The sequence below is a fragment of the Bos mutus genome, chromosome 9 (genome assembly GCF_027580195.1).
Source record: "Bos mutus isolate GX-2022 chromosome 9, NWIPB_WYAK_1.1, whole genome shotgun sequence".
NCBI lineage: Eukaryota > Metazoa > Chordata > Mammalia > Artiodactyla > Bovidae > Bos > Bos mutus.
In genome coordinates, this window is record NC_091625.1 from 86372746 (window position 1) to 86516924 (window position 144179).

General features: G+C 38.6%; 1 protein-coding gene and 1 pseudogene across 4 annotated transcripts; one reads left to right on the top strand and one right to left on the bottom strand.

Moving 5' to 3' along the window:
- The first annotated feature begins 28963 nt into the window (after positions 1–28963).
- TAB2 (TGF-beta activated kinase 1 (MAP3K7) binding protein 2) lies at positions 28964–114525 on the top strand. 4 transcript variants are annotated; one of them, XM_070376840.1, is made up of 8 exons: positions 28968–29331; positions 53673–53821; positions 73549–73739; positions 85568–87068; positions 107274–107434; positions 107647–107740; positions 109051–109131; positions 112493–114525. In XM_070376840.1, exons 3-8 carry the CDS (start codon positions 73638–73640, stop codon positions 112633–112635), a joined length of 2082 nt encoding a protein of 693 aa, XP_070232941.1. In that variant the 5' UTR covers positions 28968–29331; positions 53673–53821; positions 73549–73637; the 3' UTR covers positions 112636–114525. The 4 variants fall into 4 exon arrangements, with proteins under 4 accessions (XP_070232944.1, XP_070232941.1, XP_070232942.1 ...); XM_070376843.1 differs by lacking the exon at positions 107647–107740 and having other exon boundaries at positions 28964–29331; positions 112493–112543; XM_070376841.1 differs by lacking the exon at positions 53673–53821.
- On the bottom strand, positions 68109–68543 carry LOC102281248 (large ribosomal subunit protein eL30 pseudogene; annotated as a pseudogene).
- Positions 114526–144179: the final 29654 nt, after the last annotated feature.

Consider the following 144179-nt stretch of genomic DNA (forward strand, 5'->3'; position numbering starts at 1 on the left):
ATTTTGAAATTAATATAAAAAATTTTTTAATGAAACCCATAGTGTCTGGTTTGGGGCCTGAATCCCAGCTCCACAGGTGATTCGCATATGCAGGCAGTGTGGAGAACCAGTTCTGCAGGATCCAACCTCATTTTTCACCACCCTCCCACTCTAGGCCACTGGGTTGCTCGCTGGTGCCTGTGCCTGGTTTTTGCAGGTTCACCCATGGCTCAGCCATCACTCTTTGTTCAAATAAAAGGTACTTACCTAACCACCCTGTGTCCTCTCCCCTCAGCCTCTCTCTTCTCTATCTTCCCTCCTTGCTTTTTTTGCCTCTATAGCAATTGTCAATATCCCATATATTTACTAGTTTTTCATTGCATTTCCTGCCCTAATGCTCTCCATTAGAATGTAAACTCCATCAAGGCAGGACTACTTGCCTGTTTTGCTTTCTTATATGTCCCATGAATCTATAAGCGCATATGACACTTAGTAGGTGCTAAATAAATAGCTGTTGAACGAAGGAATGATTTACAATTGCCTCATCTTCTTGATAATTTACTAGATAAACCCAGTTCTTGTAGCTAAAAACAAATATGCTTCAGCCTGAACCTTGTTTGACAATTTATCACAAAATCTAAAATAATAGGATTTGAATTAAAGGAGACCATTTCTACTTGTGCGGGGGGCAGGGGGGTGGGACAGAGCTGTTCCATTTTGTTAAAATCAAACCTAGTCCCTGAACTCCTGCTGTATGCAGGACACCACAGAGTAAACTTCCTGTTTCTTCAGAATGAGTGGGGAATGGGTGTTTTGTGAACTGAAAGTGATGGTGTACGTTGACCATTCAGGGATTGTCAAATTTCAAAAAATTTAGAGTCCAGAATGAAGCTCGGTTTAAATTTCCTTTGATTATTCAGAAAACACTGCAGAATTTTACTGTGACTGGATGTCATCATTAAGAATATTATTAGAGTTTTCTAGGAATACATGAATACATGCTATCTCAGGGATGCTGCGGATCATACGAGCAATAGAATACAGTGCCTGCCTTAAGAGTTTACAGTCTAACTATAAAGACGCATCGTAAAAACTAAATCATTAGAAAACAAGTTATGAGGCAATATATCAATGAATGGTCATTTAAGTGACACAAATTAGGAACATAAATGAGGAACATAAACATAACCTTAGCAGCCTTCCAGGAGGAAATGATTGACAACTGGATTTTGCAGAATTTAAGAGCGAGAACAGCAAGCAGGTTAACTTACTCAACAGAAGTACGGTGCTTTGATTTTAGCACTTCACTCTGTAAAGAGTGAATGAGTAAATTTTTAACCACATGGACTGATGAAGCTCGTTTCCCTGTGCCTTGATTCACAGATTGAACTCCATCCACATTGGCATTAGAAAATGTGTTTCTTAATCAGGAGTCCATAAGTCCTGAACAAGTCCAGATAAAAAGCACAGTTTTAGACTGAGTGAGTGATGCAATTAAAGTTATTAGTAAGTATGGGCTTAGCTATAAATACAGAGCTGCAAGTTCAAACAATGAGACTATGCCTGGTAGCATTTCTAGAAGTTTTTGCTTACTTTAAAAAAGAGCATTAAAATGAACTAAATAGACTTCTTGAAGTAGAGGAAGAACTAATCGTTAACTTTATATCTGAAAGAACTAAAGTCTGTTATTAGCAATGTTCCCATAGGTAAATTAAGAAGCATAAAACGTATATATTAAGAAATCCAACATATTTCAAACTTGGAACAAAAGCACCCCTGCAGTTTCTATAAATCCATATACCTTAATTAAGCAACAATGAGCTTATTCAAAAGTTAAGGTTATTTCATAGTTAATCATATGACCTATTTCCTTGACAATCTTAATTAAATTCCTTTGTTTTTCTTTAATAAAAATATATAACTCAACCTAATTATGAAAGTTTTCATTGTTACTCAATATATGAGGATTGAATTAAAATTTTTTGACTAGATGAATAAATTAATTTTTCCAGGCACGTATCTTTACTAGTTTCCCTTATTGAAAGCTGACAAGTTGGAAGTTTTCAGCTGAGTTTTCCTTCCCAGTGAAAACAGCTCTGGGAACTCCAGAAACTGCTTTCTTGGGCCAGGCTTCGTGCCCACAAGCCTCCAGTTAGGGAACTTACTAATTACAATAAGACAGTAGAAAACTTTTGAACTGTCTCTCTTCTTCATTAGAATTAGGGACAGGGAATGCAGGCATGGAGAGAGGAAAAATTTTTAATGAAGTATAAATGGAATTATTTTATTTCAAAAATCATTGAATGTAAAATGTTCTGAAATATTTTCTAATATTAATGTAGAATCAATTTGTTTTATATAACCCACTATCTTGTTCACCTAACTCACCTTGTTTAATTCTAGAGAGAAATCTGAGAATGACTATTGAGACTTCTTTTGTTGTTATGTTCTCCAGTAAGCTGTCATTAATTCACTTCTTATGTGTGTTGCTATTGTTTATTTGCATGGGTTTTCTGGTTTCAAAACAAGACTGGTCTCAGATGCAGCTGTCCTGGCTTGTTGTTTGAATCTTTGCACATTCCAATAGCATCTTCCACTGGAATGTTGAATTTAATGAATGAAAGACCAGATGCTCCAGGTACATCAGCCTGGGTGAGAACGGCATATGTGACAGGGCCCCCATGCGTTTTAAAAAGCGTTAATAAATTACAATTCATTTCAACTCTTCAAAATTACCATACTCTAAATATAAGCATAACATGATCTGTTAAGGAGCAATTTATGATATCTTCCAAAACGCTAGTAAGACAACTTCACAGACAATACGACTTCATTTACATCACCTGATAATATTAGATGACTCATCATAGAAGTGCTTATTCTGCTGTGACAATTTAATTGATGAAAAACCTCAACAATTCAATACAATGTTTTAAAAGCAATCATTTCAGTGGTAAAAAGGCAGAGACTAGAGAAAATCAGACACTCAATAACAAAGTTTTTTTCCCTGAAAAAAAGCTTAACTAAGAGAAAGTTTTTAAAGCTATAGATAAATGAACAGATAAAATATCACTGTACAAATCCAGCATCACTTTCGCTCAAGAGTAATGGCATGTATGTCCCTAGCAGTGCTAGTTTGCTAGGGCTGTAACAGTTGACTACAACAGACTGGGGTAGCTAAAGCAGTAGAAATTATTTTTCCACAATTCTGGAGGCTGTCTGTAGGACTGATTCTTAAGGCCATGAGAGAAGGATGTATGCCACCTCTCTCACTGTGGCTTATAGACGATCATCTTCTCCTTATGTCTTCACTTAGTCTTCCCTCTGTACCCATATGTGCCCAAATTTCCTCTTCTCATAAGTCGTAGTTGATTAGGGCCCACCCTAATGGCCTCGTTTTAATTTGATCTCTTTAAAGGTCCTATCTCCAAATCCAGGTTTCCCAGGTAGCTCAGTGGTAAAGAATCTGCCTGCCAATGGAGCAGACACGGGTTCAATCCCTGGGTCAGGAAGATCCCTTGGAGAGGGAAATGGCAACCCACTCCAGTATTCTTGCCTGGGAAATCCCATGGAGAGAGAAGCCTGGCGGGGTTGCAAAAGACTAGAACACGACTAGCGACTAAACAACAACCTCCAAGTACAAACATATAAGTTAGTAGGCGGAGGGCTGGAGTGCACAACCAAACTATAACATTAGTTTTACCAATGGTTTCTAACATAATTTTTCCACCTGCAGGTTTGATAAGCCAAGACACTCAGCTAAAGCAGCTGCATTGATCGTATTATAGCCTCTTTCTCCTACCTAATGCCAAGGACACATATCCATTGGCATTGCTTTATAACAAATAGTACCACATATGATATAAATTATGTGATTTATATAGATTAATAGATAGATTGCTTTATGGAAAACTGTTATTGCAATGTATGCCATAGTAAAAATACTTGTTAACTAGAAAGACTCTTGAAGAGTCAGTAGACCTGGGTTCTAGTGCCTCTTCTAACTGACCAGCTCTGTGACCTGACCTCTCTGAACCTGAGCTTCCTCACAGAAGTGTGATGATCAAATACAACCATTAGGTAAAAGCACACTGAAAGCCATTAAGTGCTATGCAAATATAAGTAATTTTTTAAATGTTTTTAAAATGAAAAGTAATTCAGGTATAGAAAAGCATATAATCATACCATTTAAATTACTGCTTTGTTTCCTTTCCAGACATTATACTTTTGTTTTTCCTTCTCGTCTTACTATACCTCCAAAGCCCCCAGTACAGTGTTGACTAATTTTCATCATGAGTGGATGTTACAGTGGACTTTTAAGATAGACTCAAAATCCTCTGGAAGAATTTGTGGAAGATCTGATTTATTTCTTTTATAAATGGGTAGTAGAGCTGCCAGTGAAGCCATCGAAGCCTTTATTCAACCCAACCATCTCTCCTTTGAAGACAATATGTCTTTCTCTTCCCTGATTGCTTTTAAGACTTTGTGTTTGTCACTAGTTTCGTTCGGTTTCATTAAAATGAGTTTAAGTGAGGGTTTTGGTTTGTTTATTTTTTGTGTGACTTACCTCGCTTGAGAATTTATAATGTGTGGATTAGTATCTTTCATCAGTTCTGGAAAAGTCTCAAGCACATGTCTTCAAACATTACTCTGTCCCATTGTCTCTCTCCTCTCCTTCTGGAACTTCAATTAAACATGCTAGATTTTCTCTCAATAGCTCTGTGTTTTCTAACTCTCTTCTTATTTCTCTGCTCTCAGGATAATTTCTTCTGACCTATTACATAGTTCACAGATTCTATTTTTAGCTGCCTCTGATCTTGGGCTAAAACCATCTACTAAACTAAATTATTTCACATATATGTTCACCTACGTCTGGTTTTTATATCTGACGTTTTTATATCTGCTGGCTTCAAATCCAGCACAATCTCCCTTCTCGGTTATCTTTGTGCCTGGTTATCTTTAACCATGCACTGCATATTTGTAAAAGGAATAATTTCTAGGAATAATTTGAGGCTTACAGTATAGGCACTTTCCTCCAGAGATGATTGGTGTTTACTTCTGCCAAATCTGGCATTACCAACCCCAGACCACCTTATACCAAATTCAAGGTTTGACATTCCCAAAGATCTGAAGGAAATCAAACTGACTAGGAGATTTGAGTGGAGCTCAATATCTCTGAAAATATGTGTGATATTCCTTGAGAATGCAGTTTTGTTGGAGAAAGTTACATAGTTTTAAAGTCAAAAAACATCATTTTAAATCAAGACTGTGTCACTTTCTACATGAATAAACTTGAACCAGCCATTTAACCTCTTTGAAATTCAGTTTTGTCATCTATGAATTGGAGAGTGTAGTATTTACTCTTCAAGATATTCTAAGGAAGAATTCAAATATGGAAGACATTTTATAAAGCCTAGGACACACACAGAGAAACATTATTTGTCTTTATTTCAAGGCAAATCCCATAAAACAATGTTACATTCTCTCACTTGATAGAACCTGTTTGAGAATTTTGCAGATTATCTCAGCTAAAAGGATTAACTCCATAACTAGCCAAGTACATTCTTTCTACTCAAAATTGTTTTTGAATTAAAATGTACGCCTAGCCCCATTATTATTATTAATCATAGCTTTTCATTGGGGATTTACTTAAAGAATCTTTTCATGCTGAATAAATAGAGAGATTTAATTTTTTTCCTTGACTGGACAGCTAATTCTGAAATTTTTGTATATTTTGAATACAACAGAAAATGAAAAGTGTTACTGTGGAAGAGAAAAACTATGTTAAGAATCTGTCTAATTTTAGTGGAAATGTTCATCTGTGAATATAGCATCAGTTTGAAATATTTAATTCTGGTCAAGAGACTATAGGGAACTTCCCTCGTGGTTCAGAGGTTAAGACTTCATTTTCCAATGTAGGGGGTGTGGGTTCAATTCCTGATCAGGGAGCTAAGAAAAGCAAAACCGGAACAGACACAATATTGAAACAAATTCAATAATGATTTTAAAGCGGTCCACATCCAAAAAAAAAAAATCTTTTAAGGAAAAAGAGACTATGATAATTGCCTTAGTGTCTATTGTCAGCTGCTGTTGTAAATTGCAACAGAAAGTTAACAGTGCAATACAAGTAGGGGTAAACTTTGCTTTTCTTACATCCAGGATTTTGCTAGATATAAATGAAGCTAGATAAACTAGATGATATTTTTACTAGAAAAAGAGAGAGCTTCTGGATGAAGACAGAGGAATTTTTTCTTTTTATTGTTATCGAAGAATGTTGGTCTCAAAGTATTAACAATACAGGAACATTCACTTATATAGGACTAGAAAGATGGTAAACTGAGGATAGACCCAGCGATCCTGATCGTTTGTGAGTGAGGCCATGTAAAGGGATTCATAGGTATAAATATGGCTGATTCACTTTGCTATACAGCAGAAAATAATGCAATATTGTAAAGCAACTGTACTTTAATAAATAAAAAAAGCTTTTCTTTAAAGTCTATGCATTGTTAAGTTACTCTGATTAAATTTTAAGCCCCCATTGGTATATTTGGCTCTAGATCTCAACTATCTTATGTCCTTCATATAAAAGGAAAATCAGACAGAATGATTTTGACCAACAAGACATGTTTGCTGAATACTGGGTTTAAAATCAACTGGAGTCAAATGATCTTGATTCTAGAACTAATTCTACCAATAACTCTGATCTTGGGCAAACATTTCCTTCCTACACAGGTCAAGTGAAACTGCATGAAATGGTCTTTAAAATCCCTTCCAGTTGTAAAATTATGTAGTTCTGTGGGTTATTTTAAAATTCAGTGTAAGACTGAAAGTGACTCTTTAGAATCATTCTCTTTCCTTCAAACTTTTCCTGGTTGAACATTAGTCCTAGAGAATAGTGTAGTGTTATGCAACAGAACTTTATGTCATCATGTGTCTAAAACAATCTCTCCCACCCCTTACCTCACCCTATTCTACCTCCCCACCCTACCCCCCCCACCCCACACACACACATATACTCCACTGTGGTTAAAAGACAGACCCAATGTCAAACTGAGGAAAGGACCAGGGGTTTCAGCAAGAAATTAAAGAGTCAAAGATAGGGAGAGTTGGGCTGAAGGTTGAGAGAAGGTGCGGGAGTCTATCCCAGTGAGCCTTAGCTTTAAGGCCTAAGTCACTGGCATGGAATGTTCTGGACTCCGCATCTGGCTGCAACGAAAGGAAGGAGCCTGACTCAGTTACCCAAGTTCATAGGATACACCTCAGCTAAAATGAACCCATGTGTAGACTGAAACACTGTATCATGTACTCTACCACTCAGGACTTAGGGATTTTTGCTAAGAGATAACTGGGGTAGAGACTGAGTGATGACGGGAAGCTACCTTCCCTCTCAGCCTTGGAATCATCATGAACTGGGATAATTGGCAGAGGTCCATAGTGGGGTTGGTCAGATGTCCCCAGATACATCTCTGTGGGACAGCAGGGGCTCTTGACATGGTGGTCAGCAATCATAAAACATCAAGAGCAGATCTCTGGCATGTGAGGCAACCAGCACCAGATGGCATGGCAAGGAGCCAATAGCTACAGAATTTAGCCCCAACAGACACTTGAGTTCTCTCTCCTCTCCTGCTGCTGCTGCTGCCGCTAAGTCGCTTCAATCGTGTCCGACTCTGTGCAACCCCATAAACGGCAGCCCACCAGGCTCCCCCGTCCCTGGGATTCTCCAGGCAAGAACACTGGAGTGGGTTGCCATTTCCTTCTCCAATGCATGAAAGTGAAAAGTGAAAGTGAAGTCGCTCAGTCGTGTCGGACCCTCAGCGACCCCATGGACTGCAGCCTTCCAGGCTCCTCCGCCCATGGGATTTTCCAGGCAAGAGTACTGGAGTGGGGTGCCATTGTCTCTCCTCTAATGAATATTAAAAGAGGAATTACAATAACCCTGAAAAAAAAAATGGAAATCATGCTAATCAAATTATATAATCTCTGGGGCCGTTGTAATGTAGAGCAGTAAGGTAACAGTTGAGGTTGTTGAAGCCAGCAATACACAGATTATCTTTTCAACCATTAAAATTTCTTAAAATGAAGTCCAGTGGAGAGTTAATATGAGGATGGAATGGTGATTTCTGCATATTATATTTAGACATTCATCAAGAAAATATAATTAGGAGTAACAAGAAGCCATGTTTATAAATCTGGATTCTATGAATGTCAGTTCACTTTAAAATTTCTTTTTGTTTATTTATTTGATCCAAGTGACAGTCATTTTGTGTCACAGAGCTATAGTGCCTTCATCTATTGTTTCCATGTAATATTTTGTCTTCAGGCTTGTGCATTGTGACTGAGAAGAGTGCTATATATTCAAAAAATGCTTGTCAGAAAACACTATACTGAACATGTCAACATCCTTTAAAATCTTATTTTTATGATTCCAAAATAAATCACTTTTATAAAGCTATGAACTCAGTAGTCACTGAGCCACCATTTTGCAGGACAGAATGAAACTTACAGGATTAAGGTATATTTACTCATTACATTCTTATTTTATTTGATACAAACCTGTATATGCCATTTGTAAAACAGTTTTGACTAAAGTATAAAATTAAATCTACTTTCAAATCCAAGAAAGAAATCATTTTGGCATATATAAAGTCTTAAAGTCCTGCACGTTGAAATCAATCCACTTCTATGGACTTCCAGCCTGTTCTGTTTCATGTCGTCATTCAAAAATATGCCCAAGAAAGGCTCAGGAACAGATCCCACCACGCTCATAAATGCTAGAAAACGATGACAGTATATGCGTGTGCATATTTTTTGTGTGTATATTTGTACTTTATACACATAAATATGCATGTGTTTTATACATAAATAAATTAGAACTATTACTAAGTTTTGTGTTCTGTTTATTTTCCAGTTTTTCTAAAGTGGCCAACGTATTACTTGTGAAAAAGAAGCATTTATCAGAACACTATAGGTGAATATGATTTCGAAAGATGTTCAAAGTAAAATGTAGCTGAGTTCCAACTTCAAAGAATCTAACTGGCTTCTGAGACTGTGCCCTGAAATCCGTCCACAGCATTGATTACAAGGCCACACCTCCCACGGCAGCTCCCAACCAATGGTAGCCTGACAAGGTTAGTAAGGCGGGCCTCTTCCAGTGGGACTTGTGACCCCTCTGATGGTGGAGTCTTACTCCAGGACTCCCCCAGAGGCTTGCTGAACTTTCCCTAGAGGACGTGACAGTGCAGCCTGCCACCACTCAACCTGCTGTCTCTCTCTCCTTCATTTGGGGTCAGACCTAGGTCATAGGCCGATGCCCCTCCAGCTTCTCTGAGCTCCCTCCCCGTTTTCTCTCACAGGTGCTTTCCTAATGAAATTCATGTACATTTGGTCCTATCTTGGAATCTGCTTCTTAGAGAACCTGAAATAACACAGGCTACAAAGCATTATAGCATATTATTATACTTTGATTTTTAGCCATAAAGTCGTGTCCGATGCTTTATGACCCCATGGACTGTAGCCCTTCAGGCCCTTCTGTCCATGGGATTCCCCAGGCCAGAATACTGGAGTGGGTTGCCATTTCCTTCTCCAGGGGATCTTCCCAACCCAAGGATCAAACCCACATCGCCTGCACTAACAGGCAGATTCTTTACCACTGAGACACCATGTAAGCCCTAAGTATGTGTTACTGTGTAATAAATTAAAAGCAAATTTCTACGTTATTGATTTAATTTGATCTGTGACAGATATATTTATGCCTAATTTTACATTTTACCAGATTGGTGGAAGATACATCCATTCATTCATTTCTGCACAGAAACATGTATTATGCCTGTTATGGGCAAGCCCTGTGCTAAGAACCATGACAGAGGCAAAGGTAAAGGTGAATCAGGACATCAAGGAAGCTGGAATCTGAGTGGAGGTGAGTGGCCGTGGTAGGTGCTTTGAGAGGCACAAAGCAAGTGCTGTGAAAGCCCAGAAGTTGGAAAGAGACCAGGGTCTCACTTTTCAGCTAGACTCAGGAGGAATAGGTAATTTTTAAATTATTTTTGAATTTTATTGAAACCACCTCAGCAGTTTGTATCACAGTTTAAAAGGGCTTCAGGTTTGAGGAGGTGTGTTTATACTTTCTCATGCATCCCAGTGCAAGTAACGTTATTGATGGCACTTTGCACTTCCCGTGGCCGTTTTCCTATCCACCAGCTTTCTCCTTCTGGGGGTCTCCCAGCCAGCCCAGTCCTGAAGCTGAATCAAGGAGTCATTATCATTACTGTTAGTTTTCTAGCCGACTAATATGGTTTCCTCGAATTCTTCTCTCAAGCAGAAACAGAGACACAGACATAAAGTACAGATGTATGGACACCAAGCGGGAAGTAGGGGTGGGATGAACTGGGAGACTGGGATTGACGTATATACACTACTATGTATAAAATAGGTTACTAGTGAGAACCTACAAAAAAATTCTTCTCTCAGCTTAAAGGAGTTCTCATTAATTCAAAAGATGCTCTTGGTTTTCATACTGATCTCACCTTCATATGTACTGATGGGCACAGTGGGTTTTGCCAGACAGCTCAGTACCCTGCTGACTCCTCCTACTCCTTCAGTAACAGAAGTCTGGGAGTTCAGTCTTCAAGTGTCTGTTTTAGTCAGATAAACTCTCTTTTGGGAGCTTCAGAAAGCTGGGTTATGTCCCTCACCAGAGACAGACACGTTATAAAACAGTCACCCTTTGATGAGTAGAGATGGAAAAAATGACAGGTGCAACAGCAAGAGGTTAGGTCCCAATGCTGTACTTTCAGTTCACAAAGCAGTTGATTTTACAAATAACACGTACCTGGATTATCTATGGAATAATAATGGCACAGGTAAGCCCCGACTAGCATCTCCCGGGATCTCCCGTCATTTCACCTTTAGGACTAAACTCACTTGTTTAAAAGGGGCTTAATGCTGCAGTTTTTTCAAATGTGGGAGCCATTGCTTGAAAATTATCTTGTCATGATTAGAACATCTTTCTTCTTGTTCAAATATCTTACTGAAATGTCAAGTATTAATATAGGTGGGGTAGAGTTGGAGTGGGAGCGTGCATTATTAAGATAACCTAAAGTCAAATTTTGCCACATGAGCCTGTCTTGTTATTAATACTCGACTCACCACAAGCTTGAAATTCAAATGTTGCAATAGCTTGTCTCTCTGAACACGTTTCCTTTTTCCAAGAGCCCTATCCAAATCTCACAGGACTGTTCAGATTCAGGAACCATTAAACATATAAAAGCACCTCCAAGTCATTTTCTTATCTCCAAAGTCCTGCCTGTTCTTTGCCATTCATAGATGAGCTGTTAGAAATGAAAAATCCTGACATTATCTTGTGGAAAGAAAAGTGGTTTGAAGAAAAAAACAACAGAACACAAAGTTCTTCAGTGAAATGCTGACTTTGAGTGTAACATAGACAAAGCAGTTATTCATAAATCTGAGGTAACATTTTTTTGAATTTTATTTAACCAAATGCTATAGTAGCTGAAACTAGAGTCTAAGGTGTTTCCTTAACATGTCATTTTTTCCTCCAATTCAGATACATAGACTTATTATTATAAATTTCTTCAGAATTCATAAGGTTTTCCATTTTGCAATAGTAAGCATTTCAGCATTTATTTTGGAAAAAAATTGTTTAGAAAAATCTGTGAATTTTTCTAGTAAGTAGACCAATAATTAGATCTAGGATCATGAAGATTACTCAGTGTTCCTCCTCACCCCTGCCTCTGAACAATCGAAGTTAGTTTTCATTTTTTACTTTTTGTTCTTGTATTTGTATAGGAATTTTGCTCTAAGAGAAGTAAGAGGAAGAGTAAGAGAGGGTGCTGTTTGAAATGTCTACAGAATTTGGACTAAATCATCTTACTGAAGACTAACTTCATACTCCATGCTCCTGCTGGGTTCACCAGGGCAGGAAAGCAGAGTGGGGTGGGGGTGACCGCATATACGGAGATATGAGAGACCATACAAAGTTTATTATATCAATTTTGTAGTTTGTAAACTTCTTTGAGAATAAGAACTCTTTTTTAATCTAAGTATCCTAGTAAGGTGGCTCTCTCCATACAACAGCAGTTGTGCTTTGGTCAGTTCAGTGTTCAGACTGTGCTTGGGAATTATATGAAATTACTGACTCCTTACAATAGCCCCTCGATCTATGGAGTTGGGCTCCCTTCGCCATCTCCAAGGCCTGAGGTTGAGACACAGTTCTTTTCTGTTCAGAGATGGGCAGCAAGTGTTGTGAGTCACAGGATGATTCTGTTAAGCATGAGGCCCCTGAGTCCCACAACAATGTAGGTTGAACTAAGGATTTTCAACCTTTTTTTGTGCAATAATGGCCGAAGAGCCAAGAGGACTTAACATCCAGATAACAGTGCAAATAAGATCAGGTTCAGCAAGGATAAGAGAAGAGGGACAGGAACCAGGAAAAGAGTTCTCCTGTACCCTAAAGCCTTACATACATGGAAATTTACACAGATTGGGGAAGAGTAAGGCAGGATGAAAACCAAAATAGGATCAAACTACCTGTCTCTCCTCCAGTCCACCTTCCCCACACCCCCACTCCTGGTTCCGGCCAGAGAACGTGCTGCAAACTTCAGGCAGCCAGTGCTGCTGAGATTTCCTGTCCACTGCCCTGTCAAGGTTTCTTTCTCTTCGATTCTTTTAACCACCGTGGAAACGAGGTCAGTACTCTGTGATTGTCATTCAATCCAAATTCTTGAAATATTTTATTATTTACAAAAGATTTCCCTACTGACTTAGGACAAGAAGACTATGAATGTACAAAACCTGAGAGTCCTAATCATAAAAATTTCAATCTTCATGGCTTTAGTTAAGCAAAGATTATTCCTAAAGGAATTTTGAAAGAAAATATTTAAGAAACGGCTTTATTTTGTTTATTTTTATTAAAGAGTTTTATTTTGTCTGTGGATGTATAAGTAACACATTCATTGGTAAGAATTCAGAAAATACCACTCTCCCCCAAAAGTATAAAACATACAATAAAGATGATCTCTCTCTTTTTTAAATTAATTAATTTTTCTATTGAAGGATAATTGCTTTACAGAAGGATGATCTCTCTTGTCATCACTCGATGTCATGTTTTGGAGCATATCTTTCGAGAATTTTTTCTATACATATACATGCACTGTTTTCAATGTGACCAGCTTTTTATTTTTTTTTATTATCTGTCAGGCAATCTGCCTTCTTCACTTAATATAATATTGTGCCATCTTTTCCTGTCAATGTTTGTAGTATGCCACCCCTTTAAATCACTGCATCATGTTCTTTATCAATGCACCATAATTTAACCCTTTACTTATTAAGATATATTGCAGTTGTTTTCTATTTGTTTTACTGTCGAAAAGATGACTGAAGTAGAAATCCTTGAACACACGCCTTCAAATATATGCTTCTTCTTAGGAGTGTAATGGCTAGGTCAAACAGTTTGCACATTTAAAATACCAATACGTGTTATTAAACAGCCTTTGTGGGAAGCTTACACTATTCTACTCACACTCCCAGGATATAAGAATGCCTCTGTCTCCACCACACCAATATTGGGCTTTCGTTTGTTTTAAATTTTCACCATTAATAAACAAAAAAGTCATGCTTTTGAGTGAAATTGACTAATGAGGATGACTTTACTTTTCTATGTTTATTGACCAGTAACAATTTTTAAAATAACCTCTTGATGGCCTTTGTCTTCTGTTGGCCTGTAGGTTTCCAACCTTATGATCTTTAGTAAGTTTTTGTGTAATATTACTCTATATAGACTATATAGTAATATTACTATAGGGATAGTAATATTACTCTATATAGACTATAAGCTCCATGAGGGTGAAGACCATTTTCATCACCACATAGCCTGCCTTTAGTATAATGCCACACTCAAGGGCAGAAACTCAAAAAATATCTGTGCAGTGACTGACCTTGTCCCTCTATACAGTATACAGTATAAGTATAAGTATACAGCTATAAGTATACAGTTTTTTCAGTTTATGTTCTTAACCTCTTTTCCCCCATCCAAAAATTTTTAAACTTCAGGCAGTAAAAATTTATCAACACATTCCTTTACATATTTGAGTCTTATAGTTCCCATCTAAAGGTTATACAAAACAATATCAGCAAGCATTTGTGTGTACATCAAATGTGCCAAAACTGTTGCAACCACTTTACCTATGTTTCTTCATTTAATTCTTGTAACGAGCCTTTGTCTGATTATCACAATCCCATCCTACTCCCACCTCAATTATTTTTCTTTAAAAAAAATCATCCTAGCTCTTCCTCTCAATCAATTTCATTAATTTTAATATACAATACTTCCATATTTTCTAAATCAGGAGGAAAAGGAGTAAAGTGAGATGCCCATATATATCATATGATATCACTTACACGTGGAATCTTAAAAAGAATTGGTACAAATGAACTTGTCTACAGACAGGAACAGAGTCACAGACGTAGAAAACAAACTTCAGGTTAACAAGGGGGAAGCAGGAGGAGGGATAAATTGGGAGATTGGGATTGACATATATGCATTACTATAAATAAAACAGGTAACTAATAAAAACCTACTGCCTAGCACAGGGAACTCTACTCAATACTCTGTAATGGCCTATGTGGGAAAAAAGTACGTGCAACTAATTCCCTTTGCTGTACAGTTGAAATTAACATAACACTGTAAATTAACTATACTCTAATAAAAATTAATCTTTTAAAAGTGAGATGTCTCCCTCTCTCCCCCTCATCTCAGCTGCCCCTGTTTTCCTCCCCAGTGTGTGTATATGTATGTGTGTGTATTTCCCCCTTTTTTTTACACAAACTGCAGCATGCTATACACACTGTTCTGCAATTTTTATTTAATAAAATATCCAGATGTTCTCCAAAATCACTTTGTCAACATTTGATTGTGGTTGAGTTAAATTTATAATCTTGGAAAAAATTTTGCTCCTAAAATATTATCTTGCAACTCAAGAATATGTTATTTCTTTTTTTTTTTAGTTTTCTTTTGTTTTCTTCAGTAAAGCTTTTCATTTTCTTATAAATCCTAAGTATTTGTTAAGTTTTTTCCTGAGTAGTTAGTCTTTTCAATTTTTCTGTATCTGATAGACTGGAAGAAAAAAAATACCTCCTTTTTTAAGCAATGTCATTTGCCTTATTACCAATGAGGTAACACATTTTCATACATTTATTGGCCAATCATATTCTTTGTAAATTCAATCTCTCATTTTTAAACATCTGAATGACAGAGGCTTGAAAAGGTGCAGAGGTCAATTAAAACCATTGTTCAACACACTAAAAATCTAATTTACTATTCCCACCAAAAGCACTTCTGTTTCTGTTAATTAGGATAACAGTTCTCCATTCTTCAGTCTTTTCTGATATGTTTTTTTCTTCCTCACACATTACTTTCTTTCATTTGCCTAAAATGACTTTTCATAAAATCTGCTGTTGAAATCTTGCTCCTGACTCTTCCTTTTTACTGCCACAAGTTTGTTCAGGTTGTCCTTACCTTTGCCTAGAAATGATTGGCTTTGTGGTCTTCCCACTCACTCTTTCTTCTCCACCCAAAGAAAGAATAGATGAACTGCAGATTCTGGGCTTCCCTGGTGGTTCAGAGGGGAAAGAATCTGCCTGCAAAGCAGGAGAGATAGCTTCAATTCCTGAGTCAAGAAGATCCCCTGGAAAAGGCCATGGCAACCCACTCCAGTATTCTTGCCTAGAGAATCTCATGGACAGAGGAGGCTGGTGGGCTAGGATGGAATGAGAAACTAAACACACATGAAGCATGGATTCCAAGGTATACTGCATTGCTTATAAGACCTGAATGGTATGCCACTGCCCACTAAACTTAGTTTATAGTCCTACTTTTTCTGTCTTGTCTCCTACCATCATTTTGCATTTTTCCTACACTTCAACAAAACCAAACTACTTAATATTCCCCAAATGCACTGTATGCTTTTCTGACTCTATGGCTCTGCTCCTGCTATTACAGGGACCTGGAATGCCTTCCCTTTTTTGTTGTTTGCTTTTTTGTTTGGTTTTGGGTTTGTTTGGGTTTGTTTGTTTGTTTTTCCCTGATCTTTTGCAATTCTATCACTTCTTCAAGGCCCATCTGGAATATCACCCCCAGGAAACGTTTCCTGTGATCTCCTCCTCTTTTGAATTCCCAGAGTAACTTTGTTTCTCTTAAACTGCCCACCCTATTATTACCCTCATTATAAATTGTTTCAGCAAAGAGAAGATGTCTTGCAAGATGGTAGGGTGAAAAGGACCTGGGCTATGTGATCAGAGAATCTGTTCAAAGCCCCACTGTTCATTTAATAATTGTTTTAGACTACTCAATCTAAAGTAAGTCCTTTAACCTCTTGAACCTTCAAAATCTTTAGTTGTGAATTGGTGGTTGTAGTAAGGTATAAAACAAAAGAAATTGTGATGAACAGAGAAAATATATATTAAAAAAACCTTGTAAATTGTAAAGTACTGTATAGTAGTGGTTTATAACTAGTAAAGTTTGTATGGTTCCTGTCACATTTGTGTTTCACACTAGTGTATCAGCCTGTTATATTCTACATCAGACAGTAGCAACATTTTTCTGATAGGGTCTTGCATCATGATCTAGTCTCAGAAATGGAAAACAGTATGACTGGTTGGTTGGGAAGATAACAGACTTTTTAAATAATGGTTTAGTAGTTCTCCAAAGGTGAAGACAAGCCTTAAAAGTACTGAGCACCCAGGTCTAGTCTAAAGATAGATTATGGATTGTAAACACTTGCTAATTATGCTGACATAAGCTATAATGAATGAAACAGATTTTTATTAAAGAGTTTATGATCTAGGGTGAAAGGAAAGGGAGACACAAGGTGAGGAGACTAGCCATTCTAGTTCCCTTAGTTTTCAAGTCTAGTCCGGAGGCAAAGGGTAGTTGAGTCAGTGAAAAGGACTGTTGATTTCTCATGGATCCATCTATTATTGTTATTCTTGTGGAATAAGTTTTCAAATTATTCATTACAACTTCTGGTGCTTCCACCCACCGTGGCATCACACAACACACACATACCATATTTTGTATACGTGAGAGCCCATGACATAATCACATTACTGCATTTACCCTAAAGAGAAAGGCAGCAATGAGTGACCTCCATCCTTCGTATCTCTGTCTCCTTCCCGTAAGTTTTTAATCCCATTCCCCACACTCTAAGTAAAATTCTTGCTTTCTATGTGTATGAAAACTTAAAGGCCCCACCACCTCTTTCTTGTCTCTCTTTCTAAGATTAAATTTCTCTACAATGTTACCCATTGTCCTCCTCCTTCAATAAATGTTTTTATTGAAGTACAAAATATACTCAGTAAAGTACCTAAAGCATGTTTAACTTTAGTGTATATATAGCTCGATGGGTTTATGCATGTGTTTAAATCCAAACAACCACCACCCAGATCAAGATGTAGAATATTCTAGTACCTCGGTAGGCTCCTTCATGAATCCTAATCAAAACTCCTCATCCTATAGCCCCCATGGGCAACCTGCATGCTCAGTCGTGTCTGATTCTTTGCGACCCCAACATGGATGTTCCCAGACAAGAATACTGGAGGGGGTTGCCATTTCCTTCTCCAGGGGATCTTCCCAACCCAGGGATCAAACCTGCGTCTCCAGCATCTCCCGTATCTGCTGCAGTGGCAGGCAGATTCTTTACTGCTGTGCCACCTGGGAAGCCCATCAGCAATTGATTCTTTTTAAATATGCAACATTTTATTAAGATAAAATTCACATACCATGTAATAGTGCAAACTTCAGTGAATTTTAGTATACTCAGCATTATTAAACCATCACCAATATATAATTTTAGAACATTCTCATCACCCCCAAAAGAAAGTCTGTACCAATTAAAAATCACTCCACATTCCACCCTTTCCTCCAGCCCCTGGCAGCCATTAATCTACTCTCTCTCTCTCTCTAGAAAGATGAATTTACCTATTCTGGACAGTTCTATAAATGAAAATATACAATATGTGGTCCTTTGTGACTAGCTTCTTTCTGTCAGCATAAGGTATTCAAGGTTCATTGCTGTTGCAGCATATTTCAGTATTTCATTCCTTTTTATTGGTGAATAATATTCCACTGGTGGATATATCACACTTTGTTTATCCCTCTATCAGTTAATGAACATTTGGGTTGTTTTTACTTTTTGGCTATTATGAATAATGATGCTATAAATGTTCATCTACAAGTTTTTGTGTGAACACATGCTCTTACTTCTCTTGGTTATGTAAGTTTTTAATTCTGATGAAATCCAATTAATTTATTTTTTCTTGTCATTTATGCTTTTGATGTCATATCAAAGAAACCACTGCCCAACTCAAGGTCATGAAGGGTTATTCCTATATTTTCTTCTAAGACTTTTAAAGTTTTAGCTCTCATATTTAGGCTTATGATCTATTTTGAGTTCATTTTTAGGTAATGGTGTAAGGTATAATTTGAACTTCATACTTTTGCATATGGATATCCAGTTGTCCCAGTACCGTTTGTTGAAATAATTCTTTCCCCTCTTAAATTGTCTTGCAGAAAATCAATTGACTATAAATAAAAGGACTAGTTTATTCTTTTTACTGCTAAGTAATATTCCATTGTATGAAAATACTACAATCTATTCATCCTTCTCTTGACAGTCATTTGGGCTGTGGCCAGTTTGGAATTATTAAGAGTAAAGCTGCTATGAACATTCATTATTGGGCTATTATGAGTAAATATGCTATGTATACTCATGTATGTGTTTTCTGATGGACACATATATTTATTTCTTCTGAGTATATATACAGGAGTGAAATTGTTGGTGTATGAGAGTTCTCTGGAGTAAGAGAAACAATAGAATACTTAGAGAGAATGAGGGAGAAATTATAAGGAATTGGCTCATATGATTATGGATGCCAGCAAGTCCCAAATCTACAGGATGAACAGGCAGCCTGGGTACCCAGGGGTAGTCAGTGCTGTAGTTTCAGTTCAAAAGCCAGCAGGCTGGAGAACCAGAGCCTATGTTGCACTTCAAGTCAGAAAGCCATCCACTGGACAATTTCTCCTATTTGGGGAAAAGTTGTTCTTTTGTCCTATACAAGCCTTCAATGGTTGGATGAAGCTCATCCATATTGTACTCAGAGTCCACCAATTTAAATGTTTATCTCATACAAGAACACCTCATGGAAACACCCAGAAAAATGTTCCGTCAGCTGTTTGGCCACCAGACCCAGCCAAGTTGACTTATAAAATAAATCAACATACTGTATTTAGGTCAGAAAGTAGACAAATGTTTAGCTTCAGTAGACACTGTCTAAGAGTTTTCCAATGTGGCTGAATCATTTTACACTCCTGTCTGCAGTCTGGGTTTCCCTGATGGCTCAGACTGTAAAGAATCTGCCTGCAACACAGGAGATCCAGGTTGATCTCCTGGGTTGAGAAGATCCCCTGGAGAAGGTAATAGTTACTCACTCTAGTATTCTTACCTGGAGGATTCTATGGACAGAGGAGCCTGGCAGGCCATAGTCCATGGGGTTGCAAAGCATCAGATGTGACCGAGTGACTAACACTTTGTTTCTGCAGTGTATGAAAGTTCAGGTTGCTCTACGCTTTTCTTTGCTAATACTTGGTATTGTCAGACTTATTAATGTTAGCCATTCTGGTGAATATTACTAATATGTCATTGTGTTTTTAATTTGCATTTCCCTTATAGGAAATTACGTTGAACACTTTTCAGTGGACTTACTGGCCATTTAGAAATCGCCTTGCAGGGATACTTTTTCAAGAGTTTTCCCTTATTTTAAAATTGGGCTGATTAATTTTTCTTACTGATTTATGGAAATTTCTTTCATATATTTTGAATGTGAGTCCATTATCAGATATATGTATTGAAATATATTCTCTTCCATACTCACTTTTCTTATAGTGTTTTTTGATTAGCAGAAGCTTTTTTAAACTTCCCATTTATGTCTGTGATCCATCTTGAGTTTTTAATAATTGTTGTATATGGTGTGAGGTAGGAGTGAATTATCCTTTTTTTCCATATGAATATCCAGTTGTTCCAGCACCATTTGTTGAAAATATATCCATTCCTTGCTAAATTGCAACAGTGACTTTGTCGTAAATCAAGTTCTATTTCTGGATTCTCTATTATGTTCCTTTGGTATATGCATCTATCCCTGTGCCAATAGCACATTGTCTCAATTAATGAGCCTTTTAACAAGTCTTTAAACTTGGTAGTGTAAAATCTTAAGTTTGTTCTTCAAAACTCTCTTGGTTACTATAGACCCTGATATTGCCACATAAATTTTAGAATTGCCATTCAGTTTGCACACACACAAACACATAGAAATGTTTGAGGATATTTTGCCTTTCTTAATTATTTTTGTCTCATAATATGTCCCTTGTCTTAAAAAGCTAAACTCTTTTTGTGAATTCCTCCCTCCAGCCTATAAACACAGCTAAATGTCTTTTCTTTCCTGTCAAAGCAAAGCAAACAAACAAAAAAAAAGCAAACATTTGTCAACCTTATAGCTATCTCAAGTTACCATTCTCTGTCTTTGCCATTTAATATTTTAAAATACATGTACATGTGTTTTAATTACAAAATTTCTGTAACATATAAAGTTCAGAAAATACATATACCATTTTTAAAACTCCAAAATAATTATAATTATTTTATATATTTTAGTGGAGGACAGAGGAGCCTGGCATGCTACAATCCATAGGGTTGCAAAGAGTCAGACATGACTTAGCTGAACATGACTGAACAACAACAATATCTTACATATGCACAAGTATGTATACTTTTTGCTGTTATTATCCATGTCGCTAGTGCTTGTTTAGTTTTCTGTCTTCTTTTACTTATTAAGTATTTTTCCATATTGTTCCATAATCTTCAGTTCAGTTCAGTTCAGTTCAGTCGCTCAGTCATGTCCGACTCTTTGCAACCCCATGAATCGCAGCTCGCCAGCCTCCCTGTCCATCACCAACTCCTGGAGTTCACTCAGACTCACATCCATCAAGTCAGTGATGCCATCCAGCCACCTCATCCTCTGTCGTCCCCTTCTCCTCCTGCCCCAATCCCTCCCAGCATCAGAGTCTTTTCCTATGAGTCAACTCTTCGCATGAGATGGCCAAAGTACTGGAGTTTCAGCTTCAGCATCATTCCTTCCAAAGAAATCCCAGGGCTGATCTCCTTCAGAATGGACTGGTTGGATCTCCTTGCAGTCCAAGGGACTCTCAAGAGTCTTCTCCAACACCACAGTTCAAAAGCATCAATTCTTCAGCGCTCAGCCTTCTTCACAGTCCAACTCTCACATCCATACATGACCACTGGAAAAACCATAGCCTTGACTAGACGGACCTTTGTTGACAAAGTAATGTCTCTGCTTTTCAATATGCTATCTAGGTTGGTCATAACTTTCCTTCCAAGGAGTAAGCATCTTTTAATTTCATGGCTGCAGTTACCATCTGCAGTGATTTTGGAGCCCAAAAAAATAAAGTCTGACACTGTTTCCACTGTTTCCCCATCTATTTCCCATGAAGTGATGGGATCAGATGCCATGATCTTCATTTTCTGAATGTTGAGCTTTAAGCCAACTTTTTCACTCTCCACTTTCACTTTCATCAAGAGGCTTTTTAATTCCTCTTCACTTTCTGCCATAAGGGTAGTGTCATCTGCATATCTGAGGTGATTGATATTTCTCCCGGCAATCTTGATTCCAGCTTGTGCTTCTTCCAGCCCAGCGTTTCTCATGATGTACTCTGCATAGAAGTTAAATAAGCAGGGTGACAATATACAGCCTTGACGTACTCCTTTTCCTATTTGGAACCAGTCTGTTGTTTCACATCCAGTTCTAACTGTTGCTTCCTGGCCTGCATACAAGTTTCTCAAGAGGCAGGTCAGGTGGTCTGGTATTCCCATCTCTTTCAGAATTTTCCACAGTTTATTGTGATCCACACAGTCAAAGGCCTTGGCATAGTCAATAAAGCAGAAATAGATGTTTTTCTGGAACTCTCTTGCTTTTTCCATGATCCAGCGGATGTTGGCAATTTGATCTCTGGTTCCTCTGCCTTTTCTAAAACCAGCTTGAACATCAGGAAGTTCACGGTTCACATATTGCTGAAGCCTGGCTTGGAGAATTTTGAGCATTACTTTACTAGCATGTGAGATGAATGCAATTGTGTGGTAGTTTGAGCATTCTTTGGCATTGCCTTTCTTTGGGATTGGAATGAAAACTGACCTTTTCCAGTCCTGTGGCCACTGCTGAGTCTTCCAAATTTGCTGGCATATTGAGTGCAGCACTTTCACAGCATCATCTTTCAGGATTTGGAATAGCTCAACTGGAATTCCATCACCTCCACTAGCTTTGTTTGTAGTGATGCTTTCTAAGGCCCACTTGACTTCACATTCCAGGATGTCTGGCTCTAGGTCAGTGATCACACCATCGTGATTATCTGGGTCGTGAAAATCTTTTTTGTACAGTTCTTCTGTGTATTCTTGCCACCTCTTCTTAATATCTTCTGCTTGTGTTAGGTCCATACCATAATCTTAGTTATTTTAAATGACTGCATCACATACAATGGAGTACACAAATTCCAATTTTTAAAACAATAATGTATTCAGAAAGTTCAGTTGCTTCCAGCTTTTAGTCTTATAAATAAATATTGCTATAAACACATTCATTCATATAGCTTTCCCTTTTGTAACTACTAAACTTTCTGAAAGAATAGTCAGTATTTCATGCTTCTACTTATCTGCTTACCCCTAGTTCTTGAAATATATCTGCTTCTACCTTACTATGAAACGACTCTAAAAGATCACAATTGTCTAGTTAGCAACCCGATGTTTCTAAACCTGTATCATCCTGAATCTCTCCATAGCACTTAACACTGTCGGCTTTCTTGAAACTCCACCCATTACCCCTTGATTTATGTGTAATGTTGTTGTTATTCAGTTGTTGAGTCATGTCCAACTCTTTGCGACCCCATGGACTGCAACACATCAAGCTTCCCTGTCCTTCACTATCTCCTGGAGTTTGCTCAAACTCATGTCCATTGAGTCAAGGATGCCATCCAACCATCTCATCCTCTGTTACCTCCTTCTCTTCCTGCCCTCAATCTTTCCCAGTATCAGGGTCTTTTCTAATGAGTCAGCTCTTCGCATCAGGTAGCCAAAGTATTGGAGCTTCAGCTTCAGCATCAGTCCTTTCAATAAATATTCAGGACTGATTTCCTTTAGGGTTGTATTTTTAATCCTTTAGGGTGTGTAATGTACGGCCAAGGTGTGCCTACTTCTCTGACCACACTTTCCTTGCATCCACCTTATTTTCTGAAATTGTGCTGTAGACCCTCTCTACCCCTCTTCTCCTTGAGCAATCTCATGGCTTCATTGATTCTATCTCTGCAGAGGACATCCAATGCATATTCCCAGCTTTGATCTTCATTCTGAACTTCAATCCCATGTTTTCACTTGATGATCATTTCTACCTAGATACCTCACATTAGAAGGACTTTCACAAAAATCATCATCTTTCCTTCCATAATTTCTCTTCTTCTTATGGACCCTGGTCATTTAGGCTTTAATTTTGACTTTCACCTCTCCATCTCACCCCTCCATCTTTGACTGCTTGACACTTGTTCCATCATGTGAACCCGAAGCTGTTTCATGAATAAGCATGTGATTCAACTATGGCCTAGGAGATGGGAGGGAAGTGAGAGGGGAAGTGAAGGGTGGTCCTGGGGAACATTTTCCCTCTCCTTGTGCTGTGCTTAGTTCCTCAGTTGTGTCCAACTCTTTGCAATCCCATGGACTGTAGCCCTCCAGGCTCCTCTGTCCATGGGGGTTCTCTATGGGTTGCCATGGAGTTACCATGCCCTCCTCCAGGGGATCTTCCCAACCCAGGGATTGAACCCAGGTCTCCTGCATTGCAGTCAGATTCTTTATATTGTCTGAACCACCTGGGAAGCCCTTCCCTCTCTTCAGAAGAACTCCTTTTCTTCCTCTGGACATCATAACCTCAAGAAATGATGCCTGGGACTGCCATTACCATCTTGCTATTATCAGCTATAGAATGATGCCAACACCCAAGACATCAGAGCAGAGATGGCAAGAACCTGGTCTTTGATAATATTATCAAGTTTCTGAATCTTTCAAGTCTGAAGTTTACACTACTTTATAATTACCAAACTTGTGAAATATACATTTTCTTATTGCTTAAGATTGAGCAAGCTCCAGGGGTTGGTGATGGACAGGGAAACCTGGCATGCTGCAGTCTATGGGGTCACAAAGAGTCAGACACAACTGAGTAACTGAACTGAACTGAAGCCATTTTAAATTGGAATTTATTATATCCTTACTTATAGACCACTTTATATCAACTCACTATCTCTCATTTGGGCTATTGCAAAGGTATGTGGTCTTTATGCCCTCAAACCTAATCCATTTCATAATCTGCTGCTAGATTATCCTTCCTAGAGAACTATTTGATCATATCTTTTGTCTTGTCCAAAGACCTTTAGTAACTTCCCATTGCCTAGAGATTAATCCAAACTTAGCAACTTACCATTTGTGGTTTTGTACACCCCTATGTTATTGTAGCTCAGTTGGTAAATAATCTGCCTGTAATGCAGGAGACCCAGGTTTGATTCCTGGGTCAGGAAGATCTCCTGGAGAAGGAAATGGCAACCCACTCCAGTATTCTTGTCTGGAGAATCCCATGGACAGAGGAGCCTGGCAGGCTACAGTCCATGGGTTCACAAGAGTCAGACACGACTTAGTGACTAAACCACCACCACCACACCCCTATAGATTCCACCTGCCAATGCAGGTTAGACCCAAGAGACATGGGCTCGATTCCTGGGTTGGGAAGATCCCCTGAAGGAGGACATGGCAACCCACTTCAGAATTCTTTCCTGGAGAATCACATGGACAGAGGAGCCTGGCAGGCTGTCGTCCATAGTGTCACACAGAGTTGGACAGGACTGAAACGACTTAGCACACACAGGCACAAGCACAGTCCCTTGAATATACCTCTCTTTTTCCCAATTTGTTCACATTTTCTCTGTCTGAAATATTCTTGCTCCATTTCCACTTGCTTATACACAATCTTCTGGAAACTGTCCCTGATGTTTCCCTTACTGCCAGTCTATGCAAGGTAGTCTCTCCTTCCTCTAAACTTCTGTGGTGTTTATTACTGTCTACTTTGTACTGACGTTATTGGTATTTATACAGTGTACTATTCTTGTCTACTACCAGTGCTGTACGATAGAGCTTTCTGTGATGATGGTTAATGAGCACTTGAGATGTGGCTAATGCAACTAAGGGCCTGAATTTTTCCTTTTAATTAATTTAAATGTAAATAGCTACCGGTAGCTAGTGGCTACACAGTACTAGACTAAAAGGCTCTTGAGTGTACTACAGGGATTGTATCTTGTTTTATCTCTGTAATCATTAGAGAGAGCATCTGAAAGGCACAGTATGTTTTGTTCCCTCTTGTTTTCTCCACAGAGCCTTGTGGATAATAGACACTGCATATTTATTGGATCACTAATTATGGATATCACATTTACTAAATAAATAAGGGTTCCTAACTATTTTTGTTCCAAATTTAAGTAATTTAAATAAGAGAGAAGAAGGAAAAGTTGAATGACCAAAACTCCCATCTGTTACTGAGAAAGATGGCTGGTACCATTGTGAAAGGATATCTCTCTTTCTCTTTCATTGTGCAAGAGTATCTCTATTTCTCTATCTCACAATATTCCTTCTTTTGGTTAAGTAAGGAACTCTGCAGTTTAAAGCTCAAATGTTTTATTTTGCAGTAATTCCATATAGTGAAAAATTTCAAGGATAGTACAGAAATTCCCATATTCACCAAGTTTTTAAAAAATATTTAAACATATTTTAAAATTTAAAAATAACCATGTAGTGGCCAAGGGCTGTGGGAAGGGAGTGAGGGAATTAGTGTTTAGTGGGTGGAGTTTCAATATTGCAAGATGAAAAAGTTCTAGATATTCACAATAACTGAATATATTTAACACTACTAAACTGTACACTTAAAAGTGGTTAAGATGGTAAATTTAAGGTTATGATTTTTACTACCAAAAAAAAAAAAAACCAGACTCCCACTTTCCAGCATGACAACAGTTAAACCATCCTTGAAAAATAAGCTATAATGTTGTCATGAACTCCAAAAAAGAAAGTATCTTCTCTTTTATCCTGTGAATGATCCTTCTTGGAATCCATCTGTTCCTGTATTTTGGAAATCTCACTTTTTATTAGTCCTTTGTTATGGCTTATTTTCTTTGTTTTAGAAGATAACCACTTTTCCATCATATTTGAACTGCAACAGAAATAAAACTGATTCTTCGGTGGAAAAAAAAAGTACCTAGATTCATCGGTTTTTATCAATCTTTCTGTATATGTGAATGGGATATGTGAGAAATGTGTATATGAGAAATATGTATAAGGGTTACAATTTCTTTTTTCTGATCCATTAGAGGAAAAATTGCATACGTAAGTTTCCTTTATCCCTTACTATTTCAGTGTGTTTTCTTATGAACAAGGATAATCTCATACATAATATATTCAGGAAACTTAAATGGATACCATACTTTAATCTATAGTTCATATTCCACCCACACTGATATCCCAATAATGTCCTTTATAGCACTTTCCTCCCCCAATAAAAGATCCAGTTCAAGGTCACAAATTGCACTTAGTTGTCAGGTCTTTAGTTTCCTTTAATCTGCAGTTTTGCTTTGCTTTCAGAACACTGACAGTGTTTTAAGAATACAGGACAGTTATTTTGTAGAATTTTCCTCTATCTGGGTTTGATACTTCTCATCATTAGATCCAGGTTAAAGCTTTTCGGCATTTGCTTCAAGGATGTATTGTTATACATACCTTCTCTGCCACCCACTGGTTCTTAGACTTGAGCTATTCATACTTATTTGTATTCCTAAGATTATAAAACATTATAGTTCTATTAAAATGTGTATATTTATTTCATTAAATTTCTAACAATAGTTTGGATAAAATACGTAATTCTACCATATCAAAAGCAATCGTTGGCTCTATATTTTATAGTGGTTTTGCTTAAACTTATTAAATAATGGATTCAATTGCTCTAAACTCATTTCATCAATTAATTTAACATTTAGTATGGAAATAGTTCCTCGGAGAGAACTAATGTAAAGTATTAAGGTTCAGTGATCTTTTTCATTATCCAACATTGAACACATTAAAACTATAGTCTTCCCATTTTTTTAATCCTAATTTACTCCTCTTAATGATATCGACAATAGAAAAATATTCTGATATAGTACGTAACAATGAGTACTTTCGGCTTTTGATGTGAGGAAAGTTTTGAACTGGTGTCCTATCCCAATATTTCAAGGATTTTTAAATGATACTGGCGAAAGTACCTTAACCACAGAGAATGTGTGTGTGTGTGTATGTGTTTCTACACATGCTTAAAGACTCTGGCTGTAACCGTAGAGAAGCCTGTACTTCTTAAAGGGTGTGTGTGTGTGTGTGTGTGTATGTGTATGTGTAGAGAAGCCTGTACTTCTTAAAGGGGTGTGTGTGTGTGTGTGTGTGTGTGTACACGCGCTTAAAGGCTCTGGCTGTAACCACAGCGCTCATTCTGGAGGATTTTTCTGGGGAGTAAGAATCGTTTCAAGAAACTGGCAGGGAGATGGACATTTTGGACAGGGACCAAAAAAAAAAAATGCTGTAGTGTTTTGGACACCATTAAAACGCCGAATGTTTAAATAAATATCTTACATTGTGAGAAATGTGTGAGTGTTGAACACGTTTTATTTCAGGGGGAAATTAAACAAATATTTCTTTAAGAAGATAGAAACAAGTTTTTCCTTCTCCTCCCGCCCTCACCCCCCAAGTAAAAGTGTCTTTGGCTCAACTTCTAGGACTTCTAGGAACGTGCAATTAAAATAAAATCGAAACAACAAAACCCTCGCAGCATTTACACTGGGTTTTCTTTCCAGCGCTCAAGAAAACTCAAGAGCCCAACATTCTTTTCCAGACTCGAAGCTGCGAGCTCCGAGCCTTTTAGGACGTTTCCCGCACGTCCTCGGGACTACGCCGATCTCCCGCTCGGGTCACCCGCCTCAGCCTGAGGCCTCCTAGCCGCCGGCCTCCGAGGGGGTGTGTCTCCGCCCCGCAGTCGCCGCACACCCTCCTCCGCCGCAGGCCCACCTGCCGCCCTCGGCGGCCCGGCCGGGAGCAAGCGCGGGGCGGCCGCGGCGTCCGGCCCGCCCCCGGCCGGGACCTCGGGGCCCCCTTCCCGCGCAGCGAGGCCGGCTGCCCTGCAGGTCTCGCCGCCCGCTTCCGGACGGGCCGAGCCGCGGGGAGCGGAGGTCTTTTCTCCTTTCAACCCAAACTGCGACCGGCCCCCGTTGGGGGCGGGAGGGGAGTGGAAACCTGCTCCTTCCCTCCAGACACACACACACACCCCTCCAAGTAACGGCGGCCGGGATAAAACTTCAAAAGTAGGATCCCGGGCCCTCCCGGAGCCGTTTGCCTAGGCGCCCGTTCCCGCACAGCCCCGGCGGCCGCCCGCGCCTATCCGGGCGGCCAAGCAACCTCCTCGCTCCAGCCTTCGCAGGGCGGGCGTGGAGGCTGCGAGTGTCGGGGGAGGGGTACAGGGCGGAGAAAGAGCATCCCCTCGCCGCTGCTGCTGCTGCCGCCGCCGCCGGCCGCTCCCCCGCCACCCGACTGGGGGAAGGCCTCGTCACAGCCGCCGCCTCAGCGGCGGCTGCAGATCTCGCGGTGTTTGCCGGCGGCCGCGCCGCCATATTGTGTGACAGTATTTTGATTTGCACTGGGCTGGCGGAGCCGCGGCGAGAGCAAGCGAGAGCTGGGGGGGTGGGGGGAGGGCAGGCGAGCGCGCGGGGGGTGGGGGCCGAGGGAGGTAGGGAGGCCGAGCGAGCTGGAGCGGAGAAACGGGGAGCGGCGACGCCACCCAGCCATCGTTTTTGATCTGCAGCGGCCGCCGGCGGGGCGACCCAGCCCGACCCCCCTCCCCTCCCCCTCAGCCACGAGCGGCGGCGGCGCGGCGGCGGCGGCGGCCGGAGGGAGTTGGCGGCGGCGGCGGCCGATCGGAGGGGCTGAGCGGGGAGGGAGGGAGGGCTGAGGTGTCCCCCCTGCCGGGTGGAATCGGAGGCGGCGGCGGCGCTGGCGGCGGCTGTGGTGGAGGCGGCGGCGGCGGCGACGGTGGAGACGGCTGCCCTAGTGGGAGAGGCGGCGGCGGCGGCGGCCGAGGAGGAGGAGGGGGAAGCGGCGGCGGCGGCGGCGAAGGGTAAGCGGACAGCGCTGCCGGGCCTCGGCGGGACCCCCCAGTCCCGGCTCTCCCCTCATTTCCCCGCACCAGCCCCCCCCTTCATCTGGAAGGGACTCTGCCGACTCGCGAGGCCCTTGCGGGGCGTCCGCTTCTTCCCCTCACTCTTCCTCTCCTCCGCCTCCTTCCTTCCCCAGTGGCGAGGTAGAGAGGGAGGCCCCCCCAAGTCCTCCTGAGCGGCCGAGGGTGGGGAGCATCGGGTCGGGCCTGGGCTCGGGGGAGTAAATGTGTAGGGGGAGGGGGAGATTCATTGGAGTCGGGCGCCGGGAGAGCCCCGGGTGGGGGAGGGTGCCAGGGGGGTGGGGAGGGCCCCTGCCTGCACGGGTGCCCCCCGGTCCGCCCCTTTGGCATGTGTGAGATGGGGGTTGGGGGAAGGAGAACGCTTTTGGGGGAGAGTCGTGGCCCGAATCAAGATGACTTCGGGGCGAAGGGAAAGACCGAGGGAATCTGGTGGTGCTAGTGGAGGGGAGATCGTCGTTTCCCTTTCCAATATTGGTTTTCTGCAGCCTTTTTTCAAGTGGGGAGCCAGCCCTTCTGGGAACTTGTGGCCCCTAGATTTCAGTGGATAGATAATTCTAGCTTTCTGTCCGATCAGTCTCAAACCCTAAGACTGTGGTTGTGGCAGGAAGGCTGGAAGGGTCTGGGTATCGCCGAACAGGTGACAGGTGTATCTTTCTGTGGCTGATGCTGTGGGATGGCCCGAGCAGGGTAGTGTACCACAGTGTCAGAGACCGTGTGCGTTCGTATTTATGTGTTTGGCCATGTTTCATTCCATATATAGTATATTTGAGATGTTAGGTTTCCATTCTTCAAGTCAGCTTAATTGTTGTGGAGAAATTCTTCAAATGTTTCTGATAAGAGGGGTTTCCAGGAGGGTGGAGGGAATTTGCAGCTTCCCGGGGGTTTCTCAGGAGTCCGTGAATTTCGAGTCGCCAGTACGAGGCTGTTTTGAGTGCTCTATTTCATTGGAAAGTTCTTGAACACTAAGGTCGTATTTGAGGCAACAGTGAGGCAGTATAATTTTGCATCCATTTTGTCTGTTTTAGGTAGGTTTGTAAAAGTGTCAGACTATTAAGGTCAGGTTGATTCACATTTTTATGAAAGGAATCACTTTGTGCTTTAGCTCACTCTAAAGAGTATGTTGCTCATTATGCAATTTCGGATTTGGCCGGGAATTTTGGTGGGCATGGAACAGAATTTTGCTTTCAGTTTTTACACTACTACTGCTTACCACACTCCTCGTACAGTGGCAGAGTATTGACACCTTTTTAAAAATAACTGAATTCCTTGTAACAGTGAAATCGTGCTTGATTTTAATCCCAGTTTGAAACTTTAGATTTTGAAACCATTACATTTTCTAATAAAGACAGACATGCTTTTCATCTTGTTGTGCTCTTTGGCTGAGCACTTAAATTAGAAACAATGGGAGGAATTGTTAGATAAATGAGTTACAAATTTTAAAAGGGTCAAGTTTAAAAAGGATCTATAGCTTTTTAAAAAAAGTGTATGGAACAAATATATTGAATGATGGCACTATCAGCGTGTTAACAGGAAATAGAATAAAAATTCCAGTGATTCAGAACTTCTGTTGGTTTTTTTTTCCCCCTTAAATCTTACTAGTTTCTAATAGAGGGTGCTTAATATTTAAGTCTTTAAAGGATCAACTGAAAGTTGAATGTGTTAATTGGATGAGTAAGTCATCTACTGCATATACTATGTTACTTCATTTTTCTTTTGGGCAAGTGGAATATCTTTTTTTGAGTTCAACACTATTCTCAGGGAACACTGATGAAATACATGCCTTTCACTTCTCTTTAGTGAACTGTCACACAGTGCGACCTGTGCTTTTGTAACTTGTTAAGTGTGTAAACAGCCTCTCTCATCTGATAGAAATTTTCTGAAAAATGTTTTAACTTAATCTGGTCTGATTGAATTAACACCTATATTTGGTCCTCTCTTTACTGAAAAGAAGCACTTGCCTTCAACTAATGATATTATTTAAAACTTGCATATAATTATTGCATCTAATGAAATCAGGAGGTTTTTAAACTGCAAAGTAAAAATTACTCAGATCCCCAATTACATTATTACTGAGTATTGCTCATTTAGTATTAGTAACACATTACACTTGGGTAACTGTCTTAAAATGATTAGTCTTATGTCTTGACAGAAATAAAAATTTATTATACTTCTGTACATTTCTCTGTAAGGAAAATTCTTTTCTCAAAATACTATTTAGGATAAAATCGACATATGTATCTATGAACATATGGCACTGTGCAAAATAGGTGTAATGTACACCATTTACATGAAACTTTGTGGGTTTCCGTGCCAAAAAAGTCCCATGAGGAATGTGTGAATTTTCTGAAACAGTGTTTTTTTTTAATTGTATACACTCAAGACTAAAATTTTATTTTTTTAACAATTATCAACATACGTTAAAAGGCAATGTTTTACATTGTTGTAGATGTTTTGGGGAAAAAGTTCCTGATGATCTTTATAACATATAAAATTTGTGAATTAAACTATAATTCAGGAAAGCTTCAGTTCCTTTGTATCTCTACCTGGCCAGGCTCCCATGACCCAAAGGAGAACAATAGTAGCACTTTTCCATTATGTCACTTATGTCATCTTGATTTGATCCATCTAAGACGGGGACTCTGTAAAATAGAAGGATTATGAGATAATAACAGAGGCAAATGTGAAAATGGGGCAAAATAGTAATGAGGAAGAGGATAGGGGCGAAGATGCTAGTAGAGGATTAGATGAACAATTTTAGGCAACTAGGAAAATGGAGATGTGAATGGTGCTGGGTGCCAAGCACAGGAAAGTGATCATGCTGAACTGCTCTAAGGAGATTTGGTCTGAATCTTTTGACAGACTCTCACAATCTATGTGTCATATTTTTTTAAATGAGCCAATAAAAATCAAAGTGAAAGTCTAAATGAAATGCATAACTTTAATGCTGGAATGCTAGTAGTAAGTAATTTTTAATCCTCTGTATTAAGATGATAAGGATTTGGTGACTGAAATCATATGAAATCTAAACATATGTATTCATATGTTCTTACTTCTTTGCCTCTGGCTTGTATTTCCAGAATACTTATATAGTATTTTAAGATTTCATTTTTTATGGTGAATGACAGAGTGTTGTTTACTCCCTAAGTCGTGTCCAATTCTTTTGTGACCCCATGGACTGTAGTCTGCCAGACCCCACTGTCCATGGAATTCTCCAGGCAAGAATACTGGCGTGGGTTCCCATTTCCTTCTCCAGGGGGTCTTCCTGACCCAGGGATTGAACCTGCATCTCCTGTGTTGGCAGGCAGATTCTTTACCACTGAACCAAGGACGCTGACTTAATCAGAAAGCTAAAATCCCTGAGTAAGTACTCAGGGGTATCCAGTACTGTGCTTTATGTTCCCTTTGTGATATGCTTAGTCACTCAGTCATGTCGGACTGTTTGCGACCCCATGGACTGTATAGCCCACCAGGCTCCTCTGTCCATGGGATTCTCCAAGCAAGAATAATGGAATAGGTTGCCATGCCCTCCTGCAGGTGATTTTCCCAACCCAGGGATCAAACTCAGGTCTCCTGCATTGTAGGCGGATTCTTTACCATCTGAGCCACCAGGGAAGCCCATGTTCCCTCTAGTTAACTAACTACTAAACTTGCCTGTGATCTTGATAGAGTCAGAGATTAAGAATGGCTCTCTTTTTCTTAGTTTTTCTAAGTATTCCATTCCTTAAAACACATTGTTTGGTATTAAGTAGTACTTAATACTAGCCTTCAGCATTAAAGTTGCTCATTTCATTTAGACTGATTTTTATTGACTCATTTTACAAAATATGCTTAGTTTCTAATTTCTGAATCTTTTAAAGGAATGGGCTCCTGTTAAAAAGCCCAGTAAAATGTGTCAGCTGAGAAGTTGATGTTTTGGAAGGAGATAGACGTCAGAATTGCCACAAATCAAAATTGTGAATATTAATTTCAACAAAGGATTTCTATGAAAATTGATTTAAGTTTTGGCACTTTAAAAAGTGCTTTGTTTGAAGTATAATTTATGTAGACCCCAATAGAGGGTGCTTCTAAATCAAACTTTGCTGAATGTGTCTTTTGTCAATTTGCCTTAACATTTTACTTTAACAAGAAATTCTCTTGGATTTCTAATCTGTTTCAGCTCAAAATTTGATATCAAGGAAGTGGTAAATTTCTTTTGGCCTTTAATATCTTAACATTAGCCTTTTTAGTATTTCCTACATAGTAAAAGAAAAGAGAAACTAATATTTGTTGAATACCTACTGGGTGTCAAGTTTTCTGTTGGTTCACAAATATTTATTGAGCACTTACTATGTGCCAGGGCTTTTGGAGATGTTGGAGATGACAGCAGTGAATAACACAGACAGGATTTCTGTCCTCATGTAGTTTACATTTTAGTAGTGGAAGACATAATAAATGAGGAAAATCAAGTGTGTCTGGGAAAGAAAAGTACTGTGGAGAAACCTAAGACAGAAAAGGGGGTTGGGGAACAGACATTGCCTATCTGCTCTTTTAAAAACTGCATAATGGATATTATATTTGATTTCAGAAACAAAAACTCCCATACATAAATTTTTTCTTTTAAGAATATATTTCATAACTTGGGAACGACATTATGTTTATACTTCAGAGTTTTAATTAATAGCAGTTTGGTGTTGGTAGTGCTTCAGAAAGCTGCTTTTTGGCTCAATAGAAAACTTGGAGTCTGCTATACTGGTTTGAATCCTGATTTTGCTGCTTAATAGCTTTGTGATTTGAGATCAACTACAGTTTCTCAGCCTCTTTGAGCTTATTTTCATCTCTGTAGAATGAGTGTATCTATAAGGTTATGATAAATTATACATTTTATGTAAATTATCTAATTTATAGAAGGGGCTTGATAAATTGGAACTTTTTTGTCTGTTGCTTATCTGGAGTTCTGTTATAAAACAGACATAGTTGAAGTTGGTAACCCTTCCAAGAAGCTTTCACAGCACTGTGGGGGACATCGTTTAATACACGTTGTATCTGAACAGTTACCACTCTTCTCTGGTAGAAAGGTTAATTAAAACTCAGCTGTAATTTGTAGTCAAACTTTCTGGAGAGTTTGTACATGTTGTTGAATCAGTATGCTGTCAGGAGTAAACCTAGTCTTTATGATGAAGAAACATGGTGACAGATCTTATTAATGAGCTGGATATCAGCATTTTGAGAAGTAGATAAAAATATTTTATAGGCTCCGTGGAAACACCGTGAAACGTTTAGCGCAGTCTAAGTATTCAATAAATGTTCACTTTTTCTTTAATGATTATGCCTTTATTGTGTGATAGGGGTAATCCAAAGTATTCACAAAATATTAAGGAAAACTTTACAAAGAGAAAATAATGCTAATTGTGGATAAGTTTTTTGAAGAAAGAGTGGAATGGTCGATCACATTGCAGTTATTTGTTTCTCATTTTTAGCCTGGGAAATCACTCAACTGAGTTTGTCAAGGACAGACCATGTCTCATTTTCCTTTCAGGCTTGAATTCACCATATCTTCAGTGCCTGGCCTGTGCTTTGGAGCTCAAGAAATGCTTTGTGTTCAGTGCTGAACGACTCTTAGTGATAGTGTTCCTTTGTTATCACAGCTCTTTTTGGTAGTAATCACCTTCTGATTTCGAAAAGTGCTTGCGCTGGACTTAAGCCTTTAAATCTCTTGTTTTAAGCACAGACTGAGGTATCACACAGAGTCTTCCGAATGCCTTTTTTTTTTTTTCTTTCAGTTTAGCCAAAAGTTTGAAAAAAGATCCTAGAGATTAGAAGGAAGAAAAGAAATCAGTTATTTACAACTAGATTAGTATTTGTGAACCTATTCATATAAAGTTATTGACATTAAAGTAAAAAAGTGAATAGCAATTTTTAAAGCAGAGTAGAAAAAATAATTCAGGCATAATTTTACACTCTTAACCAACCTTTAAAAGACAAGTTTATCTCTTGTTTGTCTCTCTAAGGCAATTTCAATGAAACTGTAGATTTATACTGACATTATAAATTAAATGGCTCAGTCAATTTCTTACATTCTTATGATGTGGAGAATATTGGTGTTTTCACAGAAAAGGGAAAAAAATCCCACCCCACCCCACCCTTACCAGTAACCGTATTTCAAATGTTTAAATCTTAGCATCAGTCAACTTTTTCCTGTTCTGTGACAAGTTATTCTCTGCCTAATGAATACAGTAATAATTTTAGCTTTCCTAAAACTGAAAACTTCCCTAAGGTCTAAGATCTTTAGTCATTTATATAAATTATTTATATAAATTATTTCTTGGCTTAAAAAAAAGCCAAAATTTTTTTGAAGATTTATAGAAACAAATTGCTTGATATTCAAATTTGTTTTAGAAATGATCTAGAAATACCTGCAATTGAATATTTTTATACTCTTGTGGGATTTTGCTTGTTTTGAACTGTAACAAAGCCTACCACTGGAAAGGGATACTACTACAAGGTGTCAGCTTGAGTGGCTTCAGAAAGAAAGTCTTGATTATCCACAAACAGGTACAACATAGATAAGGGCATTTTAAGAATTTGTAATATTTTAATTGCCTTATTAAAGACAATGGCATTCTTGTTTCACTTAAGAAAAAAAATAAAACATAGTCCTTGTACAAGCCTCAGAAGCCAAATAATAAAGTAGAGGTTGGAACGTCCCACAGAGAGAAACAAGAGTAACAAAGTGTAGGATTTAAAAGGTTTTGGTGGAAGTACATGAATGCTGATTGTTTTTAATAAAATGATTCGAAAGAATCCATCTGTTAAAGAAAATTTGTGTCCCCTGCAACCAGCCGGTGCCCATACTTGCCACAATGTTAATAGTAAGTCAAAAGCAATATATCACATACTCTGAGGTATATTCTAGAGATTAGTGCTGTTATCAGAAACTTCAGAGTTTCTGGGGGGTTGATCTGATCATTTAACTTGTCTATTTGGCTAGTGCAGAAGACAGATTCTGGGAGAATAACAGTGGATTATTGAGGTGAAAAAGTGCAAAAAAGTAAATTTTCACTTAGTTAACTATACTTAAATAATGGGAAGCAATTTTACTCTTGGAATTTAGTTTTGTTAGGTTTTTCTTTCAGGATACTTGTTCAGTTCATTTTTCTCAACAAGTAAAATAAAAGGGAAGTAACTTCTTTATTATTTAATTTACAGTAACTCTTCAGACCAAGGATGAAATAAAACATCACCAATATTTTTTTAAATTCAATATTATTTTCTATGTCCATATTTCACATTCAGAAAACATTGTGCTAAATTTCCTGATGTTTATTACTAAATTGACTGATTTTTTTGCTTTGATTTTTTCTAAAAGTTTTTTATGTTAATTCATCAAACTGGTGGTTGTTGTAGAATATTTTGCTCTACTAATGAGTATTAATTGCTATTTGTATAAATAACATTTAACAGATTAGTAGTATACTTGTATTACACAGTTATGCTTATACTAACATTTTCCTTTCATTAGCTTTTATTGGTGGTGAGTTATCACTAGAAAATAGTTATAGAGAAGATAGTAATATAGGCAAGAAAATCTACTTTTTAGAAAGAATTCAGAACAGGGTATGTGTTGCATTTTAATTCATTGAGCACACTGTGGTAAAATTGCTTGGGTTACTTTTTAAAAGACTATTGATGACCAGATAAAATAAGCATCTGCTTTTTGGGACGCAAGCTGATGTATGAAGGGGTCACAGTTAAGTAGTCACTAGAATTGAAGAGAAAAGGTTCTCAAGGTATCTTAAGGGATCACTGTCATCAAAAGTTGGACATCAGGCACTGTGTATTTGCATTGAGAGTGATTTGGTGTTTGCCTTGTGACAAGTGGGAACCTGGACTGTACTTCCTAGGTGCTGTTTGCTGCTTTATGATGATTTTCAAAGGAAATGGAAAAAGAAACATGTGGAAATGAGGTTTCAAAACAACTTTCCATTTGCACAAAGCCAATTCTTCTTTTTTACAGATGAAAATTATTGACACCTGTTGGTTGAGCTTGATTTTTCTTTTTCTTGAGATTTTTCTAGCTGAGGTAAGGGTTGCCCTGAGTGAGACATCCTCCTTCTCTTCGTGAACACAGGTGTGAATTTATAGGATGACGGTTCAGAGCCCTTGCAGTAGCTTTGTGAATGAAATAAATCCATTGTATTCTTTTGAGGAAGGAAACTGGTTCACGGGAAAATGGAACTGGTGATCTTAGCCTAACCAAGCTGCGGAATCAGTACTTCAACTTCTGTAGGGTAGTACATGACCAAAAGAATAGAAACTCCATAGAGTTTGTTTCATATGCCTTCCATGATACACCTGTGCACAACAGCTGACTAACCCAAGAAGTCTTGCCTGATTCATCCTTTCACCCTGAGTCAACCTAATTCACCTATCCAGTAGTTTTGAATTAGTTTTGAGTCCTGCTTGTGTGCCAGGTACTTTGCTAGGTGGTGAGATTGGAAAGATGGGTAAGATATGTCCTTGCCCTCAAGGGACAGGTATACAGACTAGTATAGTACTTTAGCAAATGCAGTGACCAGGTTAGATGTAAAACACGTCAGGGATCTATAGGAGGGAGTGTCCGACCCTGTGAGGGAAGGAAAGATATGAGAGGGAGTTCTTCCTAGGAAAAGTGACACAATCTGTGTGCCAGATAGGCAAGGAAGAGGAGAATTTGGGAGAAGCAAGGCCATTTCAGTCAGAACAACATGTGTAAAGGATGGAGGTAGGAGAGGACACGCCTACTCAGTACAGTGTATTAGGTACCAGTGGTGGGTTAATCGGAAGTGAGGTGGAAAGTGAGAGGAGCATGAAAATACTTGTATAAATCTCTATAAAGTAGATTTGACTTCATCCCATAAATGATGGAATGCTTAAATTAACATTCTAGAAAGATTTCTCTGGCCCTAGAGTAGAGAATATTTAGGAGCTGGGGGTGGGGTGGAAGAGGTAGCTTTATAACCATTATTTGAGAATTGATGAAGAGATGAGTTAAGGCTGTAATTAAGGAGAAGAGTGGGTGATGAATTTGAGCATACTGAGTGTGAAGTAAGGTAAGAATCTTACACGCCCTGGCTTGAGTACCTGGGTGCAAAGTGTAATGCCTGCCAATCATCAATACAAGAACATGCCAGGGGCACAGGTGAGGAGGATATTTGAGTTCTGTTTATGGTTTTATGGTCCTATAGAGAGAGAAGAAGAAGACATCACTTTATGTGTGGGGGGAGTGGTCACAGCTGGGAAGTCTTCTCTGACTAGATGACATTTGAGCAGGTATCTGAGTGAAGTAATAAAGAGAAAACTTTCTAAATAGAGAGGTGGGAGCATGCCTGCCATGTTCTAAGAGCAAGAAGACCAGTGTGGTTGGAGTTGACAGTGGGAGAAGTGTAGATGAGATCCTAGTGAGGATGTGCTTTTCATGTAGTGCCTTTAGATTGTCGTAGGGATTTTAGTATTTAGGATGAGCTTAGAAGCCACTGAAGGATTTTAAAACATGAGCTATTTGCCTTTTCCCCTCCTCTCACTTGTTAGAATATGATTTGAGTGTGGCTATGTGTGTGTAATTCTATATTATTTTCATCTATGTAAATTCATATAATCCTCACAGTCAGGATACAGAACTAGATCTGTTCCATCAGCACAAAGAAACTCCTCTGTACTACCCAGCCTTAACCACTGATCTCTTCTCCATCACTGTAATTTTGTCACTTGGAGAGTGTTATAAAAATGGAATCATACATTGTGTGACCTTTTGAGATTGGCTTTTCTCCCTCAGCATTATACCCTTGAGATCCATTCTAGTTGTTTCTTGTATCAGTGGTTCCTTCCATTTTAATTCTAAGAAGTGTACTTTTGTGAGTGTGTGTTTTAGTTGCTCAGTCATGTCCGACTCTTTGAGACCCCATGGACTGTAGCCCACCAGGCTCCTCTGTCCATGGTGTTCTTCAGGCAAGAATAATGGAGTGGGTTGTCATTCCCTTCTCCAGGGAGGAAGTTGGAAGGGTACCATTGTATGATATACCACAATTAGTTCAGTCATTGGCTGAAGGACTTTTGTGTTTCTAGTTTGCGGCTATAAACACAAAGCTGCTATGAACAGTTTTGCAGGTAAAATACGTTTTCGTCTCTCTAGGATAAGTCCCCTGGAGTACAGTTGCTGGGTTGTATGATAAATATATATTTAACTCTATGAGAAACTGCCACTTTTCCAGAATGGCTGAACCATTTTACACTCCCACCATCAGTGTGTAAGAGATACAATTTCTCTGCATCCTTGTCAGCATTTGATACTGTCAGGATATTTTTTATTTCAGCCATTCTAATAGATATGTAGTGATAACTCATTGTAACATTAGTTTCTAGTTCCCTAATGGTGTTGAATGTATTTGCACGTGCTTGTTTGATGTCTGTATATCCTCTGTGAAGTGTCTGTTCAGGTCTTTTGCTTATGTTCTAATGTGATTGTTTTCTTGTTGAGTTTAATGAGTTCTTTATATATTCTGGATAGAAACAGTTTGTCAAATATGTGATTTGCAAATATTTTCTCTTGGTCTGTAGCTTATCTTTTCATCTTCTTAATGGAGGCTTTTGCGAAGAAAAAGCAATTATGAAGTCTAATTTATCTTTTTTCTTTTATGAATTGTTCTTTTGTTATCAAGTCTAATATCTCCTTAACTTTAGGTTCCAAAGATATTCTCCTGTTTTCTTCTAAAAATTTTCTGAAAAGCTTTACATCTTGCATATGTAGATCTGTGATCCATTTTTACATAATTTTCACTTAAAGCTATAAAGTTTAGATTGAATTTCATTTTTTGTCTGTGAAATGATCAGCTGTTGCAAGACCACTTGTTGAAAAAAAATTACCCTTCCTCCATTGAATTAATTTTGCAACTTTGTCAAAAATCAGATGGCTGTGCTATGATGGTCTACTTCTGGATTCTCTATTCTGATCCATTGATGTTTGTGTTTATCCCTGTACTAGTATCTCATTTTCTTGATAACCATAGCTGTATGGTAAGTCCTAAAACAATTTCCCTAATTCTTCTTTTTCAGAATTGTTTTTAACTATTCCATTTCCTTTCCATGTAAAATCTAGGATCTATTTAAAAAAATGCTGGAATTTTGGTAGGAATTTCATTAAATCCTTAGATCTATTTAGGGGATATTGATATTTTAATTTTGTTAAGTCTTTCAATCCATAAACAGAGTTTATCTCTCCTTATATTTAGATTGTCTAATTTCTTTGATCAGCATTTTATAGCTTCTAACGGACACACATTTTATATATGTTTTGCTAGATTAGTACCTAGGCACTTTTTTTTTTTGAGCAGTCATAAATGATACTGTGTTTTAAATTTTGGTTTCTAGTTGTTTATCATAGTTTATAACAATGTGGTTGATTTCTGTGAGTAGATTCAGTATCCTGAGACTTAGCTAAACTAATAAATTCTAGTAATTTTTTGTGTGAGTTTTCTAATATATCTGTGAATACAGTTACATTTCTTCTTTTCCAATGAATTTTATTCCCTTTTCTGACCTTACTGCTCTGATAAATACTTACAGTACTATGTTTAGTAGGCATGGGGAGATTAGACAAGCTAGTCTTATTCCTGATCTTAGGGGAAGGCATTAAGTCTGTCACCATTAAGTACATGTTAGCTGTAGGTTTTTTGTAGGTGCCTGTCTTTTCCTCATTTGAGTTTTTATCATGACTGGGTATTGAAATTTTTCAAGTGGTTTTTCTGTGTCAATTGATACGGTCATATGGTTTTTCTTATTTAAACTGTTAACTGATGGTAACTTCCCTTTTTAAAGATTTACTGTGGCAGCTCTTTGTGGAATAAACTCTAAGGGCAGGGCAAAGATGTCAGCAGGGAAGCCATATTGGAAATTACTGCAGTTATCTAAATGAGAGCTGATAGTGGCTTGGACCACAGTAACAAGAGGAAATGGCATGAAGAGGGCAGGTTTTGGATATGTTACAAACCCTGAGTGGCAGGCAGGATATGTTGATGAATTGGATCTGAGGCATAAAAGAGCAGTCAAGGAGTACTCAGAGATTTTTGGCCTAAGCGTTTGAAAGTACAGAGTCACTGTTGACTGAGTTGGGGAAGACAGTGAAGTAACAAGTTGGGCTGGACAATCAAGAGGGTTTTTGTTTGGACATGTTAACTTTGAAAGGCCTACTAGACATTTAACTGGACCTGTCAAGTAGGTAATTTGAAATACAAAATGGAATGCAAGCAAGAAATTCAGGCTGGAAATAGAAATTAGAATCATCAGTTGAGTTGATGTATGAGAAATTACAGTGATATTTATTAAAAATTTTACCTATAACCTTTTTCTTTTTACTATATTGTTATTTAAGGTTTATTAGCAAAAAACATGATTATCCCAGCACATGAAAAACTTTGTGAAAATTCGGATTGTTTTGTTTATTAACACTGTTGCCTTATCTCACATTGAATGCACCAGAAATTATGTGATTGGGAGACAATTTGGGAGATATATGTTTATTGTAATGTGTATTTAATCATGTTTATTTGATAAGTAGATGGCTATAATAGTAGTATAGACACATGTGCCTTATTAATTTTGAGAGCTTTGTCCTAAATCTTTGTAAACAAAGTAAAAAGTTTATGCATATTGTAGACAAGTTTTGATACTATTATTAAGTGGCTGAGAGCCTCTCTGAGGCAACATTTCTTTTGTAGAGAAAACAGATAGCCAGAGAGACAGATCAAAAACAAAAATTAAAAACGAGAATGCAAAATAGATAGCAGAGACTTTTTTTTTAAGACCTTTGACTTAGAGCCAGAATTAAATTGGTAAAGGGAAAGGGTGAGCCTCAGTTTACAAACTTGATAAAAAGATATCCTCTGAGTTCCATTCAGATATGTTTTCTTCCTATTAAGGTATTCAGGAAAATGCTTTTTAAGTAGCATGACATTTTCTGTTGTAGCTAATTAATGATCTTTTCTTATTTATAATATAAATATCTCTAGCACATTATTTCCCCTATTGGAGGGTTTGCCATATTACATTATGATATTCTGTTTATTTTTCAGTTTCTCCCACTGAATAAGGTTTTACAGCATTAGTACAATGCCTTAGTACAGTAAGCTGTCTGTAAATATTTATGAATGAATGAGTGAACACACACATTACTAAAGTTTAAAGCTATTAGATTTACTTGCTTTTGAAAGTGTGTTTTTGAGATTCCACAGTGTCAATTATGGTCAAGTCTTTTCTGAGTAGTGCCCCGACTCTCTCAAGCAAACACTATACCCCCGGAAAGTACACCAAACATAGCGACACTACTAGCCCAAGGGCAGTGACAACGTGCGTTTTGCCCCTTGTTATTCGTTCTTTTTTCATAGTAATAGCGGTTTTAAAGAATCCCCCTGCCAGTGCAGGAAACACAAGAGATGCAATTTCTATCCCTGGATCGTGAAGATCCCCTGGAGGAGGAAATGAAATGGCGAAGTGAAGTGAAGTCACTCAGTCATGTCCAACTCTTTGTGACCCTGTGGACTGTAGCCCACCAGGCTGCTCTGTCCATGGGATTCTCCAGGCAAGAATACTGGAGTGGGTTGCCATTTCCTTCTGCAGGGGATCTTCCCAACCCAGGGATAGAAGCAGGCAGGTCTCCCACATTGCAGGCAGATGCTTTACCCTCTGAGCCACCAGGGAACCAACTCCAATATTCTTGCCTGGAGAATTCCATGGACATATGGAGCCTGGTGTGCTGCAGTCCATGGGGTTGCAAAGAGTTGGTCACAACTGAGTGCACAGACACACACATTGCAAAATCTAAACCTGGCCTAGACTTCTTGTATGCAGAGCATACATTGTAAATAGTAGGTTGGGCTTAGAGTTTAATTAGTCTATAGTAGTATCTCATTGGAAATTTCCTATACACATTTTAAAAGAAAGTAACTTTGATCTTCCTTTTACCTAGTCCCCCCTCACTTCCAGGTTGATGGTAGAGGTATAAGCCATGTTTCTTTTCAGTGATGATTATATATATTTTAAAAAACATTTTCCTATACCTTTTCTCCTTTGAGCTTTATAAGACAAAAATACCCTGAGCTTTTTCTGTTCCAATTCATATTTAAGCCCCAGGAGAACAGTTATTTTTGAAAGCCATAGTATTTTATTTCCAAATCTCTAGTGTGTGTTTTTTGTGTGTGTATGTTTATGTACATGTATGTATATATCTGTACATGCATGCTCAGTTGCTAAGTCATGTCTGACTCTTTGCAACCCATGGACTGCAACATGCAGGCTCCCCTGTCCATGAGATTGCCCAGGCAAGAGTACTGGAGTGGGTAGCCATTTCCTCCTCCAAGGGATCTTCCCAACTCAGTGATCAAACTCACATCTCCTGCATTGGCAGGCTGAGTCTTTACCTTTGACCCACCTGAGAAAAGAAGAAAGAAAGTGAAGTCGTTCAGTTATGTCCGATTCTGCAACCCTACGGACTGCAGACCACCAGGCTTCTCTGTCCATGGGATTCTCCAGGCAAGAATACTGGAGTGGGTTGCCATTTCCTTCTCTAGGGAATCTTCCCGAACCAGGGATCAAACCCAGGTCTCCCACATTGCAGCCAGACTCTACCGTCTGAGCCACGAGGGCCTGTCCAGCTACCTGAAAAACCATGTATATATCTGTATATACATGTATATATTGTGCTAGTCCAGGAAACATTAATGAAGTTTATAGGAAAAACGGCTTTCTTCTGATATTGTTGACACCAACATAGTCAGAATATAAATTGTTTAGTGCTCTGTTTTAGGCATTGTTGTGGAAAGACAGGGGGGCTATATAAAATAATCCTTATTTTCTCTGGGAGAGACCAGTGTGTCATCAGCTGAGGATTCTTGAGAACATTAAATGAGCAAATGTGTTATAAATCATTTGACCTAGTGCTTAGCGCATAAATAAATGATCTTACTCATTGTTACAAAATTGTAAACTATTTGTTATAAAAATAATAAACTAAAACTTTATTGTTATACCTCTTATTCATTTGACTTTCTTGGACCCGTTCCTTCTTGCATTTTATCTAACTTTTCTAACTCCTTTGTTGTAAGTTCTTGGTCTTTACGTCTCCTTTCTTCCTGTCCAGTCTCTTTTCTGTTATTCCCTAGGTCAATGTCATCGCCTTCTACTGAAATTCATTGCAGTTGAATTCTGCAAAATCTCTTACCTCTCTTAGGAAGGAAAATGACATGATCCAGCAGTGATTCAGGAACTAGAAATCTCGTTGCCACTCTGAAATATAGCTTAGAAGACCTAAGAGTGGAGTAAGCTATCAGATAAGAGATTACTGCTACTTCAGTTGTCCAGATAGCAGGGACCTGAACAAGGATGTTGTGGGAATAGAAGGGGGATTAATGCGAGATACACTTGTGGGAGTAATCAGTAGAGCTTTGCCACTGATTGTATATGGTGAGGAAAAGAATTGAAAGCCTTGAGATTTCTAGCTTCAGAATCAGTCCTGTACTATTAGTAATTAACATATAGATATATTAGTGTGTGGGAGGCAGAGGGTTGAGTTTTGGGCAAGATACTTTAGTAGCATGGCACTGTCAGACTATTCCTTTATTTGTGCCAGTCCCACCCACTCATCCTCCCCCCTCACTCACTCACTGAATTCCATTGCTATTAGTCTGAGAACTTCCCTTTAAGAAAGGTAATTTCTATCTGGTCATAATCAGCACTAGAGACTGAAATGCGTGGAGAGCAGTCTCTTGTTTCCCACCTGCATTCCCGTTGCCCTCTTTTGGAACCTTCCAAGAAGATTACTTAGAGTAATATTAACCACCATTACTACTATCACCCATCCACTTCTGGGATATTCACAGATACATTTTTTATTTTTATATAAAGTAAATGGGGCAACTTGGCTGGGCTCTCTGAAGAAAAATAAAACTTTATGAAGTGTTTGTGATTAAAACATTAATCAATGAGTAGAGTAATACCTCATTCATCTAGTATTACTGGGCAACAAATATTCTAAATAAGACAATTGAAACTTATCCCCAAATCTGTTTCCATGTAGACTTTATGTATATAGAGCTTTTAATGCTATTTTTATATATACTATGTAGATTATATATATATAAATAGCTCCAAATCTATTTCTTTATAATGTTTTATATGACTTACTGCCTTCTGAGAACATTTCTCCACCCTAACTTTACCTCCTGTTCTGTTTTTGTTCCAGAGTTTCAGAATGAGAATCAGGGGTCCCTGATTCTAGTCTATGGTCTAAAAGTAAATTCTTGTTTGAGGATCTTTTTTTTTTTTTTTTTACCATTGAATTTGTGAAATCTGAATTTGTGCCTAGCATAGAGTAGATGCTTAGTATTTTTTGAATGAATCATTGTTTAATGTCTGCTTTAGCACTCTTTCCCTGATTTATTACTTGGAATTCATCACTGCCTAGTAAATAAGTTTCTGAGTTTTTAATATAATGACTATCTAAGTTCTAATTGAGTTGAATTATTAATATTAAACTTCCTTTATGAGTCTGTTTTTGCTGCTTAGTAGAATTTTCAGTCCTCTTGATGCATTTTCTGGTCCTTAAACTTTTGAAAGAAATGATCTTCTACTACTTGGTTTATTGAGAATGAGTAAGTTAGTCACTCAGTCCTGTCAGACTCTTTGGGACCCCATGGACTGTAGTCCACCAGGCTCCTTTATCCATGGGATTCTCCAGGCAAGAGTATGGGAGTGGGTTGCCATTCCCTTCTCCAGGGGATCTTCCCAACCCAGGGATTGATCCTGGGTTTCCCACATTACAGGCAGATTCTTTAACATCTGATCCACCAGGGAAGCCCTTATGGAGAATAGTTTCTTTACTGAATACATTCTGTGGGCCTGTATTACATATAGGCAGTGCTGCTATATACAAGTATGTCACCCATGTCCCCGGGGATCTTACACTTTAGATGAAGAGACACAGAAGTGGAGCTCTAAGAGAATAATTACATTTTGGGTCATGAAGCATTGATCCACAGGTGCATTAGGAGTTCTAGGAAAAGGAGGGATCCATGTGGGCTGAAGCAGTAGAAAAAGAATGCAGAAAGGAGATGCAAACGTGAATTGCTTTTGAAAAGGTAGTTAAGATTTTGACAAGCATCCAGTGGAGAAATGACATCCTAAGATAGAGCAGTAGCGTAGTCAGGAATGAAAACAGGGTTGAACATGTTTAGACAAAGGCTAGATTTCTCTGAGTGTGGGGATTAGTGGGAAGTTAAAGTAACTAGATTTAATAGGGTTTTACTCTAGACTCTAAAACCCTGAAGAGGATCTGAGGACAGAATTTAGAGGAGTCCCTGCATTTAGATGGGAAAAAAAAGCTCTTTATATTTTTACTAACAATAACCTGTAACTGAAATTTAACCTTTCCTTCTATTATGATTTTAATCAGTAAAGCACAGTAGTATTACCAGTGCTGTGATTTTATTAGTCATAGAAAAAGCACAAATATTATGTTTACTGTTTTGACTATCTCTGAATATAGTTTAGGAGAAGGAAATGGCAACCCACTCCAGTGTTCCCTCCCTGGAGAATCCCAGGGAGCGGGAAGCCTGGTGGGCTGCTGTCTATGGGGTCGCACAGAGTCTGACACGACTGAAGCGACACAGGAGCAGCAGCAGCAGAATATAGTGTATGCAAATTACTACTTTAAAACTAGTTGTTATTAGACCCCACTGGAGTTTACATGTTGGGTGTTAGTAAAGAAGCTGATACATAAATATATCAAAAATATGGGTTCTGAAAAACACTTGGTGATTTTCAGTATAATTGATTTTCTTTGTGATCACTGATTTTATTTTACTCATTTAAAATAAAGCTGGCCTTCTTTGTAATCCTGTGTACTGTGTTTTATGTATTTCAGGTCATTCTGAGAGGCAATATGTAGCTTTTTCCCTGCCAAGTGGGAGTCCAAGGTACCAGTTCTAGTGGAACCAAACTGGAGAAGGCCTTGAAAACCACACTGAGAAGTTTTAGTTGAAGTGATAAACGGGGAGGAACCTAGTATATTTTTCATTTGTTTTTGTTGTTTTAACAAAATTGTGTATTTACTCTGTACTGTGTATTTACTCTGTGTACAGAGTAAATAGACAATTTTTAAAATTTCATCAAGTTGGAGAAAAGAGAGCCTCTTCTTAGCTTACAGTTATAGATAAACTAAACTTTAAAAGTGCACAGAAGTTCGAATATAATACCACAGACACTGTCTTTACCCTCTTATTATGTATCTGTTCCAGTATCTTAAGTTCTTGTGCAAAGCAGTGAAATACTTAGGGTGGTTATATAGGAACCTCTCTTAATCTGCTCTACTATATGTGATTGGTCAAATGTGAAGGACTTAATGGCTGGGATATAAGCTGTGGGTCTGGTCATTTTGAAGTCGGACGATTGGAATAATGTGGTAGCAGTTGGGGTGGAGCAGAATTGGCAGTTGTGGTATTTGGAAAGAACCTATAGGACTTGGTGGCAGATATGAAGGCTGAAATGCATGGAGTGGTGTTAGAGAAAGTATCAAAAGGAAAGTTAAGAACAGGACCCCTGAATTGGGCTGAATATATTGTATATTATGTAACACCCCCAGCAAAGTTTGAGGCATCACCCAGTATTTAAACACTAGTATTTCTGCAGTGGAAAATGGAAATGTTTGCAGTAAGTAAGCTAAATAAAGCCTGTAAGTAGCTTCACATCAGTTCAAAGCAGATTTTTGCCACTATCAGATGAGCTTTGACATGAAACTTAATAAAAAATCTTTTCAGAACTTTTTAGATTTTGGAACTACAGAAGTAATTGTGAGCTGTGTTGACTGTAATATCCAATAAAGAGAGTCTTAGGAGTGGTGTTTTGAGGAATGTTAGTTATTGGATGGATGAAATTTGAAGCAGTTGAGAAAAGTAAAAGAAAGCAAGAGAAAAGGTAATTTCAGTTTTCAGGTTAAAAAGAAAATTGCTATTTCTAATGAAAACGGGAAGTTGAAGAGGGGAAGCCAGTTTGGGGAAGAGTTTAAGTTTAAACTTCAGCACAATTCAGATGGAAAAAAAAATCTTGCTTTACATGAGATACCCTTTTATTTTTCATGTATTCTGTATCATGGGTAAACAAGCTTAGTAGTTTAGAAGTGTTGCAGTGGAAAATTCCCTTTTAAAATAAGCTCTTAATTTTCAGAGCCTGTAGACTCTGATGTTGAGATATGAAACTGCTTCTAGCTTGGGAGTGGTTGGAAGGGTATTCCTATATAACTAGGATTGTGGCTCTGCTTGCTAAAAAAAGAACCTGGCCAATAGACTGGAAGGAGTGGAGTAAGGTAGGGGGTCCTCTAACAGGATGCTTGTGTATGTGGCTGAATCATTAGTATGGCTGTTTTTATAATCATACGAATATATTCAGAAGTAGTAATTGCTGGAGAAGCGGTGGTAACTGACATGTTTTCAGTGCTCACCACATACCAGGCCGTATTTTAGGCCGTGTTCAGCAGACAGTCTAGTGGCATCTGTTCCTGCCTTGTAGACAAGGTTGTGGTTATCAACCTAGGTGGGAAGCATTAGGGTAGAGAGTGGTATGATTTTGATTCCCAAGTCCCCTTTAAAAATCTGGAAGATAGATAACTAATGCATGAGTTTGTGAAATTGAATGGGTTTTATCTTTATTGCCATTCTGTGACTTAAAAAAAAAAACCTTTGGTGAATGGACTCATACATTAGTATTGTCATACTAGAATATGGACAAGTATCTTTAACAAAAATGAAACAGGATCCAATAATTACTCTTGAAATTTGTTTAGTTGCTTTCTGTTTACTATATATAAATATGCTGTATAAGTGTATATTTTATGATTCATAAGTTTAAAAAGGCAAATATTGTCTTAAACTTTTATTCAAATCCTGCTAGTGACTTGTGTAAGTTGAACTTTATGTTTTTTTTCTATTAAATAAGGATGTTGGACTAAATCTCTAAGGCCCTTTCAACATTGAATTCTATGATTCTGATTGTTTAATTTTCATCAGAACAGAAAGCAGCTACTTAAAGAAGCCTCCCCTAGATTAGTACTACAAGTGTAGATAAGATACCAGAGGAAGAAGTGAAAGGAGAAATGTCATAGTTTGTACTTAAATCCTTTTGACAAACAAGAAGCACTGAAACAAGGAACCTTGGAAACTAGAAGAATGTACAGTGTTGACCAGAAAAGTTTTCAAGAAGAGCATGATCAGAAAGCATTCAAGTTAGTACTTAATTAATGAGTCAAGTTAATAAACTATAGAGGAAGGAGCCCTAGACCTGAAGTTAGAAAGCCACAACTACATTTCTGGCTCTAACTCTGCTGCTATTTGGAGTTTTGATGATCAGAAAATTACTTAATTTTTCTGAACCTTGCAAAGGAGAGTAATAAGTACCTGACCTTACTTAATGGTTTTTCATAAAAATGAAATGATATGGTAAATTAGGTGGCACTAGTGGTAAAGAACCCGCCTGACAATGCAGAAGACGCAAGAGATGCAGGTTTGATCCCTGGGTCAGGAAGATCACTTGGAAGAGGGCATGGCAACCCACTCCAGTATTGCCTGGAGAATCCCTTGGACAGAGAAAGCTGGCGGGCTACAGATCACAGAGTCAGACACAACTGAAGCGACTTAGCACACACATATGCAATAAAACTTAAAATATTTTGTGAACTTTCTTTTAAAAAGCAAAATTTAACTGAATATGTTTGAAGATGTGATTGTATTTATTTTTAAAAATATATGAATCAAGCAGCAAAGTTATTACAAAATGATAGGTAAGGATCCTGAAGAGGTTATTGAATTTGGTGATTTGAATGAAACCATTACCAAGGGAGGAAACTTGAGGGCAGATTAAAGTAAAGTTGAGGCCAGAGCATTACTGCTCAGAGAAGTTTGGAAAGGCACAGATGTTAGAGAGAGATGGCCTGGCATGGCTTGTTTATTCCTTGCATTGTTGTTGCAGACTTTTGTTTGCCTGTTTGTGTTCCTTACTGGATTAGTGATAGGCAGAAAGCAGGAACTGCAGTTCATTCTCATGCCTTGAATAGAGTAGCAATTTTAATAAATAGCTTTGTAAATAAATACTTGCTGAACAAGACTTAACTAGTAAAGAAAATTTTTGTGTATGAGTTTGTGCATAATGTATGTTTAAGATGGTTAAGACTTAAACATATTCTTAGATTGAAGTGAGAGACTGAAAAGAAAAGGTGTTGGTTTTCTCAAAGAAACAGGAAAAAAAGGGATAGGATCTGGAGCCACAAATGAAAATTCTGATCTTAACTGGTAGAAAGACTCTTCCTTACGAAAAGCACCAGATAATTATGTATTTCAGAACATGGAGGGGAAAAAGTAAGCTTCCATATGCTTTTTACAAAACCAAGATAACATAAAATATGAGCATAAAAGAAGATTGCACACCAGTCTCACATAATTTGATGCAAAAAATGCATAATAAAATCAAATGGAATCTAGCATTACATTAACAATACTACAAATGAGTGGTATTCCTGTTAGGAATAAATCAGATTAAGTCATATTACGTGATGGGACATGTGAATATCCTGAGGGATATCAAAAGAAGGGAAATCAACATTTGTTTCTAATAAGAATCCTTAGTGAAACAAAGAAATGAACATAGATATATAAGATTTTATATATCTCAGACCAGAAGCCAGCATTTTGTTACTAGAAATGGTGAAATACTGGAATTTCTATTTTAGTATTTAGTGAAATACTAAATTCCTTTTAAAAACTCATGAATCAAAAAAGGTCTGGCTGGCATTACTGTTACATAACATTGTCTTGAGAATGCTGGCCAGTATAATTAGACCAAAAACAAAATAAGAGGTGTAATTATTGAAAGGGAGGAGGCACATTTATTTGTAAATGACAGTTTATATCTGGAAAATCCAAAAGAATCAACTGAAACATTATGTGAGTAATGAGATTTCAATGTGATAATCTGGTTATAAAATAAAAACACCAAAAATTAATGGTTTATCTAGAAAAGTGTTTCTTTCGATGGTCTGTAAACTGAAAGCCTATCCATATGGGTTAATGAATGGGAATCCTCATTCTTAAATACTCTTTATTATGCCTTCTGGCAAAACTTAACTTATTTTATCATCTCTAAGTAAATCATCTATTTTGAGTAAGATTCTTTCCATGTTAACTTTTACAACCTCTGAAATAAAGTTGTAGTAGTGAACACATTTAAAGTAAACTTTAAGAAAAGAAGGTTTTTTTCTTTTCTTTTTAGAATTCTTTGTGGCTTGTGATACTTGCTCTATTACTTGGTAATGCCAGGGAAGGTGTAATCTGAGCTCTGAACCATATTTGGTAAATAATAATTTTATGTGGAACCCACTGTTCTATCAGTAAGAGGAAAATTATTGCTCAAATGTAAGGCTTTTCTACGCCCTTAAAGCATTTCCTGACTTAAAGACCAAGTTAGATCATATATTGATTCCTTTTGTTTTTTAAAAGACACTGTATCCCAGTTCTATAATGTTTTGACTAGAGATGTGTTGACAAAAGTATTTTCTGCTTTATTTGAAAGAGGAAGAATTACCTGTCTCCTTACTTGTTTACCATTAATTCTCTTTATCCTAAATGTAAATTGTTTTGTTTTTGTTTATCATCAGTTCTCAGAATTGAGCTCTCTCACATTTGCCTTGTTCTGGGATCAATGTTGATAAATCAGGTTATCTCTCTTAGGATGTGATGCAGTTGAGTTATTTAAAGCTAAAGCTTGCCACACAGCTGTCGTTTCAGCATTTTATGAAAATGAAAGCTTAAGTATACTCATGTTTAGAGCAAAGCTTTCCAGGTGGCATAGTGGTAAAGAACCCGCCTGGCATTGCAGGAGATGATAGAGTGTGGGTTCGATCCCTGGGTCAGGGCAATCCCCTGGAGTAGAAGATGACAACTCACTCCAGTGTTCTTGCCTGGAGAATCCCATGGACCGAGGGCCCTATCAGGCCCTAGCCCGTGGGGTCACAAAGAGACTGACACAACTGAGCATATAGAAAGCTATATTGAATACCTACTGTCTGCCAGGTTGTTAGGTGCTAATTCTCATGACAATCCAGTGAGGTAGGGAATGCTATCCCGTTTAATAGAACAGAAACTCCTGCAGAGTTTTAGTTTGTACAGGAACCAGATTTGGAACCTAGATCTTGCTCTACCAGAATATTTTCATCTACAGCATGCCATTACAAAAGGTGGAAAATTGACCCTGTCCTTAAAAACTACTTTCATTCTGTTTTGCTTTGCTGTGTCCTAGTTACTAGAAATGCAGGGAGTTAAGTTCTTTGCATCCTTGTCTTCACTACTTTTTTGTCCTGTTACAATCCTCACCATCTGCCATCATTGGACAACAGCAGAAGATTCAGTTTATTTTGACTACTGTGGGATTGTGTCTCTTCTTTCTTAGACACTCCTAAAATTATCAGCTTGCCAAGCATAAGAACATCATTTCTAGGCCCTAGTAATCGAATTAGTACAACAGTCTAACATTTTTAATAGCCTACCATTTCTGTAACCTTTGTACTTGCAAGTTTTCTTGTGTGTGTTTTAATAATGTGGACCTAACCAAAAAAAAAAAAAAACATTGACTCTATTTTGGTAATGGAAAAAAGAATTTCTAGTGTGGTTAAGAACCACATCTTATGAGCTGTTCTTTGCGTCCCTCTTTAAGAATTACCAAGTGTTTTTAAAAATTGGAACTTTATTTCACTGCTTAGATGTATCTAAAGCATTTCTTAAGAAAAGTCTGAGAACTGATTGTAGGAATTTAGGGAAACAGAAGGTAATTGGAAATAAAATAGCAAAAGAGAAGAGTAAAGTGACCTAAAAATGAGAACTTTACAATTCCAGTCTTACTAATGAAAATGAACTTACTGTTGGTTTTCTCGTTCTATATACTCTGGTCCCATACTGGACAGTCTGTTGCTGAAAGCCAGTAGAGATTTCACAAAGGCTACTGGTATAGTTTCTAGAATTGGGAGTTTAGAGCAGAGTTGGGTAGATGAAGACAATGAATTAAGTAATGCAAATATCATCTTTTGGTAACTTGTATTTAAGAGAGTCTTTTCCATTTAAGAATATTTCCTATGTGAGACACTGGGGACTACCTCACTGCTATTAGCTCACAATGTTATCTGGTCACGTTTCTTGTTCTGCCTACCTCTAGTTTACTCTAGTTTCTCTTCTGCTTTCAAGGCTCCAGACCCAGTTCCTGGACCTGCCCTGGAAAAGAAGTATCCAGTAGAGATGAGCTCACTGCAGTTACTTAATTAAAAATTTGTAAGCTGCAAAAATGGCAATGGGCCAATCAAGAACAGCTACCATTTGAATTTTTCTATTTCCAGGTATGCTAAAGTCCATGGCACCAGTCAAGCTTAGCCATGTAACTGCCTTACTATGAAATCTATAATAAGCAAAACTTTACTTTCAAAACTTTGGTCATCTTGCTTACAGTGTAGTAACATCCCTAACTACTGGGTGACATGCAACTAGTATTGACTTTAACATACCATTTGCCTGACTATTTCTAATTTAACTTGTTTGTAACAGCAAACTAATGGAAAAACAATTAAAGAAAAATTAATTGGAAATGCTATTGAGTTAAGCCCTGTAAAAATGTACAAAAAGTACTCTGGTCTTCATTGAGAAGTACAGAAACAACCAAACTGTCTTCCTTTAAGAGGTTCACATATGGTACAAGTAATTTAGAGAATTAAATAAATGAAACAGTTCTCTGTCTTGAGGTCCTCAACTAATCTACACTGTGAGTACCTTCATATAAAGAGTTAATATGGTCTTCAAAAATGTGGGTGGGGTGGGAGTGGGGAAATTGAAAGAAAATTCCTGGATAGAATCAGGTAATGTATTATGTAATAGTTTTACCTGAAGAATTTAATTCTGTTTTAAATGTAAGTATATAACTAGTATTTGCTATATTTTTACTTGATTGCCCAAAAGAAACCAGGCGAGAAAGTCATCAGTAGCTGGAGTTGTTGTGGAAGGTAGCCGCAAAACTAAAAATTAAGGTAGATTTTAACTGAGAAAGAACTACTTGTGAATGTTTAGAGGGCTAAGTTAGCTTTTAAGGATATTTATCACTTTTACTAATTCGTATAGATTTAGAAACAGTTAATCCATAAAAGATGACTTTATTTGCTAAAGGATAGATGACCATACATATCTTTTGATTTTAAAGTTCAGTTCAGATAGGTTAGAGATTACCCAAAGTTGAACAAAGGAATTTTATATCCCACTTGTGATTTTAAAAGATGATTCTGATATCCTAGCTTATGCTTTGTATGCCTTCCTCCAGTGTTCATGCATATAATGAATTTAATGTCAGCCAGTCTTGTCAACGTTAGGTCACTGATTCTGTGCCACTTTATTTGTTTAGCTTTGAAATAATTATATCTCACTGAGTGCTGAATTAGGGCATGAAAGAGAGCTACTACCAGAGTTACTAGGGTCGTTACCACTGGTAGATGAATTGAAGGGGAGATAAGAGAGAATTGCTTCTGAATTTGAAGTCTTACTAGTTATCACTGGGGCTATGAGTAATGGTGAAAGTTTTCTACATCATTGAATGTAAATTGTATATAAAACACTTTATTAGGTGCACTAGGGATGTAAAAATAAATTAACCTTATTTTCAGTGGGCTTATGGACAAGTAATACCATAAAAAAGTATTATAATAGAGGTGGAAAAAACTGTAGAGAAAGTAATATTTCTACTGAGCCTTGAAGAGTAGATAGAAATCCTTAGCAAGAAAGACAAGAGTATTCCTAAGTTGTAGAAGTCAAAGTATATAATGTGTTCTAAAAATTGTAAATAGCCCAGTATGCCTGCAGAATAGTAGGGTATAGAAGGATATGGTGGATGATGGAGCTATGCCACACGTGCTTTCAAATGTGTGATGAAGGAGTTTGGATTTAGTTCAGTAGGTCATGAGAATCCATTGCAGATTCATTTCTTAGCATTCTCGCACTTAAGTCAGTGAGTCTTTTGAAAAGCTGACTGCAAGAGTGAGGGTTGAAACTTAAAAAAGTTAGAGATTAGGCAGTAGCAATACCTATGAAGGCCAGCACTTACTCTTATTTGATCAAGCATCATGTGTGAAGAATTTTACCTGTAATTTCTCACTTTTCCTTACAGGAATATTGTGAGAACTGAAATAATATAGGTTAACATTGTTCAGCACAGAACCCGATCCTTACATGATCACTTACACAATCACTTTGACTCACCAAAGTGATCATGCTGTAAGCTCAGAGGAAAGTGCCCTTGTCCACCTTTATGTGTGAATTTTTAAATCCCATCTGTCAAGACTCCTAATGATTGAGCATTGTTGCAGTTATTAAGTATATTAGTAACAATTTCAGCATTGATAGCATAGGCATAGGGTTATTTGAAAATACATTGAATTGGCTCAGTTCTGGTACTTTGAAATAATTCTATGCTGCACCTACTCTCTGACCCCCCATATCAGAATACAAGTAGTGTTATGGGGAAATACATAGAAAATATACAGGAAATACTTTTATAGGGAAAATATTCTGCTCTAATCTCCATTGTTTATGCATAATTATACAAAAATACATGAATATATATTCTTATAAAAAATTATAACAGAGATGACTATATCTCCTTGGACCACTTTCTGTCTATGTGTTCCTTTCCCAGCCAGGTCTCCAAAATAATTAGTGTGTATCCTTTCAGAGCATTACCTGTGCATTCATATAAAAATACCTGTTTCAAACTTTTTTTGGTGTCTTTTTTTTTTTTTTAACACAAGGGCATCATTATACATGAGTTTTGCATCTTTTTTAATCCAGTAATGTCTTAATAGGCCTTTGCATATAATTATTTGGCTATATCTTACTCGACTTAAAAACAAAATTGCTGTACATTGATTTACTCATTCATTCCTAAACGGTTATTCAGATTGTTCTTTTAGTGATATACACTGAAGTGACATTCTACGTCCATGGAGTCGCAAAGAGTCGGACACGATGGACTGACTGAACTAAACTGACATTCTTATACGCTCCTCTTTAAACACATATGCTTGTCCGTAGGATGGATACTTTATATTGTTATAGATGGAGCTCTGGTACTTCATGATCAGCAACAAATTTTCATTCGCAGCTGATGGTGCTAGCACTGGATAGTGACACCACAGTTGGGAACTGGCCTGGAAAACAGCTCTGCTACTGACTTAGTTGGAATTGTAAATACGCTTCTTAATACATCTTTCCATTATTCTCTTCAGTTAAAAAGAAAAAAAAGTGGAGTAACATTTGTCTTCTCTGCTTCACGTGTGGGGATGATGAAGTGAGATAAATGCTATAAGAAGTCTCATATAAATCTGAATTCTACTAGTTTATGATTTTCTCAAAAGCAGGAACTATATTTTATTCATCTTTGCATATTTAGAGCATGTTACCTGGCTTACAGTGGGCAGTGTTTGTGGAATGAATCACAGACATTAAGGTGAACCAAAAAGTAGATTGTATTTATGAAAATTCCAGGCCAGTAGAATTTTCTTGATCTTGTACATAATCTGGAATCTGTGCATTTTTCATTGAAAACTTTCCACCTTTTTAGCCTTAAACTCACTTCCCTTCTGCAGTACAGCTATAATTCTTCAAATTTATCCTGTTCTTTCATGGTCTTTTCCCTAACACAAACAGTTGTCAGTGATATCCTGCAAGACTCTTTATGATTTATCTGTAATGGTGAAGTCCAAGTACTGCGTTTTTTGTGAAATTTCTCCTGCCTCTCCTCAGTTCCTGAGTTCTAGGCACTACTGCGTCCTGATCTCCACTGCTGCTTATATACCTCTCAGTGCCGCACAGTGAGTGTTACTGAATGACTGCGTGCCCGCCTCTGGGACTGTGTGGAATGTCACAGAACCAGGCAGGGCTTGGAACTTCAGAGATAAATTAGGTGGATCTGGAAAGTGAGAGGCGTGTTGTTCTTGCTGACTTGTGGGATTCAGCACATATGGGGCAGAGGAAAGCAATTAAGATCATCTATGATATGCCCATGCCTACCCTACTTCTTCAGCTTCATCCTGTATCACACTTTCTCCCTGTTCCTCTCACTCCCTGCCCTTCAACATGAACCAGCTACTTGTGGTTACCCAAACTTGCCATGCTGTCTGATTCAAGTCTTTTCCCAGGCAGCTACTTATGTTTGAAATTTTCTTCCCCTCTTGCCTGCCCACCTGGTAAACATATTTTTATCTTTTAAGACCGAGCTTAGGTGTTGCCCTCTCTAATTAATCCTACCCTTAAACTCTCCACTTCCCTCAGAATTGATTGGCCCCTCCTATGTTTCCGCTGTGCACTGCAACACAGCTCAGTTACAGTTCAGTTATTATGTTTACTTATTGATGTATTTGTCTTCCTCTACTAAAAGGTAAATTTCTTGAGTGTTGAAAAGTGTGCTTTTATTAATTTTAATATTTTCAGCACCCACTATAGTAGAGAGTGAGTAGTAGACTTGCAACAAATGTTTGCATAAGCAATGTGTATAGTATATATGAAAATATATAACAATAATGCATTAGAAAATGTGTCATAAATCAAAATGTTGAGTAGATGATCACTTTCATATATGTTCATAGTTTATATTGTTATGAAAGTCATTCTAGATTTATGGATAAGTATTACATAATGAGATTTTTGGTTCTTTATTCAATTATATGATATTAAATTTTCTCTAAGTGTATCTATAATTGGAGAATTGTGAAATAGCTTTATATATAATAAATATGTTGAGATAGAAGTTTCTGTACAGTTTTGAAATTATTCTTGACCATCTAATATAAAATTCATCCCCCATAACTATAACAAGATTAACAACTGACTTTTTAACAGTTCCATAGTGTTAGATTTGAAACACTGGCACATACTTAACAAGATTATGTTAAATTCGATGAGATAAACAGAAGAAACAGGTCAAGTAAGGGGCTGAAACTGCATGGGAATCAGTTGGTGAAATTTCTTCTAACTTTCTCTAAATCTTCATCTTAAAATGTCAATTTAGATTAATATTATAGCCAAGTTATTGTAATTTTCACATGTCATTGAGTCTTACTTAGTCCATTCCAAATGTTTATGGTGGATGTAAGATGAAAACTGGTTCTTTCAAGTGCTTTCATTTTCTTTTCTGCTCTTTTTTCCTCTTTACCTATAAATAGGAGTTCATTATCATATCATTTATTTATATTGTGCTTTCTTTTAAAGATATTTATACAGGAGATGGATTATCCAAAAATTACATTAAAAGGGGCACACTCAGAAGTAACTTTGTTTCCATCTTAAAGCCCTAATGTATTGGAAAATAATAATGAAGTATGAATTGGAAAATACACACAAGGTAGTTATATAATATGTTTTGATGAATTATAACCATTCTGCCTTAGATTTATTGCACTTTTCTTGATCCTTAGAAAATGGTAGCACTCACCACAAAACCACAGTACATAAATTGCCAAGTGTGGCTGACTTGCACATTCCTTTTAGAGGAACTTATAACTGCTAAACCTTTTAACCATAAGAAATGGTCAGTATTCATGCACTTGAGGCAGTGTATTAATGAGTAAATTGGGAATTTTTTTTTTAAGAGGAGATAGAATGGGCCATTATGTTACATCTTAGCCATTTGACATGTATAAAATTACACTATTAATATTGTTTTTCTATAGAAAATAAATTACTATAGGCTTATAAAGTTGAGAAATACATTTTCTGGTAACATAATCCTTTGTTCCCTTTAAGCTTTTAAGTAACACTAAATCTGAACATGATAAGTAATTCAAGTCAGTAGCATTTAGGTGACTTAATTTGATGTGTTTCTATTATTTTATTTTTGCAAATATGTAAAGTGATTCAAGACTACAGCTGTTCTATGCTAAAGTTTATGCTAAAGATGGATTATATTTATTCTTTTTTATCATAAATGATGATAGTATTTGAATTTTAGATTTTTAAATGCCATAGCTGTAATTCTTACATTTTAACTCTTAGGAAAATAATTTGATATTACAGACTTTGGAGAGCAGCAGGTTTGCTTTAATAAAGATGTAACATCATGTTCCAAGAAATACAATTCTAATAATTTGCTGTTAAAAGTAATTTTGAAATTTTCATTCAATTACATTTGTAGATTATTTTAAAATTAATTAAATGTGAAGTATCAACTATTATATCCCTGGTGGCTCAGAGGTTAAAGCGTCTTCCTGGAATGCAGGAGACCCGGGTTCGATCCCTGGGTCAGGAAGATCCCCTGGAGAAGGAAATGGCAACCCACTCCAGTACTCTTGCCTGGAGAATCCCAAGGACGGGAGAGCCTGGTGGGCTACAGTCCATGGGGTCGCGAAGAGTCGGACACGACTGAGCGACTTCTCTTTCACTGACATTTGATGAAATACTTACGTCATCAGTAATGAAAGAGGTACTTAAAATAGTGTATATAATTAGAAAGATAATACTTTTTTTTTTCAGTTTACTTCTAAAATCCTTATTAAGGCCAAAAAGTTTCAAAACTTGCTTTAACTTCAAAAAAAATTAACAGCTAACTCACTGCACAGTCATCAGCCAGTCCACAGAAGAGACACAAGTTAAACTTAGTAATAAAAAACTGTTAACATCATACTGACAACCAAGTACATAAGTTGAAACACTCCCCCTTCCCATTAGACATCCTGGGAAATTTAGTAATGGTTGTTGAGGTTATGTGTCCCTAAAAAGCACCACTATAGTCAAAAACTAAAATATAGAACCCCACAGGACTTAACAAGAAAAATGGAATTGGGGTACAACACTCAGAATGTCATCAGTGAACATTTTAAAAAGTAGAAACCTTAAAAAGCATGATACTGTAATTTTACACATGTCACATGGCTAAGAAATATGTGTAAGTACTTATATAATATTTATACAAATAAATACTGTACTTTGCTTTTAAACAGTCCTAAAGTTTGCCTTATAGAAGGAACTTTCACATAGTTGTGGAAGCTTGTTATTGCGAAGTGAAGAATGATTTTTTGAAATCGGAAAGAAAGTTGAACACAAGTTGTGGATGGGTGTGACTGATTCCTCGAAGCTGCAGTAAGCTGAGGTTGCTGGCAGATGTTTGAGGTGTGTTCATGTTTACATTTTGAGTGTTCATAGGCAGCTTGTTTCAGCTGAGTGTGGTTTTTTGCATTCACCTAGTGTTTCTGACAGATGAATTCACAGCAGAATTCATTTAGTGCTCAAATTGTTGCCTAATATATCAATTGCATTGATGCACTTTCAAAACACCTATTATAGCAGCACTCACATATAGCCAAGGGTAAGACAAACACTGTAGTTTGGAGGGATAGCTACCACTTTTTATAGTAGTCTTTAATCTAGATGTATTCTGATCTTTATTTAGAGATTTATTACAACAGATACTTACTGAGCATCCACTACTTGCCTTCCACTTTCTAAATATTTAAGATACAGCAGTGAACAAGATAGTCTCTCCACTTTGAAACTAATATTACTTGTGTAAAAGTTTCTGTTTGTTGTCACAGTTTGGTTTTAAGAGGTAAAATTGGATAGATGAATGGACCTCTGGTTTAAAAAAAAAAGAGTCTACTGGGCATCAAGACTTTTCTCTAACTCCCTAAATTATATACGTTTATAACATAATTTTCTAGGGGTCTGTCCAAGCTGAGATTCCATTGTTTATAGAAAAAAATTAGTATCTCTGGAGGTCACTATGGAAATCGGAGTTAAATTTTAGGATAGTATATATGTTAAAACGGAACAACCTCTTACCTTATTGTCTATTAAGCTAAAGGAGAATCCCAGTGCAGTTGAGAAGTGAATTTTAGTTTTATGTATTTTGTCCTGTTCTTCCATGATATTCAACATAAGCTATATTTTTCTTTGTTATAGTAGTAAATTTGTCCCGGTAAAACTCAACCATGTACAAACAGGGCAAAGATTGAAATACATATATTGATTTACATAATGATAGGCTAAACCATTCGTGTGTCTCAAGACTGTCTATAATAAAAGCCACTGTACACTTACAGCCTTCATCAACCTTTCTCATCTTCTCTTGTAGATACTCCCCACCCGAAACTCTTTCTTCTTAATCCTCTTTCCTCCTGTCCCTCCTCCTTCTAGCCAAACAGGTGACTGACTCATTGTCTCCGGAACCTGCCTAGTATTTATTGGATTGCCTTGCTTCATACTTCAACCTTGTGATGATTTAAGGCCCTTCCACCTCCTCCCTCAGGCCTGAGAGCACTGTGAACACCTATAGCACAGTTTATACCACTTACCTGGCACTTATTTTGAACCTAATATTTGGTTTTCAAGTAGCTTTGTCTGAGTTATCCAATTAAGACAAATGATTGTCCCATATACGTGGGAAAGGAAGGCCTCAAAGGCTTTGTTAGCAAAGTAATGTCTTTACTTTTTAATATGCTGTCTAGGTTGGTCATAAATTTTCTTCCAAGGAGCAAGCGTCTTTTAATTTCATGGCTACAGTCACCATCTACAGTTATTTTGGAACCAAAAAAAAATAAAGTCTGTCACTGTTTCCATGTTTCCCCATATATTTGCCATGAAGTTATGGAACCAGAGTTTATACTTAACCAACCATTTAATTGTCTCATCTTACTAAATGAGACAACCCCTACTGATACAGAATTGTGGGCGAAATATTTAGCAGTGTTATTTATGTTTTTAGCTATTAATGTGTTCTTTCACCAGAAAATTTTAGAAACAAATAGTTAAAACAATATTATTTCTTGAAATTCTACTGCTTAGGAAAGTTTTAAGCTTACCTGAGAGTAACCCTCTTCCAACAATACAAGAGAAGACTCTACACAGGGACATCACCAGATGGTTGACACCAAAATCAGATTGATTATTTTCTTTGCAGCCAAAAATGGAGAAGCTCTATACAGTCAGCAAAAACTAGACCGGGAGCTGACTGTGGCTCAGATCATGAACTCCTTATTGCCAAATACAGACTGAAATTGAAGAAAGTAGAGAAAACCACTAGACCATTCAGGTATGACCTAAATCAAATCCCTTACGACTATACAGTGGAAGTGAGAAATAGATTTAAGGGACTAGATCTGATAGAGTGCCTGATGAACTATGTTCATCAGGTTCTTGACATTGTACAGGAGACAGGAATCAAGACCATTCCCAAGAAAAAGAAATGCAAAAAAGCAAAATGGCTGTCTGGGGAGGCCTTACAAATAGCTGTGAAAAGAAGGGAAGTGAAAAGCAAAGGAGAAAAGGAAAGATATACCCATTTGAATGCTGAGTTCCAAAAAATAGCAAGGAGAGATAAGAAAGCCTTCCTCAGCGATCAGTGCAAAGAAATAGAGGAAAATAATAGAATGGGAAAGACTAGAGATCACTTCAAGAAAATTAGAGATACCAAGGGAACACTTCATGCAAAGATGGGCTCAATAAATGACAGAAATTATATAGACCTAACAGAAGCAGAAGATATTAAGAAGAGGTGGCAAGAATACACAGAAGAACTACACAAAAAATATCTTCACGACCCAGATAATCACTATCGTGTGATCTCCAACTTAGAGCCAGACATCCTGGAATGTGAAGTCAAGTGGGCCTTAGGAAGCATCACTATGAACAAAGCTAGTGGAGGAGATGGAATTCCAGTTGAACTATTTCAAACCCTGAAAGATGATGCTGTGAAAGTGCTACACTCAATATGCCAACAAATTTGGGAAACTCAGCAGTGGCCACAGGACTGGAAAAGGTCAGTTTTCATTCCAATCCCAAAGAAAGGCAATGCCAAAGAATGCTCAAACTACCACACAATTGCACTCATCTCACACGCTAGTAAATTCTCCAAGCCAGGCTTCAACAGTATGTGAACCGTGAAATTCCAGATGTTCAAGCTGGTTTTAGAAAAGGCAGAGGAACCAGAGATCAAATTGCCAACATCCACTGGATCATCAAAAAAGCAAGAGAGTTCCAGAAAAATATCTATTTCTGCTTTATTGACTATGCCAAAGCCTTTGACTGTGTGGATCACAGTAAACTGTGGAAAATTCTGAAAGAGATGGGAACACCAGACCACCTGACCTGCTTTTTGAGAAACCTATATGCAGGTCAGGAAGCAACAGTTAGAACTAAACATGGAACAACAGACTGGTTCCATACCGGGAAAGGAGTACGTCAAGGCTGTATATTGTCATCCTGCTTATTTAACTTATATGCAGAGTACATCATGAGAAACACTGGGCTGGAGGAAGCACAAGCTGGAATCAAGATTGCCGGGAGATGTATCAATAACCTCAGATACGCAGATGACACCACCCTTATGGCAAGGAGTGAAGAAGAACTAAAGAGCCTCTTGATGAAAGAGGAGAGTGAAAAAGTTGGCTTAGAGCTCAACATTCAGAAAACTAAGATGGCATCTGGTCCCATCACTTCATGGCAAATAGATGGGGAAACAGTGTCAGACTTTATTTTGGGGAGCTCCAAAACAATTGCAGATGGTGATTGCGGCCATGAAATTAAAAGACGCTTACTCCTTGGAAGGAAAGGTATGACCAACCTAGACAGCATATTAAAAAGCAGAGACATTACTTTGCCAACAAAGGTCCGTCTGGTCAAGGCTATGGTTTTTCCAGTAGTCATGTATGGATATGAGAGTTGGACTATGAAGGATGCTGAGCGCAGAAGAATTGATGCTTTTGAACTATGGTGTTGGAGAAGACTCTTGAGAGTCCCTTGGACTCTCAGGAGATCCAACCAGTCCCTCCTAAAGGAAATCAGTCCTGGGTATTCATTGGAAGGACTGATGTTGAAGCTGAAACTCCCTTACTTGGGCCACCTGATGTGAAGAGCTGACTCATTAGAAGACCCTGATGCTGGGAAAGATTGAGGGCAGGAGAAGGAGATGACAGAGGATGAGATGGTTGGATGGCATCACTGACTCAATGGACATGGGTTTGAGTAGACTCCAGGAGTTGGTGATGGACAGGGAGGCCTGGCCTGCTGCGGTTCATGGTGTCACAAAGAGTCGGACACGACTGAGCGACTGAACTGAACTGAGAGTAACATTTAATTTATTCATTAATAAGACTTTGACACTAAAGGGCAACACTTTGTCAGTTTTAAATTATGTAAATCTAAGTAGTTTATATAAGGTATATTACCAGTTACTCCTTTTTTAAAAGTTGGATCTCTGGGATTTTAGCTTTGCTCTGTCATTTACTTTGTATGGTACCTCCTGGTCAGGAGCAGGTGACTAGAATCTTTTACATATCTGTATAGTCATCATTTGGGAGTTTTGTTTATTTTTTAATCTTTTATAGTCATCATTTAGGAGTTTTGTTTATTTTTAATCTTTTATCAAGGTTTGCTAAAAAGTAACATATCTCATCTAAATCTGTAACTTAAATGGTAGAATAGTAATGTTTACCCCAGCCCCTCCACTCTCACATCTCCCCATTTCCCCTAGGGTTAGAATTGCAAGAGCTTTACTGCTTTATTGGACTTGATGTAAAGCCAGCTTTTAGTCATACGTGATTAATATTCTATAGCTCTTTCATTAGCAACACACACACTTTTCTTCCCAAAAGACCAGTTTGGAAAGGACCTTGGTATATAGTCCACCCCTCATAATCTATTAACTGGCTAGGCTGATAGTATTTATAGGGAAAAGTAATATAAATATTGAATACGGATTTAAGCAAAAACTGTGAAATAAGTAATTGGGCAGATGGACATAGGAGTAGAGAAGGATGGTTATATTATGGTATGAGAACTAAGTTACAAAGCTAACTCTTCATTTTCCATGGTAGGAAATCCATAGAAAATGCGTAAAATTGAAAAAAATCAAGAAATAGTCCTATAAATCATCTTGTATAGGAATGTGAAGAAAAAGCTTAGTGTTGACACTGGAATATGGAATAGGATAAAAGTGGAGAGGCATGAGGCAAGGAAACTGCTGGTTTCCCCAATAAACTTTGTAATACTGTTTGGCTTTTAAAAACCATGTATGTATGTTCTTCTTTAAATTTTTATTTAAATTTTTCATTATAGGGTAGGTCAAAAAATTAAGATATCTTAAAATCAATTTTTGTGTTTAGTATTTGGGCTGGAAGGAACGTTGGCCTTTTAGGGAAAAATTAATAATGACTATGTAATTTTCATATAAAGTATAACCAAGAATATTTTTCTTTGTGTATTCTTAAATTATATGGTAGGATTGTCTCCTCTACACTGGTTAATTAATGCCAGCACCAAGGATGCCTCTCAGATGTTTATCTGCAGCCCAGAACTCTGAGCTCCAGGTCCATATATCCCAGCTCCCTCTGTGATATCACTGTTTTGAGGTTGTAAAGGTACCCTAGACTCAGTATGTTCAAAACTAAACTTTGTTTTGTTTTCTTGGACCTTTTCTAGCTTGTTCCTTAGTTTATAGATGGGACCAACCATCTGAACAAATACGAAAGCAACCTTTACAACCTCCTTCTTTACCCCAATATCTAACCCAAGTTCTATTAAATTTTACTTTCTAATTATCCCTTCAGTTTTTCCTTCTACTCAGTGTCCATTGTTGTCTCTACAATTACAAAGTATTAACTATTTCTTAGCTAGTTCAGTTCAGTTCAGTCACTCAGTCATGTCCAACTTTGTGACCTATGGACTGCAGCATGCCAGGACTCCCTCCCTGTCCATCACCAGCTCCCGGAGCTTACTCAAACTCATGTCCATTGAGTTAGTGATGCCATCCAACCATTTCATCCTCTGTTGTCCCCTTCTCCTCCTGCCTTCTTAGCTAGACTAAAGCATTTTTCTAACTGGTCTTCTCATCTTTTGCCATTTTCTCCATACTGTAGCCATTCTTCACACATACATGATTTCTTGATCATGTCACCTTTCCTGCCTCTGAGCTTAAATCTTTCAGTTTCTTCTCATTACCCTGAGAATAAAACCTCCAGATTTTAATGGCCTATACAGGCACTGCATGATTTGGCTCCTGCCTTTTTCTTGCTGCTGCTGTCTATAGTTTTTCCTAATATACTCCCTTGTAGTCTGTTTTTGAATGATGTGAAAGGGATGAAAAACGTTACTGTGTCAGCAATGAGATGGACTGAGATAGCAGTCAGCAGATCTGGTAGCAGAAGGCAGACAAAAGAGGAAATAGTGGGCAAGTTAAAATAGTTATCTAAATTATTAGCTTCTTTTGATGTGTCTTTAATCCAGGAATTTCTGTGACTTGGAGAGCAAGGGTATGGACTCTAATACTTGTATCTCCAGCATGGTTCTGCTGCGTACTAAACACTCCTTAAATTCATGGATTGTGAATGGATGATGATAGTCCAATTTTAAATATCCAGGTACCTTATAAATGCTCAAATTTTGTTCAGACCTGTAAGTCCTGTTGCTTTTCTTGTTGTTGTTTTTTGATCTGGAGGCTATGGTCCCTTCTTGGGAGTACAGTTAACAGTTACATGTGTTATACTACTCTTACAGTCCTGGAAAAATTCACCATAGTAAATGGTAGTGAAAGTGAAGACTTGATAATTATCATAACATGCAGTCTGAGCCATTAACTGATACTTAGTACTCTGCACTGTCATAATATTGAGAGGTTAGAAATAAGTTGCTTACATACTCTTAAGAAAGGAGATAACATGGCGCATTTTTTAAATCTTTCCAGTATACTTACGGTTGGGTTTGTAGTGCTGTATATACTCTGCTGGGCTTCCCAGGTGCCTCAGTGGTAAAGAATCCTCCTGCCAATGCAGGAGACACGGGTTCAATCCCTGGGTCAGGAAGATAGGAGGAAATGGTAATCCTCTCCAGTATTCTTGCCTGGGTTCAATCCCTGGGTCAGGAAGATAGGAGGAAATGGTAATCCTCTCCAGCATTCTTGCCTGGAAAATTCCATGGACAAGGGAGCCTGGTAGGCTACAGTCCATGCGGTTGCAGAGTCAGACACAATTTAGCAACTGAGCACAGCACACAGCAGCACATATACTCTGCTACTATTTAAAATCATTAAGAACTTATTCCTCCCAGATTATTTGAGCTGGCAGCAGGTTAGGTGCTAAAAGTTTGCCCCATTGTTAGAAGCATTCCTATAAAGCATGATTTCTTTATTCTTTTCTCAGAAGAGCAGTCATTTTGCATCTTAACCATAGAAAATGCATTTCTGTTTATTATTAAAAATAATTTTCCAGATTAAATTGTAAGGTATTTCTTGGTTTTCCTTTCAAAATTAAATAAATACCTGTTTGTTTCAATAGTGTGTTTAGTTGTAAAGCTTATTCACTCACCCACAAGGCTACATTTAAAAACAGTTATCTTGCTTTGTTCTTAAAGTTTACTTTTGGTGGATGCAGAATATGGGTTAATTGTTTCTTTTGCCTTTCAGCACTTGAATTTTGTCTTTTCAGTATCTTCTGGCCTTCACTGTTTTGATGAGAAGTCAGCCTTCATTTAAATTGTTGTTGCCCTTTATTTTATTTCTTGGACTGCTTTCAGGATTTTCTTTTTCTTTGGTCTCATATCACTGACTCTTATGCTTATGTGTGATTTCTCTGGCTTTGTCTGTTTAAGACTTGCTGATCTTCTTGATCAAGATCTTTTTGCTTGTTTGTTGTGTTTAAAGCAGACTCTGACCAGTTTTATTATAGAAAATTTTTCCATGATTGGCTTTTCACTAATCTGTTTTGGCATGCTTCTAAAGATACCAAATCAGCTGGATCAGTGATAGCCATGGTTCTTATTCTGGTATTTCCCATACCCTGTGCCCAAGTCAACATTATTGCCACTGCAAATGGATACCAGTTTTGGCTGACATGGCGTAATTCTCTGTTTCAGGTTTCTTCAACCTGGGCAGTTGTTGATGAGGATGACCAGTTTCACATTGCCTCATCTTACCATTTTCAGGGCCTGCATGTACCCCAACATGTGCTTGCCACTTTTCATAAGGAGTTGGAATCTTGGGTTGATACGGAGTCTAGAGTTGAGTGATTTAGGCAACTTTATTGTCTTCCTTGTGACCACCATCTTCCTGCTTTAGGTGTGAGATGGCTCCCAACCAAGAACAACCTCCAAGATGGGCAGGGAGCCAGTCAAGTTCTTGATGTGTAAATTTAGATCTTTTATTAACTTGGGAAAATTTTTAGACACTGTTTCATTAAATACTTTTTTCTATCCCATTCTCTGTCCCCTTTCCTTCTGGAATTCCAGTTACAGGTATGTTAAGAGTTACTGATTCTTTCTCACAGGTCCCTGAGGTAGGTTCATTTCCCTATCTCGGTCATTTTTTTTTCTCTATCCTTCAGGTTCTAATGATTTCTATTGCTGTGTCTTCAAGTTCATTGACTCTTGTCATTTCCAATTTGTGATTAAACCTAGCCAGTGAATTTTATTTCAGACGTTTTATTTTTCACTTCTTGAATTTGCATTTCTTTTATAGTTTTGTTTTGTTTTTTTCCTTGACTGAGAAATCCAAGCATATTGGCCCTTGCATTCTTGAACATAGTTAAAATAGCTGCTTTAAAATCCTTATGTGCTAATTCTAGCATCTGGGTCATCTTGGGCTTGGTCTCCCTCAGTTGCCTTTCTCTTGACAATGGGTCAGTTTTTCCTGTTTCTTATGTGTAATAATTTTAGATTATAACTTGGATGTTATGAATGACACATTTTAGAGACTGAAGTCTATTGTGTTCCTTTAGAATATGTTGATGTTTGGTTAGTGGTTTGCATGCTTGCTTGTTAGTTTTAGTAGGCAGTTAACTTGACTGAACTTAAACTACAAACTGAAACCTCACTTTTGTTACTTTAACTTTAGCCTGATTGCTTGGAATCTCAAGTCTGTATAGTTTGGGAACCAGAGATATATGTAGATATTATACACAAAATTTGGTGTTTCTCTCCTTTTGGTGATTTACTTGCTAAGTTTTCAGCTGTTGTGGTCATGCCAAAATCTGTCCTTTGGTTCATTAAGTGAATTAGACTGAAGATTTACTTGTTTGGGCTTTTGCTGTGCAAAAACAACTGGGATGTGCTCTCTGGCTAAAAACCATTTAAAAAATGGAAAGTCACCCCATGTTGTCTACTTCTTCCAACTACTGACTCTCCTCTCCTCCTCCCAACCCCCAGCACCACCACTCCCACGTTGCTTTTTCTGTTTTCAAGCTCTTTATGTTTTGTCTAGTTACAGAAGTTACTCATGAGAGCATCAGTCGAGTAGGAGCTACTTTGCCATTTCAGGAAGTGGAATCCCTAAAATACAATTGTGCGTTTGAACAATTTTCTTGTTAGTATACTTGATAGTCATATAAGAGTTTTTTCAAAGAACTTCAGAGATTTCTGTGTATGTGTTAATAATAGAATGAGTTGAAATTTATTTTCATCCTCTTTTAAATACGAAAGGTTGTCCTGAATTTAGACTGAGGATTTATTTATTTGCCTTTCCTTCAAATGATAATTTCCAAATCTAGATTACTTGAAATGCATTTTAGAAGCAAAATACATGAAGAAACCATACAGTAAAACCTTTATTTCATCTAACAAATGTTACATCTTGGACCTAGGCCCTGGGAATACAGCTGTAAACTCTGAAGTTCTTGATCCTGTGGAGCTAATGCTTTAAGGATAGGCAGGTAGGTAGATAGGTAGATATGTCAGTGTTGATAAAATGCTATGAAGTAAAAGCAAGGTATGAAGATGTGATAGGGAGAGAGAGGAGAGAAGTGTGGCAATATTTTAGGTAGAGAGATTGGTCAAGGAAGCAGTCTGATCAGAGATCTTAGTTAAGTGTGAGAGAGCCATGCAAATATCTGAGTGGAAAGGGTTCCAAGCAAAAGGGGCCACAAGTCTAAAAGCCCCAAGGGAGAAATGAGGTTAGCTTCTCTTTGAGAGAGAACCAGTGTGAGGGAACTCAGTGTGCAACTGAGGGAACAAAGACAGTGGTAGGAGATGAAGTCCCAGGTGGTAGTTAGCCAGGGGTCTTGTGTTACAGGATTTTGCGCTGGGGAAATGATTGATTGATCTGATTTACTTTTCACAAGGATCACTCTGTTCCGTAGAGTAAGAGGTAGGGCTGGAGCAAAGAGTTAAGCAGGGAGGAGACCTTGGCAGTGGCAGTCTAGGTGAGCTGTGATCATGGCTTGAATAAGAGCAGTAATAGAGGTGGGAAAATGTGATCAGATTCAGAATAATTCTTTTGCAGATAACAGCCAGCAAAACTTGATGATAGATTAGATATGGCATGTGAGAAGGACCAGCTGAGTGATTGATGGTACCATATATGGAGGTGAAAGAGATTGGGAAAGATTTGGTCTGGGTAGGGGAAATTAAGAGTTCAATTTTGGACATACTAAGTTTGAAGTGAATTTTAGATATCCAGACATAGATGTGAAGAAAGCAGCTGGTCATGTAGCCTGGAACTCAAGGGAGAAAGAGCTCCCTTGGAGTTGGACATATAGATTTGCAAAGCCTTTGTTTAAAGTAGTGTGTTTGGTTGAGATTACCTTGACAAGGAACATAGGTGTAATCGAAAAGAAACCCTAGGTCTGAACTGCATAACTCACCGGTGTCCAGAGGAGGATCTGACAAAGAAAACTGACAAGGAACTGCCAGTGGGTGGGTAGAAATCCAGAAGAGTATAAATCTCAGAAGCCAAGTGAAGAAATTGTTTGAAGAATGGGGAGTGGTTGACTGGTTTATGAACTGAAGAGAGATCTAGTGAGATGAGGCCTGAGGAGTGACATTAAGTTTAACAATCTAAAGATCCTGGGCAACTTTGATAAGTAGTTTCAGTGGAGAAAAACTATGAAGACCTGACTTGGTAGATTTTAAAGTGATAAGAGGGAGGAAATGAAGACAAAGTATAAACCATCCTTTCAAGGAGTTTAGCCTGAAAAAGGGAATGGGCAGATAAATGAGTTGATAGCTGGAGTGAAGTCCAGAGAGACTTTCTCAAGATCAGCAATGCTATAGCATGTTTATTGTCCCTTATATTATGTTTAAATATCATTTACTAATTTCCAGTAATCTTCTTTTCTCTTGCAACCCATTTGTAGAAATATTACATTGGGTGCTAAAATATTATGTGTGTGTGTTTTGGAAATAGATTTGGGAAATCTGTAATGCAAATAATTTGGTTTGGCAGTGCTTTTACCTAGGAGATGTAACTAAGCTGAAGTCACACAGACAAAAGAAGTAGGGAAAAATTAACCAAATGATGGTAAAAAGTTTGAAAGTCTTTACCAAACATGATATCTAAATGAGCTTTTATTCTATTGAGGATTCAGGAGTTCTGTCATAACTAACTTTACTCAAAAGTGTTTTAATATCTACTGTTACGCTGAACACTGTCTACAGAGTGCTAGGTGTGCAATAAGGGACATGAAAGACCAATTTCTGTATTCATGGAGTTTATAGACTTGTATTTAAGCTTATGGAAAAGAGAAATATTACAGATAAGAAATTTGTTTTAAAGAGATCGTCTTATTGTTAAATTTATTCTAAAATTAATTGTATTTTAATTATTGTACAAATAGTATGATTTTAAATATTTTAATATGTTATATAGGTTTAATATATTTATATGCTATTTATATCCCAAAGAGGCTTTAAGATTAAACATAGTTTATGTTAAGTGTTAGGGATATAAATAAATTTGGTATTTCTCAACTTGGACCATACATTAGACTCTCTTGGGGGGCTTTTAAAAATCCATATGCTCGAGGTAGGCAGGCAGGTTAGGCAGGCAGGTCAGGAGTTCGAATCCCAGGTAGGGTGTAGGACTTAGGTGGGTATGTAGGTAGGTAGGCAGGGCCCTAGAGCTAGGAGTAAGATAGGAACACCCTCTTTTTTTGCGGGGCGGGGCGGGCGCCGGAAGGGGCGGGACAGAGACCGGAAGCGCCCGCGACTTTTTTCGGGCAGGGGTTTTGATTTTTGAATTATTTATTTATTTATCGCTGATTAAATCACGGGTTTAGGGTTAGTGTTAGGGTTAGGGTTCGCGTACCCGTCCCCCGACACCCCGCACCCCCAGCCCCGAGGCCGGGTTAGGGTTAGGGTTAGGGTTAGGGTTAGGGTTAGGTCCCCTTCCCCCCGACACCCCGCACCCCCCCCCGAGGCCGGGTTAGGGTTAGGGTTAGGGTTTCCCCCGACACCCCGCACCCCCCCCCCCGAGGCCGGGTTAGGGTTAGGGGTTAGGGTTCGCGTACCCCTTCCCCCGACACCCCGCACCCCCACCCCGAGGCCGGGTTAGGGTTAGGGTTAGGGTTCGCGTACCCCTTCCCCCGACACCCCGCACCCCCACCCCCGAGGCCGGGTTAGGGTTAGGGTTAGGGTTAGGGTTCGCGTACCCGTCCCCCGAAAAAAAAAAAAAAATCCATATGCTCATGTTGCTCCCAACCAATCAAACCAGAAGCTCTGGGGTTGGGGCTCAAGCATTAGTGTTTTAAAATACTGATTTAATAAAGACAGAGGGAATAAAATGCTACCAAGCCCCTGAAGATGAATTGATTACACATTTAAGGATTAAGTACATCTGAAAATTAAGATAAAATATCAGTGATATCAATGTAAATCAATGATTTTGATTTACAGATCATTTTTAGATAGAGCATGCAAAGCTATTTGTAGAACCAAAGTTTTTTAGGATCCAAAGTTTAAAAAATTTTAGTAGAATAAATAAGATTACTCCCTTAGGCTGTCCTCTGATAATTAAGAAAAAAATCAGTGACATTACTCATATTTTCCCTTTTAAAACAACCTTGACAGTAATTTCTTATTTGAATGCCTTTAGGCACATCCATTATAAAACATACACAAATACATAGGAATTAGAAAATTTTAAAGTTTGCCATCAGTAGTTATAAACTGAAAAGATAGTGTAACTATCCTGGAAGCATTATAAGACTAAATATTTTTATAATTTATACTAAATGTTAGATACTAAAGCACATACCCTATTGCATTGAAATTTTAAATCCATGATAATATTAATTCTATAACAGTTCTCATTAAAATTTTTTTTTTCTTTCTTTCACAGAAAATGCTTGGACAGAAGAGATGAGTACTATTTCCACTAAGGCCTAGAATTGCCTATTGTACAAATAGTCCTGATCAGGCAATATACGAATGGCCCAAGGAAGCCACCAAATTGATTTTCAGGTTTTGCATGACCTGCGACAAAAATTCCCTGAAGTACCTGAAGTTGTTGTATCCAGGTGCATGTTACAGGTCAGTGTTTAATGATTTCTGAATTTATTAATACAACTTGGAATTTTTTTAAACATTGGAGGAAAACACTTTTATCTTCTTTGGCATTAGTGCAGTATGATGGAGAGATGAGCTTTGATGTCTGATAGTCATTTAGCCTTTAGCAAGTTCTAGGCTCTCTGTTTCCCATCTGTCATATGGATAAAACCTGCCTTGTAAAGTAGATGTGAGGATTAAGTGAGATCTTATATAAAGCATTAATATATGGTCCACATATATGATGAGCTTGCTTGACTCCTTTACCCAGTTTTGCCAGGAGAACTTTTAAAAATTCCAGGTCTTCCACTTCATATGAAAATGAGAAAATCATTAAATAAGGAATCAGGAAACTTGGGATCTAATCCTAAATGGCACCCTAAGCATATTTGACAAGTAATATGCCTTCTTTTGTCCTTTAGTTTTCTTACCTGTAAAATGGAGGGATTTGACTAGACAGTGCCTGAAGTCCCAATTCTAAAGAAAAAACTTTATTTTTATATTTTTTTAATTTACTCTGTAAGTTTTCCATTTAATATCACTCTCTAATACATTTTTAGATTTTTCTTAGTACATACAATTTTAGAAATACATAATTCTAAATATTTCGTGATAGTGTACTTTCTCATTTGATTAAACTGGAAATCTTTCTGTCAAGAAAAGTTTCAGCTTGTTCAAATGGAGATAAAGGTGATTGGGGCTCAGACATATTTACTCTTGTTGAATAATTTTTAAAGTTTTAAATTCTATGAAACTTGAAAAGGCTCAATATCTGTATTGATATCAAGCATCTCCATTTTGTTCACACTCTGTCACCTACTCCTGTACACTCAATTAGTCTCCCACCTTTAGTCTAACCCATTTTGGTCTTTCCAGTCTGTCTGTCTCACTTCGGATAGAAATGTCCTTTTAAATAATTCAGATTTTATCGTATATGTATTTACCTGCTTAAAAGTCCCATGGTTGTTACCCATACCCTTCAGAGTAAAGCTGATAAATCTTGATGAGAGCATACTAGATCTGTGATCTAAAATCTTGCCGCCTTCTGCAGCATGACCTCTTGCCTAGTCCTTCCTTCCTCATATCCTTTGCCATAATCATCCTCAGCTAGTTGGAATTCTACAAATATGTCTGGCTCTTTCTGTGGTACATTATTTAAAAGCATATGTTTTGAGTTAATAGTACTGTATTGTATATTTGAAATTTGCTAAAAGAGTAGATCTTGAGTATTCTTACTGCAAAAAAAAAAAAAAGGAAGAAAGAAAAAATTGACTGTGTGGAGTAGTGAATGTGTTATTTGTGGTAATCATTTCACAACATATAAGTATATTAAATCCTCCCACTGTAACCTTTAAAAAGAATCATGTTGTCCAACCTAATTATATACAGTTTTTTATTTATCCATCATACCTCAGGTAAAGCTAAAGGAAATAAATTAATTTAAAATTTTTAATAATAACAAGTAGCATATGTTTTGTGAGTAAAAGAGACTTGAATTCAATATTTGACAGTTAATCGCAGCAATTGAATTAACTTCTCTGACCTTCATTTTCCTCAAGTGTACAATGGAAACTTTAAAAAAAACTTCACAGAGAATTAAATGTGATAATGCAGGAAAGCAGCTAATAGGATAACTGATTCATAATGAGTGCTCAAGTAATGTTAGCAACCAATATGAATAACAGTAATAATAGTGGAAGGCCCATAATGAATATTTGGTGAGTGAATCAGTAGTCCATATTTGTTGATATCAGATGTGTAATGAAAATGAAAGAGGAAGGAAGGGTAATAAAAATGGAGTCAAAAACTAAAGAAAATCTGAAAAGGAGCAGCAACAGTGAGGGGACAGTATCTTCTCCTACAACTCAGGTTCAGTTCAGTTCAATTCAGTCACTCAGTCATGTTCAACTCTTTGCAGCCCCATGGACTGCAGCACACCAGGCCTCCCTGTCCATCACCAACTCCCAGAGTTTACTCAAACTCTTGTCCATTGAGTCGGTGATGCCATCCAGCCATCTCATCCTCTATCATCCCCTTCTCCTCCTGCCTTCAATCTTTCCCAGCATCAGGGTCTTTTCCAAGGAGTCAGCTCTTTGCATCAGATGGCCAAAGTATTGGAATTTCAGCTTCAGCATCAGTCCTTCCAATGAATATTCAGGACTGATCTCCTTTAGGATGGACTGGTTGGATCTCCTTTTAGTCTACGGGACTCTCGAGTCTTCTCCAAAACCACGGTTCAAAAGCATCAATTCTTCAGCGCTCAGCTTTCTTTATGGTCCAACTCTCACATCCATACATCACTACTGGAAAAACCACAGCCTTGACTAGGTGGATCTTTGTTGGCAAAGTAGTGTCTCTGCTTTTTAATATGCTGTCTAGGTTGGTCATAGCTTTTCTTCCAAGGAGCAAGCATCTTTTAATTTCATGGCTACAGCCACTACCTGCAGTGATTTTGGAACCCCTCAAAATAAAGTCTGCCACTGTTTCCACTGTTTCCCCACCTATTTGCCATGAAGTGATGGAACCTGATGCCATGAGCTTAATTTTCTGAATGTTGAGCTTTAAGCCAACTTTTTCACTTTCCTCTTTCATTTTCATCAAGAGGCTCTTTAGTTCTTCTTTGCTTTCTGCCATAAGGGTGGTGTCATCTGCATATCTGAGGTTATTGATATTTCTCCCAGCAATCTTGATTCCAGCTTGTGCTTCATCCAGCCCAGCGTTTCTTATGATGTACTCTGCATATATAAGTTAAATAACCAGGGTGACAATTTACAGCCCTGACGTACTCCTTTTCCTATTTGGAACCAGTCTGCTGTTCCATGTCCAGTTCTAACTGTTGCTTCCTGACCTACGTACAAGTTTGTCAATATTTGTGCCTTGAGAACCCCATGAACAGTATGAAAAAGCAAAAATATAGGACACTCAAAGATGAACTCCCCAGATCAGTAGTGCCCAACATGCTACTGGAGATCATTGGAGAAATAACTCCAGAAAGAATGAAGAGACGGAGCCAAAGCAAAAACAACACCCAGTTGTAGATGTGACTGGCAATGGAAGTGAAGTCCGATGCTTTAAAGAGTAGTAGGAACCTGGAATGTTAGGTCCATGAATCAAGGCAAATTGGAAGTGGTCAGACAGGAGATGGCAAGAGTGAACATCAACATTTTAGGAATCAGCAAACTAAAATGGACGGGAATGGATGGATTTAACTCAGATGACCATTCCATCTACTTCTGTGGGCAAGAATCCGGGGTCTTAGAAGAAATGTAGTAGCCATCATAGTCAACAAGAGTCTGAAATGCAGTACTTGGATGCAGTCTCGAAAAGGACAGAATGATCTCTGTTCGTTTCCAAAGCAAACCATTCAATATCACAGTAATCCAAGTCTATGCCCCAACCAATAACGCTGACGAAGCTGAAGTTAAACGGTTCTATGAAGACCTACAAGACCTTCTAGAACTAACACCCCAAAAAGATGTCCTTTTCATTAAGGGGACTGGAATGCAAAAGTAGTAAGTCAAGAAATACCTGGAATAACAGGCAAATTTGGCCTCGGAGTGCAGATTGAAGCAGGGCAAAGGCTAATAGAGTTTTGCCAAGAGAATGTGCTGGTCATAGCAAACACCCTCTTCCAACAACACAAAAGAAGACTCTATACATATGGACATCACCAGACGGTCAGCACCGAAATGAGATTGATTATATTCTTTGCAGCCAAAGATGGAGAAGCTCTATACAGTCAGCGAAAACAAGACCGGGAGCTGGAAGTGAGAAATAGATTCAAGGGATTAGATCTGATGGACAGAGTACCTGAAGAACTATGGATGGAAGTTCATGACATTGTACAGGAGGCAGTGATCAAGACTGTCCCCAAGAAAAAGAAGTGCAAAAAGGCAAATGGTTGTCTGAGGAGGCCTTATAAATAGCTGTGAAAGGAAGAGAAGTGAAAGGCAACAGAGAAAACGAAAGATATAAGCATCTGAATGCAGAGTTCCAAAGTATAGCAAGGAGAAATAAGATAGCCTTCCTCAATGATCAATGCAAAGAAATAGAGGAAAACAATGGAATGGGAAAGACTAGAGATCTCTTCAAAAAAGTCAAGATACCAAGGGAACATTTCATGCAAAGCTGGGCACAATAAAGGACAGAAATGGTATGGACCTAACAAGATATTAAGAAGAGGTGGCAAGAATACACAGAGCTATACAACTCAGGTACCTCTTCCTAATTTTTTAAATCACATTCTCTGATAAGAATATACTGAGAATGTTCACTGAATCATTGAAAAATAGAAAAATACTATATTCTTCAATAAGATTGTGTAAGATTTGCTACTGAGAGAACTGTCCAGAATGTGGAGGGAGGGAGGAGAGAGAAGCTCTTAAAGTATAATCTTCAGGGTGTATTAAGTTAAATAAAATGTAGAGTATATATAGATGTATATAAATACATCTATAAATAAATATACATATGTATATATATTTGCCCCTGTTTGTATGAGGATATACTGGAAGGATTAAAAATGAAATAAAAGATGGGTTATCCATGGTGGGCGAGAAGGAACAGGCCAGATGAGAGGAGACTTCTCAATGTGTATCTTTTAGTGTTGTTTTGATCTTTGTAAATAAATTACCTATTTTTTAAAAAGATGAAATAAGTTAACAGGTTTAACTACAAAAAAAAAACAACAAATAATTTAGAATTTCTTTTGGGCATTCAGTAGTGTCAACTTTAATACATTAATCTGGTTTTATGAAAACAAAACTCTGTATGACATGCTTCCCAATACCCAGCTCTTTTAAATTGAGTTGATAATCTTTCTGGGCATTCAAGCAATATGTCTTCTAGCTGATATAACAAAAATGTGACAAGTGAGGGATGGGGAGGACTCCTCTAGGGAAACAACTAGGGTGTGAATCTTCCCAAATTTAGAAAGTTACTTTTAAACTGTCACAGCAAATAAACTACCTCTAAACGTAGTGTAAATAGCTCTTATTTAGTGACAGCCTTCCTTTGGGTTGGGAAGATCCCCTGGAGAAGGAAATGGCAACCCACTCCAGTATCCTTGCCTGGAAAATCTCATGGACAGAGGAGCCTGGTGGGCTGCAGTCCACGGGGTCGCAAAGAGTCAGACACGACTGAGCGACTAACACTTACTTTCTTTGGGGAGCTGCTCTCCCTTACTTGGGCTTCCCAGGTGGCGCTAGTGGTATAAAGAACCTGCCTGCCAGTGAAGGAGACCTAAGAGACCTGGGTTCGATCCCTGTGTTGGGAAGATCCCCTGGAGGAGGAAATGGCAATCCACTCCAGTATTTTTGCCTGGAGAATCTCATGGACAGAGAAGCTTGGCGGTCTGCAGTCTATGGTGTAACAAAGAGTTGGACATCACTGAAGACGCTTGCTCCTTGGAAGAAAAGCTATGACAAACCTAGACAGTGTATTAAAAAGCAGAGATACTACTTTACCAACAAAGATCCTTATAATCACAGCTATGATTTTTCCAGTAGTCATGTATGGATGTGAGAGTTGAACCATAGTGAAGGCTGAGCACTAAAGAATTGATGCTTTTGAACTGTGGTGTTGGAGAAGACTCTTGAGAGTCCCTTGGACTGTAAGGAGATCCAACCAGTCCATCCTAAAGGAAATCAGCCCTGAATATTCATTGGAAGGACTGATGCTAAAGCTGAAGCTCCAATACGTTGGCCACCTGATGCAAAGAACTGACTCATTGGAAAAGACCCTGGTACTGGGAATGATTGAAGTCAGGAGGAGACAAGGACGAGATGGTTGGATGGCATGACTGGACTCTATGGACATGAGTTTGAACAAGCTCCGGGAGATGGGGAAGGACAGGGAAACCTGGTGTGCTGCAGTCCATGGGGTCACAAAAAGTCAGACGTGACTGATTGAACAGCAACTCCCTGTCTCAGTTGGGTAGGCTTCTTTGTCTTTTCTCTGAAGACAAGTATATTATCCTCCCTATAATATACTGGTTCAGAACTTTTCTAGATAAAATAGTGTACAGAATATTAAAAATCAGTAGTTAAAGGATCATATCACACTGCCACTTTGTATACATGTTCTTAAACATCTTACTTCTTAGGAGAACAGAAGTATCAGTATTATTTCTGTTCTTTTCTGACTTTGTTTACTGGTCAGCTCCCTCTTTTTGGAACTGCTCACATCATTTCCTTGTGCTGTGGATTCTCTAAGATAGCTGTGTTTTCAGCAGGTGTAATTCATATCTTTAACATTTATATTTGGTAACTAAATCATAACTTAGAATAGTATACAGATGTTGTGTAGCTGGCACTTTCAGTTTTTCAACTGAAATTTTCATTATTTTTTAATTCTCTTAATATGACAGTTAAATCTGTTAAGTTTAAAATTGCTTTTCTTTTCAAAATAATGCATTAAGTATTACTTGTAAGCCTTAGTAGTTAACTACTATAGCCTTAATTGAAGTCTTTTCAGATGACCTCCACCCATAAACCTTATCCATATTTCTATTAAAACACCTACCATTGTGCATTATATTTATTTATGTACATATTAAATTCCTCCACTGGACCATGAGGTCCTTAACACAGCAATTATATTCCTTTCTACTTGGCTAATGGGATGCTCAGTAAATATTGGTTGAAAGAGTGAATGAATCAAAGTATGAGAAGGATGATTATAGTGTATACTTTGATTTTGTCTATGCAAGAAGCTTGGGGGAAAACGAAAGATGAACTGGAAATAACAATTCAGATTCTCCTGTAATTTTGAAGAGAATGCAGATTTGTATATATACAAAAAAGCAGTGACTTTCAACGTTTTAAAAACTCACCCCGCCTCTTTTGATACACTTAATGGGAGTCCTGTATCATTTCCCACTAATGTAACCAGGGCTTCTTTGAGAAACAGCTGATCATAGTTCTGGGATAAGAGCTATACAAGGTGATCTTGAACATCTTGTCATATTAGAAAGCAAGGAAGCTATGAAAGACTACTGGGCTCATGTCCTATGTACACTGGAGCCAATGTGGAATCATTCCCACTAGCCTAAAGATAGGATATATTGACCATAAATGACAAGCATTTGACACGTATCAAAATGTTAAAGATACAGGAGTTTATCATGATACTGAAAATGTGTCACCTTTGGAAGTTGCTAGGGCACCAATTCATTATTCTAAAAACCAGTAAAGAGAATTTATTTATCCTGCCTGTTCTATGCAAAAAGTAAGAGTTGAAAAGGTCAAATTCTTTGAGGAAGAATTGCAGCTCAATACATGAAGAGGGAATCTTTTAATTGGAATACTACCCTTTTGCATCCCCTAATAAAGTTTCTCAACAGTGACCATCCCTGACTGCTAAAAGTCACTAGCTGGATCAAGCTGTGACAACATCAGAACCTACCAATCAGCCTTAAGGTCACAAAAAGACAGGCAGATATATTATTGTGCCTCCTGTGTGATACAATAAGAAATGAAGCCTACAAAGGGACTTGCCAAAAACTTGTGTGCATGAACCTGCGCACACCTGTAGTGAAGTAGTTTGCAGTGAAATACAGAAAATAGTCCTACCGCAAGGGTGCAATCAGCCAATCCAGATGGGAAATTCTACTGGACAAATGACCCATTTTTCAAAAACAAATGGCTTAGAAAATTATAGAAAGAGGAGAGGGTTAATTATTATTATAAGACATCTAAGAGGCATATCAACCAAATTAAATATGTGAACCTTGCTCAGATCCTGATTTAAACTAACTAAAAAAACACCTGCAAGACAAGGGACTTTAACACTTATTTGGATATTATGTGATATTACGAGACGGGACTTTAATACTACTTGCGTATTATGTGATATTAAGTACTGATTATTTTAGGATATGATAATGCCATTTGCGGTTATGTTTTAAGATACATATTGATGTATTTACAGATGGAAACAAAATAATGTCAGGCTTGATCTAGCTTAATGGGAGCAGCTGGGACAGATAAATTGGTGAAGAAAGATTTGCCATATAAAGATTGATAATGAATATAGGAGAGTTTGTGATATTTGGACTTCCCTGATAACTCAGTTGGTAAAGAATACACCTGCAATGCAGGAGACCCCAGTTTGATTCCTGGGTCAGGAAGATCCACTGGAGAAGGCATAGGCTACCCACTCCAGTATTCTTGGGCTTCTCTTGTGGTTCAGCTGGTAAAGAATCTGCCTGCAATGCAGGAAACCTGGGTCTGACCCCTGAGTTGGGAAGATCCCCTGGAGAAGGGAAAGACTAGCCATTCCATTATTCTGGCCTGGAGAATTCCATGGACTGTATAGTCCATGGGGTCACACAGAGTCAGACACGACTGAGCAACTTTAACTTCACTTTACTTCACTTGTGATATTTACTGTGCTTTTATATGTGTTTAAACTTTTCTGAAATAAAATGTTTAAAAAGTATATTTCCTTTTATCCTATTGTAGCCTTATAAAAGTCCCTGTGAATTCTTTTATGGTTTTGCTAATAAGAAAGTAATGTCTGTAGAGAGTAAAAAAAAACCTAAGGACATGTGAGTTATGGTGTAGCTGGGACTAGTATTAATACTAATGAGAGATTATAAAGAATTAGGGATTTTTGGGAGCTTGAGAGAATTAAAACATTTTGTAAATATGGATGTCAGCTTTTGAAAAGTGTGGGATTGGATTTAGTAGGGAATATGCATTTTAATTTGGGAATGTTAGCAAAAAGGAGATAAGAAGATGAGGTCTTTTATGACTTAGAATAGGGAGAAGAATTTACTAGGAATAGCAATAAACTTGGCTTGAAGCAAAAGCACCAGTTAGGTCTGGCAAAAGATAAGGTCTTACTATAATAAGGAGTAATCAGTTGATAAAGATTGTGATGAATTTTTAAATTTTCTTTGAAAAACTAGTATATATTAATTCAGAGCTCTGTGTAGGATAAAAGGATTTTTATGGCATAAAGATTTGAACTGTTGGTTTAAGAGGGAAAAAAGTCCAGCCTTACTCACTAATCTTTTCTTTTGTGTTACCTGTTCAAATTGTGAACTACCATTTCTTAACAAGACTTGGAGATGCCTTTTAGTACCATTTTCTCTACTAAGATTTTATCTCATATCAAATCACCTATAGACATTTTAACCTGACTGTTCATCCTTTTTATCTCTAAAACTGCCCTTTCTGTCAGGCTCTTAGTCTTCCAGTTCTCCTTGAATTCTCTTTCTCCCTTATAGCCAAATTGTGTTGACTGTGAAGTGAAAGTGAAAGTCACTCAGTCGTGTCCAACTCTTTGTGACTCCATGGACTCTACGGTTCATGGAATTCTCCAGGCCAGAATACTGGAGTGGGTAGCCTTTCCCTTCTCCAGGGAAATCTTCCCTACCCAGGGTCCGATTGCAGGCGGATTCTTTACCAGCTGAGCCACAAGGGAAGCCCAAGAATACTGGAGTAGGTAGCCTATCCCTTCTCCAGCAGATCTTCCCGACCCAGGAATCAAACCAGGGTCTCCTGCATTGCAGGCAGATTCTTTTCCAAGTAAGCTATCAGGGAAGCTTATCAGGGAAAGACTGTTCGTAGTCTTTCATAATTTGTTTTCACAATCAGTCATTATTTCATGTCTTCTAACTGATCTTCTTGTCAAAAAGTTTCCCCTCTCTTCTTTATCTTAAGTATCAGTGGAGTTCTTTATCTTCACCAGAGACCCTTTGTGTCTTCACTTCTACTGGCTCTTCCCATTTCCTATATTAAAGCCCAGACTCCGTAGTGTGACTCATTTTTCAAAATTGTAAATTATTTAATCCCAATTTGATTTTCTAACAGTTTGTTCCACAGAATTTCCAGTAGAAACCTTTAACTCCAGCCAGATCTATTCCAATCACTTTGTTTAGAACATACTTTTACTTACTGTCACATTTATGTCTGTATTTACTCATGGCCATTCCCTTCACCAGGAATGCTTTTTTTCCTATTTAGGTCCTCCATATACTAAGGAAATCAATGAGATTGTACCTCCTTCATTAACACAGTCCTTTTTACAGTAGCCTACAATATTAACTCTCTGTTGAACTTCAGTACCACTTATTATTTGGCACATGTTCATATTTTTAAAATGTTACTTTTTCACAAATCCATATTTTGTTTCCCTAATTGAGTTCCAAGCTCTTCTAAGGAAAAGTCTGGGTTTATACATCATTTGAGTCCTCCACAGTCCCAAACAGAATATTGTACACATTGTGGGTGTTCAGCAAATATTTTTATGGATAATTTGTGAGTAGTGGTTAGTCAGTCTCTTCTTAAGAAACAATCCAGTCATTTTTTGGTTTGTTTTTATTTTTTTCATTTCTCTGGAGTAGAATTATTGATGCTCTCTAAAGGCAAAGATGTGAACTCAGTTACTCTGGGGGCTGCTGCCGCTGCTGCTAAGTCACTTCAGTCATGTCCGACTCTTTGTGACCCCATAGACGGCAGCCCACCAGGCTCCCCCGTCCCTGGAATTCTCCAGGCAAGAACACTGGAGTGGGTTGCCATTTCCTTCTCCAGTGCATGCAAGTGAAAAGTGAAAGTGAAGTTGCTCAGTCGTATCCGACTCGTAGCGACCCCATGGACTGCAGACTACCAGGCTCCTCTGTCCATGGGATTTTCCAGGCAGGAGTACTGGAGTGGGGTGCCATTGCCTTCTGCGGGGCTACCTTGAGCTTATATTACATACATATACGTATGTGGTTTGTTTGTTTTTAACACTAAAGAGGAAGCACCTAAGGAATTGTGACACCTTTGTTATGAATTTTAGAAGCTTTTAACTTAAATACCACAAAAAATAGTTATTAAAAGGTCATTGGTTTGAAAGAATTATACATAACACATGAACATGCAAAGTATTCATTATACAGCAAGCTCCAATGCTTTGGCCAGCTGATTCATTAGGAAAGACCCTGTTGCTGGGAAAGATTGAAGGCAGGAGGAGAAGGGGACGACAGAGGATGAAATGGTTGGATGGCATCACCGACTTGATGGACATGTGTTTGAGCAAGCTCCAGGAGTTGGTGATGGACAGGAAAGCCTGGCGTGCTGTAGCCCATGGGATCACAAAGTGTCGGACATGACTGAGCTACTGAACTAACTAATATGCTTAAGTTGAGTCTTTATATTTTGTTCAACATTCAAACTGCATTTTTAATTAAGTTGCAGTGTTACTATATTTGTGTGAATCTGTTCTATAAATCGATCAGTTCAGTTCAGTTCAGTTGCTCAATCATGTCAACTCTTTGCAACCCCATGGACTGCAGCACGCTAGGCTTCCCTGTCATTCACTATCTCCTGGAGCTTTCTCAGACTCGTGTCCATTGCATCAACAATGCCATCCAACCATCTTGTCCTCTGTTGTCTCCTTTCTTTATTTCTACTATAATAATAACTCCTATTATAGCTGTTGTTTGTTAGAGAACTTACCATTACTTTAGTAATGAGGATTTTTTTTTATCTTTATTGAATTGTTAAAATATTGTTTCTGTTTTGTGTTTTGGTTTTTTGGCCGAGTCACATGTGGGGTCTTAGCTCCCTGACCAGGGACTGAACGCACAGCCAATGCATTGAAAGATGAAGTCTTAACCCCCTGGACCACCAGGGACATCCCAGTAATGAGGATTTTTAATTCAACTGTTTGCATTACTATTAGTTTCTCAAGAAAAAAGGCTCAAATGTATCTCTTATAATTGTACTAACTAATCTCTGATTAATCTTGTAATATTTTAATAGCAATGAGAGTATATGCATTGGCTTCTGGTTAACACAAGCTGTTTTTATTTTGTCTTACAGAATAATAATAACCTGGATGCCTGCTGTGCAGTTCTCTCTCAGGAGAGTACAAGGTATCTTTATGGTGAAGGAGACTTGAATTTTTCGGATGATTCTGGAATTTCTGGTCTACGCAATCACATGACTTCTCTCAACTTGGACTTGCAGTCACAGAATGTTTACCACCATGGAAGAGAGGGAAATAGAATGAATGGAAGCAGGACTCTAACGCACAGCATTAGTGACGGACAGCTTCAAGGTGGTCAGTCCAATAATGAACTGTTTCAGCAGGAGCCACAGACAGCACCAGCTCAAGTTCCTCAAGGCTTTAATGTTTTTGGAATGTCCAGTGCATCCGGTGCTTCTAATTCAGCACCACACCTTGGATTTCACTTAGGCAGCAAAGGAACATCTAACCTTTCTCCACAAACTCCAAGATTTAATCCCATTATGGTAACGTTAGCCCCAAATATCCAGACTGGTCGTAATACTCCTACTTCTTTGCACATACATGGTGTACCTCCACCTGTACTTAACAGTCCACAGGGAAATTCTATCTATATTAGGCCCTACATTACAACTCCTAGTGGTACAACTCGACAGACACAACAGCATTCTGGCTGGGTATCTCAGTTTAATCCCATGAACCCTCAACAAGTTTATCAACCTTCACAACCTGGTCCCTGGACTACATATCCTGCATCCAGTCCCCTGCCACATACCTCAGCCCAGCAGCCGAATCAGCAAGGCCACCAGACCTCTCATGTCTATATGCCCATCAGTTCACCTACGACTCCACAACCACCCACAATTCATTCGTCTGGTAGCTCACAGTCTTCTGCCCATAGCCAATATAACATTCAGAATATTTCAACAGGACCTCGAAAAAACCAGATTGAAATCAAACTTGAACCCCCACAAAGAAACAATTCTTCGAAATTGCGTTCTTCTGGACCTCGAACCTCCAGCAGTTCCTCTTCGGTCAACAGCCAGACCTTAAACAGAAACCAGCCCACTGTTTACATAGCTGCCAGTCCCCCAAATACTGATGAGGTGATGTCCCGTAGTCAACCTAAGGTCTATATATCAGCAAATGCTGCCGCAGGAGATGAGCAGGTCATACGAAATCAGCCCACTCTCTTCATATCCACCAACTCTGGAGCATCCGCTGCCTCCAGGAATATGTCCGGGCAAGTGAGCATGGGTCCTGCCTTTATTCATCACCACCCTCCCAAAAGTCGAGCAATAGGCAATAACTCTGCAACTTCTCCTCGAGTAGTGGTCACTCAACCCAATACAAAATATACTTTTAAAATTACAGTTTCTCCCAATAAACCCCCTGCAGTTTCACCAGGGGTGGTGTCCCCCACCTTTGAACTTACAAACCTTTTAAACCATCCTGATCATTATGTAGAAACAGAGAATATTCAGCACCTCACGGACCCTGCTTTAGCACATGTGGATAGAATAAGTGACGCACGGAAGTTGAGTATGGGATCTGATGATGCTGCCTACACACAAGGTAATGAAAATATTGCAATGGGATCATTTTCCGTTCTGGGTTTAATTGGTGTACATTTGACTTCACTGCAGAAATGGGTATCGGTATTATTATTTTATGTTGTAAATGTTGTCCAAAATAATACTATCTTAAGAACTTTTGAGAGTATTCATATAAATTTTAAATATATCAGTTTTATTATGTTATAACTTGAAGCTTGAATGATAGCCTTATCAGATGTTCCAAATAATCACCTCTTGATTTGTTTGTTTTCTTAATATTCATAAAAGTTTGTTTTCACCTGTAGTGATGCTGACTTTCCCTTTAAATTTTCTGCAAATAAAAATTCATAAAAACATGCATTTTAATAAGAGATTAGTGAACTAGTATAGCAAACTGCTGTCTTTGACCAGAAGAATCCTCTGTTCTTCATTGTTCTAATACGGTTTTGCCTTATTTTGTATCAAAGTCTAAATTGCTATGCATTCTTGAATAACTCAAAAGTATCAGTAACAGGATTCAAATTTCTCTTTTTCTTCTTTTCAGTCTCCCTTAAACATCAGTTAATGCAATCTTTTTGTTTGGAATTGTGAATAAGAATTTCAAATCTATCTCACTTGATTATGCTTTTCAGAAATAGACTAGTTAATATTGGCATAATACTAAATTATATCTATATTAATTCAATTAGAGATCATTTATATTATATCTGACCTCTTAAGTTATTTAATCTTCAATAGGAAGCTATTAAATTCAGTCATATAAAAAAGAAGATAAGTGTTTGTTTCTTCAGTATTGACAAAGGTTTCATAAATTAGCCAGAGTCCTTTAAAGTAAGGATTTATCATAATCATCCATCCCCTGGTAAACTGTTCTCAGTATTATAGGTTGGGAAATACTACATAGTCACCCCCAGGCAGTAAATAGCCTCCTACTACTGGTAGTACCACTTGTCCTTTTTAAAATTTCTAAAAATAGTGATTTTACTGCTGAATTTCATAGAGGAGCCTGATTGGTTTGGTTTGTTTTAAACAATTATATTCTAGTGATTCTCAACCCATGCTAGGCTGTGGTGCTTTCAAATTCTTAATCACCTTTGAAGCTTTCAAAACATAAAATTGCCCAGGTTCAGCCCCAGACTTGCTCAATTAGAGCTTCTGAATGGTAAAGCCTAGGTGCATGTGAGCATACATGTTCATGCGTGCACATGTGTTTTAAAGCTCTGTGGGTTTTTCTAATTTTCTAGAAATTGTGCTGAAACTTTATGTTCCATGTATCTGTGACTAAACTGGAGCCATTTCTGTTTAGTTTTGGCAATAAGTAATTTTTAATATAACATCATGTTTTTCCACTGATATTTAATTCCTATTCTTACCCCAAAGTCCTTTCTTCTACTGTCTCCATCAAAGTAGATTTCCTATGTTTGGATAGTTGCTAATCTTTAAATGGAGAGTATTTTTTTCTAACAATTTTATTAATATATAATTGACATACAGCACTGTATAAGCTTAAATTGTACAACATAATCTGACTTACACACATCATGAAATGATACCACAGTAGGTTTAGTGAACATCCATCATCTCATATAGATACATTAAAGACATAGATTTTTAAAATATTTTTTCCTTCTGATGAGAATTCTTCATTTACAATATGTAACAGTGTTTTTTTATTTTTACTGTATTGTATATTACATCCCTAGTATTTATCTTATAACTAGAAATTTGTACCTTTTGACTGTTTACATCTAACTCCTCTCTCTCTCCTCCCCTCTGATAGCCGTATATCTGATGTCTCTCAAGTTATTTGTTTGCTTTTGAAGTATAATTGACTTACAGCACTGTTTTAATTCCTGGCACTCACATCATAGTGATTCATTATTACTGTACATTTCAAAATGATCATGATTAGTCTAGTTGTCACTTGTCACCTTACAAAAATATTACATAACTGTTGACTGTTCCCCCAGAGTACATTTCATACGTGTGACTGAGAATTTCATAACTGAAAGTTTGTACCTCTTAATCTTCCTCACCTGTATTTCTCCCCTCCCACTCTCCCAGGGTATAATTGTTTTTATGAAGATAACTTGAAAAGGGGAGTATTTTACTAAAGTAGACATACTCATATATTGACTGGCATATGAAAATAAAGCGTTGCTTAAACTTGCTGTCTCCCATTTCTCTCCCCTTCTTCCTTAAGCCTACTCTCTAGCCGGGGTTTTTCCCACTGCAGCACTCCTGCTCCTGGCAAGGCCGTCATTGACAGCATCGTTGTAAACCCGGTGGTCTTTCAGTCCTTGTCTTTCTTGATCTGAGTGGGTAGCGCTTGCTGCAGTTGAGCACCCTCTTCTCTGTGAAACACTTTGTCCACCTGACTTGCTACAGTATGCCACCCTGGGATCGCACCTCTCCTTGTGTTCTTTGGTGGTTCTCCCTCGTCTCTCTGACCTTTCACTTCTTTGTACAAAGAAGTGAGAGCAAAGCCTCAAAGTTCAGTCCTTGGGCTTTCTCTCTTTTCTGTCTTTACTATTCCCTGGATGATCTCCATCAGCCTCATAAGTTTAAATTTTATGCCAAATGCTCCCAAATTTGTAACTCTAACCTGGATTTATTTCCTGAATTTCAAGCAGTTTATTTAACTATCTCCTTAACATCTCCATTTAATGCATCCCAAGTTTACTGTGTCTGAAAAAACGTCTTACATTGCCCCCAGCTTACTCTTCCTGTCTCCATTAATGACATCTTAATCAGGCCAGAAACTTCAGAAACACCACTGACTCCTTCCTTCTTTTACATTTCACATCTAATTTGACTAAATCCTGTCAACTTTAACTTTCAAAGTATATCAAGAATTCTCTTTTCTTACTACCCCCATCCATTGTCACCACTCTGGTCTGAGTCACCGTCTTCTCTCAAGTGGATTATTACAGTAGCCTACCTGCTTTCACCCTTGTCTACTTAGGGTCTTTTAACTCAGCATCCAAAGGAATACGGTTTGAAAAACATAAGTCAGATTGTATGACTCATCTGCACATGATCACCACCTTTTCATTTCAGAGATCCACTGGCTCTCCCTCATCTCTTACTTTTACTCACCACCTCACTCACTCTGTCCCAGCCCTGCTGGCCTTCATGCTTCTGCCCCTTAAACCTTAGAAGGCATACATTAAGCCCTTGTGCTTGGTGGTCTCTCTGTCTAAAATTCTCTTCTCCCTGAATACACGGTTCTCAGTCCCTTCAGGTCTTTACTCAGTCACCTTTTCAGTGAGACTATTTCTTAGATCCCTATCTGAATCCACCCCTCAGCATTTCCTCTCTCCATCTTTGCTTACATTTGCTCAAGGGGGAAATGAATAATGTTAAGATCAGATCAGTTCAGTTCAGTTGCTCAGTTGTGTCCAACTCTTTGCAACCCCATGAACCACAGCATGCCAGGCCTCGCTGTCCATCACCAACTCCTGGAGTTTACCATGTCCATTGAGTCTGCGATGCCATCCAACCATCTCATCCTCTGTCGTCCCCCTCTCCTCCTGCCCTCAATCTTTCCCAGCATCAGGATCTTTTCAAATGAGTCAGCTCTTCTCATCAGGTGACCCAAGTAAGGGAGTTTCAGCATCAACATCAGTCCTTCCAAAGAACACCCAGGACTGATTTCCTTTAGGATGGACTGGTTGGATCTCCTTGCAGTCCAAGGGACTCTCAAGAGTCTTCTCCAACACCACAGTTCAAAAGCATCAATTCTTCTGCACTCAGCTTTCTTTATAGTCCAACTCTCACATCCATACATGACCACTGGAAAAACTATAGCCTTGACTAGACGGACCTTTGTTGACAAAGTAATGTCTCTGCTTTTTAATATGCTGTCTAGGTTGCTTTCCTTCCAAGGAGTAAGCATCTTTTAATTTCATGGCTGCAGTCACCATCTGCAGTGGTTTTGGAGCCCAGAAAAATAAAGTCAGCCCCTGTTTCCACTGTTTCCCCATCTATTTCCCATGAAGTGATGGGACCAGATGCCATGATCTTAGTTTTCTGAATGTTGAGCTTTAAGCTTTTAAGCTTTTTCACTCTCCTCTTTCACTTTTATCAAGAGGCTCTTCAGTTCTTCTTCACTTTCTGCCATAAGGGTGGTGTCATCTGCATATCTGAGGTTATTGAGATTTCTCCCAGCAATCTTGATTCCAGCTTGTGCTTCTTCCAGCCCAGTGTTTCTCATGATGTACTCTGCATATAAGTTAAGTAAGCAGGGTGACAATATACAGCCTTGACGTACTCCTTTTCCTATTTGGAACCAGTCTGTTGTTCCATGTCCAGTTCTAACTGTTGCTTCCTGACCTGCATATAGGTTTCTCAAGAGGCAGGTCAGGTGGTCTGGTATTCCCATCTCTTTCAGAATTTTCCACAGTTTATTGTGATCCACACAGTTAAAGGCTTTGGCATAGTCAATAAAGCAGAAAGAGATGTTTTTCTGGAACATTCTTGCTTTTTCCATGATCCAGCAGATGTTGTCAATTTGATCTCTGGTTCCTCTGCCTTTTCTAAATCCAGCTTGAACATCTGGAGGTTCATGGTTCATGTGTTGCTGAAGCCTGGCTTAGAGAATTTTGAGCATTACTTTACTAGTGTGTAAGATGAGTGCAACATGTTAAGATACATAACAACTAATAACCTGCTGAAAGCTTACTGTGTGTTAGGCATTGTTCTGAAAGCCCATTTATTTCTCGTAACCAAATATAAAGTAGACACTAGTAATATTCCTATTTTCAGCTTAAAATGCTTAAGAACAGGTTGATACCTGTACAAAGGACAGGTAGCAGCATCCAGATTCTCACCTAGGCAGTTAACAGAGCCCACAACACTATAATGTCTTTTCAGATTTTCAAAATGAACCCTCTGAAAAAATGGTTCAAGTTTCTCTTGTACCTTTATATAACCCCTGCTATACCATGTATGAGGGGCCATGTATGGCTCAGTTTGAGAAGCATGGAGCTAAAAGATCACTTAATAAAAATAAATAAAGGCAGCTATTAGGAAAGAAGTCACAAATAGATGATATGTAGATATAATTAGAAATAACTTGGAACAATAAAGGAATACCCTGAGTAGGGATAGGAAGCACCTTATAAAGACACTTGAAGGTAGAAAAAAAAATTGCTAATGAATAAGGGATCTGGTTTGAGAACTCAAATCCTACCCAAAAAAGCAGGGTTTCCCAGAATAGGCCACTGATTATTTCTCTTTACTAATCACCTTCAGACAGCTGGAACAACCATGATCACTTTCCTTAAGCATACCTACATACATATGGAATTTCCGAACACTTGTATGGCTGTGTACCCTTGTGTTATCTGCGTGTGTGCACTGTAGTGGGGTGGCTGTTGTTCTCCCACCTCTTATCTCGTTTTTCTAGTTACCATGGAACGAGTGTTGACCTAGACTTATATATCATCCAATCAAATCAAAGGACTGTTCCTTCCTACACAATGCATCTCTTGCATTGTTAATTTATGCATGTGTAATGCTTTGCCATTTGCACAGCACTAAATGAGGTGACCCAAATAACACTGGTGTTTAAGTTAGGATCTTTTCTGAAGTCTTAATTTGTGTGGTGTGGGTAATAAAGAGAAAAGAAATGTGGCTGCTTCCTGCAGTGAAATTGATCTTTCTAAAGCTCCTGAAACACTGTTTCAGAGTAGAAAAAAGAAGTTGAGCCAAGTACTAGAATCATAGGAAAATATTTTTCTCAAATTGAGAGAACATGCATCAATAAGTTTGTAACCAAAATGCATTATTTTTAACTTACCATTTAACATTTGAAATATGTACTACAATAAAATTTAAAAATGAGAATTTCTTTATAATTTCTTATATGCCCTCTGTTGTAGAATGAGAGGGAAGGAGGAAGTTAGTGAAACTCGGCCTCTGTTCACCAGTGCCTAATAGAAACCTTGAGACAGAGTTTTGAGTGCAGCTTTTATCGCTTTGCCAGGCAAAGGAGGCCACAGTGGACCAGTTCCATGACAACCATGTGACCCGCCCTGGAAGGTTAGTGAGTTTTATAGTGTTCAAGGAGCAGGGCTGATGAGCTCATGGACAGTTCTTCGATTGGTTGGCATCAGGGTGAGGTTTCAAGTATCATTAGCCTTCTGATTTCAGCTAGTCTAGGATCTGTGTTCTTGTGGTCAGCAGTTTTCATCTGAAGTGTGGTCCTTCCTGTATAAACAACTACAACTTAGCATTGTTTCTCAGGCCTTTATCTCTGTCTTTCAGAAAACTGAGAGTTGGTGACTGTGTTATATGGCCAGATTATAGTCTAACTTGTTAGCAGTTCCCTAGCCCAACAGTTAGTCTGTTTCTACATCTTCACATTTTCCAGTCATTAACTCTTGAGTCAGCATTTTACTTCAAAAGACAAGGACACAGAGACTTTAATCGGGACCCTGCTCATCTCGGCACCAAGTCTATCGCTACCCCCTGCAAAGGAAATAAATTATACCTGAGTCCTTAAACCACTATAAGAATCAGAGACAAAAATGAGTCCCAAATAGAAAAAACAAATTCAGGTTAGAAATTTCAGTTCAGAGTCTGTCAGCGTGAAGTAGATTCTTACTTTACTTGCTAAGAACAAATATTAAAGTAAAAATTGCTTACCAGTAGTAAGGTTACTGGCCAGATAGCCACATTTCCTTCCTTGAGTCATACCACCTGACTTTACCTAACTTCTGTAAAGAGCCAATAAGCACTTTTATCATTCACTGTATTCTGAGACTTTATGGTGTCCTCTCCCATTCATAAATGTATGCTTTTTGTAACACTGGCAACTTGTGTAAGTGTGGAGAACAAATGCTCCACTCATTCAAACCAGTTTTCACTGGGGATTAGGGGAGGAAAGGGTTGGCCTGTGTTCTGTATTTTGTTATAGTTACCAGAAGCTCTTACCAAACTAACATTGCTGCCAAAAATGACTTCTCCTTCTCCATTATCGATAACAAAAAACGCCTATGGTATTGACCTTTTCTTATAATCATTTTTATGATACTTTAATACTTTCCAGTTATATTTATGGTCCTATTATATTGAAAAGAAGTAGCTTTGACTTTGAACCTAAAATAGAAATACAAATAAAAAAACTTATGAGATGAAAATTAGCTTCTTGGAACTTCTCATTCCTTCGTCATTTTTTCAGCAGTACTTCCCTCCAAACCACAGCACCTTTCTACTTAACAAGATTTAATAAAACTGCTAATCATAACAAAAATTGAGGGTGTTAGATACTCTTTTCAAAAAGAACTAAAAATTAATTTAAATTTTAAAATTTGCGCTTTAACTTTTATTCATCTGCTAATTGGAAATGCCTTTTTTTTTTTTTTAATGTTGACTTGCTTTGTTGACATTGAGATCATGTTAAATTAACTCAGTAATTACTTGACATCAGACCATTTAAAGAATTTTTTTTTCTTTTGGAGAAAAGAATGGCCTACTCCTCATAGATTCTTCCCATTCTTAAGACTAACCACCTTTTTAAGTTGGAATAAATCTCAAGATTGGAAGAGACTCTGCTGCTGCTGCTGCTAAGTCGCTTCAGTCGTATCCGACTCTGTGCAACCTCATAGACGGCAGCCCACCAGGCTCCCCCTTCCCTTGGATTCCCCAGACAAGAACACTGGAGTGGGTTACCATTTCCTCCTCCAATGCATGAAAGTGAGAAGTGAAAGTGGAGTTGCTCAGTCGTGTCCGACTCTTCTCGACCCCATGCACTGCAGCCCACCAGGCTCCTCCGTCCATGGGATTTTCCAGGCAAGAGTGCTGGAGTGGGTTGCCATTGCCTTCTCCGGAAGAGACTCTGAACATCGTCTAGAACTCTGCAGCAGACGTTATCCTGTCCACTTACCCATCCATCGATTGGACCCTATCAAATGTGAATCCATCCTATTGGGTACCTTCTGAGAAACAAGCTACCTCCTGAGGTAGTACATTCCATTTGTGAAGAGTTTTGCCTACTAGCAAGTTATTTCCTACATTAAGCTGAACTTTTTTACAAGTATTAATGAAAATAACATATCCATATGGTAAAAGAAATTTAACACCAAAAAGGGAAGGTACAATAAAAATGTCTCTTTTTGACCCCTGACCTCTCACTTTGCCCAGCCATCCCACCATTTAATTATCTGAGGAAATCTCCATTATCAGTTCTTTATCCTCCTTCTGTTTATAATTATAGTCTTTGTCTCACACTCACTTTTTTTATGAAAGTTTTTTATGAAACTTTCATAAGTTCTTTTATGAAAGAAAATATATGTATTTATATATATATATACACACAGACACACATATATGAGTATATATAAATACATAACATGAGGAATTGTATATATCCTCTGCTGCTGCTGCTAAGTTGCATCAGTCGTGTCCAATTCTGTGCGACCCCATAGACAGCAGCCCACCAGGCTCCCCCGTCCCTGGGATTCTCCAGGCAAGAACACTGGAGTGGGTTGCCATTTCCTTCTCCAGTGCATGAAAGTGAAAAGTGAAAGTGAAGTTGCTCAGTCGTGTTCAACTCTTCGGGACCCCATGGACTGTAGTCTCCCAGGCTCCTGTGTCCATGGGATTTTCCAGGCAAGAGTACTGGAGTCGGTTGCCATTGCCTTCTCCGATATATCCTCTACAGTGTGTATAACATAAACATACTGTGTGGGGCTATATGATACACAATTTTGGTTAACATTTCTTAAGACCATTTTATTTCCGCATGTACAAATATTTTATTCTTTTGCTTTAAAAAATTTTAGTCATTATTTTAACATTTATTGAGATAAAGTTTGTCATTTACAGGGTACAAATCAGTGATTTTTAGTATAGTCACATGTGTGCAACCATCACCACAACCAATATTAGAACATTTTCATCACTTCAGAAAGAAACTCAGTACCCTTTATCTGTCACCTCTTATCCCATCACCCCCACCCTCAGCCATAAGTAGTCACTAATCTGCTTCCTGTCTGTAGATTTACATATTCTGGACACTTCATATGAGTGGAATTCCATAATATGTAGTCTTTTGTGACTAGGTTTTTTCACTTAGGATAATGTTTTAAAAGCTCATCCAAGTTGTAACATGTGTTAGTACTTCATTCCTTTTTATGGTGCATTCTGCCATTGTATAGATACACTGCATTTTATTTATTCATTCATCAGTTGATGGACATTTAGATTGTTTCTAACTTTTGCCTATTGTAAATAATGCTGTGATGAACATTTGTGTACAAGTTTATGTGGACATATGTATACACATAAGTGTAAGTATACACACATAAGTAGAATTGCTGGGTGCTACGGTGGATCTGCGTTTAGCCATTCGAGTAAGGAGCTGCCGCACTGTTTTCCAACGTGGCTGCATCATTTTGTATTCCCCCCAGCAGTCTTTGAGGGTTTTGATTTCTCCACATCTTCCACCACAGTTGCTATGTTCTTTGATTCTTACCATCCCAGTAGCTGTAAAGTGGTATCTTATTTTGATTTACATTTTTCTGATGACCAATGATGTCGAGCCATTTGTGTATTTTCTTTGGAGAAATGCCAGTTTATATCCTTTGCCGATTTTTTAATTAGGTCATTTGTTTTTATTACTGAGTTGTATGAGTTCTTTGTATATTCTGGTTATAAGTCCCTTGTGTGATTTGCAACTGTTTTCTCCCATTCTGTGAGTTATCCTTTCACTTTCTTGGTAAGTGTCCTTGAAGCACAAGTTTTTAATTTTGCTGAAGTCTGACATCGCTTTCCTTTCATTATTCCTATCTTTGGTGTCATATCTAAGAATAAGAATCAGTGGATAAATCCATGGTGATCAGGATTTACTCCTGAGAGTTTTAGCGTTTAAATTTTTGTCTCATCTATTTTGAGTTAACTTCTATATAAGGCTATGAGATAAGTGTCCAAATTTCATTCTTTTTCATGTGGCAATCCAAATGTCCCAGCACCATTTAGGTTTGTTGTTATTGTTGAAAATTTTCTCTTATGCCATCAGTTTCCTTTTTTTTTCTTTTTTATGTTGGAGTGGAGTGAACAATGTTGTCAATTTCAGGTGTACAGCAAAGTGATTCAGCTATTCATATACTTGTATCTATTCTTTTTCAAACTCTTTTCCCGTTTAGGTTATTACAGAACACTGAAGCAGGGTTCCCTGTGCTATACAGTAGGTGCTTGTCGGTTATCTGCTCCCGGCACCATTTGTTGAAAAGACCTTTCTCACTGAATGGCCTTGGGACCTTTGTAGAAAATCAGTTGACCATAAGCAGATGGGTTTATTTCTGTGCTTTTTGTTTTTTTGTTTGTGTGCTTGTCTGTATGTTTGTCCTTAGGCCATTACTACGCTGCCTTGATTGTTGTTCCTTTATAGTAAGTTTTGAAGTTGCGGTGTGTACGTTCTACTTTGTTCTTTTTTTAGGTTGGTTATTTGAGGTCTCCTGCTATTCCATATATATTTTATTATTTATTTATTTATTTTTATTTTTTAAATTTTACTTTATTTTTAAACTTTACAAAATTGTATTAGTTTTGCCAAATATCAAAATGAATCCATACAGGTATACATGTGTTCCCCATCTTGAACCCTCCACCCTCCATATATATTTTAGAATCAACTTGTCAGTTTCTACAAGCTGGGATTCTATAGGGATTACACCAAAATATTTTTCTAAATATACTTGTTTTTTTTTTTTTTTTTAAAGAAGCAAACCAAAAGGATTTATAATGAAAAGTTCTCCACACCAGAGACAACCAGTAACTATTCACAGTTCATTTTGTATTCTTCTAGAAATTGAAATTGTATATGAAGCATACATATATTTATACATTTTCAATACAAGTGAAACATAGTTTACTTTCTCTTTTTATAAGAGCTTTTGTTTTTGTCTCTTTGAGAGTATTCCAAGTCAGGAATTGCAGATCTGCTTCTTTTAAAAATGACTACATCATATTTTGTACCATAATCTCTAATCACTCCTTTTTTGATAAATCTTAGGGTCTTGTTTTTACAAACTGCTTCAATAAAAATGTTATGCATGAAAATTTTAACCACACCCAGGTATGTTGGCAGAAGAGATTACCAGGAGCAGGAAACTGCTGTGTCAAAGGATATTGTATTTTTAAAATTTTGATACATGTATCATTTAGGCTTGGTTATGCTGCTATTAACAAACTGTCTTTAAACAACAAAGGTTTATTTCTAGCTCACTTGACAAATAGATTAGCTGGTGGGCTCTGTTCTACATCACCCTCACTCAGGTACCCAGGTTAAGGGAAGCTCCATCTCTGTGCTTCCATGATTGTTCAGGCAAGACAGAGGGCATACAGCAAATTAACTCTGACTCCTTGATTTTCTGCCCCGACACGTGTTACTGTTTAGAAAGAACAAGTCCACATACCACCCCTAATTCAGAGAGGATGAGGAGGCGCATATCTGCTATATACCTGGAAAGCAGAGAGCCAGAAGTATTTGATGAAGAACACGGATGACTGCCTCAGTACATGCTGCTGCTGCTGCTGCTGCTAAGTCGCTTCAGTCGTGTCTGACTCTGTGCGACCCCATAGACGGCAGCCCACCAGGCTCCCCCGTCCCTGGGATTCTCCAGGCAAGAACGCTGGAGTGGGTTGCCATTTCCTTCTCCAGTGCATGAAAGTGAAAAGTGAAAGTGAAGTCGCTCAGTCGTGTCCAACTCTTAGCAACCCCATGGACTGCAGCCTACCAGGCTCCTCCATCCATGGGATTTTCCAGGCAAAAGTACTGGAGTGGGGTGCCATTGCCTTCTCCAGTACATGCTACCAATTTTAATTTTGAGTCTCTCTCTCTAAAGAGATTCTACTAGTTTATAGAGATTCTACATGTTTATTTATCAACCACCAGAGGGAGTTGTAAGCTTAAAACTTTACTAAAACTTAACTTTGACTGAAAGAAGATTTTAAAAGTACTGAGTATATTTTTCTGTTATTCCTCCTCCTTTTTTGTCTATTTAAAAAGGCAGGTTAGATAGTTTGGAAAAAAAGAAATCACTATATGGAGCATTAAGTATATCCCTTATTTCCTTGGTAGAATTAACATATCAAAGAGCCACCTTTCTGTAGTGTCAGCAACCTAAAAAGTCTTTAGGTCTTTAGGTTGCTTATGCTTAGGCATGCTGTGCTTAAGATTCCATGGGATGGGGAGAGGTTGCCTATTCTATTCAGAGACTTGTAATTAAGCCCCCTTTTCTGGTCCATCCCTCACTTCTGCCTTCTGTTATTTACTTGCATTCTCCAGGAGCCTCTTTTAGGTTTCTGCATGGCAAATTATCTGCCTCTTTGCAGTACCCTCCTTGTCTATGAGACTGTAGTTTTCTCCGTCCTCCATTAGTCTATTCCATTTCATCTACATTCAGTCTTCCAGGAACTTGTTGAAATCTCTTGCCACTAATTACCTTCTTCCTATTGTTTACCTTTGTTGGATTCTATCCATTTTATTCCTCTGTTATTTTCATGAGGTTTCAAAAGGCAGAATATTGTGGCTCAGCTGGTGAAGAATCCACACCTGCAATGTGGAAGACCTGGGTTTGATCCCTGGGTTGGGGAGATCCCCTGGAGAAGGGAAGGGCTACCTACTCCAGTATTCTGGCCTGGAGAATTCCATGGACTGTATAGTCCATGGGGTCACAAAGAGTCAGACACAACAAGTTTCATTTTCACTTTCCTTTCAGTCACCTTTAACTGGAAATCCTCTCTAATATAATTGATTCTTTGTATTTGACTTTTAAAGTCCATATTAGTCTAAATGTAAATAATTGACAGGAAAGGATTTTTTCCTTAGCTTACCCACTGGAGTCTGTTTAACAGATCACCCCTCTTTCTTTACAAGTACATATCACGACATTGTGCATGAACCCCATTCATCTGTAGGTGTGGTTGATATTATTTTGTTTATAGCAGTTTCGTTGTATGCCAAAACAAAGGGAGAAAAAAGACCAAAAAGCCAATCTAAGGGATTTCCTCAGATTCCTGTTCACAGTCTTTTCTGTAACAGAGGTGAAATGTTCTAGTCTTAGCCCATAACTGCAGCCGTCACTTTGTCACCCTTTCTGTTTCCAAGCTGTCTGTTTCTTTTGGATGCTGGAAGTATAATTGTCATATTTTTTCTCCCCAAACAGTCAATACCCAACTCCTTCATTTAGGAGAGACTGATCAAAGCAAAAGTGTCTTTATAAGTAAGCGTTATAATCATTCTTCTTTATTATGGATATTATTAATAATGTTTCTTAATGAATCTGTATTGTGTAATATTTTGTACAGTGAAGATTAAAATTGTAGACAAAACCACAACTGGAGAAAAAGTTTAGCTTTAGATGAATTTTCAGTGATTTTTAGAAATTCACCTTGACACTACTTTGTAATTCATCTTTCTCAGACTCCTATCTAAAACTCCCAAGCCACAATTGAAAAGTGAACTAGACACATAAAAATCCAGGCACCTACTAGAGAAATTGAGATCATGTCTCTCTTATACTATTTCCAGAGCATTTTTTAGTTTGTTTGTAATTAACAGACATACTTAAAAGATCCTGAATAGTCTGCAGATTGTTATTTCTAATATAGTCATAACTCTGCTCCACAACTTTGTTTTCATTGAAAAGAAATATCTCTTAGATAAGTTCTAAGACAGTGGGTTTACTTTACAGTTTCAGCCTGTCATAGGTGATATCTCACCTTTATTCTCAAAGGTAAGCCATATCTTCAGCCATTGCAAAAACTCCTTTGTGAATTCCCAAAGATGTAGTATTTTTTCTGTTTAAGAAACATTCTGAAGTATTTACTCTGTAACTTTAAAACATCCCCATAATAATACCTTCAGTAACTATGACTCCTTCATCTCTCTTACTATATCTTTTTCTTAATCAGTTTTTTATCTCCTACTAATATTGACCTTCCAATACCAAAAAAAGCCAGTGCCAAAGAATGTTCAACCTACTGTACAATTGCATTCATCTCACACACTAGCAAAGTAATGCTCAAAATTCTCTAAGCCAGGCTTCAGCAGTACATGAACCGTTAACTTTCAGATGTTCAAGCTGGATTTAGAAAAGGCAGAGGAACCAGAGATCAAATTGCCAACATCCACTGGATCATAGACAAAACAAGAGAGTTCCAGAAGAACACCTACTTTTGCTTTATTGACTATGCCAAAGCCTTTGTATGGATCACAGTAAACTGTGGAAAATTCTGAAAGAGATGGGAATACCAGACCACCTGACCTCCCTTCTGAGACTGCAGGTCAAGAATAAGTAGTTAAAACTGGACATGGAGCAACAGACTGATTCCAAATAGGAAAAGGAGTATGTCAAGGCTGTATGTTGTCACCCTGCTTATTTAACTTATATGCAGAGTACATCATGAGAAATGCTGGACTGGATGAAACATAGCTGGAATCAAGACTGCTCGAAGAAATATCAGTAACCTCAGATACACAGATAACACCACACTTAAGGCAGAAAGCAAAGAACTAAAGAGCCTCTTAGTGAAAGTGAAAGAGGAGAGTGAAAAAGCTTAAAAGTTAAAGCTCAACATTCAGAAAACTAAGATCATGGCATCTGGTCCCATCACTTCATGGTAAGTAGATGGAGAAACAGTGGAAACAGTGACAGACTTTATTTTGGGGGGCTCCAAAATCACTGCAGAAGGTGACTGCAGCCATGAAATTAACGACGCTTGCTCTTTGGAAGAACAGTTATGACCAACCTAGACAGCATATTAAAAAGCAGAGACATTACTTTGCCAACAAATGTCCGTCTAGTCAAAGCTAGATGGTAGTCATGTATGGATGTGAGAGCTGGACTGTAAAGAAAGCTGAGCGCCGAAAAATTGATGCTTGTGAATTGTAGTGCTGGAGAAGACTCTTGAGAGTGCCTTGTACTGCAAGGAGATCCAACCAGTCCATCCTAAAGGAAATCAGTCCTGAATATTCATTGGAAGGACTGATGCTGAAGAGGAAACTCCAGTTCTTTGGCCCCCTGATGCGAAGAACTGACTCATTTGAAAAGACCCTGATGCTGGGAAAGATTGAAGGCAGTAGAAGGGGACAACAGAGGATGAGATGGTTGGATGGCATCACCAACTCAATGGACAAGAGTTGAGTAAACTCCGGGAGTCGGTGATGGACAGGGAGGCCCGGCATGCTGCAGTCCATGGGGTCGCAGAATCGGACACAACTGAGCAACTGAACTGAACTGAATATTGACCTTCTCTAGCTCAGCTTTTTTCCTGAAATGAGTATTATTACACTGGCTTTATTTCAGTGTTGTATTTGCCTAGTATATCAGTTTTAAAGTGTCTCTATCCGCCTTCAAGATTTCCTCTGTGTCTTTGTTTTTTAAGCAGTCTTATTATATGTCTAGGTTTGGTTTTGTTTTGATATTACTTGGAGATCCCGGGGCTTCTTGGATCTGTGATTTATTGTCTTTCATTAATTTTGGAAACCATTTAGCCATTATCCTCAAATACGCCTTACTGTTTTTCCATTTGTTTCACCAGTTACATGTATATTATAGACACATATTGCCTGTCACCTCTTGGATGCTTTGTTCTTCTTCCCTCTTTTTCTTTGTGTTCAATTGAAGTAATCTCTGTCTTCAGGTTCACTGATTCTTCTGTATCCAGCGTGCTGGTAAGCATGTTGAAAGAATTCTTTATCTCTGATACCATATTTTATTTCCAATATTTGACTCTTCTTTAATAATTTCCATCTCTCCTCTCAGATTGTCCATCAATTCCTACATGTTCATCTTTTTACCTGACTCTTTCAACACGTTGTGTGTATGTTCTGTCACTCGGTCGTGTCCATTTCTTTGGAACCTGCCAGGCTCCTCTGTCCAGGGGATTTTCCTCAGGCAAGAATACTGGAGTGGGTTGCCATTTCCTTCTCCAGGAGATCTTCCTGACCCAGGAATCAAACCCAAGTCTCTGGCGTCTCCTGTTAGCAGACGGATTCTTTACCACTGTACCACCTAGGAAGCTTCAATCATAGTTATTTTGCAATTTCCTGCCTGCTACTTCCAGCATCTGGGTCATCTTTGAATATGGTTCCATTGACTGCTTTCCCTCTTGGTGATTTGTTGAATTTTTCTCTCACTTTTCTGTGTGTTGTTACTTTTTTCTTTTATTATTATTGAATGCCAAAAAGTATATGTAAAAAAACAGAAGAGACTGAGACCTTTACATCCAGAAACCAGAATACCTTTTTTCCTGTCAGGATATTGTGTGAAGGGTTAAGTCAGTTTAGGCAGGAGTGGAGCTAGGTCTGGGTTTTGTTGTTGGCCTTTTTAGTTCCTTACAGTCTTCAAATATCTCTAGCAGTTGGCTGCTCTTACTTTGTATCTTTTAGAGTGCTGCCTAGAGTACTAAGTATTACTTTACTTTAGTCCTTTGATTTTCAACCTTTCTGAGCTGTGATGGGTCCCCATTTATTCATTCTTCACATGATCTGATAAACAGCCAAGTACTAAATTATGTGGAATTTTACAAGCCACGTGGTTTCAGTTGTAACAAAAACAGACATAGACAATAGGTAAACAAGTGAGCGTGGCTATATTCTAGTAAAACTTTGTTCACAAAACAGGCAATGGCCAGATTGGGCCCTTTAGCCATAATTTGCTGACCCCTTTTTTAGAGCTTTGTTCTTGGGACACACACACCCGTATCTCCAAGCTCCAGCAGGGTAGGGATTTTTACCTTTCTTGTTCGTTGATTTCCTGAGTGGCTACAACAATCCTGACATAGGCTGTCAATATATTAAAAGAATGGATTAGCAAATTACATTTTAAATGTTTTTAGAAAACAGCAATGCAGCTGTAGATCTTTTATATCTAAACAGATTCATTTAATTAGATTACAGTTATGATTACTGATATATTTGGAATTATTTGTGTTCTAGTTCTTTCCACTTTCCTCCTTTCCTGCTAAGTTTAATCAATTCTATCCTTTTGTTCTTTTAGAAACTATATTTAGCTTGTATACTCTTCATCTTTATCCCTAGATATTAACATGTATATTTGGTTTAGCAACACTTGAGAATATTCTTTTCATTACTGTTCATGGGGTTCTCCATGGGGTTTTTCCAGTAGTCATATATGGATGTGAGAGTATAAAGCAAGCTGAGTGCCAAAGAATTGATGCTTTTTAACTGTGGTGTTGGAGACTCTTGAGAGTCCCTTGGACTGCAAGGAGATCCAACCAGTCCATCCTAAAGGAGACCAGTCCTGGGTGTTCATTGGAAGGACTGATGCTGAAGCTGAAACTCCAATACTTTGGCCACCTGACGTGAAGAACTGACTCATTGGAAAAGACCCTTATACTGGGAAAAATTGAGGGCAGGAAGAGAAGGGGATGACAGAGGATGAGATGGTTGGATGGCATCACTGACTCAATGGACATGAGTTTGAGCAAGCTGCGGGAGTTGGTGATGGACAAGGAAGCCTGGCATGCTGCAGTCCATGGAGTTGCAAAGAGTCAGACACGACTGAGCAACTGAACTAAACTGAACTAAGAATATTCTTTATAAACACTTTTAAAGCCTTAGAATGCTTTTCATCTAATTTTCGTATTTCCAATTTCTTGTTATTCTTCTCTAATATTTTAGTTTTACTCTCTTTTGAACAGTCTTTGCCTCCCCACCCACTACCATGGTCTTTTTCCTTTAAGAGTTAGAACTTTTTTTTTCACGTTCATTATCTTGTTCCTTCCTCTTATATTAATGTCCTCCGTATCAAAAAAAACATCTTTAGTAGTTCTTTCTTTAGGAGCAGTCCATGGTTTGTAAAATCCTCCAACTTTATCTATTCATCCCTACTCCAGTAATTTGATTAAGTGAATTAGTTATTCCATTAGCTTCTGAAATATTATTTCATTTCTTCAGGTTTCTCTTCAAATTTTGCCATATCCTCTATTGTCTCCTTCTAGAACTCCTTTTTATATTTATTTAAGATCTTTTAACCCCTCTTTTTATGTGTCCCATCACTTTATCTGTGTGCATTTTGAGAATACTCTTAGATTTATCTCTTGGGTCACTAAATATGTCTTTGACTATGTGTAATCTACAGTTTAATGTACTTGGTTGACTGTTTCAATGGCTATTTTCCATTTCTAGAGGTTGTTTATGGTACTTCTCCAAAACTTATTCATGGTGTCTTATTTGTTATATTCTTCTATAATCATTATAATCATCTTAAACAGGTATTTCCATAGCTTCTTTGAAGTTGTTATATAACCAGGTTTTAGGGGGCTCCTCTCGGGCTGTTGATTCTCATGGTAGATGGTTTTCTTGTTCGGTCATACTTTTCTGCTGAGAGCTTCTCTTCATTGAGGATTTTTCCGTTTTGGATTCCATAGTAGGTGTCCCTCCATACTGGAAGTAGGTTGCCAGAGCAGTTTGCATTTGCTTCTGCTGGTTACTTCAAGGAAATCACCAGCCTAGAGCTAATTGTTAACAGTAATTCCTCACTCAGAGGTTCTCTCTTTGCCCTTACCGTATAAATCAGTTTCTCAGAAAATCTATTCTTATCCCTTCTTCTCATGTAATATTGAATAATATCACAAATGCATGTCTTATTTTCTAACTCAGTACAAATATAAATTATCACTTAATCGTTAGAACCACTAAATAAATGCGTTTTTTAAAGTTTTTTTTGTTTTGCATATTTAGGGAAAAGCTTTTAGGGAGATGATCTCCATTAATTTTTAAGAAATACTGCTTTTAAATAATCATTAATTTGAACAAATGTCTTACTGATGGCATTTGAGACTCATTGGTAGATCATCAGAGTTTAGAAATGAAGGAAAGTATGTTATATTCTTATAGTTTTCCTTTGCCTTGCTCTTCATTCTCACTTCATGCCTCTGTCTTTCTCCTCTTACTGTCCCACTCAGAAATTAACAATCCACTCCTCATCTTCTTTTAAGAGAATAAAATAAACCTTAATGCACAATTCTTATGTTTTGGAAATAGAGGCATAAAACTTTGCAATTCAAGTAAAATAAACCAAATTAATAAAAGGTCTGACAAAGCAAGCCTGGGGTGGTTATGGATATACAAAGAGACAGTGAGTTTTCTATCAGGAACACGTGTACCTCCAAAACACCTCCCTGCGTTTTTAGAATATATATTAAAATGAGAGATAAGATACCAAGAATCAGTCATGATTTTTAAAACTTTTAAATATGAGACATATTCCCCTAAAGGAGAATTACAGAGGGAGATACCTGTGAATTGTATTATACAACAATATATAATACAACAATTGTATTGTTGGGAAAAATTATCTACCATTTAAAGTTAATTTTAAAGCACTTGAGCCTAACTAGCTTCCCCACACCCCACACCCTAATTCAGATTCTATAATACACGGCTGGACTGAATGGCCTGAATATATATAGCCTTTTCCTTCTTTTTTAGCTTCTTGGAAATTTTAGTTTGATTGATGGTGACTATTTAGCATTAATCTAATCTGTTTAATCGACTTGACTTTTTTAATTGCTATTTTTCATTTTTAGAAATGAAAAATACACTTTCTCAAATCAGCTTGTTTTCTCGTGGTAGAGTCATCCCAAGCCTCCATTTAATAGTAAATTCAGTTATCTTCATCACCAGTACAATATCCTAAAAAGTCAAACTCGTTTTGTCCAGAAGTGGCAAAATCATATATACCAATTTTTATGGTTTACTAAGGTTTCCCAAGCAGTTCATCATTCATGTGACAAGATTGATTGCTTATTTTCTTTTTTAAAAAAATCTTAGGAAAATGTTTTCACAAAATATAATTGGAATATAAGAAAATGTATTTGGTTTATCTGAATGATTTTGTTTTTGATTTGCAGTTTGAGCAGTTTAATGTTAACATTCATGTGGATCGAAATCAATCACTTTTATTTATTGCATACATCCAAATGGATTTAACCTAACCCACATTCCCATTAAGTTGTTTATATGCTTAAATGATTCTCAAGTCAAAAATAAAATGATTCTCTAAAGTTTAAAATTCTGAAATTTTAAATATTTAGCACACAATACTTTGTTTTAGTGTTATCTTTGAGATTCTTCGGAGCCTCTTGTTTGTCACAGAAATAGTTATCTTTTTTGTTTTCCCAAGGTTGTTTAAAGGTTAATTGACTAAACTGGGTGGATCTTCATATATACTAATATGTATTGCAGCTCTTTTGGTACACCAGAAGGCCAGAATGGAACGGCTTCAAAGAGAACTTGAGATTCAAAAGAAAAAGCTGGATAAACTAAAATCTGAGGTCAATGAAATGGAAAATAATCTAACTCGAAGGCGTCTGAAAAGATCAAATTCCATATCCCAAATACCTTCAGTAAGTCTTTCTTTCTGTAACTGTTGTAACTGCTATGCTTGAACATGAGAATAGGCAACCTGTCATCAGTATAAAAGCTTGACCTACTTTTCTAGAAATGCTCTTAATTCACACTTGTTTTTCTGTCCTTACCTCCCCCTGCAAAACTTGACTCCTTCTTAACTAATAACACAAGAGTTCGATGTAGATCCTCACCTGGAATTATTTTTCAGCTCGAAGAAATGCAGCAGTTGAGAAGTTGTAATAGACAGCTCCAGATTGACATTGACTGCTTAACCAAAGAAATTGATCTTTTTCAAGCCCGAGGTAAAGTTCAATGCATATTCAGCTGAAATTCTTTGTGTTAATTTATCAGCTCTTCCTGTGGCTGAAAACAGACTTTCAATTGTAATCTTGTTTCAGATTTGATTTGGAGCCATATAGTGCTGCTGAGATTCTTACTTTCTCTTACTTGCCACTCTTCCCTCCAAAGCTGTACATTTGGTTGAGGAGTAATTTGATACGTTTAATAGCCTTCAAATCCCCTTTAGTCATACGTTAAGGGAAGACAGTGATTAGTATGTCTGGCTATATTGTCAAAAGTATTGCTGTTATGTATTAATATAATCTGTTACAGTGTTTATTAAGATTGTAATATATATACTCATATTCCTTTTTCCTGTTTCCCTTTTTTCCTTCTACCTTTGAAGAATTATGCTTTTAAGAACATGATGAAAAGGCATCCCCACTCTAATGGCACTTACTTAATTGATGACATAGAGAAGAAAATTAAAATACGACATACAATATTTTTAGGAAAATGATAGTTTATGGTATTTAAACTGTTATTGACCAGCAATAATTGCTTATCGTGGAGTAAAATAAGATTGGGGCATTTGGCACAGTACGTGAGTGAGTAAAAAGTGTTCCATAGACAACTAAAAAGAATATTTATAACTTAAACCTAATTCTAAAGTTTGGAAATAATAGAAATATATAAAATGAAAAAGACAGGAAAGGGAAGAAGCCAAAAAATAAGCCCATAGTCACACTTCTCAGTGTGTGCCAAAATCCATTAAACTGGAAGATGATTCATTTTATTTTCTTTTAGTAAGTAAGCTGTTTCTCTTGAAACAGTCATAGAAAATGCCATAATTTAACTTGGAGAGAAAAAATTGGTGCTAGTCTAGAAAATGTAATCTTTGAACTTGTTCCTTTTGTTTAAAATCTGAAGCATCACATTATATTAGTTCAGGTTTTTATACTTACTTGAGGCCAAGCTATTTAGTTGCTTAAGACCATGTTAAAATTATATTTTACATTGTCAAATTTTAAGTTATCTTAACTTGTCACATGCAACAGGGATCTGTTCTAATTCTTTTACTGTCTTGCATTAATCTAACTTCTTCCTCAGTTTACAGGTTGGACTTCTGTTATGGGTACTATCAATATATTACACCTATTTCAGCTGTCTTTGAAATCCTTTCATGTAATTGGAGATTAGAGGTGTGAAATAAAAGAAAAGTGTTTTTTCTATTTAACTGATTTTTTTTAAGAAAGAAAATATTTGCTTTTTAAAAATCTTTTTAATTTTTTTGAGCTATAAACATTGATATACTTCTTTTTATATATTTCAGGACCACATTTCAATCCCAGTGCTATTCATAACTTTTATGACAATATTGGATTTGTAGGCCCTGTGCCACCAAAACCCAAAGGTTAGTGTATCCAGTAGGTGTGAAAACTGTTGTGTTTTGAAAAACAAGATTTTAGAAAATTTTATTCTTAGCAGCCTTCCACTCTAGAAGTACTTCCAACTTTGGCATTCTTGGATGGATTCACTAGGAAGATACTTATTTTCACTTAACATGCTGGGAATTGGGAGAGTTCAAAAATGTAATGTACTTAGCCCTTTAAAAGTAATATGCATGTCCTTAGGATTCATTGTATACTCCCAGAATAGCAAATCTTGGCAAAAAAAAAAAAATCACCAGGTATAAAAACTTGTATTCTTTGAAATTTTAGACAAACATTAAGGAAGACACCTTAGGAAAGTTTATTTTTCATTAAGTATTCTGTCCTATATAGTTTATGCATAGTTCTCTATAATCAGAATTCTCTGAATTTCAGATAAATGTTTTTTTAAATTATTACCTGGCATTTTTATGTCATTGATACAAATTATGTACACACCAAACTAAGAAATGTTGAAACATTTGTGTGGGTTTTTTACTCCAGGCATTAAAAAATATGTAGAAATGGGAACAATCTTTGGTTTGTTACAAGAATTTTCATATTCTCACTCAGTATCCTGTTCTCTCCACTCCTTAGTTTTTATTCAGTTATAATTCAATTAGGCCTAGCTGTAGCTTCATATTTTTTGCTGGAATGTAATGAAGTCTTAGTACAGAGGAGCAAAAGTGAGATTGGGCATTTGACACAGTACCTAAGTAAGCAAGTGTTCAGACATTGGATGTTAATTGAATAAAGGAATAAGGAAAGCAGTGGTATAGCCTAGCTCCTTAAAATAAGCAAAATGGATATTTTAGACTCTGAATGAGTTGCCTTAATCTTTTTATTCTCTTTCAAAAACTAAAAATTCTCATATAAAAAGATCCTGTTTTGTTTCCATGTAATTCAGTACTTATGTGTTATGGGTAAGAGGGAGATAAATGAAATAACGTTTGTCTTGACAGTTGTTGAGGCAGCATAAGGGCTGAGAGTTTATTTCACTGTTTTCACTACTTTTGTGTGTATTTGAAATTTTTCATGATAAAAAGTAAGGGAAAAAAAAACTTAAAAAGCTTTTCACAAAAGATAAGTGCTCGTGTACTGGATATTTTTAGAGAAATAAAGAATTAGTCATTTTTGCCTTAAGGCTAAAATAGGGAGTTACTTCTTTCACTTAGAGAGGTTTTACTTAGTTCTTAAAATCAGTTCTGCTTTGCAATGTGGATTTTTTAACAGCTAAAATAAAGTGTGGCCATCACAAGTCATCTCATACTGTGCACCCTAAATAACTTCCTCTTTTCTCGATTCTGGTGGTTACTTAGTTTCCAAATACCACTAATAATAAAGAGTCATAATTCGAAGGACCAGAAGATTTTGTGCAGTTGCAAGAAAACCATTGGAGATTTTTTTCATTTTGAAAAAAATTAGGTCCTCTATTTGATTACCTTAGATATTTAAATATTGAAGATAATCCTGGCACTTAGTAATAGAATGACGTGTAATACAGATTGATTAGCCCTCCTAAAAAACCTTTGTAGTTAACAAAAAGGATAGACAAGGTTTTACTAAAAATGTGCCAGATTGGAATGTTTTCTAACCTTAGTAAGACCAAAATTCTAATAAGTAGACTGGATTATCCCCAGATTAAAACAGTTGTTCTAGAAAATTGTGGAATAATTGTAGATGGTAAAAAGTCGAACTTTTTTAAACTGTTCATTTTTGAGTTTTAGGTGGATGCTAATTCGTATTGTCAGACCCTTGATTTTTAAAATATTTTTACCTAGATAAACCTTAAATAGATAATTTTTTAATATGTATTTATTTGTTTGGCTGTGCTAGGTCTTAGCTGTGGCATGTGGGATCTAGTTCCCTGACCAGGGAGTGAACCTGGGCCCCCTGCATTGAGAGTGCAGAGTCTTAGCCACTGGATCACCAGCAAAGTTCCCTAGATATTTGTTTTAAAGCTATTCAACTTAAAGAAAATTACTATATAAATAATACTTTCATGGTGCTCATGCATGTGCCAAAATCATGGTGATGCCTAAAAATTCCCATGCCTAAAGTGGGAATTTTGCAATAAAATGTTAACCTTAAGACCAAACACTAAATAAAGTGCCACTAAACAAAGTACCATCACTTAATTATTTTGAATTTGTTACAGAAACTTGACTTCCTATATTTTTATCCACTGTATATCAGTTTGTCTTTTAAAATAGCAGAAAAGATATCATTTACTTACCAGCTCGGTGGAATAGGTAGAATTTGCAAATTAATATACATTTTTAATATAATTTGTAAACTACAAATCATAAACTGTGACTGGAAAGACCCAATAGTGCATGCTCAAACCTCCCCAAAATAATTTATAGGAATCCTACTTTATGCTTGATCCTATTTAAATCCTATTTTAAATTACAAAGATACCTCCCTCCCCCAAAAAAGTAGTTTTATAAATGTAGTTTCATCTTTGACACAACCATGGAGGAATATATTTCTTATATTTAAGATACCTCTGTACAATCAAACATTTAGAACATTGACCTCATAAAACTGCAGTGATTGTTTTATAAGAAAGAAAGACTAGATGTAGAGGAAACATGATTATCTAAGATCACAGAGCAAAGAAATTAGGAGTTAATAGCAGAACCACGAATAGAACTCCATTCTCATGACTCTGGAGCTGGTAGTCTTTCTAGTGTTCCATAACAAATACGTTTTCAAATAACATGAGAAATGAAGTCTGATAAAATTTTATACTAATTTGCTTCTCCAAGTCTGTTGTTGACATTTAGTTAAGTAAGATTTTAGAAATTAGTACGTATTGTTCAATTTTAGATTTTTAGCAGATGGAGAACATTTAATAAACACTTCCATTCATGATAGAAATCAGAAACATAACTACTACATCAGTGAGAAATGAAACTCAAACTTGAATGAGACGGAAATGCACTAGCGTACTGCATTGTAGTTAGATACCTTTTCACATTCTTAGGTGACGTTATGGTAATCTTGGCTATTAGTGACCATATGAGTTGATTTCCCTTTTCTTCTGCTATAAACTGGGGGAAATGATGCTCTTTTCCCATCTGAGGAGACATTGAGGTGATTGAGTCATGTCCATGTTGCTATTCCCCAGCAGAGATGTGCTGGCCTGATAGATGCAGGTTGTGAGGATCAAGCACGTGGGTCAGTTTCAGCCAGATGCTTCATTTGATTAACAGGCTGTTTCATGCTGTGTGGTGCTAGTGCTTAACTGAGGGAGCTATGAGGAAAGCCCCATAGTGTTTATAGTTGCTAGTAATTTGTGACTGAATTTGCTTCTAAAGTAATTCTTTTGCTTCCTTGCAGATCAAAGGTCCACCATCAAAACACCAAAGACTCAAGACACAGAAGATGATGAAGGGGCTCAGTGGAGTTGTGCTGCCTGTACTTTTTTGAACCATCCAGCCTTAATCCGTTGCGAACAGTGTGAGATGCCAAGGCATTTGTGAGCCAGGAGGCCCTATATCTTCTCTAAATCCACATCTGAAATTCAAGAAACCAGTCTGTCATCAGGGGAAAAGTTTCACTGCTACATAGGATTTTGTAAAATTGAAGGTGTGACAAGATGGTGTTGTGCTAATGTTAAATGTCAACCCACAGAGCTAATAATACCTCAGTCTAATGTCATGGGCAGTTGAAATTCATCACATGAAAGGTAATCTGCTGAAAGACTTGGTTGCCCACTGCCTAACCATGTACAGTGTTACCAGTAGCCCATCATGGATAATTCTCAACATATTAATACCTAGGTGTTCCCAGTACTTTTTTCCCTCATGTCACTACTGAATTTTGACAGGAGGAAGGAATAGAATGATGGCTTTTTTTTTTTTTTTTTAAGCTTTCGGTGAAACACTACAAACATGAAGAAAAGCAACAAGGTTTAACTATTTAAAAACTGTTTGCTGCTGTGTAGTGCCAGTGGAAAGGGGAAGAACTTCACGTATCTGTGGTACTCTTGGCCTTGTCTTTGTCTTCCCTGAAAACGTCTCCACTCTGTGAAGCCAGCATATAGGGTCTAAAGATGAAAGGAGAGCAGCAGCATTGTCTGTACAAACATGGAGTGAAATACCCCAAAGCTTTTCCTACTGTACAGAGCTCTCAAGTTTGCTTTAAGTGATTTCTTTTCTTCCTTATTATTTTCTTATATTTCTATATGTATAGTGTAATAGTCTTTTGTTAACTAATTTTCTTTTTTCCTTTTAGTGATTAAGTACTATCATGTCCCTTTTTAAGCCTTACATGAGAGAAGCATTGCCTTCAAAATAAAAAAGCATTAATGAAATGAAACTATGCACAAAATAACTTTCCTCTACTTATTCTGTACTTGCCCTCATGAGTACCAATGTTCTGTGAAGACATACAGATGCTGCACAGTGAATTGCAGAAAATATTACAAGACTTATGTCTATAGGTCACACTATATACTGCCTTTAGTGGTGGGTAACACAACATGGTGTTTTATCTTCCACAGGGAAGCTTAAAACAAAAGGTATTTTTAACCCACTGACAGCAACAAGGTTAAGCTTGCTTTATCTGCCTTGTGTCCCACAGAACTTCCACAGGAGATTACTATTGGGAAAGTACAGTTTCAAAACCAAGAGCCTTTTTTTGGAGAGAAATTTAAACGCTTTACTGTTGGGGCAGTCCATTTCTAAACCTGACTTGGTGGCAGTATTGTGTATATTTATAAAACAAGGCTAGTTGCATTTAGGACAACTGAAGAAAAGCTGGAAAAAAGAAAAACAAGCAAACTTGAACACTGAAGCAACCTCAAGCATCTCTTTATTTTGATGATATATTTTTATAAGGAAAATAAATATTCAGATGATCAGGAATGTATATAACGAAATGAAATCAAGGAAAAAATAACTATGCATTTAAAAAAAACAATTATGAAATTATATATCAGTGCTTAGAATGGGATTAAGGGAAGTGCTGAAATGTAGCAAAAGATGGGAGATAATGTAGACTGGCACCCACTGTAAATGTTTGCAAATGAATATTTTTTAAATAAGCAAGATAATTACACGTGATTCTATATGAATGTCAGAGCCTTAACTTCCAGGCTTTGCATCTTGTATATGAGAAGAACTATGACAATCCTAGTTAATTAGATGAGAAACCCAAAGCCCTTACATTTGATGCATTTTGTTTTAAAATAGGCCTTGTTTTTCAGCTTCATCTGCAGTTCTATGTGAAGATTGATAAATCAGTTTTTACTTGTTTTATTAATAAAACGTAATTTGGATATCTTGAGTTGATGGTTTTGTGATTTAGCTGGGTAAACTATCTTTGTAACAGATAAGTTATTTATAAAAATTAAAAAACTTATATTCTAACATGGATTTTGTGACTTGTTCTTAAAGTTTTGTGGGACAGGAGGTAAATTATACCCCAGCAGAACGTTTGATAGTTAATAGAAATCAGAGGAAACTCAACCTCCAGAGTCTCCTCCTGACATCATGGCATTCCGCGGCAGTTCTCAGATTATTCGTATCAATTTCCCCAGGCTTCTTTTTAACTAATGAAAGCAACCATGTTTCAGCTAAGCCAGAGAAATGAATATCCCTCTTTTCAAAGTTTATTATAGCTTTATTCTTTGATTTCTTGTGGAGTTCTGGTTTTTAAGTTTGCCCCATTGTTGAAGTGTGATTTCTTGGGCCGTTTAGCCTGAGTAAGCCGCTTAATTCATATTTGCTCTTTCACACTGTGTGTATGTGCTGAAGATGGCAGTACTTCTCTGAAAGAGAACCTTTAAGAATTTTCAAAAACTTATGACTCAGTTTTTCTGAGCTTGAAAAAGAGCCAAGTAGCGCTTGCTGATCTCATTATGACATAACTAAGCCCTGCCATGGCTTCCCTGGTGGCTCAGACGGTAAAGAATTTACCTGCAACGCAGGAGGCCCGGGTTCGATCCTTGGGTCAGGAAGATCCCCTGGAGAAGGGAATGGCTACCCACTCCGGTATTCTTGCCTGGAGAATCCCATGGACAGAGGAACCTGGCAGGCTACAGTCCATGGGGGTCTCAAAAGAGTTGCACAGGACTGAGCAGCTAACTTTGTCTGCCGTTGTTGGTCTTTTAAACCTAGTAGGACATATATATTCTTTGCCAGGGAACATGAGGTCTAGAGACCACCTTCAAGAATTATTGCAGTGAAATAGAATTACAGGTCCTATGAGCCTCAGATGGAAAAATGGACTTCACTTCTCATTGCTGATCATATGTGGGTGCTGATATTCTTTATTTTTAAAAGGTAGGTGGGCAGTTAGCAGCTCATGTAAACTGGCCCTCTCAGGAAAGCTTTTATTTTTAACAAAATATTGGCCAGTATCTACTATCATAGCTAGTACATTACACAAAGAAGATGCATATTGAGAATTTTTGTAGAAAAAAATATGAAAATTCATTTTTCTTTCAAATTTTCCATTTTTTTAAATGATCAAGAAGGATCAAGTTACAGCATAATGTTAATTGACTTTATACTGGAGAACTGAAATTGTGCATAAAGTCATATCTATGATAGCCCAAAACTGTATTAGCTCTTAGCTTTAAATTTGTAATTTAATCAAAGCATGTATAAATAGCAAAGTTAACTGACATTTCATCAGTTTCCTGTATCCCAATTTAATGTTGATAGGCAATTATAGTGAACAATGATAGTTTAAGAAATAAATGGTAAAAGATACAATAACCTGTGAGTAATTGAAGATGGCCATGCTGCCTTAGAAAATAAGTCTGCAGTGGCACCAAAGGCCATTCCAGATTTAATATATGCTTGCTAGGTATTAGTATAGTTTTACACATAATATTACAAAATACTTCCATTTCTCCATGACAAGTGAGCATGTTTTATTGTGGCTCTAGTTTTTAGAAGCTATAATTATATCCATTTTACTTGAAGATAAAGTGATTCAGGGTTGCGATTTCATTTTTGTTGTTTCCATCTGAAAATATAACTAGGCAAATGAGAGAAAAGACTTCCTCTAAAGAAAGCATAATTTTGTAGCTTTGAATTTGTTAAATTGGATTTCCCCCCTCAATATGTACTAGGCTGTTTGGTGTTTTTTGTTTTTCTTGTCTTTTTTTTTCCCAGGGAGTGTAGTTAATCATTAAAAATGCTTGGTTATACATTGTCTTCGCAACTATTAAGTTTTTTCTATGTTATAGATTCAAAAATAGCATTGCTGTGTTAACAGTATAATAGTTCGTTTATTTACTTAGTTATTTAAGAAGGGAAAGCAATTGCTTTCTTAATACTGCCACCTTGTTCCACAGCTAGACCTCCTCAAGTCTTAAAGATTTGGGACAGCTGCGATCCAACTGGGCATCTCCCTGGATTTACTCTGTGATCCTGGGATAGTTACTTGCTTTTCACTCCTTATCTTGTTAAAGGAAGATTATATTAATGTTAAACGCTCCTCACAGGGGTGTTGAGGGGCTTAATGTGAGTCCACCAGAGCCAACCTCTTCTCTCACTAGGAACCGGATTATCCTAAAGCAGTGGGTTACGTTTCTGTATGAATGGGTTTTGAAACATTTTTCTCAACAGTATTAACGAACAGAATGGTAATTTGACTTATTTATTTCTTTGAGTTGGCCTCAGAACATCTCAATCTTTCAGAGTTTGGTATTTCAGTCACTGTGATTGAATTCTGTCCCTCTTTTAATGTCAAAAGATTTATTGGTTTGCAGACGTTTCAAGGCTGACCTGAAGATCAAGTCTGTTTATACATGTCCAGCTCTCTAAAGAATGTACTTTTTATGATGGAGAATAACAAATTATTTCTCCGGGAAAATAAATACTTTCTTCAAAGGACTTAGTCCAGTGTTTGCACATCTGCATATTTGTTTTAACCCTAGAATTGACCCAAAGTCCACTTCATTCTAGCTACACTAAACAGATCCCCTTCTTTACCCCCTTTCCCACCCCTTTTCTGAGGGTAGGAATACATCCTTCCTTTGATCGCAACTGCACTCAGCACTCCATACCTACAGGTTCTACATCTTCAGATTTAAGCAACCATAGATCAAAAATACTCAGGACAAAAGTTCCAGAAATCAGAACTTGAATTTATTGTGTGTCAGCAACTATTTATATTGTATGAGGTATTGTAAGAATCAGAGATGACTTCAGACATACCAAATACTATGCCTTTTTAAATAAGGGTCTTGAACATCCACAGATTTTGGTATTGGGTCAGGAGGATACCAAGAGACGACTTAAATAATAGAACCATTACAACTTACTGATCCACATTCCAAAAATGTTTATTGATCCTCATAGCACACTAAATAAATACTGCAGTATCTTCACTGGGGAAGTGTTTTCCAGAGATTCTAAAAAGGAAAAAACAACACTCCCACCTGAGAAACCACCAACTAGTTCCTAGTAGGCTCACGCCTTTCACACTGATCTAAGTGGTTCCGCGTCCAGCTTCCTCTTACCTTGCACACTGCAGCTAGAATAAAGAGAAAACGTCCTATCCATGTTCTCTTCAGAAATATCAACTATTTCCCATTGCTAACTGGGCTGACTTGAAAGATTGTGTAGTCTTATCAGGATGATTTTACTTTCCAATTGAATACGCTTTACAACTCAGCCGGCCTAACCACTTACTGTAATAGATCTTGCATTTCCCCCCGCCCCACTATGTAGTTTTGTCCATCCCATTTCCCCAGTCTTACTTAAGTTCAACCATTCAAGCATCAGGTCAAGAGTCAAGGCTAAGAGAACTTTCCAAACTACACCTTCTCGTAACACTTGTACAATTTTCTGCCCACATGGCGTTCTTTGCTGCTTTGACCTCTCCATTTACATACTGACAGTAGGTATTGTGACATACCCCCTTTGGGTCCACACAGTCAATGCTGCTCTGCATGAGAAGTCAGTAATTGATGGTGATAATGATCCTTGAGGACCAAGTGAAGTGAGAACGTTTCAACTCTCAACATGCATTTCTGGAAGACAATGGAGAAGTCGAGACCTCTGGATATTCTGGAACCTTCAGAAATTTGGCATTTGAAATTGAGTCTCCTGGTTCTGTTACCTCTGATTTCACTTTGGAGCTTTAATTTTGTCTTTTCTTAGATAAAGATGTTTGCGTGACTTAAACATAACAAGGATCAATTTTTTTTGAACTAACTATTGAAGCAGAGAGGAACAAGGGAGAATGTTTTTCTGGGAAAATTGGTCTAGAAAAGACAAAAGTTGAATGTAAAATGTGTGATGTCTTCCCCTTTCCCAAGAGAGGGATGGAAAGGCAGACTTTTAACTAAAGGAACAATACCAGAGAGCAGGGACTAGGTGTGGATTTGTGACTAGTGCGTGTATAACCAAGACACTACCTGTGTGATGGATGCCGTGAAATGTGTGCATTTTATGACGTGAATCAACTTCAAGTCAAAATTACTACCATTTTGAGTTTTTGTTTTCTGATTTTTTTAATTTATTTTTTTATTGAAGGATAATTGCTTTACAGAATTTTGTTGTTTCTGTCAAACCTCAAACATGAATCAGCCATAGGTATACATATATCCACCCCCTTTTGAACCTTTCTCCCATCTCCCACCCCATCCCACCCCTCTAGATTGATAGAGAGCCCCTGTTTGAGTTTCCTGAGCCATATAGCATATTCCCATTGGCTATCTATTTTACATATGGTAATGTAAGTTTCCATGTTACTCTCCATACATCTCACCCTCTCCTCCCCTCTCCCCATGTCCATAAGTCTATTCTCTATGTCTGTTTCTCCATTGCTGCCCTGTAAATAAATTCTTCAGCAACATTTTTCTAGATTCTGTATATATGCATTAAAATATGATATTTATCTTTCTCTTTCTGACTTACTTCACTCTGTATGATAGGTTCTAGATTCATCCACCTCATTAGAACAGATTCAAATGTGTTCCTTTTTATGGCTGAGTATGAAATTAAAAGACGCTTACTCCTTGGAAGGAAAGTTATGACCAACCTAGATAGCATATTAAAAAACAGAGATATTACTTTGCCAACAAAGGTCCATCTAGTCAAGGCTATGGTTTTTCCAGTGGTCATGTATGGATGTGAGAGTTGGACTGTGAAGAAAGCTGAGCGCCGAAGAATTGATGCTTTTGAACTGTAGAAATTTGGAAAAGACTCTGAGAGTCCCTTGGACTGCAAGGAAATCCAACCAGTCCATCCTAAAGGAGATCAGTCCTGGGTGTTCATTGGAAGGATTGAGGCTGAGTCTGAAACTCCAATACTTTGGCCACCTCATGCGAAGAGTTGACTCATTAGAAAAGACCCTGATGCTGGGAGGGATTGGGGGCAGGAGGAGAAGGGGACGACAGAGGGTGAGATGGCTGGATGGCATCACCAACTTGATGCATATGAGTTTGGGTGAACTCCAGGAGTTGGTGATGGACAGGGAGGCCTGGCATGCTGCGATTCATGGGGTCGCAAAGAGTAGGACATGACTGAGTGACTGAACTGAACTGAATATTCCATTGTGTATACATACCACAACTTCTTTATCCATTCATCTGTCAGTGGACATCTAGGTTGCTTCCATGTTCTAACTATCGTAAATAGTGCTGCAATGAATGATGGGATACATGTGTCTTTTTCAGTATGGGTTTCCTCGGGGTATATGCCTAGGAGTAGGATTGCTGGGTCATATAGTGGTTTTATTCCTAGATTTTAAGGAATCTCCAAACTGTCTTCCATAGTGGCTATATCGATTTACATTCCCACCAAGAGTGCAAGAGCATTTCCTTTTCTCCACACCCTCTCCAGCTTTTATTGTTTGTAGACTTATTGATGATGCCCATTCTGACCGGTGTAAGGTGATATCTCATTGCAGTTTTGATGGGCATTTCTCTAATAATGAGCAATGTTGAGCATCTTTTCATGTGTTTGTTAGCCATCTGTATGTCTTCTTTGGAGAAATCTCTATTTAGGTCTTATTCCACTTTTTGATTGGGTTGTTTGTTTTTCTGGTATTGAGTTGTATGAGCTACTTGTGTATTTTGGAAATTAATTCTTTGTCAGTTGTTTCATTTGCTATTATTTTCTCCCATTCTGAGCATTGTCTTTTCACCTTGTTTCTAGTTTCCTTTGCTGTGCAAAAGCTTTTAAGTTTAATCAGGTCCCACTTGTTTACTTTTGTTTTTATTGCCATTACTCTAGGAGGTGGGTCATAGAGCATCTTGCTTTGATTTATGTCATCGACTGTTCTGCCTATGTTTTCCTCTAAGAGATTTATAGTTTCTGGTCTTGCATTTAGGTCTTTAATCCATTTTGAGTTTATCTTTGTGTATAGTTAGGAAGTGCTCTAATTTCATTCTTTTACATGTAGCTGTCCAGTTTTGCCAGCACCATTTATTGAAGAGGCTGTCTTTACCCCATTGTATATTCTTGCCCCCTGTGTCAAAAATGAAGTAACTATATGTGCGTGGGTTTATTTCTGGGCTTTGTATCTTGTTCCATTTGTCTGTTTCTGTTTTTGTGTCAGAACCATACTGTCTTGATGACTTTTTGTAGTACAATCTGAAGTCAGGAAGGTTGATTCCTCCAGCTCTATTCTTCTTTCTTAAGATGGCTTTGGCTATTCCAGGATCTTTTATGTTTCCACATGCATTGTGAAATGTTTTGTTCTAGTTCCATGAAAAATGCCATTGGTAATTTGATAGGGATCACATTGACTTTTTGAGTTTTAATAGAATTATTCCACAGACTGTTCCACTGAAGCTCCAGATTCAATATCCCAAAGCATAGTTATATTACTATTGAATAGCAGAAACATACAGCAAAGTTTTTTAAACTTGTCACTTGTATTTCTTCATTAACCACAATTTATTCTCTTCTACTGTTCACAACCATTAACATACCATAGTTAAAAGCACTGATTTCATATTACTGAAACAATTGGCCCCCACGTTCTAAGACAAGTGAAATAATTAGCAGGACTCAAGCCACAGTTGTAATATATAGTGGAACTATATGTAACTTTTTCTGTATTTTCCAGGTCTCCTATAAATGTGTTATCATACTTTCATAATGTAAAAAATAAAAGAAGAGAAAAAATTTTTTAAAAAATCAGCAGGACTCACTGAAAATCTTTAGCCAATATCATTTTTTCCCTCTGAGCATGTGTGCTCTGGCATCTATGTTTGCTACAGGGCAGAAATCTTAAGACCCTTAGCATTGTATAAACCTTTCATTTTTCATGGCATTTTTACGTAATCATGAGTCCACAGGTAAAAATATTTTATTACTGTACTGAGTCATTGGTTCTATTTTCTCAGATTTCTACAAGCAAATAGAGGAAAAAATACCCTTCCATTCTCAAAAAATGCAATTTAGTAACACCAGCTCTCTCCTGTAAACACAAGAGTGACCTTCAGTTATTCCTCGTACAATCTGTTTTCATTTCCTTAGGTCCCAGGTTGCTCTACTATGCTTTAAAAATTATAATTGGACATAGAATCTTTGGCATCTTCATTCATTCAGAAAATGGGCTTAATATGTGTTTCCTGGTGCTTGCATGTCCGATACGTTGCCTACATGCTGGGGGCATGTTGGAGATCTCCTTCCACCGTGTTTGTTACACAGCTCTCTCTCTCTCTCTGCCTGTGCTCTTCAGGACCATTTCATGGACCTAGTTAACCTCAGAATTGTGCTATCCAGTTACACACTCTGGTTTTTGTTACATCTTTCTTTTTAATGCGTCCTTGCTTTGGTCACACTAAGGGACGTGCAGAACTTCCCCAACCAGGGATCGAACCTGCACCCAGAGCAGTGAAAGTGCAGAGTCCTAACCACTGGACCACCAGGGAATTCCCTCTGCTGTTTTTATAGACTCTTTGTTTTCTAACATTTTAGATTATTTAACTGTTAACCATCCATCCTGAATTCATCCTCCTCTACGTCCTAAGCATTTTCTCTGTAGGTCTGTACATGACCCACGAGGAGACGAGCAGCATGGGGTGGCGATTCGTAGCCTCAAGATCAACCATGACTCTCCTTGGAATCATCTCTGAACACCTATAACTCGGCACATCCTTGAACTACACTGCTCACATTTACTGGCTTGATAACGAAATGCCAAGCAGACGTACGTACCTCACATTGCACTTCCCTGTTTCTCTTAAAAAAGAGAATCACATTGATCTGATAAGGTTCGCTTCTTCGGCAAATAGTCTGGGCACTGTGTAGTTTTTATTTTTTTCTAAACCAAAATTTTAATGTATCATGCAAAAATTATTCTGAAAGTTAGAGAAGTTAACAGGAACTTAGTCAATGAAATTTATTATTATTATTATTATTTACTTTACAATATTGTATTGGTTTTGCCGTACATCAACATGAATCCACCATGGGTGTACACGTGTTCCCAATCCTGAAACCCCCTTCCACCTCCCTCCCCATACCATCCCTCTGGGTCATCCCAGTGCACCAGCCCCAAGCTTCCTGTATCCTGCATTGAACCTGGACTGGCGATTCGTTTCTTATATTATACATGTTTCAATGCCACTATCGAAAATCATCCCCCACCTCCCTCTCCCACAGAGTCCAAAAGACTGTTCTATACATCTGTGTCTCTTTTACTGTCTTGCATACAGGGTTATCGTTACCATCTTTCTAAATTCCATATATATGTGTTAGTATACTGTATTGGTGTTTTTCTTTCTGGCTTACTTCACTCTGTATAATAGGCTCCAGTTTCATCCACCTCATTAGAACTGATTCAAATGTATTCTTTTTAATGGCTGAGTAATACTCCATTGTGTATAGGTACCACAGCTTTCTTATCCATTCATCTGCTGATGGACATCTAGGTTGCTTCCATGTCCTGGCTATTATAAACAGTGCTGCAATGAACACTGGGGTACACGTGTCTCTTTCCCTTCTGGTTTCCTCAGTGTGTATGCCCAGCAGTGGGATTGCTGGGTCGTATGGTAGTTCTATTTCCAGTTTTTTAAGGAATCTCCACACTGTTCTCCATAGTGGCTGTACTAGTTTGCATTCCCACCAACAGTGTAAGAGGGTTCCCTTTTCTCCACGTCCTCTCCAGCATTTATTGCTTGTAGATTTTAGATCACAGCCATTCTGACTGGCGTGAAATGGTACCTCATTGTGGTTCTGATTTGCATTTCTCTGATAATGAGTGATGTTGAGCATCTTTTCATTTGTTTCTTGGCCATCTGTATGTCTTCTTTGGAGAAATGTATATTTAGTTCTTTGGCCCATTTTTTGATTGGGTCATTTATTTTTCTGGAATTGGGCTGCAGGAGTTGCTTGTATATTTTTGAGATTAGATGTTTGTTGCTTCATTTGCTTCATTTGCTATTATTTTCTCCTATTCTGAAGGCTGTCTTTTGACCTTGCTTATAGTTTCTTTTGTTGTGCAGAAGCTTTTAATTTTAATTAGATCCCATTTGTTTATTTTTGCTTTTATTTCCAATATTCTGGGAGGTGGGTCATAGAGGATCCTGCTATGATTTATGTCGGAAAGTGTTTTGCCTATGTTCTCCTCTAAGAGTTTTATAGTTTCTGGTCTTATGTTTAGATATTTAATCCATTTTAAGTTTATTTTTGTGTATGGTGTTAGAAAGTGTTCTAGTTTCATTCTTTTACAAGTGGTTGACCAGTTTTCCCAGCACCACTTGTTAAAGAGATTGTCTTTTCTCCATTGTATATTCTTGCCTCCTTTGTCAAAGATAAGGTGTGCATATGTGCGTGGATTTATCTCTGGGCTTTCTATTTTGTTCCATTGATCTATATTTCTGTCTTTGTGCCAGTACCATACTGTCTTGATGACTGTGGCTTTGTAGTAGAGCTTGAAGTCAGGCAGGTTGATTCCTCCAGTTCCATTCTTCTTTCTCAAGATTGCTTTGGCTATTCGAGGTTTTTTGTATTTCCATACAAATGGTGAAATTATTTGTTCTAGCTCTGTGAAAAATACCGTTGGTAGCCTGATAAGGATTGCATTGAATCTATAGATTGCTTTGGGTAGTATACTCATTTTCACTATATTGATTCTTCCGATTCATGAACATGGTATATTTCTCCATCTATTAGTGTCCTCTTTGATTTCTTTCACCAGTGTTTTATAGTTTTATATATATAGGTCTTTAGTTTCTTTAGGTAGATACATTCCTAAGTGTTTTATTCTTTTCGTTGCAATGGTGAATGGAATTGTTTCCTTAATTTCTCTTTCTATTTTCTCATTATTAGTGTATAGGAATGCAAGGGATTTCTGTGTGTTGATTTTATATCCTGCAACTTTACTATATTCATTGACTAGCTCTAGTAATTTTCTGGTGGAGTCTTTAGGGTTTTCTATGTAGAGGATCATGTCATCTGCAAACAGTGAGAGTTTTACTTCTTCTTTTCCAATTTGGATTCCTTTTATTTCTTTTTCTGCTCTGATTGCTGTGGCCAAAACTTCCAAAACTATGTTGAATAGTAGTGGTGAAAGTGGGCACCCTTGTCTTGTTCCTGACTTTAGGGGAAATGCTTTGAATTTTTCACCATTGAGGATAATGTTTGCTGTGGGTTTGTCATATATAGCTTTTATTATGTTGAGGTATGTTCCTTCTATTCCTGCTTTCTGGAGAGTTTTTATCATAAATGGATGTTGAATTTTGTCAAAGCCTTTTTCTGCATCTATTGAGATAATTGGCTTTTATTTTTCAATTTGTTGATGTGGTGTAATACATTGATTGATTTGCAGATATTGAAGAATCCTTGCATCCTTGGGATAAAGCCCACTTGGTCATGGTGTATGATCTTTTTAATGTGTTGTTGGATTCTGATTGCTAGAATTTTGTTAAGGATTTTTGCATCTATGTTCATCAGTGATATTGGCCTGTAGTTTTCTTTTTTTGTGCTATCTTTGTCAGGTTTTGGTATTAGGGTGATGGTGGCCTCATAGAATGAGTTTGAAAGTTTACCTTCCTCTGCAATTTTCTGGAAGAGTTTGAGTAGGATAGGTGTTAGCTCTTCTCTAAATTTTTGGTAGAATTCAGCTGCGAAGCCGTCTGAACCTGGGCTTTTGTTTGCTGGAAGATTTCTGATTACAGTTTCAATTTCTGTGCTTGTGATGGGTCTGTTAAGATTTTCTATTTCTTCCTAGTTCAGTTTTGGAAAGTTGCACTTTTCTAAGAATTTGTCCATTTCTTCCACATTGTCCATTTTATTGGCATATAATTGCTCATAGTAGTCTCTTATGATCCTTTGCATTTGTGTGTTGTCTGTTGTGATCTCTCCATTTTCATTTCTAATTTTATTGATTTGGTTTTTCTCCCTTTGTTTCTTGATGAGTCTGGCTAATGGTTTGTCAATTTTATTTATCCTTTCAAAGATAAAGCTTTTGGCTTTGTTGATTTTTGCTATGGTCTCCTTTGTTTCTTTTGCATTTATTTCTGCCCTAGTTTTTAAGATTTCTTTCCTTCTACTAACCCTGGGGTTCTTCATTTCTTCCTTTTCTAGTTGCTTTAAGTGTAGAGTTAGGTTATTTATTTGACGTTTTTCTTGTTTCTTGAGGTATGCCTGTATTGCTATGAACTTTCCCCTTAGCACTGCTTTTACAGTGTTCCACAGGTTTGGGGTTGTGTGTTTTCATTTTCATTCGTTTCTATGCATATTTTGATTTCTTTTTTGACTTCTTCTGTGATTTGTTGGTTATTCAGAAGCGTGTTGTTCAGCCTCCATATGTTGGAATTTTTAATAGTTTTTCTCCTGTAATTGAGATCTAATCTTACTGCATTGTGGTCAGAAAAGATGCTTGGAATTATTTCAGTTTTTTTGAATTTACCAAGGCTAGATTTATGGCCCAGGATGTGATCTATCCTGGAGAAGGTTCTGTGTGTGCTTGAGAAAAATGTGAAATTCATTGTTTTGGGGTGAAATGTCCTATAGATATCAATTAGGTCTAACTGGTCTATTGTATCATTTAAAGTTTGTGTTTCTTTGTTAATTTTCTGTTTAGTTGATCTATCCATAGGTGTGAGTGGGGTATTAAAGTCTCCCACTATGATTGTGTTATTGTTAATTTCCCCTTTCATGCTGCTGCTACATCACTTCAGTGGTGTCCAACTCTGTGCAACCGCATAGAAGGCAGCCCACCAGGCTCCCCCATCCCTGGGATTCTCCAGGCAAGAACACTGGAGTGGGTTGCCATTGCCTTCTCCTCCCCTTTCATACTCGTTAGCATTTGTCTTACATATTGTGGTGCTCCTATGTTGGGTGCATATATATTTATAATTATTATATCTTCTTCTTGGATTGATCCTTTGATCATTATGTAGTGTCCTTTGTCTCTTCACAGCCTTTGTTTTAAAGTCTATTTTATCTTATATGAGTATTGCTACTCCTGCTTTCTTTTGATCTCTATTTGCATGGAATATCTTTTTCCAGCCCTTCACTTTCAGTCTGTATGTGTCCCCTGTTTTGAGGTGGGTCTCTTGTAGACAACATATATAGGGGTCTTGTTTTTGTATCCATTCAGCCAGTCTTTGTCTTTTGGTTGGGGCATTCAACCCATTTATGTTTAAGGTAATTATTGATAAGTATGATCCCGTTGCCATTTACTTTACTGTTTTGGGTTCGAGTTTATACACCATTTTTGTGTCTCCTGTCTAGAGAATATCCTTTAGCATTTGTTTGAGAGCTGGTTTGGTAGTGCTGAATTCTCTCAGCTTTTGCTTGTCTGTAAAGCTTTTGATTTCTCCTTCATATTTGAATGAGATCCTTGCTGGGTACAGTAATCTGGGCTGTAGGTTATTTTCTTTCATCACTTCAAGTATGTCTTGCCATTCCCTCCTGGCCTGAAGAGTTTCTATTGAAAGATCAGCTGTTATCCTTATGGAAATCCTCTTGTGTGTTATTTGTTGTTTTTCCCTTGCTGCTTTTAATATTTCTTCTTTGTGTTTGATCTTTGTTAATTTGATTAATATGCATCTTGGGGTGTTTTGCCTTGGGTTTATCCTGTTTGGGACTCTCTGGGTTTCTTGAACTTGGGTGATTATTTCCTTCCCCATTTTAGGGACGTTTTCAACTATTATCTCCTCAACTATTTTCTCATGGTCTTTCTATTTGTCTTCTTCTTCTGGGACTCCTATGATTCGAATGTTGGAGCATTTAATATTGTCCTGGAGGTCTCTGAGATTGTCCTCATTTCTTTTAATTCGTTTTTCTTTTTTCCTCTCTGATTCATTTATTTCTACCATTCTATTTTCTATTTCACTAATCCTATCTTCTGCCTCCATTATTCTACTCTTTGTTGCCTCCAGAGTGTTTTTGATCTCATTTATTGCATTATTCATTATATATTGACTCTTTTTTATTTCTTCTAAGTCCTTGTTAAACCTTTCTTGCATTTTTCTCAATCCTTGTCTCCAGGCTATTTATCTGTGATTCCATTTTTATTTCAAGATTTTGGATCATTTTCACTATCATTATTTGGAATTCTTTATCAGGTAGATTCCCTATCTCTTCCTCTTTTGTTTGGTTTGGTGGGCATTTATCCTGTTCCTTTACCTGCGGGGTATTCCTCTGTCTCTGCATCTTGTTTATATTGCTGAGTTTGGGGTGGCCTTTCTGTATTCTGACAGTTTGTGGAATTCTCTTTATTATGGAGTTCCTCGCTGTGGGTGGGGTTGTATTGGTGGCTTTTCAAGGTTTCTTGGTTAGGGAAGCTTGTGTTGGTGTTCTGGTGGGTAGAGCTGGATTTCTTCTTTCTGGAGTGCAATGAAGTGTCTAGTAACAAGTTATGAGATATCAATGGTTTTGGAGTAACTTTGGGCAGCCTATATATTGAAGCTCAGGGCTGTGTTCCTGTGTTGCTGGAGAATTTGCGTGGTATGTCTTGCTCTGAACTTGTTGGCCCTTGGGTGGTGCTTGGTTTCAGTGTAGGTATGGAGGCGTTTGATGAGCTCCTATCAATTAATGTTCCCTGGAGTCAGGTGTTCTCTGATGTTCTCAGGATTTGGACTTAAGCCTCCTGCTTCTGGTTTTCAGTCTTTTTACAGTAGTCTCAAGACTTCTCCTTCTATACAGCACTGTTGATCAAACATCTAGGTTAAAGATGAAAAGTTTCTCCACAGTGAGGGACACCCAGAGAGGTTCACAGAGTTACATGGAGAAGAGAAGAGGGAGGAGGGAGTTATAGGTGACCCGAATGAGATGAGGTGGAATCAAAAGAGGAGTGAGCAAGGTAGCCAGTAGTCACTTCCTTGTGTGTGCTCCACAATCTGGACTGCTCAGAGATGTTCATGGAGTTATACAGAGAAGAGAAGAGGGAGGAAGGAGACAGAGGTGGCCAGGAGGATAAAAGGGGGGAATGAAAAGGAGAGAGACAGATCCAGCCAGTAATCAGTTCCCTAAGTGTTCTCTACCATCCGGAACACACAGAGATTCACAGAGTTGGGTAGAGAAGAGAGGGGGGAGGAAGGAGACAGAGGCAACCTGGTGGAGAAAAAGGAGAGTCCAAAGGCAGAGAGAGCAGTCAAGCCAGTAATCTCACTCCCAAGTAAAAATGGGTACTGAAGATTGGGTTCTTAAAGGTACAAAATTGATAACAAATACCAAACAGCAAAGATTAAAATTCTAGAGTAGAGGTTGGATTTTCAAAAATACAATATTAAAGAAAAGAAGAAGAAGGAAAAAAAAAGTCACAAAAGTTGTTAAAATATATATATATATGAAGTTTGCTTTAAAAAATAGTCTTTTTTAAAAAAAGCAATAGTAGGTTATAAAAATGAAAATTAAAGGAGTAATACAGCTAAGTTGCTTCAGTCGTGTCCAACTCTGTGCAACCCCATAGATGGCAGCCCACCAGGCTCCCCTGTCCCTGGGATTCTCCAGGCAAGAACACTGGAGTGGGTTGCCATTTCCTTCTCCAATGCAGGAAAGTGAAAAGTGAAAGTGAAGTTGCTCAGTCATGTCCGACTTTTAGCGACCCCATGGACTGCAGCCTACCAGGCTCTTCCATCCATGTGATTTTCCAGGCAAGAGTACTGGAGTGAGGTGCCATTGCCTTCTCCAAAAGGAGTACTAGAGGACTTAAATTTTTTTTTAAAGTTAAAAAAAAAAAAGAAAAGGATGATCGTAAAAATAGTGAAAATATATCTAGGACTCTCTCTGGTGTTGTTGTGTGCAGTATGGGGTCAGTTCATTTTTGGATAGTTCCTTGGTCGGGCTTATATTTCTCAAGATCTATAGGCCCCTTCCTATGTAGTCAGTACTAACTACAGGGTTTTAATCTACTGCACCTGTCACTTCCAAGGCAGTTCCTTCAGTTTTAGTTTCTTCTGTTTGCTGTTCTCTTCAGTGTCTGATTTCTGCCCTGACACAAGGTGGGTGGTGGTGGACACTTTTTTGGGGGCGGGGAGGGGGCTCACTTGTTCAGTCGCACTGTGGGGGTGGGGAGGGATGCTGCAGACAACACTGCCACGTGTTCATAGTGTCTCAGCCACACTGGGCCTGCCTCTGCTCACAGCGCATGCACCCTCCCTGCCCACACAGCTTAGGCTCTAGGTTGCTCCACCGGGAACCATCCGAGGCTGACCCTGGGCCGCATGCACCTCCCAGGTCTAAGCCGCTCAGGTTCAGGCACTTGGGTAGTCCTCAGAGGCGCAGACTCCGTTGGGCCTGCGTTTTGTGCCCTTCCCAGCTCTGAGCAGCTAGGGTGATGGGGTGTTTGGCGAGTGCGGTCACTGCGATTTATTGCCTCTCCCATCCCTGCCACTTGGTTTTCTGGGTGTACAACCGGCGCACCTTCTCAGGTGGATGATGACTGTCCAGAACCCCAAGAAGTCTTAGTTAGCAAAGAAGCCTGCTTGCAGTTAGGTAGATAATGTCTCTCTGGGGCTGCTATTGCCCCCTTCTGGCTCTGGCTGCCTGTCACCGGAGGGGGATGGTCTGTAGCCGGCTAGTTCTGTTCAGCCCTTTGTTCTTTGCATGGGCCTGGCGGTGTCTTAGGGCTTTTCATGTGGTAGCTATCCCACAGTCTGGTTTGCTAGCCAAATTAGTTCGCTCTGATTACCCTCGGGGCATTCAGGCCCGATCCTTACTCTAAGCAATGCAGCCCGCGCCTCCCTGCCCAGCCCCCACTCGCTAGTGGCGGGTGCCAGCATCTGCGCTGCTTCTCCGCTGGGGGAGTAACCATTGGGCTCATAATCTGTGGGTTTTAATTATTTACTTATTTTCCCTCCCTATTATGTTGCCCTCTGTGCTTCCAAGGCTCGCCACAGACTTGGCAGTGAGAGTGTTTAATGGTGTTTGGAAACTTCTCTCTTTTTAAGACTCCCTTCCCGGGACGGAGCTCCATCCCTACCTCTTTTGTCTCTTTTTTTGTCTTTTATATTTTTCCTACCTCCTTTCGAAGACAATGGGCTACTTTTCTGGGTGCCTGATGTCCTCTCCCGGCATTCAGAAGTTGTTTTGGGAATTTACTCAGCGTTTAAATGTTCTTTTGATGAATTTTTGGGGGAGAAAGTGGTCTCCCTGTCCTATTCCTCCGCCATCTTAGGACCGCCTCCTGTGGCCAGCAGAGGACTACACGCGACGCAGTGGACAGCGCATGGGTGAGTTGCAGAATCCGAGGGGGTCACCACTGTGTAGTTTTTAAAAGAACAATTAACATCTGCTTTTTACTACATTATTAGGCACTGTTCTAAATGCATTTCAGGGCTTCCCTGATAGTTCAGTTGGTAAAGAATCTGCCTGCAATTCAGGAGACCCCAGTTCAATTCCTGGGTTGGGAAGATCTGCTGGAGAAGGGATGGGCTACCCACTCCAGTATTCTTGGGCTTCCCTGGTGGCTCAGCTGGTAAAGAATCCACCTGCAATGTAGGAGACCTAGGTTTGATCCCTGGGTTGGGAAGATCCCCTGGAGAAGGGAATGGCTACCCACTCCAGTGTTCTGGCCTGGAGAATTCCATGGACTGTATAGTCCCAGGGGTCACAAAGAGTCAGACACGACTAAGCAACTTTCACTTTCTTTCACTTTCTAGATGCTTCTCAAATATTAACTCATGTGATCTTCATAACAACACAAAGAGGCAGATGACATGATATTTCCACTTACAAAAGAAGAATTGAGGCAAAGAAAGGTTAAGTAACTCTCCCACAGCTAATAGGCTTCATGAAAGTGAAAGTTAAGTCGCCCAGTCGTGTCTGACTCTTTGCGACCCCATGGACTGTAGCCTGCCAGACTCCTCTGTCCATGGGATTTTCCAGGCAAGAATACTGGAGTGGGTTGCCATTTCCTTCTCCAGGAGATCTTCCTGACCCAGGGATTGAAGCTGGGTCTTCCGCACTGTAGGCAGACACTTTACCATCTGAGCCACCAGGGAAGTCCTGGCCAATATTAAAAACCAAGCAGTCTCCGTGCTTTTAACCACTGCAGTGTGCTGCCTTAGGCTCTCCAGGGAGCTGCAGAGCAATTTGTATTCCTGTTTATTCCAAGTCAGCTATTTATTCTGGCTCTCAATCTTTGGAAATCTTCTTTCCATCTGAGGAGGAATTTCACATTTGAACTTCTGCTACTCCGTCTTTTGCTCGTCTTCCTAATTTGACTCCTACGAGTGAAGACAGGATCTCTTGTTTTGTTCATCACTATGTACCTGCTCCCCACGTGAGCCTGGCACACAGAAGTGTGCAATGAATTTTAAGTGACCTGATAAATTTGGTAACCTCATGTAACTTTATTTTTCTATCATGTCCCCACCAAGTGCATCTCAATATCACATTCCTCCCATAGGCGAGGCATTGTGTTAGACAGCATGGCAGATAAAGTCACCATCTTAGAGCTTATAGGAAGGAAATAAGTACAGTCAATCCTTGTTATTCTCAGAATTCCATAAAATTTGTGAATTGGGGAACTCCCTGGTTGTACAGTGGATGGGGTCTTCCTGCCAACACGGGGACAACAGCTTTGATCCCTGGTCCGAAGAAGATTCCACCTGCGGCAGAGCAGCTGAGCCTGCGAGCCACGACTACTGACACCCACGCACCCTAGAGACCATGCGCAGCAGCAAAGACCCAGTGCAACCACAACCAAAATGAATTCACTGGTTTTCACTTGTGGATTTGCCTCCTCACTATAGTCATTCACGGGCATGAACAGAACGGTGACGGTGCTGGGTCTCGTGATGCTCAGGCTCAGGTCAGACAGACAACGTGAGGACCCCGCCTTCTTGTTTCAGCTCTCCTACTACAAACACCTGTCCTTTTTTTGCGGACTATTTAGTGCCACAGGTTTTGCATTTTTGTGCTTTTTATTGTTTACAGTGACCCCTCAAACACAATGCTGTCTAGTGTTCCTGAGTTCAAGACCAGCGTGTGCCTGTGAAGAAGACGGTGTATCAGGCAAGTTTCATCCGGGCATGAGCGAGTCAAACAGTGCTGCTACCGGGGGCGTCAACGTCAACAAGTTAACCATATATATGAAAAACACGCAGTAAAAGTAAGGTCACACATTGATTGGTTGATGAAAACACCGTGACCAGAGCCTCATGGGAACCTAACCCTGTATTCCCCTAGGAGCAGCGATTACGTATTGACAATTTCAGTGTTTGTGGAGACTTCAAAGAATACAACTACCATAAATAACGAGAATTGACTATAATTATAAGGCAAGTGCTGTACAGAGAGGCACAAGGTTCAGTGATGGGAGAGATGACTTCAACTGGTCAATTCAAAGACGACTTATGAAAGGGAGGCATTTGAAATGGGATTCATGGCAGGTGAGAATCTGACAGAGGTGAGAAGACATTCCAAATACACATTTCTGTAGGAATCTAGAAGCTACAGAGACTGCAATGATCCACAGGGAACCTCGCTTGCCTGAAAGGTAAGTACAGGTTGGGAAGATAAGACAAGAAAGAATTTGAACCATTCTGTTGATGATGATTGAGAGTGTACTTAATTTGACAGACAATAATGAGCCATGGAAGCTTTGGGGGTAACTTGCCCAAGGAAATAAAAACGGAAGTCCATGTACAGACTTGAACGTAAATGTTGACAGCAGAATTATTCATTATAGCCCCAAACTGGGAACAACGCACACACCCATCAGTAGGTGAAGGGACAAACAGATGTCATCTGTCTACACATTGGAATGATTAAAAAGGAACAAATACTGACACCACAATGTAGATGAATCATACATGTGTTACACTGAGTGAAAGAAGCCAGACAGTCAATTCAGCCGCTCAGTTGTGTCCAACTCTTTGCAACCCCATGGACTGCAGCATGCCAGGCTCCCCTGTCCATCACCAACTCCTGGACCTTGCTCAAACTCACATCCATCAAGTCGGTGATACCATCCAACCATCTCATACTATATCATCCATCCCCTTCTCCTCCAGCCTTCAATCTTTCCCAGCATCAGGGTCTTTCCCAATGAGTCAGTTCAAATGTATCCATTTGTCAAAACTCATTTAAAAATTGGGAACTTGCTATATAAAAATCACACAATTAATGTGAGTGCATTTCATTGTATTAAAACAATACATATTAAATTAAAATAATGAATGTGTCTTAAAAGAAACTTTAGGGGAGGAAACCTCTAATACTTTGAGATGAAAAGTAATGAACAAACACTCATGAGAAAGACAAATAAGGGGAAAAGCAGAAACACAAGTACCAACTAGGTGCCCTCTTGCAATGATCAGGTATAAGGTGGTACCTTGTCACATCTGAAGCTAAGGACTCACAAACATCATCTTATGTGAGAATTTCCATTATTGATACTGTCGCTAACTTGTGTTTTATTTACAAGTTCATAGTAGTATATATATCAGTTTCTCTGAAAGCTGTCACCATCTATCAGGTGACCAAGATACCTGGTTGGTGTTCTTCTCAATCCACTGACACCATTGAATTAATGCTGAGAAAGATGAGAACAACCTGTGCTGAGTAGCGTCATGTCCTCATTCATTCTAGGGAGCTCAGCATGAGATCAGCACCTGTGAACACACTGTGGAAGCGGCTGGTGAACTGTACCCCCAAGATCAGCGCTGTCTTAGGACCTCGGCTCCTGTGGTCCCTGCTAAGGGCCATTCTTTGTGAGGGAGGGAAGAGCTGACCTGTCCTGGTGGTGCTCAATCCCATGCAGCCAGCAGCCGGTGTCCCACAAAGGGATGCAGCATTGGGGCGGGCATCCCCAGGGTACAGCCTCTGGCAGCTCAAATTCTGCAGAACAAACAGACGTCCTCCCAGGGTGACTGCCTTTTCATTAAACTATTTAATTCTAGTAATTTTCTTGTATATAAAATTAATACCTCTGGTTATACTCACTATGTAACATTTTATGATGACACTTCCTCAACAACCATCAGATGCTTCTACTGAGTTAAACCTTATTTTAGAAAATTTTGTATTCATTCAAAACACGCAGTCCTACGTGCCAAGGCTTATTCTGGTTCTAGAGACACAGGCCCGGCGTTATGGTCTCCCCTGAGCCCACCTGGCCCTGGGGATCTCTCACGTTCCTGCACTGCCTGTCACGTGCCTGCTTTGAGAGTGGTCTTGTCATATCTTAGCTTCATGTTCTCCCCTTGGTAGCCTGTGCTCAAACTCAAGAGAATATGGTTCTAGTAGTTTTTTGGGTTGTTTTTTTTTTTTTGGCTGCACTATGGGTCATGTGGAATTTTAGTTCCCCAACCAGGGATTGTACTGGTGCCCCCTCCATGGGAAGCATGGAATCTTAACCACTGGACTGCCAGGGAAGTCCCGAAAATACACTTCTAAATGTCAGCAACCATTTCCTTCACTGAAGAACTGTGAACTGGCTTTTTTGGCTTCTACTTCTGTGAAACAGTGGAGAACCTCACCAGTCAAGACGTGCTCCAGAGTGCTCCAAAAATCAGCTGTCAGTCTCTTTAGAGCGGGTTTCGGTTGTGAGATTGAGGAGGGTGGAAAGGGAAACTGGCAAGGGAAACACTCTGGGGTCACTGCACCCGAAAGGCTGGAGGGGGGCTCTCCAATCCCGTACTCCTTGCTTCTTGATTTGCTCAGCGCCCACTGATACTAAGTTGGATGGATTCCTAAATCTGACACGGTGTTGCTTCTTTCTCGCTGTCTTTCAATGTTCTCTTTAATAAGGAGGGGAGAGCGAGGCTATCTCAGAAGGATGCCTCCCTCCTTGACCGCTGAGCTGGGGTGTGAGGGACTCAGCACACGCGTGGCTTCTCCCCTTGGACCCCCCCTTCTTGCTTTCTAAGCACATCACGAGAACATCTTCCATCCGCCCAGCCCCAGGCGGCACGGCTCCTGACTGCTGAATAAACAGAATGGAAGTCAAGCAGCAGAAAAGCACGAATGCACACAGAGGCATAATTATAAGGGAACGTTTTTGACTTGAAAACATCGCTCACCCGGAAAAAACTTCAGAGAGAGGAGTTTAAGCTGTTTTCAGTTTTCCCTTCAGAAATAGTTTCTGACAGGGCTGATATTTCCAGAGTTCAAAAGCAACTCTTCGAGCAGAGGATTAAAGTTGTGATTGATTCCACAAGACAGCATAGATGTGGTCCAGCAGGCTTCAAAAGCACCTAGGATGCCGATCACAGGAAACGGACGTGGAGTGGAGGAAGCGACGGCTCCACGGAGGGGTCTGGGCTCCTCCACACCTCGGAAGGCGCTGCTTGCAAGTCCACGTGAAGCCATCACCTCCAGGGCCTGAGAACGAAGTCCCCCCAGCCTTTGCCGACCACCTACATTGGCTGGGCTAAGGCATTTAACCTTGTGTGAGTCCCATCCCTACCCCTCTTCACAAAGCACTAATGGAAAAACAAAGAAAAAAGAAAAAACTCACAACTCCACACAGTGTGAGCACACACACTGAGTTTACAGGCTCATCGGGAGGAACAGCAACAAGCCAGGGAAACAGAAGAGCCCCGAAGAGGGATGTTTATTCCGGTGGCTCCCTTACCCCAGACTTCAAGCCACTCCCAGCCCACACCGATTCCTTCAGCGATCTGTGGCAAATAAGACAAAATGAGAACAATATGCTGCATTTCCATAGCTGATTTTTTTTTAAGGCTGCCTTTTGTTCTAAACATTTTTAAACTTCTCTGTAGACCCTAAACCCCTTGAGACATGACCCAGCAGTGAAGGCTTTAAATCCGAAGGGCCTCTCTGTTAGTTCCCAGCCTCCAGGAAGCAGACACGGTGAGGCGAGATTAGAGAGGCGAGATGGGGTTGGGGGGAGCCTGTAGAGCTGGAGGTGGGCCTGAGCCCCAGGGTTGCAGGGGGAGAGGCGAAGGACTGGGCAGACAGACCGGGACCCCAGCACACATCTAAGGCAGTTCCTTCCAGCCGGGGTGGTGGGGAGTCATCAGCTCTAGCGACCTATCCGAGGAAAGCAGAGGAGCCCATGTCTGCACAGGAGGGGCCTCACCCGGCACTCCTGGGCTCCATCAGTGGCTGGAAGCCTCAGCAGAGATGCCATGATGGATCTGCAGAGGGCAGCAGCTAGGGCCTGGTGGCAGCGGGACGTCTGGACGGTCAGTATTCGTGGCCGTCACGGTCCAGCCACATGCCTCATGGATCTACCTCATCTCTCCACGTGGGTCTAGGGGCCAACACCTCCAGGGGTCTGTGGGCCTCTTCCTGTGGAGGGAGGGAGGTGGTCCAACTCCAGCTCCCGTCACTGCAGCTGGTCTCGGGGCCACAACCCATACTCACTGCCTCCCTTGTCCTCTGCCCATTCCAGTATCCCCTCACCCTCCGCTGGTCTTTGGGGCATCCTGGATATAACCCAAGCCTTGTTCCCTGAGGGTTCTGAGTCCGGCCAACCACTACCCACGCAGCCCAGGACAGCATTGTCTACTATGAGCCACAGGGAGGCAGGTAGCCAGAGGCCAAGCCAATCACCTGGGCTCCTCACATATGCCTCCCTGTCCCCATTTTTTAAGAAGCAGCCCAGCCTCCTTCCAATGACCATGACCATGACCCTCATGCACTGGTTGCTGGACACAAGGGTTGTGGGTGCCACCACAGTATCTATAGTTCAGTGGGCCTGGCCGTGCACTCTGGCAAGAAGGCTCCCCATTTCTGGCCCTGCAGAGCCCAAAGTTAGGGGAAAGAGAAGCACATAACCCCTGGTGTCATTAGTGGTCTTGGGAAGTGCAGCCACTTCTTCACCCCTCATTTCCCAGCCCTGTGGGCATCTGATCCTGGTTGGGCTTGATTCTGGGCGGACCATCTCCAACCTAAAATGAACTGAGGGTGGTTCATTCAATCCCATGACTTGAGGGGTCTGGTGGAGCCCATTATGGAAGTTCTGCATGGTCACTTGTCTTCCTGTCATCAAAGCCCAGTAATATGCATGTGTGCTAAGTCTTTTCAGTCATGTCCAACTCTCTGTGACCCTATGGGCTGTAGCCCACCAGGCTCCACCGTCCATGGGATTCTCCAGGCAAGGATACTGGAGTGGGTTGCTGTGCCCTCTTCCAGGGGCTCTTCCCAATCCAGGGATGGAAATGGCTATTAATGAGCCCTGCTCTGTGCCACCCTTTGACCACCAACCCTGGGCAGCTGCAGAAAGCACACACGAATCTCCTGGAGGTGCTGACTCCCTCTCCCCACACATTCCTGATGGCCCCTCCTGGAGTATCTCCTCCATAAGTCTTCAGCCTCACCTAGGACACCCTGTCCAGCATGGCGATTCCCCCCCATCTCCATTCCTTCCTTCACCATCTGTTAGGGCAACTCAGGCCTATTCACCTCACTCAGTGCTGGCTGCTTCAGCTTCAAACAGCCACCTCAGCAGTTTTCCCCACCTCTGGAGGCCTTACCAGGGTGTTAAACCCCATGTCCAGTAACGCACCCCAAATCGATGAATTCCTTTTTATCCAATCTTATATTCCATCCTGCTTTGATCAAGGCCCTCAAAATCCAATTCCAGAGAGATGCCCCTGGCTCCTGTCTGTAGTGCTTTCTGACTCTCCCAGCTCCTCGGGAATATAATCATTTTCCTACTTGATCAGATTCAGTCTGTGTGCTGGAATTGAACTGGCAGCCAGGAGAGGAGATGAGGTCGGCTCCGAGGGGGCCCTCCTGCCGCCCTGCAGCGTCTTCCTGCACAGGGCAGGGCCACCTCTTCCTGGCAACGGGCCACTTCCGCCAGCTCCGAGGCTCAGGGAATCTGTGGAGCCAACATCCTTAGAGGCGTCTGTCCAGATGTCCCCATCACATGCTCACGGGTCATGCGTTCCCAGCCAGGGCGACGTCCTTAGCAGCCTGACCGACCTGCCTTGGCTGAGGAGTCCGTATCTGTCAGGTCCTCAATCAACTCTTCAGCTGTGTCAGTTTTTCCACTGCAGAAGATAAAGGCTTTTAGCAAGAGGCCTCCCACCCAGCCTTTAATTGCTCATTAAAGCCTAATAACAACAATAGTAATAGTAATATTTATTATCCCTCTGCAGGGCCTCAAGGCAGCTTTGCTTAGTCACTCAGTCGTGTCCGACTCTTTGCAACCCCATGGACTGTAGCCCGTCAGGCTCCTTTGTCCATGGGATTTCCATGATATGTTGGAGTGGGTTGCCATTTCCTTCTCCAGGAACTGGACAATAGGCCTCAGCATATCTATTTCTTAGCTTGCACCTAGTAATTCAACTGTATATAAAAGTTTTATGCCAAAGATATGTATATTGATAGCAAAAGACAAATAAATAATGTGCAATAAAGAAAATTATAGTCTGTCTAACAAATGATGTTTACAAAACATGTAATAAGATGAGCAATTGCTCGTTATAATATTATAGGAAAGAATACAATTTTTAGTTGTATCTGGAGGATGATCTCAACTATATATCTGCAAACCAACAGTAGCAACAAAAAGTATTGAGAGCATATCAGAAGGAAATACACCAAAATGTTATGTAGTTGATTTGATTTTTTTCCTGGTCGTTTTTCTGTATCTCTTTGTTGTCTAGTGAATATGTATCTCCTTGTTGTCTGTAGTGAATATGTACCTCCTTGTTGTCTATAGCGAATATGGATGTCCTTGTTGTCTATAGTGAATATGCATCCCCTTAACAGTGGAATACACCTGTGCAGTATTTTCCCAAGAACACTTAGCATTAAGGCATTGCACTCAGAATATGGATATCTGCATTGTCCATCTGGTAATGTGCGGTGGGGCACCATTCCCCTGCTTGTGAGAAGAAGCTTGCTTCTGCTTCCTGAAGCAGAAAAGTCTGGGGTGGAGGCTGCTCTGGCCGTCATGTGACTTTTCACTGCATCATGATTTGGGTTCAGCTGCTTCTTTATATTTCCCCACAGAAAGCCCAACTCCTTGGAAAAGATCCCTGATGCTGGGAAAGATTGAGAGCAGGAGGAGAAGAGGATGAGATGGTTAGATGGCATCACTGACTCAATGGACATGAATTTGAGCAAGCTCCAGGAGTTAGTGAAGGACAGGGAAGCCTGGTGTGTTGCAGTCTGTGGGGTCGCAAAGAGTCAGACACAACTGAGTGACTGAACAAGGACGGGGAAGCAACGGTCTCGCATAGTCTTTATCACATTTCCCAAACAGCCCATTCAAGGGAGGAGAACACAAGCGATAAGCCCCGAGGAGCATCACAAGCTGGCCAGCATCAGGCTCACAACTGGACTTTATGCAGGACAGCAGCTGTGAGCCACGTGTGGCCACTTAAATTTAGAATTAAATTAGCAAACAAAACAAAATTTAAAGTTCACTTCCTCGGCCGCACTAGCCACATTGCAAACACTCAGTAGCCACACACGGGTAGTAACTACTCTCTTAAACAAAACAGAACATTTCCGTCACTACAGAAACTTCCACACTGCTCCACAGTTAACAGAGAAAATTAACCGGCTCTCCCACATGCAGAGATGACTCAACATTAATATTATAAAAGAAACTCACATGGGAAGTCCCTGGCTGGCCAGTGGTTAGGACTTGGTGACTTTTTAACTTGGTGAACCAGGGGACACTGGTTCAATCCCTGGTCAGGGAATTAACTTCCCACCAGCCATGTGGTGTGGCCAAATAAAGAAAGAAATACGCATGAACCAATTAAAGGGGAAAATTGAATCTTCCCAATAGATGTCAACAAAGCATTCAGGGAATTCAAGATTTATTTATACAAAAATAAATACACCAAGAATAGACTATGGGGGGGAAAAAAGAATAGACTATGGGAAAATGGAAAGAAAAAAGAATCCATTTATAATAACGATAAAGACTACAAGGTGTTCAGGAATAATTTCAATAGCGTATGCACCCACACCTTTGTAGAGAAAATTGCAAATTATTACTAAAGGAAATAAAAGACAACCTAAGTAAATCTAGATATATGCCATGTTCCTAGATGGAAAGATTCAGTTCTCCATGAACTATTCTACAAGTCTATCAATTCAAAGCAATTCTGATAAAATTTCCATTAAAGTTTTCTGTGGGACTTGACAAGTTGATCTCAACATTTATCCAGAACTATTAAGAACCAAAGATAGCGAAGACTCTCCTGAAGAAAAAGGAGAAAAGAGACTTGCCCTACCACCATTCATTCATCCAATAAATCCTTATTGAACATCTACTACGTGCTAGAGCTTTAGATGCTGGGAATATAGAAGTTAGCACAGTGGTCATTGATCTGCGCCCTTATAGAGCCTGGTAACATTCCAAATATCGGGACTTGCTCTCAAGCTGTAATAACGAGATGCTAAGTATAGGCGCAGGCCCAGACGAACAGACTAGAGAGGCCCAGAAACAGAAACTCGACATGGGATGTGATTTGAAAGAGGAAAAGGAGTCTATATGGAGAAAAAAAATTCCTTGCCACACACAAAAACCAAGTACAGGTGGACTAAAGGCCTAAAGAGAAAAAAAAAGAAAATCTAAAGTGAAATGTAAAGTTTTGAAACTTTTAGAAGAAAATATAGAAAGATATTTTGGTGATCTCGGGGTAGGAAGATATTTCTTATAAGATGCAAAACTCACACACCCTTACCAAACTTGATAAATTTGGCTACATAATCACGTACAACTTTTGGAACTTCCCTGGTGGTCCAGTGGTAAGGAATCTGACTTTTCCAACTCAGGGGACAAGAGTACAATCCCTGGTTGGGGAACTAAGATGCCACAGGCGGTGGGGCAGCTAAGCCCAAGCACTGCAACTGGAGAAGCCCACTTGCCGCACTGAAGACCCAGCACAGCTCCCGCCCCCCCCAAAAAAATTTACAACTTCTTTAAACAAAAATCCCTAGAGTTGAAGTAAGCCACAGATTTGGAGAAGATATTTCCAAAGCATGTAATGGAAAAAAAAAATTATTACACACACACTTATATAAGGGACGGCTACACATAAGTAGGAAAGGACAATACGTTAGAAGATGACCAAAGAATATGAATAGGCAATTTATAGAAGAGGAAATTCAAAAAGTCAATAAGTACCAAAAGAGAGAAATTAGGAAAATGCAAATTAAAACAACAAAATGATTACACAAATCAGATTGGCAAAGAAAAGAACAAAATTAAAGAACATAGACAAAGAAAAAGTGTACACACCACTGGTAAGAGTGTAAATTGATTCAACCACACAAGAAAAATAAGGCAAAATGTGAGAATCGAAATACACATGCTCATGGCCTTTGCGGTGCCACCCTTCGTGGGAGAAACTCTCTTGCCCATGAGCACACCGCACAGAAAATACAACAGCAGTTGCCTGGCCGTCCTGAGTCTGGGAATTTATGGTAAACAGGCAGGGCGCCCTGTTGGAATGACAGCAAAGTATTTGAAACCTGATTTATAGTCATAGTGGCACAACCTGGTAAATTTACTTACAGGCACTAAATTTGTACACTGAAAGTCGGTAAACTATTTGGTATGCAAGTTATACCTAAATAAAGTTGTTTTTAAATTATCATCGTAACATTTGCTGCAATGAGTAAAAAATTGAAATCAGCCAATAATTTTATAAACTGATTGTTGTAGAGATGCAATCGAATACAATAAAGGGATTCAAATAAATAAACCAGAGCTATTTATATCAACATGAACAAACCTCTGAAATGACTGAGGTTGTAAAAGCAACTTGCAAAACAATACACATAGTGTGGATGGTAACATTTACATAAAAATTGAAAACACACAGAATGATATTTATAATGTTTATGAGTACATATAAATACAGTGGTGGCATAGAAATACACAGGAATGATAAACACCAAATTTAAGATAGTATTATCTCTGGAGAACCAGAGAACTGTGTCTTCAGTATTTCATTTCTTTAAAATAAACACGGAAAAAAACATGGCAAGATATTACAACTCAATTGTTTCTCATAATAGTCTGTGCAATTTTCTGTGTATTCAAACTAGTTTACAACGAATTTAAAACTACAACGTAAAAATAAAATTTATTTTCCTTTTCAGTAGTTCGTGATACCCACAGCTCTTATATCTTCCACTAACAAAGAAATGTAACTGCCAGAGTGCAAGATAATGAGTTTTACCTATATTCTATAAACTTATGCACGGTTTACTGATTTCTGGCCTCAGGCTGGGTACCGCTGGATAGCTGAAGCCGGAGCGAGGTCAAGCTCCTGGACTCCAGGTCAATACAAGTTGTGTGCAACAGTGACACCTAATGGTCAGACAAGGTACTTCCCTGTGCTCTTGGGTCTGAAGGGCTGGGTGGTGGTGGTGGTTTAGTCCGCAAGTCGTGAACAGCTTTTTTGTGACCCCACAGAGGAGCCCGCCAGGCTCCTCTATCCATGGGATTCTCCAGGCAAGAATATTGAAGTGGACTGCCATTTCCTCCAGGGGATCTTCCCAACCCTGGGGTCGAACTGTGTCTTCCACATTGGTAGGTGGATTATTTACCACTGAGCCACCAGGGAAGCCTCTAAGGGCTGGGTAGTGATAGCTGAGTACTGCCAGCCATATTTGGGGGCGTGTTCTTCCAGCGGTTGTTAAGTGAAACAGAACCAATGATTCTGGACTAGAGTGGACTGTAGTTGATCACGTCCCTTAGCCGACTCAGATGAACACTCCCCCCAGAAAAACGGAACTAATTTGGAGACCTTTGATGCTGCTTTTTTTCTCCTTCCAGGGGGTAAGGGAGCCAAGCTCTAAGTCCAGAAGAAGCTTTCTCCAGGCATCCTCTGCACCACCAGGGCAGCGTCTGGAGCCCTTTTAAAAGGATGCCTCCAGCCCACATGTGAAGTGAGATTTGAAGGGAAGAACTGCTTCTGTAGTTGGATAGGAAAGATTCCATGGGCACATGTATTTTTACCCATTTCAAAGCAAGCTGCCTAGTGATGCTACAGAAATGGAGAGGAAGTAGTTTCAAAAGTCATAGAATGCTGGGGCCAGACAAGACTTTGGAGCTCACACTTACCAGTTCCCCACAGACACGGGACACCTTGAGATGCCTGAGAACGTACACTTGACTAAGAACAGAAATGACTTGATAACACGAATGTTTCTAGAACCACACACAGGACCAGTGGCCTGAGTGTGTGTTCCACAAACAGACAACATGCTGACATGAGCCAGTTTTCTCCTTCCACAGTCATTTATAAAGCCTCTAAATCTGCACAGTAACAGGCCACCGACAAAATTGACTGCTTATCTGCTCTGACATTGAAATCATCACCAGCTTGAGTCTTTCAAAATTACTAAAAGTCAGCATCTTAATTTGAAGGTTGTTAAGTAATTAGTGCAGGGAGAGGGCTAAATTCATCACTATAGTAAGAGTTCACCAGAGAAACAGAGAGAATAGGAGGGAAAGGGAGAGAGAGAGAGATTTACTACATAGAATTGGGCCCCACAAGAGCTGATGCTTCAGTTCCAGTCTGAGTCCAAAGGCCTGAGAATCAGCAGAGCCTAGGAGTAGTTCCCGTCCAAAGGCCAGCAAGCTTGAAACCCAGAAAGAGATGATGTTTCGGTCAGAAGGCTGTTAGGAGGAAGAACTCTAATTCATGGGAGGGCCAGCCTTTTGGTTCCATCTATGTGTTCACCTGATCAGATGA

What these genes read in the sequence shown, in the direction of transcription:
- TAB2 (XM_070376840.1), top strand. Translation starts at nt 73,638, where the DNA reads ATGGCCCAAGGAAGCCACCAAATTGATTTTCAGGTTTTGCATGACCTG. An exon ending in CCATATCCCAAATACCTTCA is followed by an intron (nt 107,435 to 107,646) that starts GTAAGTCTTTCT and finishes ATTATTTTTCAG; the next exon opens with CTCGAAGAAATGCAGCAGTT. An exon ending in TGTGCCACCAAAACCCAAAG is followed by an intron (nt 109,132 to 112,492) that starts GTTAGTGTATCC and finishes GCTTCCTTGCAG; the next exon opens with ATCAAAGGTCCACCATCAAA.